The 144,179-nt window shown below is 36.5% G+C and overlaps 5 protein-coding genes across 18 annotated transcripts in view; 3 read left to right on the top strand and 2 right to left on the bottom strand.

The window, feature by feature from the left end:
- The window catches only part of Dnaaf4 (dynein axonemal assembly factor 4), a 45,163-nt gene extending 637 nt beyond the window's left edge, over window positions 1-44,526 (top strand). Inside the window, exons 2-9 of one of the 3 annotated variants that reach the window (XM_076848596.2) lie at window positions 1-7; window positions 5,972-6,105; window positions 18,231-18,462; window positions 23,081-23,226; window positions 26,191-26,300; window positions 36,770-36,923; window positions 38,867-38,972; window positions 44,271-44,526. The exon at window positions 1-7 is cut by the window's left edge and continues 141 nt beyond it. In XM_076848596.2, coding sequence (XP_076704711.1) covers window positions 1-7; window positions 5,972-6,105; window positions 18,231-18,462; window positions 23,081-23,226; window positions 26,191-26,300; window positions 36,770-36,923; window positions 38,867-38,972; window positions 44,271-44,380 — 999 coding nt within the window. In that variant the 3' untranslated portion in view covers window positions 44,381-44,526. The remainder of the gene's footprint in view (window positions 8-5,971; window positions 6,106-18,230; window positions 18,463-23,080; window positions 23,227-26,190; window positions 26,301-36,769; window positions 36,924-38,866; window positions 38,973-44,270) is intronic. The other 2 variants (XM_076848597.2, XM_076848598.2) reach the window with 2 other exon arrangements.
- A 5,863-nt stretch (window positions 44,527-50,389) lies between these two features.
- Window positions 50,390-54,867, bottom strand: Pierce2 (piercer of microtubule wall 2). Its single transcript, XM_076848595.2, has 2 exons — window positions 54,598-54,867; window positions 50,390-50,983 (listed from the first exon to the last, which is right to left on the bottom strand). Exons 1-2 carry the CDS (start codon window positions 54,613-54,615, stop codon window positions 50,636-50,638), a joined length of 366 nt encoding a protein of 121 aa, XP_076704710.2. The 5' UTR covers window positions 54,616-54,867; the 3' UTR covers window positions 50,390-50,635.
- Window positions 54,868-55,024: 157 nt separating this feature from the next.
- Ccpg1 (cell cycle progression 1) lies at window positions 55,025-101,612 on the top strand. Of its 9 annotated transcripts, none has more exons than XM_076850819.2 (12): window positions 55,061-55,149; window positions 67,951-68,019; window positions 77,431-77,487; window positions 80,064-80,181; window positions 82,505-82,581; window positions 83,911-84,112; window positions 87,248-87,343; window positions 89,207-89,458; window positions 94,141-94,262; window positions 97,244-98,649; window positions 100,839-100,936; window positions 101,487-101,612. In XM_076850819.2, exons 2-12 carry the CDS (start codon window positions 67,960-67,962, stop codon window positions 101,501-101,503), a joined length of 2,505 nt encoding a protein of 834 aa, XP_076706934.2. In that variant the 5' UTR covers window positions 55,061-55,149; window positions 67,951-67,959; the 3' UTR covers window positions 101,504-101,612. The 9 variants fall into 9 exon arrangements, with proteins under 9 accessions (XP_076706932.2, XP_076706934.2, XP_076706930.2 ...); XM_076850816.2 differs by adding an exon at window positions 59,248-59,317 and having other exon boundaries at window positions 55,070-55,149; window positions 100,839-101,612; XM_076850815.2 differs by having other exon boundaries at window positions 100,839-101,612.
- Window positions 101,605-130,125, bottom strand: Pigb (phosphatidylinositol glycan anchor biosynthesis class B). Of its 3 annotated transcripts, XM_076850826.1 has the most exons (12): window positions 129,917-130,124; window positions 128,767-128,900; window positions 128,103-128,222; window positions 125,372-125,476; window positions 122,730-122,860; window positions 120,201-120,341; window positions 112,362-112,413; window positions 111,043-111,254; window positions 110,233-110,297; window positions 105,099-105,312; window positions 102,725-102,905; window positions 101,605-101,972 (listed from the first exon to the last, which is right to left on the bottom strand). In XM_076850826.1, exons 1-12 carry the CDS (start codon window positions 130,047-130,049, stop codon window positions 101,826-101,828), a joined length of 1,635 nt encoding a protein of 544 aa, XP_076706941.1. In that variant the 5' UTR covers window positions 130,050-130,124; the 3' UTR covers window positions 101,605-101,825. The 3 variants fall into 3 exon arrangements, with proteins under 3 accessions (XP_076706941.1, XP_076706943.1, XP_076706942.1); XM_076850828.1 differs by lacking the exons at window positions 105,099-105,312; window positions 110,233-110,297 and having other exon boundaries at window positions 129,917-130,125; XM_076850827.1 differs by lacking the exons at window positions 111,043-111,254; window positions 112,362-112,413.
- Window positions 130,038-132,043, top strand: Pigbos1 (PIGB opposite strand 1). 2 transcript variants are annotated; one of them, XM_076850830.2, is made up of 2 exons: window positions 130,038-130,454; window positions 131,669-132,043. In XM_076850830.2, exon 2 carries the CDS (start codon window positions 131,746-131,748, stop codon window positions 131,908-131,910), a length of 165 nt encoding a protein of 54 aa, XP_076706945.1. In that variant the 5' UTR covers window positions 130,038-130,454; window positions 131,669-131,745; the 3' UTR covers window positions 131,911-132,043. The 2 variants fall into 2 exon arrangements, with proteins under 2 accessions (XP_076706945.1, XP_076706944.1); XM_076850829.2 differs by having other exon boundaries at window positions 130,119-130,460.
- Window positions 132,044-144,179: the final 12,136 nt, after the last annotated feature.

Genomic DNA, 144,179 nt, shown 5'->3' with positions numbered 1-144,179 from the left:
TCAGGCGGTAAGTTCTTTATTAAAAGATATTCATCTGCTTGAGCTTTTTCTGATTTATATCTTTAAAAATTCTTTGAAACAGCTATATTGTGTAGGGGAAGAAAAACTTTTCTACATTTTATAGCTTGGTACATGAAAAATCTGGCAGATTAACAGGAGAAAGTGCCTACAGATTTATTAACCTTTAATATTATATTTTAGCAGCATTGCAGAAAAAAAGTGAATAACTCAAAAAAGTGGTGAAATTTTAGTTCATATAGTTTTTTCCCCCTGTATTGGAGATTGAATCTAGGGATGCTTTACCACTGTGCTATATAAGCAGTGCTTTTTATTTATTTATTTTTAAATTTTGAGGCAGGGTCTCTAAGTTGCTGAGGCTAGTGGACTTATATAAATCTTCTTAATAGGGGAAGGTGAAGGAGAAAGAGTAGGCCACTTAGGACAGCATGTATTTAGGAAAGACAAATGGATTTTTTAAAAGAATAGATGGGAAATATAATAGTTTGTATCAAAGTTTATTAGAGTGCATTGTGGACTTTTAATCTGCACTCCTGTGCTAAGAGTTGATACTAGTTAGACAGGGCAGCAGAGGCCTGTAGTCTCAGGTACTTAGGAGGCTGAGGCAGGAGGATCACTTAAGCCCAGGTGTTGAATGTCAGCCTGGGCAACACAGCCAGATGCCATATTCAAAAAAAAAAAAAAAAGAAGAAGAAGAAGAAGAAGAAGGAGCGAATACTCCTTGGTTAATGAAACCCCAAGGGAGGGGATTTATGACAATTGGGTTTTTTTGGTGAGAATTTGTTATTAAACATTAGGCAGGTAAGAGATCAGAGAAAGCACCTATTTGATGTTTTGCAAGTTCTTTCAGCTCAAAATAATCAGTATAACAAAGTATCATATTTTGGTGTGGCATGCCTTGAATTCCTTCAGTTGCTCTTCTATATTAAAAAAAAAAAAGGCACATAGATGCACCTGCATTAAAATGAGATAGTACTGCCAGGTTTGGTGGAGCAAGCCTGTAATCCAGTGCTTCTGGAAGCTTGGGGGGGGGGGGTGGGTGGCAGGGATAGCAAGTTTGAGGCCAGCCTCAGCAACTTAGTGAGAGCCTGTCTCAAAAACTAAAAAGGGCTGGGAATGTAGCTTAGTGGTTAATTTCCCCTGGGTTTAATACCTAGTACTCCCCTCCTTAAAAAAAAAAAGAGAAAGAGAAAGTGCTTCAGCTACCACTTAAAGAAGCATAATGAGGGGCTGGGGTTATGGCTTAGGGGTAGAGTGCTCGCCTTGCATGTGCAAGGCCCTGGGTTCGATCCTCAGCACTACATAAATAAATAAATAAAATAAAAGTTATTATGTCCAACTACAAAAGATAAATATTTTTTAAAAATAAGCATAATGATGGAATTATTCAAAGTTAGAACACATTAAGCAGAAGAGATGTGGGCTTTTATCTTAGGGGTATGCCTTCCTGATGTGGCCTTTAAGGAAAGCTTACTTTATGTTAGATACTAACATATCTATTAATTCTTGAAACAACTTATCATTTAGGTATTGTTATATATTTTTAAGTGTAGAAGGATTGAGTAATTGGCAAAAATCACACAGCTGGTCACTGGCAGGCTAGAACTAGAGCTTTAGTAGTTTCACTCTAGAGCAGAGGTTCTCAACCCTGGCTACATATTTGGATCACTTTTTGAATTTATAAAATAATACAGACATCTGAAACTCATCCTAGATCAATAAAATTAGTTTCTGGGAGTGATACCCAGGAACTGGCATTTTTAAAAATTTTTGTAGTTGTAGATGGACAGAATGCCTTTATTTATTTTTTTATATGGTGCTGAAGATCGAACCCAGTGCCTCACACATGCTAGACAAGTGCTCTGCCACTGAGCCACAGCCCCAGCCCATGAATTGGCAGTTTTAAAAAGAGCTTTCCAGGAATTATACAGCCAAAGTTGAGATCTCTGTGTAAACCTAGTTTCCTGTACTCCTAAGTAGTATTCTTTTCTACTGCCCAGCTCAAGCTTTGTGGGTCAGTAATTGTCTTCTACTGCTTTACCTTTATTTTCCCCCTTCTTCTTCTAGTTGCCATGTCTTCTAGTACATTATATCTGCCACCTAGAATTTCTCATAGGCTTCTGTCATTTCACTGTAAGTATGTGCTATTAAGAATGGAAGGAGGCTGTGATTGTGGCTCAGAAGTAGAGCAATTGCCTAGCATGTGTGAGGCACTGGCTTCGATCCTTAGCACTACATAAAAAATAAAAAAGATATTGTGTCCAACTGTAGCTAAAAAATAAATAATAAAAAAAAGAAAAGAAAAAAAGAATGGAAGGGACTGCAACCATTCTTTATATTAAGGCTCTGTTGGTGGCTAGGGCTATAGTTCAGTGGCAGAGCACTTACCTAACATGTGTGAGGCACTGGATTCAATTAGCAGTACATAAAAATAAACAAAAGCATCTACAACTACAAAAAAAAAAAAGAGAGAGAGAGAGAACGTTGGGCTAGGCACAGTTGCGCATGCCTGTAATCCCAGTGGCTTGGGAGGTTGAGGCAGAAGGATCATGAGTTCAAAGCCAGCCTCAGCATAATATATATATTATGGCTGGGGATGCAGCTTTGTGGTTAAGTGCCCCTGGGTTCAATCCCCCCAACCCCCCTAAAAAAAAAAAAAAAAAAAAAAAAAAAAACTCTGTTGGTATCTTTCAGTGGGATTTAATTTTTAATCCTCAGGACCAGCACTGAGGTAGAATTTTTTCCTCCTATGATCTGGTATTTTAGTTCAGACAATACTTACTAAGGTAGATTACCATAGAGATGTTATTTGATTTCTTTAATGAGTTCCAAATTATCCTAAGGAGTTTTTAAAAACCAGATTCCTGTTTTCCCACCCCTGCCTTCCTTTGTGACTCAGTGACTTGTGATAGACATATCATAAAACATTCCCAGAATCCTTTGTAAAGCATAATAAGATGCACACATTGTGCTGATGCTCTGGCTCTGAGGTCTGTCACCTTCAGAAGTCGACTTGTGGCAAATATGGCTACCCTGCCAAGTGCAAGAGAAAGTATAACTGGAGTGCCAACACTCAAAGACAAAATACTACCAGGTATGGTTGAATGAGGCACATAAAACTTGTACACACAGATTCAGGCATGGATTCCCCAAGAGGGCAGCTGTAGCAACATCCAGTACATTTTGAGAGTTTCAAGCCACCAAGTAAATGTTCTGGGTTTAAAAATGAAAAACAGGCTGGGAATGTTGTTCAGTGGTAGAGTGTCCCCTAGAATGCACAAGGCCCCCGGTTCAACTTCCAGCATCACAAAAAACAAACAACACAACCAGGGTGTTCTGACTTCTGAGCTAAGACTAAATGTTAACACTTCCATTTATGTTGACTCTTCCTAATAATTTTAATTTTGACGTTAAGTGGGACTAGAAACATCATCTATTGTAATGGCTTTTTTAAAAATAAACAGATGATCAAGCACATCCCCAGGTGATTCTGATGGGTTAGGTTTGAGAATTATGGACTTAGATGTTTATATGTGTGTCTTTCTGGACAACAAATTCCTCTAGGAAGAATTTTAATCATGATCTTCTTAGTATATAATAGGAGGGTAATTATCAGAAAAACTTAATACTTTTTCTACAACGTATTATCTGACATTAAACACTTTATTCTATGTCAAATTCTAATCTATCTTTCTTTCTTTTTTTGGTATTGGGAGTTGAACCCAGGGGTGCTTACCACTGAGTCACATCCTCCAGCCCTTTTTTTTTTGGATTTTATTTAAAGACAGGGTCTCACTGAGTTGCTTAGGGCCTTGCTAAGTTGCTGAGACTGGCCTCAAACTCTCAATCCTCCTGCCTCAGCCTCCTGAGCCACTGGGATTACAGGCCTGCGCCGCTGAGCCAGGCTCAAACGTTCTCCAGAAGTGGGAGGGGAATTTTCTTTCATTATAATCTGTCTTACACAGCTGTTTGTATTGAAAGGCTACTTGATTCTCCTCTTTCATAGTTATATGGACAGCCATATTAGCAAACGTTTTCTGTAAAGGATCAGATAATATTTTAGAGACTTTGCAGGTCAAATGGTCTCTATCTCATCCACTCAGCTCTGCCACTGTAGCACAAAAGCAGCCACAGATGATAGATATTTGTGGATGCTGAAATTCAAATTTAATCTAAGTTTTATTTGACACTAAATTTAAAAAAATTTTTTTGATCATTAAAAATGTGAAGGCTGCCAAGTGTGGTGCTGCACGCCTATAATCCCAGTGGTTCAGAAGGCTGGGAGGGAGGTCACAAATTCAAGGCCAGCCTCAGCAACTTAGTGAGGCCCTAAGCAACTCAGTGAGCCCTGTCTCTAAATAAACTACAAAAAGGGCCAGGGAAGTGGCTCAGTAGTTAAGTGCCCCTGGGTTCAACCCCCCAATACCAAAAACAAACAAAAAAGTGAATGCTGAGGCAGGAGGAATGCAATTTAGCAAGCCCTTAAGCAACTTAGTGAGACCTTGTCCCCCTCACCAAAAAAGCAGGGGAGTCTGGGAATGTGGCTCGATGGTTAAGCACCTGTGGGTTCAATCTCTAATTCAAAGAAAAAAAAGTGAAAAATTAGTCATAACTTGTGGGTTAGAGAAACAGTATTCTAGAATTGACTCTGGATAATAGTTTGCAAGTCTGTGATCTAAACTAATCAAAAGTCTTAAAACTAACTTACATAACAATTAATAGACATTGATTCTACCTCTGAAACTAGGTTTGAGATTCCTCTAGAATTGAAACAGTTTTACTTGCAATTCAGTGAGATTATTTATTTAACAATCTTTTTTTCACATAAAGTTCTGTGAACCTCCAGCCTGTGCTTTAAGCTTGTCTGCCTCCTTACTCAAAGCATATTTGCTGCTCTTTTTTTTTTTTTTTTTAATCTTGCAGTGATGAATATTGAAGCCAAGGCCTTGCACACCCTGGGCAAACACTCTACCACTGAGCTACATCTCAGCCCTTTTTATTTTTTATTTTGATATTTGCTGCATTGCCCAGGCTGGCTTCAACCTTGTTATTTTCTTGCCTCAGCCTCCTTAGTAGCTAGGATCACAGATGTGTTCAACTACACCCCCCATGCCCTGCCCCACTTAATTTTTTCTTTAAGTTCCTTCTTGATACACTCTTCATTTAAGTATGGAAATTTTCATTTGGAAATTGTATTCTTTTGATTTTTTTCCTGCTCCAGAAACTATCCAGCTGTCTGTTTCCTTCTTTCTAAATAGAAGAGGGTTGGGGAGAGGCCTCAGACCTACCTCCTGCCCCCACCCCCACCAATTTCCTCCTCTCTTAGATTCTTTCTCTCAGGTTCTGATTTCTCCTTCCCCAAGATAATTTACCCATTAAAGGACCACAGTCTGCAGTTTGTAAAACACTGAGCTACAGTAAATATAATTGCAAATGGTAAAGCTGTACATAGAACATGTCAATGCTACTTTGGAATTTTCTTGGGCCTGACCCTCTCTTCTTTATATGTATGAATGAATACTATGTTTTAGAAGGTGACTGATTATTTCAGGTGGATTATTTCAAGTGATCTCCACTCATCTTCCCTTCTAGGAGATACCAAGGGATGAATCACTATGATCAGGTTTATAGGCAAATAGCACTAGTTCTCAACAGAAAGGAAGGAAGACAAATATATTCTCCTGTCTCCCATTCTTCCATCTTTTCTCCTCTCTCTCTCCCCTCTTCTCTCTCATTCCTCTGCATCCCTCTTTGATCCCTTCCTGTCCCCCCTCAGTATTATTATCACCATAAATTGTTTACCTTTTTAATGTTAACCCCTGGTCAGTTGAATATTAAAACATGTTTTCACTTCTTGTGAAGTTGAGTCAGAATAAATCTCATCCTGATTTATTTTTCTCCTAAGTCAAGAATTTATCATAATCCTGGTTTACCAATATTCCTTATATTTTAGTGGACAAAAAGATGATGCAGATAATAAGAGAAAAATCTATTTTACAAGCACAGGAGAAAGCAAAGGAGGCTACAGAAGCAAAAGCTACAGCAAAGCGAGAAGATCAAAAATATACACTAAATGTCATGATGCAGGTAAGTTGCATTGATAGGAAAGTCCTCTGAAGAGATAATAGTAAGGATGTGAAGAAAATTAGTTTCAATCATAATAGTTCTCAACATTTGATTATAGAACTTACTATGTTATATGAGCCATCTGCTAATTGCATGTGTTCTGGAAAATCTGTGCGAAAGTCAAAGGTATAGTGCTTGGGTGGTAAGCTGGGTGCTGTGGTACATGCCTGTAGTCCAAAGTACTCTGGAGGCTGAAGCATGAGGATTGCAAGTTGAGGGCAGGCTGGGCAACTTAGTGATACTCTGTCTCAAAATGAAAAATTAAAAAGGGCTGTGGACATAGATTAGTGGTACACTTGCCTAGTGCTAGGTCCTTAATTCAGTCTACAGCACAGGAAAACAAAATTAGAACTTCTCTTTCTGAGAGTGACTCCTAAGAAACTCTAATATTTACCTGCCTTTAGTTAGCTATAAGAAAATTCTCTATTCTCAGCACTTGCTGCAGTCTGGCTGGGCACAAATCACGAGCCACTCACAGCTTTGTAGATTCAAACAGCAATTCTTTATTCCCGAACTGTCACCGGCACTCTACAAACACGTTCTGGGGAAATCCACATTCTCTGCCCAAATCCACACCTCCACTGGGCTTCTGTCTCCCAAAAAATACTGTCCCTAAGAACTCAAGAGGAACTCAGGAAGCAGGATACGCCCTATTCTAAACGGGGAACGCCCTAATCTCATATTATGCTAAACCGGGAACACCCTAAACACGGATCCGCCCTGGTCCTTGAGCAAGGTCACCTTACATGCAGTGTCACTGCAAAATGTCCTATTTCCATGAGTCCTTCCACTAAAGAAACATGGGGGTACGCTGGCAAGGAAATTGTCATACCTACTTGGCTGATGGCTCCCAGCAAGCACTGAAAAAAAAAATCTCTGACTTCCCTTGTCTGATAATAGGTCATTAAGCCCCCCTTTTATTTTTCATCTCACTCTAGTTAGAATGGCAATTATCAAGAATATAAGTAACAATAAATGTTGGTGAAAATGTGAGGAAAAAGGTACACTCATACATTGTTGGTGGGACTGCAAATTAGTGCAACCACTCTGGACAGCAGTATGGAGATTCCTCAAAAAACTAGGAATAGAACCAACATTTGACCCAGTCACCCACTCCTCACAAAATATTTTAAATAGGATACTACAGTGATGCAGCCACTTCAATATGTATAGCAGCACAATTCACAATAGCCAAGCTATGGAGCCTACCTAGGTACCTTTCAACATATGAATGGATAAAGAAAATGTGGTACACAATGGAATATTGCTTAGCCATAAAGACTTTGTACCTCTGCTGGTAAATGGATGGAATTGGAGACTATCATACTAAGTGAAATAAGCCAGTCCCCAAAAGTCAAAGGTTGAGTGTTTTCTCTGATATGTAGAAGCTAGTCCAAAATGGGATAGGGGGATAAAAAAAAAAGAAAGAAGAAAGATCAGTGGAGTAGACAAAGAAGTATGAAGGGAGGGGATAGGGAAAGACAGTGGAATGAACCTGTGAGTGTGTGTGTGTGTGTGTGTATGTGTGTGTGTGTATGTATATGTATAGGAACATATGAATATACCACAGTGAATCTCACCATCATGTGCATCCACAAGATACTAATTAAAAAAAAAAAAAAAACACAAGTAGAGGTGCTGGGTGTGTGTTTCAGCGGTAGAGCATTCCTCTAGCATGGGCGAGGCCCTTGGTTCGATCCTTAGCACCACATAAAAATAAATTAATTAATTAAAGATATTGTATCCAACTACAACTAAAAAAATATATTTAAAAAAAACTACAAGTAGAAAAAAACTATAAGTAAATAGGAAATGACCAGTAGAGTAGAGGGGAGGGAGTAAGGGGAGGGAAAGGGGAAATACCGGGGACTGAATTAGAACAAATTATATTCCATGCCTTTATAATTATATCAAAATTAATTCTATTGTTTTGTATAACTAAAAGAACCAATAATAAAAAGACCCTCCTCATTCCAGAGGTGTCCTGCCCCATACCTTGAAGGAAGAAATGGTATACATAGAACCTTGCTGGGTTTCCTCACCATGCCTATGCAATGAAGTCTCCATAAAACCCCAAGAGGGCAAGGTTCAGAGAGCTTCCATATATCTGGGCATGTGGAGGTTCCTGGAAGTAGCAAGCTTGAAGAGGGCATGGAACTTCTTTACTACTTCCCCCATACCTTGACCTATATGTTGTATCATCTGTATCCTTGGTAATATCCTTTATGATAAACTGGTAAATGTGTTTCCCCAAGTTCTGTGAGCAGCTTGAGCAAATTATTTGGACCCTTCACAGGTCAGAAGCTCAGGTAAAGACCACCTGGGGCTTGTGATGATATCTAAAGTAATGGAATGGGGTGGGGTGTCAATCTATGGCATCTGATGCTATCTCTAAGTAGATAGTATGAGAACTGAACAGGATTAGAGAATACCCAGCTGCAAAACTGATTGCTCACGTGCTGGTGGGGAGAAATTCTTACATACCTGGTGTTAGAAGTCTGTGTTGATTGTGGTGGGAGATCAGAGGAAAAATAGACATTTTGTTTTTCTTAGATTCAACCTCTTTCTCCTTATTGCAGGGTAATAATTTGCTCTGTAATCTCACTTTTCTTATGAGTCCAAGAATACTTGACTTTTAGTTTTTCCAACTTTTTCTTATTGTAAGAATAGGAGTAACAATTTTAAAGCTCTTTTCTTGTTTTTAAAATTTATTTAAAGTCTCCACAAAAACCCAGTGGGGTTTGGAGAGCTTCCAGATGGCTGGACATGTGGGGCTTCCTGGAGGGTGACACACTTGAAGAGGGCAAAGCCACAAGTTTTTGCTCCCTCACCCAGAAATGAGTCATACCTTTTGCCAACACAGCTGCTGGGTTCTTTTTTGCTAACGTCATGTTGGTAAAACTCACTGGCTCATCATCCTAGCTAGAAGTAAATAGTTAGGAGCATTTTCAGGCAGGACACAGCTTCCCTTTGTTCTAACCTATAACCTTGTCAGTTGTCTTTAAATAAACACTTTTCAATTTGCAGTTTCCCTTTGGTTAATTTCCAGTGCCCTAAAATGATTGTTTTTGATAATTCTATCCAGTTTTATCCTTGATATTTATGGAGAGGAAATGGCCAGTCTTTCATATTGCCATAAAACCTGAACTTTTTTATTTGCATATGAATTTTACATTTATTTACCAAGTTTCCTATGATTCCTTTTGGTATTTTGATTGAATTTACATTGACTATAAATTAATTTGCGAAGCATAAATATATTTACAGTACTGAGATTTACTTTCAGGAACATTTTCAGGAACATTCCTTTTGAAAGGATAAAAAAAAAAAACTGAAGTTACAATGTAAGACCAGGCATTCTAAAGCTGCTTCTAAGCTGCAAAGCCTGAGTTAAAATGTAACGGACCAGGTATTGTAAAGTTTCTAAGCTACACTCAAAGCCTGAAATTCCTGTGGCAGTTAAGACAATTCCCGGAACTACCCATTAGATGTGTGTCGGATTCCCCCCTTTTGACTACCTAGTTGCTTAATAACCCGGACCCCGAGTAGCTGAGCACGTACATACTCCGGGGCCTAAACCAATCAGTTTGAATGTATACCCTGCCTTAGGACTGACCTATCACCCCCTGCCCGACCTGTTCCTGCCAATGAATGTACTAATCATGTTTGAGAGTTGTTGTTTGATTTTCCCGCGTCTCATGACAATTTGCTATGATGTATGCAAAGCCCCCGCCCTCCCCAGAAAGTGTACTTAAGCACTGCTTAACCCCTGCTCGGGGCTCTGGGCCGCTCTCCCTTCTTGAGCGAGCATGGCACCCCAGCATGCTGGAACTTCAATAAACCCCCTTTTGCGGTTGCATGAGTCGGTCTCTTGGTGGTCTCTTCCTCTGTCGTTCGCCGGTCCCTTACACTTTATCTTCATTTATCTTTATTTATTTGGATTTATTTTATGTCCCTTAGGAAAATTATGTAGCATACATATAAAACTTGCTCATATTTTGTTAAACTTATTCTTAGCATTTTAAGAATTTTTTTTTCCTGGGTACCAGGTATTGAACCCAGAGCCTCATGCATGTTAGGCAAGTACTGTTCCACCAAGCTATAACCCAGCCCTTCATTCTTAGCATTTTAAGTTTTTCTGGGTACTGAGGCTTTAGTTCAGTAGTAGAACACTTTCCTCAAATTCATAAAGCCCTGAATTCTGATCCCTAGCACTGCAAAAAAATTTAAAAAAAGTGTCTAAACGTTGTCAAACGTCCCAGAGAGGGGAGGGGCAAATTGCCCCAAATCATTCACTCTAGTGTTCCTTATTTTAGAGTCTTTCCCTGTCTATCTCTTTGATATGTTTGTTCTTGAGTTGGATCCTTTTATGATAAAAGGTAATATATGTAAAGAGTTTCCTTGAGTCTTGTGAGTTCTTGTAACAAATGATTGGAGATTTTTTTCTTAAATTTTTTTGTTGTTGTTGATGGACCTTTATTTAATTTATTTATTTATATGTGGTGCTAAGAATCAAACCCAGTGCCTCACACATGATAGGCAAGTGCTCTACCACTGAGCCACAACCCCACCCCTGATTGGAGAGGTTTGTGAGACCCTCCACTTTATCGCTGGTCAATTAGAAGTATCATAGCCCTGGACTTATTACTGGCATCTATTTGAGGGCGGGGCAGTTTTGTGAGACTGACCCTAAACCTGTGGGATCTGGTGCTAAGTCCAGGTAGATAGTGTCAGAATTGGATTGTATTATAGGACACTGAATTGGTGTTAGAGAATTGTTCAGTATAGGAAAAATCCACACATCTTGGTGATCAGAAGTGAAGTATAAAATATTGTGAGAACCAGTCATAGTGACACACACCTAAAACCCCCAGTTATTCCAGAGGCTGAGGCAAAATTGAAAGTTCTAGGCCAATCTGGGCAACTTAGACCTGTCTCAAAATAAAAAGTGTGTGGATGTAACTCAGTGGTGGAATGCTTGCCTAGCATGTGTGAAACCCTGGGTTCAATTGCCAGTACCCGCCTCTCGCCCTCCAAAAAACAGTATTATAAAAGCATAGCAGAGGAGAAAACTTGTTTTTTTCCCTATACATTATCTTTTTTTATCTTTTTTTTGATACATAATTTCTCTTTTTCCCTAGCCATAAGCTTTATGTTATTTTCTTCATGCTTTTCTCTTTTTCATATTCCTTTTCTGAGAATCCTTCTTTGTCCCTCTTCTTCCTCATTACTCTCTGAAAGTATTGTGTGTCTCTAATGTAACTTATTATAAATTAAAATTATAGATATAATTCCCTTAACTACTTCTTGGCTGTAATACCAAAACTTTACTATTACTTTTGATTTTAAGAAGAGTCTCACTTTTAGTAATCAATACTTAAGTCATGTGTATTTTTTAAAACCTTATTTAAAATTCACTCTACTGTCCTCTACCATGCTCTTCTGACATGATGTTCTGCCTCAGCTCAGACCCAGAGAAATGGAGTCAACCAACCATGGACTGAGACCTCTGAAACTATGAGCCCCAAATGAACTTTTCTGCTTCTATCTTGTTCTTATCGGGTATTTTGGTTACAGTAAGGAAAAGCTGACTAACAGAGAAAGATGCTTTGGACACTCTAGTGGATAGAGTTCATCCAATCTGGAAGTACAGGGAGGCCAGTTGGCAGTGTCCTTCTAGGCTCTGTACCTCCCTGAATTGTTCTCCTATCCATATAGTACTGACAGTTAATTTATTTTTCTAAGCCATAACATACCCAATATGCCTTCTGTCTAGCATATAAGGGAAGAAACATGTCTTTCTTTGATTAAAAAGACTTTCAGAAGCCTGGATTTCTAAAAAATGGTGGTCCACAGACCAGATAACCCAAATTCTAATTAGTAAGCGTAAGGCCCTACAATAGCCTCATCTGCCTAAGGACTTTCGCTCCACTACTAGCATCTTCTATAGAAATAACAGATCCCATAGCAAGTAAAACCAGGACACAGATGTGCCCATCTTTAACAGATGTGGTGCTCTTTTGGAGTCAAATTCTACCTTCTGATTTTGACATTGCTCCTCTGGAAGACAGTCAGGAGCTGGAAGCCCATCTCCACAGAACTCTATCTGGTTTTTTAATTCCACCTATGTTCACCAGTAGCTGGAAAGAATATTTGAGTTCAAAGGGAAGGGGTCAGGAAGGGACTTTTGATTGACTACTAATGAGGAACCCCCTACCCAATTTGGTAGTCTGTAAGACTTCTCCTTTTCCTTTCTTTAGGACCAGCAAAATCTCCACTCCTGATTTTTCCAGTTTCCACTTTGTTTTCTGGAAATTGATGTTCCAGAATGGATGCAGAAATCTTTGGGAGGAACAGGGTAGGGGGGTATAGTACTCTAGAATTCTCTAGACTTCTGCATGCCACAAGGATCCTGGCAATGAGCTATCTGTAAGTTCTTAGTTTTGGATAGTAAAATGAGTTATTTTTCTTTCTTTCATTTCTTCCATCAATCCTCCCTCCTTTCTCCTCCCTGCCCTACCCTTTTCCTCTTCCCTCCTCCTCCTCTTCCTCCTCTCTATCCACCTCCCTTCCCTCTCCTTTATCTCTTTCTTTCTAACTAATTTAGTAATAGTTTAAGAAGGGACAGTTATGGGACTGGGGGTGTAGCTCAATGGTAGAGTGTGTGTTTAGTATGCACAAAGGCACAGCTGGATCCTAAATAGCAAACAAAATAAACCCCCCACCCAAAATAAAACAACAAAACCAAAACCAAAACAACAACAACAAAACAAACAAGGAATAGTTAGCTAGACTTCATTCCATTTTAATAGGAATATATTTTGACTGTTTTCAACCCTAAGACACCTTAGCTATTTTCTTCATGCCTTGGAACTTGGAGAAAATTAGGTTTTTGTTTTATTTTTACCGATAAATGCTTACTGCCTCATGTCAGTCCTGCTTCTGGTGTTACTGGTGTCACCCAGGGGTGGCTGTATGCTCTTGAGTCTTTCAATTTCTCTTACCTCCCAGTTTAGAAAGTAGCTGCAGCACCTAATTCTAAGTGCCATTGAACAAGGTACTTAGAATAGCAGCTTCTTGAGTAGGTGAGAGTAAAGTGAAGGTGCTGCGGGGTCACTAGTCATGTGCCATACTAGATAGAGAATAAAACATGCAATGGGAAGAATATAAGAAGAACATAGTACATGTAGGGAGTGTTAAATTATTGATGAGACTATTGTAATCCTGAGTCTGGGTTTGGTTTTTTGTTTTGTTTTTTTTTTTTTTTACATTTATTTTTTAGATGTAAATGGACACAATACAATGCCTTTACTTTTATGTGGTGCTGAGAATCGAACCCAGGTCCCACCTGTGCTAGTCGGGCGCTCTACTGCTGAGCCACAATTCCAGCCCCAAGAGTCTGGCTTTTATTATTGGACCATTTCTATTATGTATTCTCCACATATTTTTTTAAGTATGTTTTTAGTTGTAGGTGGATACAATATTTTATTTATTTATTTTATTTTTTTATTTTTATGTGGTGCCGAGGACAAACCCAGTACCTCACACATGCTAGGCAAATGCTCTACCACTGAGCTACAACCCTAGCCCTCCACATAAACTTTTACATGTCACTTAAACACTCTTCACTTTCCTCATTTGCAAAATGGGGAAAATAAAAGTAGCTAGCTCATATAATTGTTGCAAAGATTAAACAATATAATGCATGTAATATTGAGTGCTTAGCGCAGTGTTAGGCTTGGTTATTGTCATCATTCATATTTAATTTCCACCCCAAATACAATTGGAGCCCTAGGTTTGGTAGAGGATGAGGGGTCTTATGTACATAAAAGATTTTGTATCATGAAAAACTACCAGCAAGAGCAGGGACAGTGATACATGGTATTGTTTGTGTTGAAATGTCTACTGTGCTTTGGGAGAGCATCTTGAATGTAAAGACAAGGGCCAGGGCAGTGGTGTGGAGCTAGGAATTTTCTGAGTAGGTTGTTAACTATAGCCACTTTTAAATACTAAATCATACTAAAATTAAACATTTTAAAGGCTTATAATTTCCTAATTAACTTACTACATTTTGCTATTATCTAAGTTTCTGAGAAGTTTTTAAAAATCTACTGTATCTGGAGAGTGGAAACACTATATAATGATGAGCTACTGAGCATCTCTTCCCAACACTGTTCCCAGTGACAGTAGCTTGAAATGAGCCAGGGTCAGGTATTTGCCCCACGGAAATAAGCAGATGCTGCAAATCAGTGCTTTCCCTACTTCTGGAGAGCTGGTTATGGAATCTCTGTGGCTACAGTACCAAGCCAGAGAGACTCCTTAGAATAGCCAGTAGATCGAAGATGAGTTCTGAATCTAAGGACTTAGAATGGAGAGGAGAAGACAGACTTGACAGTCACATTAGTGTTAGGATCTGTGTGCATAGTGACTAACTGAATGTGGGGGAAATAAAGATTGAAGTCTGAAACAAAAGTCTGAATTGCAGAGCTATCCTTGCTGCCTTTGACGAAGCAAAAGGCAATATTGTGAGCTGCCCTGTGGAAAGGCCCTCATGGCTAGGAACTGAAGTTTACTTCTGGCTAACAGCCAGCAAAGAGTGGCGGCCTTTAGTCCAACAGCCTGCAGGGTGCTGTATCCGGCCAACAACCATATATGAGCTTGGAAGCAGATCTTTCCTCACTGAGCCTTCACATCAGATTTCAGCTCTGGCGGACACCTTGATTGCAGCCCCTTAAGAGACCTTGAAGTAGAGATCCAAATAAGCTGATCCCAATTCCAGATCCACCCAAACCATGAGATAATAAAGATGTGTTGTTTTAAGCTGAAATTAAAAATTTTAAAAAAATCACTCTGCCAATATTGATTATGAGGGGTAAGGATGTCTAACTCTTTATATACTTTTTCTTTTTCCTTGTTGTGGGGCAGAGAGAATAAAAAACAAACATTATTAAATTGGGTGAAATCATCATCTTGTCCTTTTAGATTGTGACTTCCTCTCTAATAATGACTGTTCATTATCCCCTTTGCCAGGTTTATAAATACTGGTTCATTGCTATGTATGGATTCTTCCTCACCTATCTTGTTGGAAGTTCATTGGCAACTCTCTGAACTTGGAATATGTAGTAATTATTATTTTCTATGCTTAGTTCAAGCCTTACATGGATATGGATATATTTTGTCTGTTTCTCATTACTGTAAGAAAACAACTAAAGATGGGTAACTTTATAAAGAAAAGAGGTTTATTTAGCTCACAGTTTTAGAGACGGAAAGTCTAAGATCAGGAAGCCCCATCTGCTCAGCCTCTGGTGGATAACATCATGACAAGAGCATTTGTGAGCAAGAGATCACATCCCAAAATAGGAAGCCAGAGAGGGATTCAGGAGTCAGGCAGTTTTTATAACAACATGCTCTCTTTAGAACCAACTAAAGGGGCTCTTAAGAATTATCTTAATCCCCTCTGAGGACAGTGCCCCTAGTGACCTAAGGATCTCCCTCTAGGCCATAGTTCTTAAAGGTCCCACCTTACCACTTCCCACATCACCACTCTGAGGATAAAGCCTCTAACATGTGAATGTTGGGGAGCAAACCAGATCCAAATCATAGCAACAGAATTAGGACTCCTTCATTATGCTATGAAATTTACTTTAAAGTTACTGTCTCATAGTTCAGTAGGAAAACAGTATTAATACTGTCTAGAAGACAGTATTAAGTCTAATAGATATTATTGACCACCTTTCAGTGAAGATTTCTTACTTATAATATTTGTATCCTAAAGCAATACAATCTTTAGGAGCCTTCATCCACCATGTCCATATCCTAGAACCACTCTAGATGTACTATTTAAATGTAAATTACTTTAAATATATATTACTGATATAACCAGCAAGTGATGGAATGTCAGTCCAGGTCCTCATTGCTGATATAACCAGCAATATATACTTATACCTATAATTCCAGCAACTCAGGATGCTGAGTCAGGGGATCACTTGTTTGAGACCAATCTCAGCAACTTTGTGAGTCCCCATCTGTTGTGATGGGCAAAAGGTGTGACTTATGCAGTCAAGGGGGAGACATAAAGAATGTCCATGTGCTTCTGCCCTTTTCAGTGCTTTATTCACTCAAATCACTCAATACAATTTCACTCTATAGGTTCTCTTTTTTTAAATATTAATTATTTTGTGTAGTTAGACACAATACCTTTATTTTATTTATTTATTTTTCTGTGGTGCTGAGGATCGAACCCAGGGCCTCGCACATGGTAGGCAAGCACTCTACCGCTGAGCCACAACACCAGCCCACTCTATAGGTTCTTAATCAAGAAAAACAACAATCCTTAATGTGAGGCACTGCAATTGGACATAATCAATTCACAGCAAACAATTCTAGATTAATTCTAAGTACTACAAACACACTTAATCGTGACAGGGTCATGACAGACATTCCCTCTGCATGTTTATCTCAAGTGTCAGATCGAAAGAAGCCTTAGGCTTTAAGTCAAGCAGATGCACACTCACTCTGACCTCGGTGATCAGGTCAGGAACCAAGGCAGGCTTCTCCCACGGTGGACCTGCAGGCCGGTTGAGGAGAGGGTCATAGGGAGAAGTTGCACCTCTCACTAGGGTCAAGATGTGGCTATAGAGTTTGAGAGTGGTGAGAACCACGCAGAGGATCAGGCAAAGGATGACAAGTGATTGGATGACAAGGTCCTCATCAGGCTCTCCAGCTTGTGTGCATCAGTATCGGCTGGCTGAATATCTGTTCATTTGCTCTATTACTTACACTCAATTTGGGGGCTTTTAACCCCCCCCCCCTTTCAATCCTTATCAGCTACCACTGGATTTCTCAGTGACATTATTTACCCTGGAGTTAAAACATCTGGTCTGGTGTTAAAACACCTGATCTTTTCACCTTTCCCCCTTATCCTGTGAAGACAGCCTGCCAGAAGCTTTACTCTGAGTTTATGGAGGTGTGGGGGAGTGACTTGTTTGTGCCTGAGGGCCATACTGGAGGGCTCCTTAGGTGTGCCTGGTGAGACTTGCAGGTTTCAAACTGGAGTTTTTAAAAATGTAGTTGCTTAGGCTCAGGCCTAAGGCCATCCTCACACTATCTCAGAACAAAAAAGGGCTAGAGATGTAATCTAGTGGTAAAGGCCCCCTGGGTTCAATCCACAGTACTACAAATATACATTATATATTTAAAACACACACACACACACACACACACACACACACACACACACGAAAGTAAAATTGAAAATTCAGTTCCTCAGTCACAGTAGCCACAAAGTGTTTGATTGTCCATGTGTGGCTGATGACTACTGTATTGGGTAACAGGACATTTTGATCAATGAAAAAAGCACTTCTCTAAAGGATGGAGGTGAGACATTTTCTTTACCATATTAAAGTCAGATAGTTATATACACCAACTATTTACTCTATTTAACATTTGTTCTTGTCCATGTGAAGACATTTTTAGAAGTGAAAAATGTTGCCACATTGCTATACAAGATACTGCTTTCAAATTCATCCAGTGTTCAGCTTTTCATGTGAAAGTGTTAAACAACTACAGTGTAAACATAATTAGCAGCAGGATAAAGATTTCAAACATTTCCATCCACCAAAAACAAACTCTCTAGTTTATCCTTCCTATTTCCTTCCCTTTTCTGCCCTCTTTTCTTAGGTGAGGGTGGGCACAACTTCAGTCCTATGATGAGGTAAGACTTGGAGAAGTAGAAAGGCAAATATTTGTGTATATGTTTCAGTAGGTATATGTAGGTTTTGGGGAAAATGATTTAACTTTTAGAATAATCATTTTTTATATGAGTAACCTGAGGTGAGAGGAAGTGATTGCCCCAGATCAGAATAGTGTTAGATCCAGGACTAAAACATGTGTCCATGACCCACAAATCAATGGGCATTCTACTAAATCATTTGTCTTTTCCATTTTTATTCTTTATTCACTATTATTGCTATAGATGCAATGGCAAAAATGTAGAGGTAAGAATAATTAACTATTATAATCAGTTTATTTAAAGAAATGTTACTTTTTATGTGTTTTAAAGGATTTGGTAATTGTAATTTTTACAGATTGAAGAAGAAGAGAGGAAGAAGATAGAAGATATGAAAGAAAATGAACGAATAAAAGCAACTAAAGAATTGGAAGCCTGGAAAGAGTGTCAAAGAAAAGCTGAAGAACGAAAAAGAATTCAGAAAGAAGAGAAATTACGTCAACAAGAAAAGCAAATTGACGAAGAAAGAAAAAAATTAAGACATAAAAATCTCATTAAAAATTCAACATCTAAAAATCTTGCCACAAAAGGTACATGATTAATATTTTTTGGAAAAGTGAGTACTGTTGGTAAAGTATATATGATGCTATTTTATTATGATAATTATTATTATTTTGGTTAACCTGTTCACAGTATTAGGTCATTGTTTTGTATATCGAGAATAAGCACTTTAATATGAAGATTAAAATGAAATGTTAATATATAAGAAATATATTTCTTTTTATAAGGAGTAGTGAGCTTTTCTAATAAAATGACTAAGGATTCTGTGTCTTCTTTGCTTATGTGCCTTAAAAAAAAAAAAAGATGCAGATGCTGTTGAAAATGTTCTTAATTTAGGTCTCAAAAGAATTGGACTGGCCAAGCAGTATAAGGAGTATTCATTTATTCCTTTAAATATGAGGAACTAGGAATTTCATTAAAAGACTCTTTCCTAACATGACTGAGGAAAGTGAGTACTATAAGCAAACTTAGTCTTCAGCATATAATAAGGTCTGCTTCTGGCCTTTGATCCTGATGCATTCAAAGATAGGTAAAAAGATTATAATTGCTTATTGAAAGCTAAATGTGACTTTATCTGATTTTAGAATATTGAACTTTATTGTAGATTTATAGAAATCTCTCTTTATCCTTGAGGGATATGTTCCAGGATCCCCAATGGATTCCTGAAATTGAGGATAGTAATGAACCCTATATGAACCCTATATATACTATGCTTTACATACCTATGATAAATTTTAAAGTTTTAAATTGTTCACTGTTCTGAGTAGTGGAATAACATCTTGTGCCATCCGGCTCTGTCCTTCCCAGAATGTGAATCATCCTTTTGTCCTCTGTATCCCTATAGTATGTACCTATTAGTCACTTAATAATCATTTTAGTCATAGAATCCTGTGAGAATGTTTATGTTAACAAATTGGGCAACTGAAATGAAATGTACTAATTTATTGAAAAATAAAGTGTACCCTAATTGGACAGATAAAAGAGCAAATTTGAAAAGACACAGTAACTGAACTGGCTGTTATAAATCTTTCCACAGGGGCATTGTAGTTTAGTGGTATAACATTTGCCTAGCCTGTTTGAAGACCTGAGTTTGATTCTCCCCAGCATGGGAAAAAAAATTCTGGGAAAAAAAACTCCAGACCCAGTGGTATCAATAATGGATTTGGGCTGGGCTGTGGCTCAGCAGTAGTGCACTTGACTGGCATGTGTGAGGCACTGGGTTTGGCTTTCAGCACCACATACAAATAAATAAAATAAAGGTCTATAAACAACTAAAAAACTTTAAAAGAAAATTTTTAAAAATGGATTCTAACAGACATTTAAAGAATGTCTGAAAAACGAAAAAGAATTCAGAAAGAAGATAAAATAATACCAATTTTACATAAAACTCTTTCATAAAATAAAGGATAGAGGAACACTTTTCAACTCTCCCCCCGCCCTTTTGAGGCCAATATAATTCTAAAATCAAATTCTAACAGAGACATTACAGAAAAAGAAAACTGTAAACCTATGTGCCTTATGAATATAAATGCAAACATCTGCAACAATACAGTAGCAAATTGAGTCCGATAATAGAAAATAGAATTTATTTAGGACTGCAAAGTTGGCTTACCATTTGAAAATCATTCAGAGTAATTCATCACATTAATAGAATAAAGGAAAAAATGTGATCATTTAAATATGACAGAAAGACATTTGACAAAATCCAACACTCATTTATGAAAAATTTCTCAACAAACTTCATATTTTCCAAGCAAACGTCATATTTACTGTTGAATTATTGAATACTTTGCCCTATAAATCCAAGAACAAAGCAAAGATGTCCATTTTCACTATTTCTATTTAACATTATACTTGAAGTCTTTCCCATTGTATTAAGACAAGAAGAAGAAATAAAAAACATAAAATTTAGGTGAAGTTGGGTGTGGACATTCAAACCTAGAATCCCAGTGGCTTGGGAAGCTCAGGCATGAGGATAACAGGTTCAAAGGCAGCCTCAGCAATTTAGCTTAGCGAGGTGCTATTACAGAATGTAGAAGAATTACTAATAAAATACAAAATAAGGCTAGGGATGTGGCTTAGTGGTAGAGTGCCCCTGAGTAATTCAATCCCTGGTATCCCGCCCCCCAAAAAAAATCCCTTAGAAATTTACAAGTTGATTTTAAAATTTTAATTTTAAAATCAACTTGTAATGCAAGTGACCTAGTGAAAGAAATGAAAAAAAGGGGGGTGGATTAAACTACCTGATTTGAAGACTTAGCATCAAGCTACAGTAATAAAGACAGGGTGGAACTAATGAAAGAATGAATATACAGTTCAAAAGAGCAGAGTACAGCCTGGTACATTAGCACATGCCTGAAATTCCAACTACTCTTGGATGGGTGAGGCAGGAGGATCACCAAGTTCGAGGCACACCTGGGCGACTTAGTGAAACTGTCTTGAAATTTAAAAAGAACAGGCCAGGGATGTAGCTTGTAATAGAGTGCTTGCCTAGCATGTGCAAGACCCTGGTTCAATCCCTAGTACTGAACAGTAGGCTATGATGCTAAAATAAAGAATACTGAGGAAGCAAAAGATTTGGAAAATTTTTCAGAAAGTAGAACAGAGTGACAAAGAGATTTAAAATAGAAAAAATAAAACAATTAGAAAATCATCTAAGACATCCATTATCAAATAATAGAAATATTAGGAAAAGGGAAAGAAAAAATAGGAGAGGAAATCATTAAAAGTGTTTTCTTAAACTCTGAGAATTAAAATAAATGAGTTTTTAGGTTGAAAGGGTCAAGCTAGTCTTTTTGTTTTGAGATGGTATCAGAGAATGCCACAGACTGGGTTATTTATTTATTTATTGAATCCAGGGGACTCTACCACTGAGCTATATCCTCACCCCTTTTTATTTTTTATTTTGAGACAGGATCTCAATAAGTTGTCTAGGCTTACAGTTAACTTACAGTCTTCCTACCTCAACCTCCCTAGCAGCTGGGATTGCAGGTGTGTGCCATCACAGCTGGTTATGTTTAGTTTTATAATAGTTCACAACTAGTTTATTTTATAATAGTTATGGGTTTTTCAGATTTTCTATTTTTTTCAAGTTTTGGTAACTTGTTTTCTAAATTGGTCATTTCATCTTTTCAAATTTGTTTCCATAAAATTTTTCTTATTTAATTATATCTATTCTTAGACATCAGGTAGGTTCAAGCTAACCATTATAATAAAGAGGTCCAAAAAATTAAGTTATTTGTAATGTGACACTTTCTTTTGCTATAGTGATCAATCTCGGTCTGATAGATGACTCTGTACCCACAGGAACCAAGGTCCAGACTGATATGTTCACTTCTGTCTCCACATCATCTGGCTGGCATTCCTAGGTCCAAGAGGCCTTTTCTCTTCCCTGCACCCCTCCTTTGAAATGTCTTTTCTAATTTTTTATTTAATTATTTATTTATGGGATGGATCTCTTTGTGTTGCCCAGGCTGGCCTGGAACTTGTGGGCTCAAGTGATTCTTCTACCTCAGTCTCCCAAATAGCTGGGATTATACCTGGCCTTTTTCAAGTTTTTTTAAATAGTAATTTTTTTTCCTCTTTTTTTCTTTGTTTATATTTATTTTCCATCAAGGATATTACTCCCATTTGTGTGTGTGTGTGTGTGTGTGTGTGTGTGTGAGAGAGAGAGAGAGAGAGAGAGAGAGAGAGAAACACCTAGGGGCACTCTACCACTGAGCCACATCCCCAGTCCTTTTTATGTTTTATTTTGAGACAGGGTCTTGCTAGGTTGCTGAGGCCAGCCTCAAATTTGTTATAGTCTCAGACTCCTGAATCGCTACCGTTACAGGCATGTGACATTCTACCTGGCCCTATCCTATTTCTTGCAAATCTTTTTTTTTCACCAGTTTTAATATTTGCCTTTAAGCCTATGTATCATATTTTTGGTCCTTTATTGATAGTTCGCTTTTTATTGTTGTTGCTGTTGTTTTTAAGCTACCTTTTCTTTTCTTTATTCAAATAGGTTATATTCCAATTTCTCTTACATGAACTTAACAGTCATTACAGCACATCACCTTTATAAAAATGTTTAGCTTTTCATTAGTATTCTTTGCTTTTTCTCATTTCCTCTCTCTGATGGATGAAAAACTTACACTCTTACAAGGAAATGTGTAGGAGATATTGTCATAGAGTGTAAGAAAGTTAAGGTAATATTGACAATGATGGCTTTGCATAGGTGCTTCCTCTAGAGTTGATGTAGAGTTGTCTAAGTGCCCTTTCTTAGAGATGATGTAAATTGAACATTGTGGTTCAATAAAGAGAATCCTAGAAGAGTAATGGAGTTATTGATTAAAGAATAGATTAGCTGTCATGTTATTTTTTAAAATAATTTTTTAGTTGTTGATGGACCTTCATTTTATTCATTTATTTATATGTGGTGCTGAGAATTGAACCCAGGGCCTCACACGTGCTAGGCAAGTGCTTTACCACTGAGCCACAACACCAGCCCCTGCCATGTTATTTTATATTTCTTTTTGAAGAAAATATTTTTGGTTAATTTGTTTAGGATTTCAGGATTAACTTAGATGTGTAATCATCATAAAAGTCAATTTGTTAACTAGAAAGTGAAAAATAAATGATTTATTTCTACCCTTGCTTTTGAAGGGAGAAATTCAGAAAATATATTTTCGGGGAAGTTAAAGGAAGACTGTATTCCTGCACCTCGCTCTGTTGGAAATATTAAAATCAACTTCACCCCTCGAGTATTCCCAACTGCACTCCGTGAATCAAAAGTAGCAGAAGAAGAGGAGGTAGATACACTTGCTTTTGTTACAGTGATACCAGTTAAATTGCTTTAATTTCATTTCATCTGTCAAAACTTGTATTAGTTCTGTATTTTAAGTATTTATTATACTAAAGACTTCATGACTATATTCATGAATGTTTTCATATGAGAAAGTATATTTTGAAGGTTTATTATTGACTCCCAAATACTGATAAGAGAACATTGATTTAATAAGTATTATTATTATTTATTCTAATAGAGAAACTATTGCACTCATCATTTATTTTATCAGATGCATCATTTTCTTCTTTTTTGGGGGTGTGTGTGTGTGTGTGTGATGCTGGGGATCTAACTCATAGCTTTGTACACGATAGCAAGCACTCTACCACCGAGCTATATCCCCAGCCCTCGGTAATATATCAGTGAACTTTGGAACAGTATGTATTTTAGAAAAAAAAAAAAAAGATTTGAAAACTATCATTAAACTTTCTGAGCCCTGGACTTTAAGTATTGTATCTTTAATTACATAAACACTAAGAAGTGTATTTTTTTACTGTAAAGCAAGACTGATGCCTCTTTCAGCTGAAAAGTTGTTGTACAGACTAGGCACATGCCTACTATAATCCTAGCAGCTGGGGAGGCTGAGGCAGGAGGATCACAAGTTCAAAGTTGGCCTCAGCAACTTAGCAAAAATAAAAAACAAAAAGGGCTAGGGATATAGTTCAGTGGTAAAACACTTCTGGGTTCAATCCCCAGTACCAAAAAAAAAAAAAAAAAAACCAACTGTGGAAACAACTGAAGATCTTAGCTACTTGGGAGGCCAGCCTGGGCAACTTAGTGAGATCCCGTTGAAGGGATGGAGGTGTAGCTCACTTTCCTAGCACATGCAAGACACTCAGTTGAATCCCCAGTACTTGGGGTTGGGTTTGTATAAAGACTGACAGTTTAAAATCATCATCTAGTGCATTTTCTGTTCAGGCTGCTGTAATCAAAATATCACAAATTTAGTGACTTAATCAACAAACATTCCTTTCTTATGGTTTTAAGATCAGGGTGGAAGGAAGCATGGCTAGATTTTTGTTGTGGGTCCTCATCCTAGTTTGTACACGATTACCTACTTAATATACCTTCACATGATGGTGGGGAAGAAGAGCTTTTTGATCACTTTTTTTTTTTTTGTACTGCTGAAGATTGAACCCAAGGGTGCTCTGCCACTGAGCTATATCCTCAGCCTTTTTAAAATTTTGAGACAGGATCTTGCTAAATTCATTAAGGCTGGCCTTGAATTTATAATCCTCTTACCTCAGCATCCCAAGTGCCCCTGGGATTACAGGCATTTGCCACCACTCTGGCTTTTCTCTTCCTATAAAGAGACTAAGCCCATGATGGGGTTCTATCTTCATGATCTTATCTAAACTTAATTACCTCTTAAAGGTCCCATCTCCAAATACCATCATGCTGATGGTTGGGGCTACAACATATGAATTTGGGGTGAGACACAAGCATTCAGTCTCTAAATAATATTTGTATCCATTGAAAGAAGATGAAAAATCTAAAGTTAACTGTTAATTAAACAATCAGATCTTTGTATATGATACGGTTTGATTAGAGTTTGTCCCCCATGTTCTGTAGCTTTCTGTCACTGTGAAAAAATACCAAAGGAAACCAACTTATAAGAAGGAAAGATTTATTTTTAGATCACAGTTTTGGAGGTTTTAGTCCTTTGTTGATTGGCCCTGTTTCTTTTGATCCTATGGTAAGGCAGAACATGGAAGCACATGGCGGAGGAGACCTATTTACCTCATGTTGACTAGGAAGCACAGATAGAGTAAAGGGACTGGGATCCCATTATCCCCTTGAAAGTCATACCCTCAATAACCTAACTTCCTTCCATTAGGCCCCACCTCCTAAAGGTTCTTCTTCCTCCCAATAGTACTGCAATCTTTTTGTTTATTTTTTTAAAAAAATTTTAGGCGGCAGGTACCAGGGATTGAACCCAAGAGCACTTATCCACTGAGTCATATGCCTGGCCCTTTAAAAAAAAAAAAAAAAAAAAAAAAAAAAAAATATATATATATATATATATATATACACACACACACACACACACATACATGTGTGTGTGTGTGTGTGTGTGTGTGTGTGTGTGAGTGTTTTAGTTGTAGATGGACATGATATCTTTATTTTATTCATTTATTTTTATGTGGTGCTGAGGATCGAACCCATCAGCACAGATGGAACCCAGTGCCTCACACTCGCTAGGCAAGCACTCTACCACTGAGCCACAACCCCAGCCCTCCCCAGCCCTTTTTATTTTTTATTTTGAGACAGGTTCTCACTAAGTTGCTTAGGGCCTCACTAAGTTGTTGAGGCTGGCTCTGAACTTATGATCCTCCTGCCTCAGCCTCTTGCGTCTCTAGGATTACAAGCATATGCCACCACGCCTGGCTGTAACCAAGCCTTTTAAAACATGACTTTGGGGAACATTTAAGATCCAAACTATAACATCCCCCAAAGGTTCATATGCTAGAAACTTGGTCCCAAAGTAAAGATATTAAGTGATGTTAGATCTTTAAGTGGTGAGGCCTAGCAGAAGGTAACTGGGTAATGAGTACACCATCCTTGGAAATGATTAGTGCTAGTCTTGAAGAGTGGATTATTATAAATCAGAGAGCCTGGCTGTTTCCTATCTCCTGCTTCCTTATGTGATCTACCCCCTACACACCCTGCTCTTTCTCTCTCTCTTACTCTCCCTCTCACCACACCCTTCACACTTGTGCCCACTACATGCCATTCGCCATGTTGTAATGTAGCCAGAAGGCTCTTACCAGAACCTGACCAGGTAGGGGTCATTCAGTCTTAGACTTAAAAGCCTCCAAAACTGTGAGCAAAATGAACCTCTTTTCTTTGTAAGTACCCAGACTCAGGTGTTTTGTTATAGCAACACAAAATAGACAGTGTCCTTTCCAAGACTTCCTTTTCATTTCAGTGGCTACATAAACAAGCTGAGGCACGAAAAGCAATGAATACTGATATTCCTGAATTTTGCGACTTAAAAGAAGACGAAAAGAACCCAGAATGGTTGAAGGAGAAAGGAAAGTAAGTTGTTTAAAATCTGGCCATGCAATGTAAAATGTATGTAGGCATTGGTAATAATCACATTTTCTGGATATTTTGACCTCTGTGTTTATAGTATTTGTTAGTGGGAGAGATAACACAAATAAGCAAATAAGGTAGGCAGGACCTCCATACTTAAGAAGTCAGATAATATGACAAATATGGGTCTTATTTATTTATTTTTGGTACTGGGGATTGGCCTCAGGGGCACTTGACCACTGAACTACATCCACAGCCATATTTTATATTTTATTTAGAGATAGCATCTCACTGAATTGCTTAATGCTTTGCTTTTGCTGAGGCTGGCTTTGAACTCATGATCCTTTTATCTCAGCCTCCCGAGCCTCTGGGATTATAGGCATGCACCACCACTCCCTGCTATGGGTCTTATTTTTAAATATAAATGTCATATAAATGAAAATATTTCATCTTTTGGGATGTTTATTAGCATCCCTTTTAAAGCTGGGTGTAATGGTGCACACCTGTAATCTCAGCAGCTCAGCAGGCTGAGACAGGAGTATCACAAGTTTGAAGGCAGCCTCAGCAACTTATCAAGGCCCTCAGTAACTCAGTGAGACCCTGTCTTTAAGTAAAATACAAAAAAGTGCTGGGGATGTGGCTCAGTGGTTGAGTGCCCCTGGATTCAATCCTCAGTACAAAAAAAAAAAAAAAAAAAGATTAATTAATTAATTAATTAATCCCTTTTAAAATCACTTTTACATTTAGCATAAGTCCTTCCTAATACCTTCCTTAAAAACAGTTTTTAAAATAATTATTTTTATTATTCATTTCCATTTATTAAAAAGTACTTAATTGCCAGGTGCGGTGGTACATGACCTTAATCTCAGCTACTCAGGAGGCTGACGTCAAATTTGAGGTTAGCCTCTTCAACTTAGTGAGATTTGTCTCAAAATTCAAAGGGCTGGGAATGTAGCTTACTGGTAGAGTGTTCCTGGGTACTGTCCCCATACCACAAAAAAATCAAATTTAAAAAAATTATAAAAAATTAAGTCCCAAATTATTTTTTAAATTGCATTTTATATCTAAACTGTCATTTATTTTCTATGTTTGGTTCTGTACATGAGTATTTTAATACAGTTATTAAAAACAGTGAATTCTAGTGTGTTCTGGGTAGCAATATGAGCTCATACTTTGAGGCAGTTGTGGATTTTTTTTTTTTTTTTTTTTTGGTACCCGGAATTGAACCCAGGGGCACTTAACCACTTAGCCACATCCTTATCCCTTTTTGACTTTTTGTTTTTTATTTAGAGAAACAGTCTCACTAAGTTGCTTAAGGCCTCACTTAGTTACTGAGGCTGTCTTTGACTTATGATTCTCCTGCCTTAGACTCCCAAGTTGCTGGGATTACAGGAATGTGTCACTATGTTCGGCTTTCTTTTTTTCTTTTGTAAGGTCCATTAGACAACATTAGTTCCTTCCACCTGCATAACTTAGGAAACTATCTCAAGATCTTTAACTTAATCACACCTGCAGGGTCCTTTTTATCATATTAAATAACATATTAATGAATTCTGGGAATTAGGATTTTAGGATGTAGACATATTTTGGGGGAACATAACATCTATATTTTTCTTTTCTCATATTTTCTCTTGGTCTTTTCTTCTGTTACAACACCAGGGGGTGGTTTGTTGCATTTAGGTGGATTTGGCAATTTTTCTGAAGGTTAGAAGCTTGAGGTATGATAGGTTGGTTCTTCTTATTCTGAACAGTAAAATTAATATGATCTTTCCTCTTCTATCTCTTCTTCCTTTTTTCCTTCCTCTCCATTTATTCAACCATTAAATCAACATCTATTGGTTACCAGTGACTTGCCAGACTATAGCATGGAACTGCACTAAGAGAGCAAGGTAGAGACACACAAATACTTTAATACTGAATGGGAAGTACAGTAAGTTAGATGAGGAAAGGAATATGAAATTATGGAAAAGGGGCACCTAACCTTAAAGGCAGGAAGGTAAGCTGAGAAAAAGCTTTATACAGAAAATAGTACTTGAGTTCCTTTTAATGCTAACTAAGTTTTAGGAAGAATATAGAGAAAAACATTTGTTTTAGGTAGAGGTGACAGAATGAACAAGAACACAGAAACAAGAAATAATATGATGAAACTACAGGAAATTTATTCTTTGCTGAAACATAAAATTTGACACTATGGAGATTGATGAATGAGCCTAGACGAATGCTATAGAGGCTTGTAAGATTCTTCTTTTTTTTAATGTTGTAGTTGAAGGCCTTTATTTCTTTTTATATTTTTTCTATTCTTATTTGTCATATATGACAGCAGAATGCATTACAATTCATATTACACATATAGAGCACAATTTTTCATCTTCTAAGATTCTTACATGTTAGACCATTAGGTGGAGAAAAACTTTTTTTGTTGCAAAAACCCAGACAAAGCCTTTGAATTATGCCTCTATTATAGAGAAAGCGTGATTTGAGAAATATTTATTGAGTAAAATGGTCAGAAATTATTATTAATTTAAATGTTGGGAATTGAACCCAGGGTCTTGAGCATGCTAGGTAAGCTCTCTACCATTGAGTTATACAGCAGCTCAGAAATTCTTGACTGATTGTTGGGAGTGAGAAAGAAAAAGTACTCGTGGGTGACTTCCACATTTTTAACTTGATTGTGGGATGCCACCAACTTAATTTTAGAATACTTAGAAGAAGAACTAGATGGAAGGGAATGCTAGTAAGTTTGATTTTGAATAAGTTAAATTTGAGATTGTCTCTGAGGCAGTGACAGTGTGCAACAAGTATGAAACTCAGGGAAGAGGCCAGCGCTATGGATATATTATATTTGTGGGTTATCAGCGTTTTAAATAGTAGGTAAATTTGTAAGAGTAGGTAAGATGGGCTGTGAATATAGCTCAGTGGTAGAGTATGTGTTTAGCATGCACAAGAGCCTGGGTTCAATCCTCAGCACTGAAATAAACATAAAACAAAAACAATTAAAAAAAAAAAGTTAGTGGTACATACTTGTGATACCAGCTACTTGGGACTGAAACAGAAGTTCACAAGTTTGAGAGCAGCCTCAGCAACTTAGTGAGACTCTGTCTCAAAATAAAAAGTAAAAAGGGCTGAGGATGTAACTTAGTCCCTAAATTCAATACTAGAGAGTACTACTGAAAAACAAAAAGTCTTCGGATATCCCAAAACAGTGTATAGACTTACAGCAGTGGGCTGAGGATAGCACCTAGTAATATTTAAAGGACCCACAAAATGCTGCTAGAAATAAATGAAGTGGAAACTCTTAAGGAAAGGTTTTGTTTGTTTGTTTTGTTCTTCTTTAGATTAGAAAAGGTTTGAATAAATTCAGAGGCAGGAGAAATAAAAGGTCATTGAAATGTCTCTAAAAGTGGAGAAATTTAGGTCAAGGCTAAGATTGGAGGGATTGTCTGATTTTGTTCAGTTTTGTTTCTCTTTTTCAAAGTTGCATTAACTTTATAGTACAAAAAAAATCTTTTATTAAAAAAATTTGCACAAGTCCCCCTTTCTCCCTGCACCTCATTCCCTGTAATCCCAGGGATTGAACCCAGAGTCTCAGCACATATAGGCAAGCACTCTACCACTGAGGTCATGCCCAGCCCTCTAGTATATATTAACTGTATTACATGGAAGTCTCCTTTGAGTTTTCACCTAGTTTGTGGTCTTCCTGCCTACCTTATCCCTAGCTGTAACCAATCTTGAAAATAGTTTTTTAATTGTATTCTCTTATCTTTAAGCTGCCATTGTCATAATCACAGTATGGTAACAGCTTGTGATAGTTTCCAAAAGTTTTGACATATTGAGAGTTCCTTAAATTCTCACGTCAGGACAAGGGCTTGGTGGCACATGCCTTTATTCTCAGTTACTTGGGAGGCTGAAGCAGAAGGATCACTTGAACACAGAAGTTTGAGGCCTGCCCAAGCAACTTAGTGAGACCCTATCTCAGAAACAAAACAAACCTATGCACGCCTGTAATCCCAGTTTCTCAGGAGGCTGAAGCAGGAGGATCACAAGTTGGAGGCCATTTAGGGCAATTTAGCAAGCCCTATCTCCAAACAAAAAAATAGAAGAGCTAGGGATGTATCTTAGTGGTAGAAATATCCCTGGGTTCAATACCATAGTACTAGAGGGGAAAATCCTCATAATTATAGTTGGGTAGGACTAACTGTTTTTGCACTTATTTAACATGTGTATAGAGAAACTAGTAGCTTTGGGGCTGAGGATGTATCTCAGTGGTAGAGCACTTCCCTAACATGTGCAAGGCCCTGGGTTTAATCCCCAATACCAGAAAAAGGAAAGGAAAAATAAAGAGAACTAGCAGCATTGCACAAATTATTTCACTTAATTCCTATAATGACCTGACCAGTTGGATATTATTGTACTCATTTTATAAGGTGGAAACAGGAATAGGGAGTTTGAGAGTCTTGGCTAAAATGATATATAGAATTTGGGATTTGATTCTAGGCAATATGAAGCTTGTGTTCTCACCAGTGCTATAGATTTTTCACACATGAAAAAAAATACACTTCCATGTAAAAATTAATAAATAAATAATTTTTTTTGGAAAATACATTTCCAGTCCTTTTGTTTCATTTACTTAGCCCTAATAAAGGCAGCCCCTATGTTTGGGGTATGAATTGGTCCTCCTTGCTTCCTGAGAGTGCAGTGCTAAGTGGACATAGTTGAGTATTGTGTTCTGATGGATTGCTTACTTTGTTCTAGAAAATGCTGGCAAATTAACTTGGGATGGGCAGAAACACTTCATTTTCTGAGATTGGAAGAAAGAACGTAAAGACAAGTGTGGCTCTAGATAGATTTGTTACTAGAGATACTGATTAGCGGGTTCTGTTGAGAGCCCTACTAGATTAGAGAACATGAATTCAGAGAGATTCCAGTTAGTACAACTGTGTGATTTGTCTCCAATGGTGTTTAGTCTTTCAGATTTAAGCACAGAAAAGGTAGATTACTGAACCAGGATTGGAGATTATTTATTCATTTATTTAGTGGTACTGGAATTGAACCTAGGGCCTCAGACATGCTAGACAAGTGCTGTACCACTGAACTACAGCTACAGCCCTTTCCATTTTTTATTTTGAGACACTGTCTTGCTAAATCATCCAGGATGGCCTCAAAATTGCAGTCCTCCTGCCTTAGCTTCCCAAGCATCTGGGATTATAGGTGTGCACCATCATATGTAACCAGTGTTGGAATTTTGATTAACAAGTACAATAAAAGACAAGAGGCCAGTGATTGCTCATGGGAAAATACCTCAGATATGAAGCCATGGTGTTTAGGTTTGTTAGGAAGGTTGAGATGCTGTGAGAGGTCTAGTGGACCAAGAGGAAATGGAGCTAGCATAATTGAGCCTGGAAAATGCCAATCCCTGTAGGTCTCCTGATTGGGAATTGAGGGGCCTCGTGGTAGAAATAGCACTGCCTTTAGAGAAGAGCCAGATAAATTTTAAGAAAGCATTTTGTAGAGAAGTTGAGGTGTTGGAAAGGATTTGGAGTTGATACAGATGTAGCAGAAACAGGAGGGAGAAAGTGCAGAGACTAAGGGTTTAAAAGGCCACAAATAGGAACTTTGGCAGGAAGACAGGGAGAGGTTTGCTTTTTGATCAGTGTCCAAAGATAACATGGTCCTGTCTGAAAATATAAAACAAAAAATGGGCTGGGGTTACTGCATGCCTGTAATCCCAGTGCCTAGGGAGACTAAGGCAGAAGGATTACAATTTAGTGAGACCCGACCGTCTCAAAAAATAAAAAGGGGCTTGGGGTCTTAACTCAGTGGTAGAGTGCTGGCCTCTTGTGTGGGAGGCACTGGGTTTGATCCTCAGTACCACATAAAAATAAAATAAAGGTATTGTGTCCATCTACAGCTAAAAAGATATTTTTAAAAAAGAAAGAAAATTTAAAATAAATAAACAAATATACTGGGGATAAATATAGCTCAGTGGTAGAGTGCTTCCTAGCAAGTATGTGAGGTCCCTGTGTTCACTTCCCAATACCTGTCCCACAACACGTGAAAGCATTCTTAGGAAAAGAACAGAATGTTTTCATCTTTCTTTACCTAGCCTTCTACTGTTGTGTCATAAACACCAGAGCTATCTTAAAAAAAAAAAGTATATATATATATATATATATATATATATATATATATATATATATATATATATAAAAAATCAGGTGATTTTATTTGCTCATGAAAGTATTTACCTTTCCAAAAGGCATTGTGGATAGCTCCTTTTTTTTTTCTTTCTCTTTGTGGTACTGAGGATTGAAACCAGTGCCTCATGCATGCTTGGAAAGTGCTCTAGCACTGAGCTACATGCCCAGCCTTTTTAAAATTTTATTATTATTATTATTATTATTTGCACTGGAGAGAGGGGTACTTTACCACTGAGTACATACTCAGACTTTTTTATTTTTTTGAGACAGGGTCTCACTGAGTTGCTGAGGGTCTTGCTAAATTCTTGAGGCTGGCTTGGAACTTGCAATCCTCTTGCTTTAGCCTCCCAAGTTGCTGGGATTACAGGCTTGGACCACTATTCCCTGCTAAATTAAAAAAAAAAAATTGTACCAGGGATTAAACCCAGGGGTGTTCAACTACTGAGCCACATCCCCAGCCCTTTTTTTGTATTTTATTTAGAGACAGGGACTCACTGAGTTGCTTAGAGCCTTGATAAGTTGCTGAGGCTAGCTTTGAACTCATGATCCTCCTGCCTCAGCATCCCAAGTTGCTCGGATTTTTCAAGTGTACACCACCTCGCCCAGCTAAATTTTTAAAATATTGAGACAGGGTCTTGCTGAATTCAGCCTCACCTTGAATTTGCAATTCTCCTGCTTCAGCCTCCTGAGTAGATAAGATTACAGGTATATGCCACCACACCTGGCCCAAGTAACTTTATTGAGAACATCTCACATAAAATAGTCTGTGTGTTCTAATATAAGTATATACATGGTATGATGTTATTTAATAGGTATATACAGCTCAGAATTGGTAAATAACTTTAATAACTACTTTTCCAGATACCTGTGTCATATGAGAGAGATGAACCATTGTTTCATCCCTTTGACATTACTTTGTGCTTAATATTTAGCATGAGTTTTTTTGTGCTATATACTTAAAATCTCTTCTTTCCCCATATTAGGGTCACTCGAATCCCATCTGCATACCTCACACTCTCAAATTCTAACATAAGATTAGAAGATATTAGGATATATAACTCTACAGTCTAGCATCTTATTATTGTTGTTATGTAAATTTACCTTCTACCCAAACTCTAGTGTCTAAATTTTTTTTTTTAATTTTCTCTAAGTGTCAGGTTTTATAGCCTACCTAAAAACCCAGTCATTTTAAAATTGAGGCTGTGCTTTGCTTTTGCTTTTCCTCTTGCCACCTAGGGTAATTATGATTCCAAATCACAGTTTAGTATGTGGGAAACTGCTCCTTGCTTCTAGTGCCAACTTATGCTAGTCAGACTTTTTGCTTTTGCCTTTTCTGCAGCTGGATTCCATCTGCTTGTTGGATGTTCTTTTACTTTACATTGGACTTTTTTTTTTTTCTTGCATTATTGGAAACTAAATCTAAATCCTTGAACATGCTAGGCAAGTGCCGTACCAGTGAGCAACATCCTCAACCCCTTTAATTTAAAAAATTTTTAATGTGATTCTGCAATCTGTATTTGGGGTAAAAATGGGAGTTCATAATCCACTTGAATCTAATATATGTAATACGAGATGTCAAGAGCTTTGTAATATTTTGAACAACCAATAAAAAAAAAGAAAAAAAAGAAAAATTTTTTAAATTTAATTTTAATTTTGAAACAGGTTGCTAAGTTGCTGAAGCTTGCTTCAAACTTGTGATCCTTCTGCTTCAGCCTCCTGGTTTTTCATGCAGATTCGTAACCACCTGTTACTATTTTCTCCCAACACAGTACACAGTTTATACTTTCCAAATTGAATTTCTTCCAATACTTTAGTTTGAGTCTATGCCTCTACAAGAATTATGAGGGATTAGCCCACCACACTCTTGAACACAAGAGATTGAGCTGGATGTGGCATATTCCTGTAATTTCAGTGACGCAGGAGGCTGAGGCAGGAGAATTGCAAGTTCCAAGCCAGCTTAAACAAAACTAGTGAGACCCTATGTCGAAATAAATAATTAAAAAGGCCGGGTGTGGTGGCACATGCCTGTAGTCCCAGCAGCTAGGGAGGTTGAGGCAGGAGAATAATGAGTTCAAAGCCAGCCTCAGCCATTTAGTGAGGTCCTGAGCAATCTGGTGAGGCCCTTTGTCAAAATAAAACATAAAAAGGGTTGTGGTTGTGGCACAGTGGTTAAGCAGCTCTGAATTCAATTCCCAGTACCAATAAATAAATAAATAAAAGGATGGGGATGTAGTTCAGTGGTAAAGTGCCATTGGATTTAAACCCCAATACTGCAAACAAAAATAAAAAATGAAACACACACACACACACACACACACACCACCAACAACACAGGAGTCTCATGGAGGCCAGAGACAACGGATATTATTATGTAAGACACAGCAAGTAGCATGAGCTTCATGTTGGCTACTCCCTTTGCCCATCAAGTCAATGCAGAGGTGAGCCCAGGTAGGTGCTGCATACAAAGAGGTTTTGCACCAAAGCTGAGGAAGGCCAATCTTAAGGAAAACAATTTTTTTTCATAAGAGTATTACAAGCAAAGCTGACAAATCTTGCCTTGCAATGAGACTTTATAGAAGTCAGAGGAAAGACAAATTTATTCTTTTTGTGCTAGGACACCCATCTTTTGCTCTTGGCCATCAGCACAGTTGTTCTCAGGCCTTCACACCCAGGGTTTATATCATTGGCTCCCCTAGGTCTCAGGCTTTGGGCTTTGATTAGAACTATACCACTAGTTTTCTTTGGTGTCCAGTTTGCAGGTGCCAGGTCTTGGGACTTCTTAGCCTCCATAACTGTATGAGCCAATCCCTCATAATGAATTTTTTTCTATACATCTATAAGTCATGAATTGGTTAATGACCAGGATATGTTCTGAGAAATATGTCATTAGATGATTTTGTCATTATGTGAACATCATGGAGTATTCTTACACAAACTCAGATGGGTATGACATCACTAGGTGATAATAATCTTAAGAAACAACCATTTTATGTGTAGTCCATTATTGACTGAAACATTGTTATGTGGTACATAACTGTATATGTCCTTTTAATTATTTTTCTCTGGAAAAGTACAGTACCTAACTAGTATGGCCTAACTTGTCATTTTATTTAGTGTGCATCATGTCCTTGTTCTGTTCTGAGTGCTAAGTTGTATTGGTTGATGTACTTTCATAAGACACACTGATACTGGCTTTTTTTCTTTTTTGTACTAGAGTTTAGACCCAGGACCTTGCACACTTTAGGCAAGTGCTCTGACCTGTATCTCCCATCATTTTTAAAAAAAAATGTTTTTTTTTTTTTTTTAAGGCAGAGTCTCCCTAAGTTGTTGAGGCTGGCCTTGAACTTTCTTTTTCTTTTTCTTTCTTTCTTTTTTTAAAATATTTATTTTTTGTAGTGGGACACAATACCTTTATTTATTTATTTTTATGTGGTGCTGAGGATCAAACCCAGGGCCTTACATGTGCTAGGCAAGCGCTCTGCCGCTGAGCCACAACATCAGCCCTGGCCTTGAACTTTTAATCCTCCTGCCTCAGCCTCCTCAGTAGCTAGGATTGCAGGAGTGAACTACCAGGCCCGACTATAATACTGGCTTTTTATTAAAAGGAATGCATTTGCTTTTATAAGCAAAATAATAAATGCATTTCGCATTTCAGGTAAAGCTTGATCTAACCACTTACCTGTATCACAAAAGATGGAGTTTCTTTCTGCCTTTTAATTCTTTTTATATTTCCATTGTATCAGCTTTATTCTAAATGTAGTTTTCCCTAGTGTGTTAAAAATGAACAGTAGGGCTGTGGCTTAGTGGCAGAATACTTGTCTAACATGCATGAGGCCCTGGGTTTGATCCCCACGACTGAAAAAAAAAAAAAAGAAAAAATGAACAGCAACAATCTAGGTCTCCTCATGCACATCGAGCATGGGGAGTTTTCTCAACTTTTCTCCAACTTTAAAACCAAAATCACAGCTTCATTCAGAATATACCAACTTAAGTCACAAGCCCATCCTTGAATTAATCATTATAGCAAGAAGGATGAAAATATGCTTACTGGCTTAACCTATTGTTGACTACTTTTGGGGAGGGAGGTAAAACCCCTCCTTTTAAGGTTGGATGCTGCTGTGTGTGTAGAGAAATAGTTAGTGTAATCAACAATGTCCATCCTGCAGGGAATAAAAAAGGAGGTAAGCCATCCCCTTTTCCAAATATAATTGATATTACTTCTCTGTTTCTGTTTCAATGTTATTTTGTCTTTCTTTTCCATTTTTGTTTTATTAGCAAATTGTTTGCAACAGAGGACTATTTGGCAGCTATTAATGCATACAATTTAGCCATAAGACTGAATAACAAGATTCCTCTATTATATTTGAATCGGGCTGCTTGCCACCTAAAACTAAAAAACTTACACAAGGCCATTGAAGATTCTTCTAAGGTATATATTTATCTATCTATTTATTTATATATGGTGGTTTAAAATTATTATCCTTTGTGGATGGGTATATAGATTAATGACCTTGTGTGTGAGGCCCTGTGTTCTATCCCCAGCACACATTCACAAAATTGTTATTCTCCTATTTATTGGAATTAGTGCAGCCAATATGGAAGCAGTATGGAGATTCCTTGGAAAGCTGGGAATGGAACCACCATTTGACCCAGCTATCCCACTCCTCAGTCTATACCCAAAAGACTTAAAAACAGCATACAACTGGGACACAGTCACATCAATGTTTATAGCAGCACAATTCACAATAGCTAAACTGTGGAACCAACCTCTATGTCCCTCAATAGATGAATGGATAAAGAAAATGTGGTATATATACACATTGGAATATTACTCAGCAATAAAAGAGAATAAAATCATGGCATTTGCAGGTAAATGGATGAAGTTGGAGAATATAATGCTAAGTGAAGTTAACCAATCCCAAAAAAACAAATGCCATTTTTTTTCCTCTGATATAAGGAGGCTGATTCATAGTGGGGTTGGGAGAGGGAGCATGGGCGGAATAGAGGAACTCTAGATAGGGCAAAGGGGTGGGAGGGGAAGGGAGGGTAAAAAAGATGGTGGAATGAGATGGACTTCATTACCTTAAGTACATGTATGAAGACATGAATGGTGTGAATATATTTTATATACAACCAGAAATATGAAAAATTGTGCTCTATATGTGTAATATGAATTGTAATACATTCTATCATATATAATAAATTAGAATAAATAAATAAATAAACAAATAAAGCTCTTGGTCTTGGGATATATGGTAGAGGACATTCAACACAACTACAACAAAAAGAGAAAGGTAGGAAATTATGCTCTTTTTTCTATTTTTAAATTTAAACAATTGAATCTCAAGGATTTAAAGAATTGTCTTGCCTTATTACATTTTTAAATCATTTTTTTAAATGGACTATGAAATGGCATTTTTAAAAAATTTTGAGTTAGATTAGAAATCACCTTCAATTATTATTATGCATTAACATGGCATAATAGTTGGAATTCACAAGGAAATTGGTAAAAGGTTGTCAGTTGTGCTGTTTTATTATTAAAGTTTTGCAGTAAGAACACTTACTATTCCATTGTTATTTCTGCCATTTGCATAGTAAAAGAATATTTCCATAATCATTTTTTCATTTTTAGAGTCAATTAGACTATCTTAAACTCTACAGCTTTTTCTTCTTTTCTATATCAAGGTAACTTGAGAGAGAGAGAGAGAGAGAGAATTTTTTAGTGTTTATTTTTTAGTTTTCGGCGGACACAACATCTTTGTTTGTATGTGGTGCTGAGGATTGAACCCAGGTTGCACGCATGCCAGGCGAGCGCGCTACTGCTTGAGCACATCCCCAGCCCAGCCACATCCCCAGCCCAGCCACATCCCCAGCCCTCAAGGTAACTTCTTTTATTGGGCATGTCACAAGCAAAGTCTTGTATGTGGCTCCTTGAGATTGAGGATATGGAAGAAAAAAGCCTATCTTCAAACTTTGAACTTATAATATTTTTTCAATCCAGCTTTCCTTTGACTAACACAATTTTGTGCACAAATATTTATTGAATGAAAGAATAAACTGAGTCACCCAATCCAAATACAAAAGATCCCAAATGCTACTTAATCATTCCTGCTAGTAAAGGTGCATGCACCAAAGAAAACAAATCATTCGGTGAGGGAGTATAATCCCATACAGAAACAATTGAAGAATTCCTTAAATTGTTTAACATAAATATATGTATTTTATAAATTACTGTATCTGCTAAGCCAAAAATTTAAGTGGGAGAAGGCTTAAGGCATGTTTTGAAGTTCATATTTTTACCATGTTTTTGCTCAAGTTTAAATTAGGAAGTTATGTCTTTATCTTGTTAATTATGTATTTGTGTTTTGTAAGGCTCTGGAATTACTGACACCACATGTTGCAGACAATGCTAATGCAAGAATGAAGGCACATGTACGACGTGGAACAGCATTCTGTCAACTGGAATTGTATGTAGAAGGTAAAAAATTGATAGAAAATGGGTTTTGTTTGCTTTCTCTATTTTTGCCATACTGGGGATTGAACCCAGAGCCTCAAACATGCTAGGCAACTGCTGTACCACTGACCTATGCCCTAATCCTTTAAATTTTATTTTGAGATGAGGACTCACTAAATTGTCAAGCTGGCTTAGAACTTGTGATCCTCCTGTCTCAGCCTCCTGAGTAGCTGACAGGTACGTGTGATACTGTGTCCAGCTTGTAGAAATGTTTTAACATCCACATCTACTCTCATAAAAAAGTCATTGGGATTATTAAAAGATCATGATTGTTTTTTCATACTGGAATTTGAACCCAGGGCTTCACATATGCTAGGCAAATGGTCCACCACTAAACTACATCTCCAGCCCTTAAAAATTTTTTTAAATTTTGAAACAAGGTCTCAAGAAATTGTCCAGGTTGGCCTAGAACTGGCGATCCTCCTAACTCAGACTGCCCAAGTAACTGAGATTATAGATATGTGCCATCATGCCCAGCTGGGATCATGAGTTTTTAGGACTCCATTTTTAAAAGATTTTTAGCATTTAATTTATTCTTTGCAACCTATCTGATTAAATAAAAAGTTATTTTGAAATTATATTTTAAAAGTTCATTGTAGGGCTGGGGATGTAGTAGAGTGGTAGAGTAAAAGAGTGCTTGCCTAGTTCTGGGTTTGGTACCCAGCATTGCAAAAATAAATAAGTAAATAAAGAAAGAAACTAATTGTAGAAGAGAATTAGAACAAGATGTGAACAATGAGTTTAGGTCTGGGAATATGCTGTATTATCAGACAACATTTCTATAGATGGATATGTAATAAACTGTATAAATGATTCACTTGAGATAGTCAGACCAGCCTGGCACAGTGGTACATGTCTGTAATCCCACCAACCCAGGAGTCTGAGGCAGTAGGTTCAAGAGTTTGAAGCTACTTGGCAATTTAGTAAGGGCTTTTTTTCAAAATAAAAAATATAAAGGGCTAGGAATGTAGCTCAGTGATAGAGCTCTCTTGGGTTCAATGCTTAGTGGGAAAAAACCCCCACAAAAAACAGTGTGTGTATATTTTACACTTTATAAGCATACACATATGCATGTGCATGCACACGCCCACACAAACTCAGAAATTATCTATCACAATTTATAAACATTGCTTTTCTTTGTGATACTCTACTAAGGTCCATAATTTAACCCAAGGCATTTAGAAGTCATAGAATTTCTTTTATTTTAACTTTTTCTTTTCCTTCTTTCTTTTTTTGGTGCCAGGGATTGAACTCAGGGGCATTTAACCACTGAGCCACAACCCCAGCCTTTTTGTGTTTATTTAGAGACAGGGTCTCATTGAGTTGCTTAGGGCCTTGCTAAATTGCTGAGGCTGACTTTGAACTTGCAAACCTCCTGCCTCGGCCTCCTGAGTACCATGCGTGGCTAATTCTTTCATTTTTAATATATTTAGAAGGGTTGGGGAGGTGGCTAGGTCACAAGAGCACTTACCCAGCATGCATGAGGCCCTGGTTCAATACCCATAAGTTTACCTTCAACATTCCTCTTCTCATGCCTCCTTATCCAGATGCCCATTCAGTTTCCCTTTACTCAACTATTAAAGGCTGCTTCTTAATGATTCATTTCCAAGAAATGAGCTTCAGCCTGTATATTTTATTTCTGATTTTGTTATTAAATTTTATTCTATCATTTTTCTAACCAAAGTATCCAAATTAGGTTTATATGCTACATCCCCTTTTTTTTAAATTAATTTTTATTGTTGGTTGTTCAAAACATTACATAGTTCTTGATATATCATATTTCACACTTTGATTCAAGTGGGATATGAACTCCCATTTTTACCCCGTATACAGATTGCAGAATCACATCAGTTGCACATCCATTGATTTACATATTGCCATACTAGTGTCTGTTGTATTCTGCTGCCTTTCCTATCCTCTACTATCCCCCCTCCCCCCTTCTCTCTCTACCCCCTCTACTGTAATTCATTTCTCCCCCTTATATTTTTCCCCCTTTCCCCTCACTTCCTATTGTATGTAATTTTGTATACCCGAGGGTCTCCTTCCATTTCCATGCAATTTCCTTCTCTCTCCCTTTCCCTCCCACCTCTCATCCCTGTTTAATGTTAATCTTCTTCTCATGCTCTTCGTCCCTACTCTGTTCTTAGTTACTCTCCTTATATCAAAGAAGACATTCGGCATTTGTTTTTAAGGGATTGGCTAGCTTCAGTTAGCATAATCTGCTCTAATGCCATCCATTTCCCTGCAAATTCTATGATTTTGTCATTTTTTAATGTAGAGTAATACTCCACTGTGTATAAATGCCACATTTTTTTATCCATTCGTCTATTGAAGGGCATCTAGGTTGGTTCCACAGTCTTGCTATTGTGAATTGTGCTGCTATGAACATGGATGTAGCAGTGTCCCTATAGTGTGCTCTTTTTAGGTCTTTAGGGAATAGACCGAGTAGGGGAATAGCTGGGTCAAATGGTGGTTCCATTCCAAGCTTTCCAAGAAATCTCCATACTGCTTTCCAAATTGGCCGCACCAATTTGCAGTCCCACCAGCAAGCTACATCCCTTTTTAATGTCTTATCCAAATTAGGTTTATATGCCACATTTTTTTAATATCATATCCAACTTCATGTGGATAATAATAATCAAGACAGGAATGTAACATTGTAAAGTACTCTTTAGAAAGTATAACAACATGAAGCTGATGTGGTGGCACATGCCTGTATTCACAGCAACTCAGGAGGAGGCAGGAAACAGGAGGATTGCAAGTTTGAGGCCAGCCTCAGCAACTTAGTGAGACCCTGTCTCAAAATAAAAAAGTAAAAAAGTGCTGGAGATGTAGCTAACATGTCCCTGGATTGAATTCCCGGTACCAAAAAAGAAAAAAAGAGAGAGAGAGAGAGAGAAGAGAAAGTATCAACATGAAACTGGGAATAGTAGTCCCAGATATTGGGGTATCTGAGTCATTGTGAATTCTAGGCCAGCCTGGGCAACTGAGGGCCCTTGAGTTTAATCCCCAGTACTCAAAATAAATAAATAAGTTAATAAATAAATAAAATAAAACATTATGTAAAGAGAGAGAAAGAAAGAAATTATAGCAACCTAGATATTTTTGCGCTACAGGGAACCCTCTTTTTTAAGATGAAAAAATAGAGGATGGCAGAAGTTAAGTAATTTGCCTGAAGTGAGTGGCATAGCAGACACTTGGAACTAGAACTGAGTTTTCCTTGTTCCCCCCCAAATATTCTTTCCATTTGCTTTTTGGATAAAGATTGAGATGGAGTTACTTCTTCTTATTAAATAATCCACAGTGTTTTTCTTTGAAACAAATTTTCCTTAAAGAACTTTACTGTACAAATGCCAAATGTCTTCTTTGATATAATGAGAGCAACTAAGAACAGAGCAGGTAGGAAGAACAGGAGGAAAAGATTAACATTAAACAGAGTCATGAGGTCAGAGGGAAAGGGAGAGAAAAGGGAAATTGCATGGAAATGGAAGGAGACCCTCATTGTTATACAAAATTACATATAAGAGGTTGTGAGGGGAATGGGAAAAAAATAAGGAGAGAAATGAATAACAGTAGATGGGGTAGAGAGAGAAGATGGGAGGGGAGGGGAGGGGGGATAGTAGAGGATAGGAAAGGTAGCAGAATACAACGGTTACTATTATGGCATTATGTAAAAATGTGGATGTGTAACCGATGTGATTCTGCAATCTTTGTAATGTTTTGAATAACCAATAAAATAAAAATAAAAGAACTTTACTGTAGATAACTACAGAAAAAAAAGCACATACTATAGTGTACTCTGTGAGTATAAATATCAATTGAGTTTCAGATCAGAGCTGTAGCTTAGTGTTAGAGCACCTTCCTAGCATGTGAAAAGGCCTGGGTTCAAATCTCAACATCCCCTGCTCTGCCAAAAAGAAAAATCTAGAAATATATCTAAGTAAGATATATTTATTATTTTTTTCATTGGAGTGATAAAAGTAAACTTTGGGTATGTAAATTTCATTGAGTTTATTCAAATGTTAATGACTTAAGCTGTTAGCTTATTTGTGCTTGAATTTAAAATAACTGCTTCTTATTGAACCCTGAATGAAATCATAATTATTTCCCAAATCACTGAAAAATTTCTAGTCTCATAGGTACTATGGAAGATAGAAAACTGATTTGAAACCTAGGGATTGTCCTGAACCATACTTTATATGGTTTCTTTTCTTTTTCTAATTAATTTTTTTTTAAGTTTTTGATAGACCTTTATTTATTTATATGTGGTGCTGAGAATCGAATCCAGTACCTCACATATGCCAGGCAAGTTTGCTACTGCTAAACCCCAGCCCCAGCCCCAGCCCCTCTTTTTCTAATTTTAATTTAAATTTTTTTTTTCAGCACTGGGGATTGAACCCAGGGGTTGTTTACCACCGAGCTACATTCCCCAGTCCTTCTATATTTTATTTTAAGATAGGGGCTCACCCAGTTTGGCCTAGAATTTTTTTTTTTTTGTACTAGTGATAGAAACCAGGGGCCCTTAACCACTGAGCCACATCACCAGCCCTTTTAATTTTTTTTATTTTGAGACAAGGTCTCGCTAAGTTGCTTAGGCACTCACTAAATTGCTGTGGCTGGGTTTGAACTTCTGATTCTCCTCCCTCAACCTTCCAAGTGGCTGAGATCACAGGCATGTGCCACTGCGCTCACCTGGCCTAGAATTTGTTATCCTCTTACTTCAATCTCTGGAGTCACAGGGATTACAGGTTACTTTTTATTATTTTTATTTTATTTGGGTAGGGGAAATGGGGATATAACCCAGGGGCAATTTACCACTGAGCTACATTCCCAGCCTTTCTTTTTTTCCTTGGGGGTTGGGGGTTACCAGGAATTGAACTGAGGAACACTTCGCTACTGAGCCACATCTCCATACCTATTTAGTATTTTATTTAGAGACAGGGTCTCACTGAGATGCTTAGTGCCTCGCTTTTGCTGAGACTGGCTTTGAACTTGTGATCCTCCTGTCTCAGCTTCCCAGCCACTGGTATTACAGGCCTTTTTATTTGTAATTTTGAGATAGGGTCTCACTAGGTTGTTTAGAGCCTCGCTAAATTGCTGAGGCTGGTCTCGAACTTGCTATCTTCCTGTCTCAGCCTCCTGAGCTGCTGAGATGTAACTCAGAGGTGGAACACTTGCCTAGTACTAGTGCAGGGGAGATATCATCTAGATAAGACAAATACATATAAATTACTTATTAATCATAATTGCTGTTTAACGTAGGCCTACAGGATTATGAAGCTGCACTTAAGATTGATCCAGCTAACAAAATTGTGCAAAATGATGCTGAGAAGATTCGGAATATAATTCAAGGAACAGAATTAAAATCTTAATGACTTCAAGAAGTGACTAGGTACTAGTGTTAGGTATTGTTTTATGTTTTTCAAAAATAACTGGAGAGACTAGGACTATTTGTACATATTATGGCTGATTGTGCATACTCTTTAGTACTCTTTGTGAAGAGGGGAAAATATTATAAATCTACAGAAAAAGAAATGTTTGCTTTGAATCATTTTTGAATAAGTAAATCAAAATAAGAATAATCTATTTTAATAGTTTGCTTCCTCATATTAGCAGGCAATTTATACTTTTTAAAAAACTGAATTACACTTGTTCTTTTATGACTCCAGAACACTTACTGATTTTTAATGTTTAACAAAGTAGAATTTGTTTTAAAAAGTTTGTGTTTAGTTGGTATTTTTGTTTTATTAAAAATGCTATTTCATTGTCTGAATGACTGCTTTGGTGTAATAAATATTGATATGTTTTTTAGTTAATTTCCAAATGCTCAGAAACTTATTTTTCTTTAATACTCTACTATCTGCTGTTTGAGGTTAGACTAATTCAGCCCTGGTAAAACAATTACTTGAAAAACCTTATCTTCAACTTTAGTTATAGGCTGTTGTCAAAAAACAAAATTATAACAGATTTAGTTTACAGATCTTGTTTGACTTTGTTTTGTACTTCCAGTGTTGTTCCAACTGGACAACACTTCATTTCTTAAAATAGAATAAGTGTTCCAGTGAGCTGAGCAGAAGAGGTTGGTTTTATAAGCACAGAAGAACTAAAGAAAGCAGAAACAGAACAAAGTTATCTTCCTTATAATGTGCGCACAGGGAGACAGAACAATAGGAAAGTAAAAGATTGGTTATCATATAGTTATTTCAGATTACTGGTTTTGTTACTGAAAGCTTGGTCCTTGTCCTGGATGCTAACAAGTACATGGTTTTGAGAAGAAGGGGGGAAAAAGGGTTATTGCTTTGCTAATATAGGAGAATCACAGAGGACCTTGCCCCAGAGGCTGTGATTCTGCCCTTCAAGGGAAACAGAGGTTTTTTAAAGAGGTGACTCCAAGGCTACATTCCTATTCTCTGTAGAGCTGTAATTCATTTGTTAATTTGGGAAGTAGTCATTTCCATGATCTTTTGGTACCATCCCCAAAGTCTGAATTAGTTCCCAAGGTGGGTGTGTGCTCAAGGACAGATTAACTGTCTAAGAGCGGAAGAAAGATAATCTTGTTCTTCCCCTTCCCTGAGATTGGGGAAGGGGAGAGATTAGGGAGGAGCTGGGGGAGAGATTAGGGAGGAGCCGGGGGAGAGGAAGAGAAATGAGTGCATTTAAAAAATTAACTGCAGTGGCTTATATTCAAAGCATGAAGTGGACCACTGTTACACTATCTCTAGTGAGAAGCAACCCTTTAGTCTGGTGTCTTAATACTTATAGAAGACAGGCCACAGTTGTGCACACATGTGATCCAAGTGATTTGGGAGGCTGAGGCACGAAAATCCCAAATTTGAGGCCATCAGGGCAATTTAGTGAGACCCTGTCTCAAAATAATTTGTGTTGAACCTCAAAGACAGAATGCTCCTGAGTTCAGCCCCCATTTCTACCCTCTCCACACATATAAATTATAGAGGACAGTAGCTAGGGAGTGAACTAGAGGTGGAGTCAGGATGGGGTCACACAGTTTGACACCAGTTTTCTTTGTCCTTGGCACACTGTCCTCACACAGGCTACTTTCTGTGGACAAGGATGTGGCTGGGTCTCTGAAGCTGCTTGTTTTGCTTTCCAAAGGTTTATTTCCAGCATACCAATGGCCAAATATTCGTGGGAGCTTCTCTTTTTAAGTTCAGTATTTAAAAAAAGAAATTCTATTCATAAATTCCTGTCTCAGGGTGAGATTTTTATAGTATTTGATCACCTGATGCTGTCATTTGAATGGATCATAAAACAGCTGTATTTTTTTTTTTTTAAACAGTAGTATCTTTTAAAATGTACGTTTTGTGGTGGGGAATGGAAAGGCTAAAATGATAGAATTTCTCTCACAGTTCTGAAGGCCAGAAATCAGAAATGAAAGTATGTTAGGGTCACATTCTCTTGGAAGGTTCTGGGGAAGAATAATTTGCTGGGAAAGATTTTGATTTAGCTTTATCTTCTCAAGTCAAGTCGATTCTGATCTCCTTGGCCTCAACTTGAGCAGTTCTATGTCTGAAATACTTTGTACATACATTGCATAAATTGTCACGTCATTAATTTGTTAATTTCCTTCACCCCAAATTGTATTAACTGAAACAATAAAAGCCACTGTTTTTCACTTGTGTCTTCATTTGTATTGCCTACCATATATATTTGTTAAATAATGAAATAACACATTCATTCACTCACCAGCCTAGCAGTAGGAACTAACATTTTCCCAAATTCTAAGCAATTAATTGAAATCTCAGAAGAGTGAAAAATTATTGTTCAGAATTTCTCTTTTTTGGGAGAGGGGGTACTACTCCTCCCCACCCCCTGACCTCCATGAGGGTTATTGAACACAGGGCCTAGTACATGTTGGTTGAAATCTTTCTTTTCTTGTGGTTGTGGTGATTGAACCCAGGGCTTTGCGCATATTAGGCAAGTACTCAACCTCTAAGCTACATCCCCAGTCTTTTTCTTCCTTATTCTTTTATTTGAGACAGGGTCTGAGTTGCCCAGCCTTGCCTCAAACTTTCTATCTTCCTGTGTAGCTAGAATTGTAGGAGCACACCACCATACTGAGTCTTTTTTTGGGGGGGGCGGGTACTGGGGATTGAACTTGGGGGCATTCAACAACTGAGCCACATCCGCATCCCTATTTAGTGAAAAACAAGCCTCTATCTCAGAGCAAAGCCTGTCCAAGGAAGGGACATGACCTTTGTCCTTAGAAAGACCCACAGAGCACTCCTGGGCACATTCCCACCTGCTAAGTGGTTTATCTACAAATAACAGAAGAGATCTGCTGCGCCAGGTGTCCCTAGATGGAGATCCATAGTAACCCCCTAGCAGCCACCAATCAGCATGAGACAGGGAAATACCTGGGATGCCAGATGACCCTCCCAGTAGTTTATGGTGGTTGATAACGTGTTGGGAAACCATGTAGTTCAGCACGAATACCCCTCTTGGCTTAAACCAATCAATTCAAATGAATCCCCCTCTTGTAGTAACCAATCACCCCTCCCCAACTTGTTCCCACCAGTGAATGTGCCAATCATGTTTTAGAGTTGTTATTTGATTTTCCTGCTGTGTGTGATGATTTGCTAAGAGATGCTATGATGTATGTGGGGTTCTTGCCTTCTCCAAAGAATGTATAAAACTGCTGCAAACCCTGGGCTCAGGGCCTCTCAGCATCACCAGTTGCTGTGTGCTTGCAGAGGACCGAGCTAGCTCCAAATAAACACCTCTTTGCTGTTTACATCGATCTTGGTCTCTGGTGGTCTTTTGGGGGTCCCGAATTCGAGCTTAACATTTAGTATTTTATTTAGAGACAGAGTCTCATTGCATTGCTTAGCACCTCACTTTTGCTGAGCCTTACTTTGAACTTGCAATTCTCCTGTCACAGCCTCCACCAGCCGCTGGGATTCCAGGCACGTGCCACCATGCCTGGCCAGAGTCTTTTTTTTTTTTTTTTTTATTAGTTATTGATGAACCTTTATTTGTTTTTATGTGGTGCTGAGAATTGAATCTAGTGGGTCACACATGGTAGGCAAATGCTCTACCACTGAGCCACAACCCCAGCCCCTCCCAGAGTCTTTCTTAATTCAGATTTTTCCTTACAACGCCTGTGTTCTTTTGTCTCAATAAGTAGTAGATAAATAAGATCATGAAAATCATTTTGAAAGATTTGGAGTACATGTATTAATAACTAGGTGCCAGGCATGATGGTTTATGTGTGTAATACTGTTACCACTGTTGGCCTGCGGGGTGGGACACAGGTGGGCCAAACAAGTAATCTGGGCAGGAAGGACTTCATTATCACTTCTCTGGGATGGGCTATCTCCAAATCTGTTGGGGGCTGTTTCCTGGGTTCCATTAACATTTCTTTGGGGTGGACTTTGGCCTAGGGCCTTTCAGGGACTTCATGAACATTCCAAGAGTTGTCCTGCGTTTCCCAGAATCATTATCAGCATGGACTCCATTTTAGATTTCACTAAATCTAAATATGATATTAGATTTAGATATGATATTAGACCCGATTTACCTAATTACACTGACTACCTAATTTTAAGTCTGGCTTCAATACCAGCTCCCAGGAGGTGAGGCAAGATCCCAAGTACAAGACAAGCCTGGGCAAGTTAGGGAGACCCTGTCTCCAAAAAAAAAAAAAAAAAAAGAAAGAAAAAAAAGAGCTGGGGCTGTAGCTAAGCCATATAGCACTTGCCTAGCAAGTGCAAGTTCCTGTGCTTCATTCCCATTAGGACATACAAAAATACTTTTACTATTTCAAGTACATTCTTATTTAAAAGTTCACTGTCATTCCTTCTTTCTTTTAATATTTTTTAGTTGTAGGTGGACACAATACCTTTATGTGGTGCTGAGGATCAAACCCAGTGCTAGGCGAGCACTCTAACCTCTGAGCCACAATTCCATCAGGAAATTCCTTATTTCTTAAAAAGGTTTTTAAGAAAATTGATTCAAATCTATGTTCTAAATTGGATGTTCTAACATTATTTTTTAAAATCATACTTGGGCTGGGGCTATAGCTCAGTGGCAGAGTGCTTGCCTAGCACATGTGAGGCACTGGGTTTGATCCTTAGCACTGCATAAAAATAAATAAAGTCATTCTGTCCATCTGAGAAACTGATGTGACTCCAATTTTTAGAAACCAGCTTCTACCTCAAGGCCTGTCCAGAGGGAGGGGGCATGACCCTTGTCCTTGGAAAAACCCACACAAGGTTCCTAGGCACACATCCACCCTGCTGAGTTGTTTAACAATAAAGATCTGGAGTGCCAAATGAGCAATGACCAATCACCATGAGACAGGGAAAATATCTGAAATGCCAGTGACCCTCCCAGTAATTTCTGGTGATTGGTAAGAAAATTAGGTCACCCTGCAGTTTATTTTATTTATTTATTTATTTATTTTTTTAAGAGGGAGAGATTTTTTTTTTTTTAATATTTATTTATTTTTGGGCTGGGGATGTGGCTCAAGCGGTAGCGCGCTAGCCTGGCATGTTTGTGGCCCGGGTTCAATCCTCAGCACCACATACAAACAAAGATGTTGTGTCTGAAAAACCAAAAAAAAAAAAAAAAAAAAATTTAAAAAATTCTCTTTCTCTCTCTCTTTAAAAAAAAAAAAAAAGACAAGCTTCTTTCTTTAAAAAAAATATATTTATTTTTTTTAGTTTTCGGCAGACACAACATCCTTATTTGTATTTGGTGCTGAGGATAGAACCCGGGCCACATGCATGCCAGGCAAGCGCACTGCGCTATCGCTTGAGTCACATCCCTAGCCAGGTCACCCTGCAGTTTAGCATATACACTCTTGCAACCCCTCGTGGCCTAAACCAATCAGTTCAAATGTATCCATCACTTGAACTCACCAATCATCCTTACCCAACTTGTTCCCACCAGTGGGCGTGCTAATCAATGTTAAGAGTAGTTGTTTGATTTTCCCATGGTGTGAAATGATTTGCTGTGTGATGTTGTGACATATGGAGTATCCCCCCCAAAACCTATAAATCCTCACTGAACTAAGGGCCAGGACTCACTCCCGGGGACTGCTGCATCGGAAACAGTTGTGAGTCCAGGCTCGAGCTTGCAATAAAGACTCTTAAGTGATTGCATTGGATTCGGCTCCTGGAGGTCTACTGGGGTACCACAAATCTGGCATTACACATCTACAAGTACAAAAAAAAAAAATTAAGGCATATTTTCTCTTAAATTGTCAAAAGTGTTGCTGAAAGCTCGGTCCTTGTCCCCATTGCCAATCCAATAACAAGGACAAGATTTTGAGAAAAAGGAAAAAGAAGGTTTATTGCTTTGCTAGCAAATGAGAAACACAGGGGACTCCTGTCCCAAAGGCTGTGATTCTACCCATCAGCAGGAACAGGGGTGATTCAGAGAACATGAGATTATCGAGGAGGGATCAGAAAGGAGAAGGTCAGGGAAAAGACTATGGGGAGGAGAAGATTGAGGAAAAAGAGATCAATAACATCAGGGAAAAGATTAGGAAAGAGAAGATCAGGGAGAAGAAGGTTAGGAAAAAGAAAAAAAAAACATAAGTTTCAAAGCCACAAGGGATATAGTCAAAGCATCAAGTAAATCCCTGTTGCAAAAGGAATATATTTTCATAGAGTATGTTGAAAATTAGGAAAATCAAGGGTTCTGTTTCTATCAGGTGCAGTATTTAGACTGTTATTTTGATAAAGTCCAGTTGCTCTAATATGATTTGAAAATCCTTGCTCCCTTGGAGTATAATTGCAGGGGAGAAACTGTGGCAAAGGAACAAATTCACCATAATGACTTGAATTGGTTTTGTACATAATCATCTGAGGTTTTGATAGTGAAGTAGCTGTATGGAGTGTCTTTGGGTCCAACATACAGGAAAACACAGGATTGCCAGGGTTCACACAAGGAAGCAGTTGTTCAGGTTTCATTCCTGTGTTTGACTTTGAAGCTGAAGTATTCTTCTTATCCTAAAAGATAAATATATAAAACCATTCTCAATTATTAAAAAATAGAATTAAACTTATTCCTTTCATACCCCTTTTTTTGGGGGGGGAAATGCTATTCCCTTAAGGGTATTGAAGACTACTTGCTAAATGAGCTTTATTTGGTTCAGAGAAACTTGTCAAAATATTCATAAACATGTTATATTAGGACTATGAAAATTGATTAAAGATTTATAAATCAAACTGGGTATGATGGTGCATGTCTGTAATTTCAGCTATTAGGGAGGCCAGCCTGTGCAATTTAGTGAGATCCTGTCTCAAAAAACCAAAAAGGGCCAGGATATAGCTCAGTGGTAAAGTGCCCCTGGGTTCAATCCCCAGTACTGAGGGGAAAAAAATTAATTTATAGGAAAAGTTTATAATAATAGTCATAGCTGATGAGGGAGTATACCTCAATTTTTCTAGGGGATAGCCATAACAAAGAATTACAGCTAACAGAATAAGCACAACTGGGAAACTGGGATAAGTGCTATAAAGAAAAATACAAGATATGAAGATATACTGGGGGGCTTTAACCTAGTGTTGGGGGTAGGAAGGGCTATTCTGGTGAAGTTTTATTAAACCTAAAGGTAGAAAGCAAGATAGGAAAAGAGATGGAAGCAAAAATCATGGCCAAAGTCACGTAAATTAGGGTGAAAATGTTTTTAGATAATATAAGAGGCTGAAGCCAGATCTTGCAGGATCTTGGTAATTATGGTAAAAATTTGAGCAGGCTGTGGTGGTGCATACCTGTAATCCCAGTGATATGGGAGGATGAAGCAGGAGGATCTCAAATTCAAGGTTAGCCTCAGCAAATTAGATCATGTCTTAAAGAAAAAAAAAAAAAAAAAGGATTGGGGATGTATCTCAGTGGTAGAGTGGTAGAGTGGTCTGGGTTCAGTTCTCTCTCTCTCTTTCTCTTTTTTTGAGCAGGGCACAATAGAGCATGGCTGTAATGCAGGGACTCAGGAGGCTGAGGCAGGGGAATCAAAAGTTCGAGGCCAACCTCAGCAATTTAGTGAGACCCTATCTTAAAAGGTTTGAGGATATAACTCAGAGGTAAAGCATGACTGAATTCAATATCAAGTACCAGACAAAAATAATAATAAGATAAAAGCAATGGAAAACTCTTGAAGGGTTTTAAGGAAAGTATGGTGTAATTTTTAATAAAATTGCTTTGGTTTCTCTATGAGCCTTGTGTAAATGTGGAGAGGAGCTGTAGTAGTCCATGTAGTGTGTGGCACAGACATGGACATAGTAAACACATTTGAAATTTAGTCATTTGAGGGAAGGAGGCAGTAAGATGTTTAAAAAAATGGATGCAAAACTGCTTGTAGTTTTCTTTTTTTTTTTAATTTTTTTAATGTTTATTTTTTTTTTAGTTATCGGTGGACACAACATCTTTGTTTGTATGTGGTGCTGAGGATGGAACCCAAGCCGCACGCATGCCAGGCGAGCACGCTACCGCTTGAGCCACATCCCCAGCCCCTGCTTGTAGTTTTCTAACACATGTGTATAAAAATGTTTTATCTTTAATAATGTCTTTTTCTGTTTTTCATTTGGCACTGGGTATTGATCTCAGGGCTTCATGCATGAAGCAAGCAAGTGCTCTATCACTGAGCTACCCATCCGTGGCCCTTTTTTAAAAACTTTCAGATAGGGTCTTGCTAAATTGTCCTGGCTGGTTTTCTGTCTCAGCTTCCCCAGAAGCTGGGATTACACACCTGGTCACTGCACCTGGTCCTAATTTACTGTTATGGGCACCTAGGCAGATTGCCCAAGATAATCTGTGGACTTTTTTTTTTTTTTTTTTTTAAGTAAATACTATTGCCTTTAGTCATGAGAACTTTTTTTTTTCATCAAATAACCCTTTTTATCATTGGCTCTAAAATTCTGATCAGTTTGGCTCAACATGTAATACAGAAAATCAAATCTATCCCTCTACCCACAATTCCATTTCTACCCACTCCTTTTTCATAAGGGACCTTTAAAAAAATGAGACAATTTTGGGCTAGGGATGTGGCTCAAGCAGTAGCGCACTTGCCTGGCATGCGTGCGGGTCCTCAGCACCACATACAAACAAAGATATTGTGTCCGCTGAAAACTAAAAAAATAAATATTAAAAATTCTCTCTCTCTCTTATAAAAAATGAGACAATAGAGGAAAAAGAATTTTGGTTTTACAAAAAGTGCAAATACATATTATGAACATTTTACTTTCTCAATAGTATCAGAAGAGAGTGATATAAGAAATGAAAGAAAACCAAATCTAGTTCAAACAGAAGACAAATTATGCTGATAAACTTTGTTGGTTTAACATATACCACAAAATCTGTAAGTTAAGACTGAAATCTTAGATCTCCACGATAATGAAGCCAGAATCAGGCAGTCAGTATCGATAGGTAAATCGAGTCAGGTCGGATCAAGGAGGCCAATTTTGAGTGATTCTGGGAAGTTGGAGACTGTCATCCCCTAAGGGATCGAAATGTTAATTCCTTCAGAGACCTTCCTCCACCCTTATCAAGAACCTGCCCAGTTCCAATCTGTGATGTAGGTAACCTGTTCCAGGAATTGCCCCTCCCTACAGGGAGCTAGGGGATGTTAATGTGTCCTTGGCTTTTCCAACCTGCCCTTCCCCCTTCAGCCCACCAGTTTCCTACCTTTGGGCCATCCTACCGAGCATTCCAGGGCCTAGTCACAGATGCAGGAAGGAGAAAGATAAGACTAGGACTTAAAAAAAAAAAAAAAAAAAAAAAAAAAAAAAGAAGAGTAGAACACCTCACTTCTTGGAGTACCAGGATACCAGCTATGGCCCCCTTCTCTCTCCTGGGAAAAATCTGTTACCCCTTTTTAAATAAACCTGCTTTATATTCTTGCCTCAGCATGCTTCTATAATGTTCAAACTTCAACATGTGGGAAAGCAGGACTCCTCACCAATAACTGGTGATATCAATAATTCACAAATATTTGTAGATTCAGAAACAAAATTATGTGTTGTTTTTACTTAACCACACATGCCTTCAATGTGGCTCTTCTTGTTCGGCATTTGCCCTTTTCAAACTTTTTTTTTTCTTTTCCTTTTTTTGTAGTACTGGGGATTGAACCCAAAGTCTTTTGCATGCTAGGCAAGCCCTCTTTCATGAGCTACATTCCCAACCCTTTTTTTTTTTTTTTGTTGTTGTTGAAGATGAACAGAATACTTTTAACTTATTTTTTATGTGGTGCTGGGGATGGAACACATGCGAGGCAAGCGCTCTGCCACTGAGCTACAGCCCCAGCCCTCCCAGTCTTTTTAGTTTATTTTGAGACCAGGTCTTATTAAATCCTCCAAATTGCTTAAACCTTACTTTCCACTGACCATTTACAGTGATTATAAGTGTACTTTCCCCTCATATCCTTTTTGGAAAAGACACAATGTATATAAACATGATATTAAAATTAAGCTACATTAGTCTTGTTCAAACTATCGCCAGTTTGTTCTGGAGTACCAGTGTGTACTATTCCCCAATATCATTTATACCTTCAGATCAACAATGACTTAATTAAGCGCTCATTTTACATTTGAAAATGTAAAAACTCTAGCCTTCTGCACAAACCCACCCAGTCGCAGTCCGTCATTCTATCTTCCTCAATTTTTCGGCAAACGGAGTCTTTTCCTGCGGCGGAAGGCAAGATGTCCGGCAACTACCCAGGAAACTACACCCAATTAAAGCAGCAAAAAGTCTGAATCCTTGGCTGGATCCCTCTGTATAAAACGATCTGCCTAATCCATGGAGTTGTATTGCCTGGCAAAACCGCGAATCCTTTCGAGTGGTTGCAGCTTGTCTCCATAGCAACTGGCCGCGGGCGCCGGGGCCCGGATGTTGTGAGGATCCGCGGTGGTTTGCCCCAGCTTCCTTTGGTCTCCTCAAGGCAGGTTGCACTCCTCTTCGGGAGTTGTAGTTCTCTTCTCTGCAGCCGCCGGGCCTGAGGCGCGGGGTGGACTACAAGTCCCGGCATGCGCTGGGGCACCTCGCCAGCCACCGCCTCCCGGCTGCGGACGCCTCCTAGCAGGTTGTTGTTTTTATGAGAGGCGTCACTGGCGCCCGAAGCCGTGACCGCCGCCACCGTGACAGCCGGCTGCGTCGGGTGGAGGTGGCGCTGCCGCGTCAGGTACAGTCTTGGGCGAGTTTAGACCCCGGGAGCGGGGTCGGGGCGGACTGTCGGCAGCCGTGATTTACACCCTCAGCTCCGCTGTCTCGCGGGGGCAGAGTGGAGGTCTCCCTCCTGCGCGGGGCTGCTCGGGCGGGGACTTGACCCCTGGCGCGCGCGGCCCCACGGGCGAGCTCCTTGAGCCCCGAGTCCAGAGACACCGGGGACCGAGCTGGCCCCTGAGGCGTCAGGTCCTGTGGTGTTCAGCCTCTGACCCAGCGTGCACTCCTGAGGTGTTGCCGGGGTGGGGGAGCTGATGCCCCAGCGGACCTTCCCTTTACCCGGTAGGGCTTGGGGCGATTCTCGTCCGGGCTGATGGAATCCATATGGTAACATGTGTGCGTCACTTTGCTTGCCTTTTGGGTCTTTCTATTTTGATGACGTTTGAGCCCCGTGATGCCAGGAATAGAAAGAGTAAAGGTAAAACAATGCAGCTGAGATTTCTCCTCCAACGCCAGCCTCCTCCTCCCTACCTTTCTCTCTCTCCACCGGCCTCCTTTAGCTAGTCTTCCTAAAGGACTTGTCCTCAGTAGCAGCTGTCCCACGCGACGTCTTGTGTGTGTTACATATTTGGCTGTATTTAATGAACCCCAACTCTTTGCCTTTGGGAACGACAATTTTAACAAACTCAGCCAATTAAAGTATTTGGTTGAGTGGTGAAATTTGCACTATCCCCCTCTAGCTTTATTAAAGCCAGAATGGAGGTTTCTTGTAATTAGACTAGATAACTACTTTAGTATTGAGAATTTTGGGAGTAATCTGCCACTAAATAGTGCTTGAGATGACACTGTTAGCAGATCATACTTTGGCTTAAGGTTTGACTAGACTCCTCATTTCCCAGGGTTATTTGTCATACATAGCTAATGTGAATGGTTTACTATTCTATTACTAATTTACTATTACTATTTATGCTTTTCTAGTGTGCAGGAGGCCTTGGGTTTCATACCTAGCCCTGGAAAAAAAATTCTAATCCATATTTAAAGGCTTTGGGAAAAACTTATTTTAAAATAAAAACAGGTTAGAAGATAGTGTAATTAGAGACAATTTTGAATACCAAGATAGAATAAGAAGGTGCTTATATTTCTATTGAAAAATAAGGCCAAAAGATATTCAACGTGAAACTACGAATTATTTTTTCTTTACTTTGCAGTATTTTTTTAATATTTATTTTTCAGTTTTCGGCGGACACAACATCTTTATTTTATTTGTATGTGGTGCTGAGGATCGAACCCAGCGCCCCGCGCATGCCAGGCGAGCGCGTTACCGCTCGAACCACATTCCCAGCCCCCTTTGCTGTATTTTTCAAATTTTCTATAGAAAGAAAAGGAATGCAGCAGTTTCATTTCATTTATATGGATTAATCAAACATTACTTTAAAAAGTATTTACAACAACAAAAACAGTCCCTGTTGCTGAATCTACCGACTGTATGAATTTAAAAGTAAATTATTTTGGAGAGAAGAAGGGAAAATAAATGATTTAGTTGCACTGGAAGGAATAAAAAATGTAGATGATAATAATTCTTAGCATTTGTACTTAGCATTTTTTTTCCACCTTGTACAGTAAGATCAAAGATAAAAGTACTTAGCCTTTCATGAGTTAAGTCTGGACAATTCCTATAAATCCATCAGGTGAAGAAAGATTGGACCTACTGGAAAGATCTGAAAGTAGCAGAATTTGTTTATTATTTTTGAGCATTACTATAACCAGGTATTTTAATCTTATCAACATGGAATCACTATGAGTACTATATTTTATATGTCTGATATTTTGCATTTATTTTTATTTTATTTTCTGTTACTGTTACTTTGGGTATGGATAGGTAAGTAGCATAATTATTTAGTTCACATTTGTTTTGTGACAGAAAGACCACATTGTTCTTCCATAGGAATACTATATGAATTTTGCTATTATCAGTCACTTTAAAAAATTATTTACCTCAATGCCAAATTAATTAGTTGGTGTTTTTTTTTTAAAGTTGTAGCTGGACACAATACCTTTTTATTTGTTTATTTATTTATTTTTTATGTGGCGCCCAGGATTGAACCTGGTGCCTCATACTAGCTAGGTGAACGCTCTACTGCTGAGCCACAACCTCAGCCTGCCAAGTTAATTCTTAATGCTTCAATGCCATTAATTTTTTTGTTTTGTTTTGTTTTGGTACCAGGGATTGAACGCAGGGGCGCTTACCCACCAAACCACATCTCCAGCTCTTTTTTACATAGGGACTCTATAAGTTGCTGGGGCTGGGTTTGAACTCATGATCCTCTTCCCTCAACTTCCTAAATTGCTATGATTACAGGCATGCACCAATATTGGCTAATGCCAATAATTCTTAATAAAATATCTATGTTGTTATTTTTCAGGCAATCGTACTCATATTTTATTTTTTTAGGTTGCCTTGTTTGGAGTGTTCCTTCTTTAAATTTCTGTTCTATATTTTCTACATTTTAATTTTGTGTATTTTGTGTACTGTGTTGGTTTACTATGTTGTTAGGATTTGGATCCTCTTAACAAAGCATAAGAAGTATTCATAATACATTAACATGTCTGATTTTTGAATAGGTGTAATTGTATTCCTATCTAAATTAAAGATTTTACAAAATGAGGTCTGAGTATGAACTGCCAAAATCATTAAAAAAAAAAAGTAGTTTCTGAAAATGTTAAGAACACGGACACAGCAACAAAGCCAATTAAATCCGTGGTGTTTTAAAACAAAATGCAGACTCATCTAACAATGCAGAACCACTAGAGGCTGAATTATTTTTGTGTTTGTGTGGTTAAGGTAAGGAAGTTGCCATAATCTAAGTGATAACTACTGTATTTTGAAGGATTTCCTTCCTGACAGTTCTGCAAATTTGATGAGATTTAAACATCTAAAAATATAAGTTGGTTTCGAAGGTCTTTTTCAGTGTCTAACACCAGAAAAAAATTGAGTAAATCATCTCTCAACTTGAGTTCTAAGATGAAATTTAGCCCCACAATGTGCAAAGGATTGCATCTAACAAAGTTAGGGATTTTTTTAAAAAAGGGAATTTAACGTATGATAAGCTGTAAAAGAGGCTTTAAGATTTTCTGAAGAAGTATTAGAAAATAAGTAGTGTGAATTAAAGATTTTCGTCTTTAATCACAGGAAGCCAAAAATCTAATTTTTCTTGAATAATGTCTATAAATCACTATCCTTTCAAAATTTTCTACTTCATATTGCCAGCTTAATGAAGAGTAAAAGGGGCATTGGGTTGGGAATCAGGATGTTTTATGATGTTGGGCAAGTAATTTAATTTAGGAGTATCTATTTCCATTTATAAATTGCAATAATACAATAATAGCAACCAGTTGCCTTACTTCTTTTTTCTGAAGATCAAATCAGACATGATTTGTAAGTGACAGTATTATTGGCCTGTATAAGTAACATTTACATAAAGTATATTATACACTTGATGTGTAATGACTTGACATGATAAATGCTTCTTGATGAAGTTTCATTAAAGTCAAATGGAGCTTCATTTGATTTCTTAATGAGTTTGGTGGCATTTTCTAGGTTGAAGGAAACCTGGCTCCTCTTCTGACTGTGACTTTGCACTCTGCTGCATTAAAGGCCTTGAAACAGTAGTGTGTTTCTGTGGTTGGGTTTTAATTTTTGTTTTAATCTCACATCTAAAAGAGATTATTTGAGCCCTATTTTAACAGGAAGTGGCTACTCTTTCTAAAATGTTCTAAAATGAAACATTAAATTGATTTTATAAGAAATGAGACTAAGTATGAAATCCCAGGTCCTCTGAGAGATAACATTGCTTACATAAGCAGTAAAGTTTAGCCATCTCCTTCTGGAGAAGTCAGCCCTGGCTGTTATAGCATCTGACTATGGAGATTAACTTCAAGTTTTGTTGACAAACAGCATTCAAATGAAAAGTCTTAGTAATTTAGGAATACATTATAAGGAGTTTATCAGAGAACATAGAGGTAAATGAAAATAAAAGACAAATATATATTGTATCATGGGTTGGTAATTTTTTTAAGTGAGAAATCCATCTTTTTTTCTAATAATTATTTTTTTTAGTTGTAGGTGGATACAATACCTTTAAAAATAAAGGTGCTGAGGATTGAACCCAGTGCTTCATGCATGCTAGGTGAGCATTCTACCACTGAGCCACAACCCCAGATCTATACTTTTATCCAATAGTAAAATGAAAGTTTGAGAATAGCAAAACCCAACCAGGATCTAGTATTTTTTAAATTTATTTCTCTATACAAAGGAAAAAGAGCACCCAGGGCTTACAGTAGTACCCAAGTGAGGACAGACTGTAGATTTGTATGTCTTATATATCTTTTAGCCCTTCCAGACTTTTATAAAATTAAGATATAACAACATGGGAAAATCAAGATTTTTCTCACAATGAGAATATCCTTTGAAAAGTATACTATACTGGCAATTATTTTTTCTTCAGTGTTTTGGATTCATTATTGTTTACTTACTTTATTTCAAACTATTAATTAAAGATGTGGCTTCTTTTAAATTAAGGCAAAAAGGGAAATTTTTATCTTCAGATGTGGCAGTAATTACTTTTGTTTCCCAATTATGTTACATCAAAGAAGGAAATGTGTGAAGTAATTGTGTATTGACTCACTTCTCTTGCAGAATTTACTTTTTAGATCAAAAGGTTACTTTGCTGTTTGTTAACAGTATTACTTCCTCTTTCTGGGCATGTATAAAATGAAATTATTCCCCCTTTTCTAGGTTTTTTTCAGGTACCTATATTTAGTAATAAATTTTAGGGTTTTTGTACTTTATGAGAACTGGGAGAGCCTGCAAAGTGGGTTATTTCCATTTTGATCATGAATATAAGAGGCAGGATAGCCATAGGATCTACTTCTTGATGCTATAATTGCCACCCTGAGGACTGAACTCATCAAAAGCCCAGATAGTGAAGATTTTAAGGTAACCTATTAAATTTCTTTAAGGATTTGTGTTTGTCATTCCCTATGCTTAAAAATGGCTTGTCTTTTCATTAAAAAAAATGTGTTTTTTTCCCTGTTTCAGAAAGGTAATAAATGAATGCTGAAAATTTAGCAGACATTGCACATGTAATTTTATGTTTTTTTTTTAAATTGAAAATACCCTTTAATTTTTTGTGTGGGTAAGTACCTCTATATTTTTAATATATTGAACCAAGAGTAGTGGTACACCTCTGTAATCCCAGCTTCTTGGGAGGCTGAGGCAGATGGATTGCAGGTTAGAATCCAGTCTGGACCATTTACAAGACCCTATCTCAAAAATGAAATTAAAAAACAAATTTGGTGGGCACTGTCTGTGGTAGAATGGTTGCCTTGCAAGGCCCTGAGTTTTAACCCTGGTACTGCTTTAAAAAAAATTACTCCATATAAAAAAATTGTGAAATTATGAATTCCATATTCAGAATTTCTGATCAAATCTTTTGTCTCTTGGAGCTTTTTGGAAACCAATTTAATTTGGACTTTCACTGGTAAAAAACTTGATATAAGATTTATCTGCTTGTAATAGTTAAAAGATCCCTTCAAGAGCTGGGCGTGGTATCACATGCCTGTAATCCCAGTTATTCAGGAGGCTGAGGCAGGAGGACTATAAATTCGAAGACTGCCTGGGCTACTTGGTGAAATCTTGTCTTAAAATAAAAAAAAATAGGCGCTGGGTGGTATAGCTCAGTGGAAGAATACACTGGTAGGGGTGGGGGTCTAGCAAGTTTTTTTTTGTGTGTGTGTGTTATCAGGGATTAATAACTCTGGGGCACTCAACTACTGGGCCACCTCCCCAGCCCTCTTTTATATTTTATTTAGTGACAATTTATCTGAATGTTTTACTCTCTTTGTACTGATTTTGTATTGCTTAATTTCCAAAGTCTTCTTTGAGCTATAAAGGGTAATAATCAAAATGATTTTGCTGGATGAGGTAGTGCACACCTGTATTCCCAGCTACTTGGGAAGTTGAAACAGGAGGATCACTTGAGCCCAGGAGTTCAAGACCAGCCTGGGCAACATAGCAAACCTTGTTTCAAAAAGAAAGGTTTAGCCAGGTACAGTATGGTACACATCTGTAATTCATGGAATTTGAGAGTCTGAGACAGGAAGATTACAAATTTGAGGCCAGCCTTAGCAACTTAGTAAGACCCTTTGTCAAAATGAAAAATAAAAGGGCTGGGAATGCAGCTAATTGGTTAATTGCCTCTGGGTTCAATCAAAAAAAAAAAAAAAAGTTTAGAACTGTATCAAGTTGCTGGAATTACAGGCAAGCACCACCACACCCTGCAAGGCTGTTTTTCTTGGTGACTATTAATGTAGATTGGTAGTATCACAAGGAAGCAAAGTTTAGGTTGGGGTTAAACTTTTGATACTTTCCTGGAGGTTCTCTTCTTTGCAACACAATTGAAGATGGTAAAATGTCGTTGAACTGAACTAGACTTTACTATCTTCAATGTTACATTGATATTGTATTTAGTATTTCATCTAGAAGGGTAGCCATCTTTGATTGCTGAAAGCAAGGTGAAGTGATACAGAGGCCAGCTCCAGCTGGCGACTGTCATCTTGTTCCTTAATTTCTTCTGTCAGGCTTTGGTAAGAGGTCATTATGAAGCTGAGGAGTCCAGTAATGGGACAGGACACTGGGGTACTGTGTCATTAACCATCATCAAATTTTTCTTCTTTGCTGCTGGAGACTTTATGAGGAAGCAAAAGAGTGGCAGACTAGCTATGTGTGAGATTGTTAGATAATAGCGGATTACTTAAGTTTTTTTGTTTTGCCATTATAGTGATTGTGTTCGATTTCAATGATCTTGAGTACTTCTTAAAACTAAATAAGAACTGTTCATAATTATGTGAAATTTAAGAGATGCAAGTTTAGGGATGGGGTTATTTCTGATCCTTAAGTTCATTATTATTTCTGATCCATTTAGTGAATAGATGCTTACATGTTCTCTACTGTAGATAAAATAAATGCTAAGAGATTATAGATAAATATTGTATGGTGTTTTCTGACTAGTATAGTTAAAACACTTAGGCTGTTATAAAGATATTAAAAAATAAAATTGTAGCTCTTTATCAAAATTTTGAATGTAATATTAATTAGAGAAGTAACCTAAGGAAAAAAGTTGTGTAAGACATCATTAGGCTAATTTCTGTTCATTCCTACCAGATGACATGGATTCAGGTTTAAAAAACTTGAACTTTTTCAATTATTTCTCCTTCTAACCTATGAATATATCTGTACCTAGAGCCATCATTGTGTCCTCCTTCCAGTGTTGAAATCTTTCTGTTTACCTCCCAGACCCCTGAATTACTGGAGATGGAACCCAAGGGTGCTACCACTAATATCCCCCATACTTTAAAAAAAATTGTTTTAGGGCTTTGCTAAGTTGTTGAGACAGGCCTTGAACTTGTGATCCTTCTGCCTCAGGCTCCTGGGTTATTGGGATTATAGGTGTGAACCATTACTCCTGTTTTATCTAATCATGTTTTATCTAGAGTGTTGAAAGTTATCATTTATCCTTTCTTCCTATATGTCTTTCATAGAATGAAAGGGCTTTTCTGAATCTACTGGAAGACTCTGGGGTTGCTCCCCATTGACATAATTTAATTCTGAATTTTTCTTAGAGCTGAGGAGTGGTAGACCACCTGCTTAGCATGTGTGAGGCCCTGGGTTCAGTCCCCAGTACCACCAAAACACAAACAAGCAACAGTAATAAAATGGGATTGAGGTGGTGCTCATTTGTAATAATACCAGAGATCTTTCCTAGCTACTTTATTTTAAAATTACAATTCATGCACCTTCCCCTTCATCAACTGGCTTACTTTTGTTTTCTAGAAAGTATGCTTCCCTTCAGGGAGGACTAATTTTTTTTTTCTTTTGAGTCCTTATTCTTAGCACTTGGAATAGTTCATGGCACAGTGTAAAGTACTCAGTGTTTGTTGAATGAATGACTATAATATTAAATGTTTCAGATCAGGATAGGCTTATTTAAAATATTTCTCTAGGGTTACTATTGGAAAAAGTTGATTAGAAAGGACATTTTAAAGTTTTCGTTAGTTATGATCCTGTGTTCTTCTCTCTCAGGTAAAATTTCTTTTAAAGCAGGCATTTTCATATCCTTTTGGTAGATGAAAGATCTGGAACCTTTGAAAAGCATTGTAGAAAAAGATTTGTGAAAGCTATCCAGACTGTCTATCTTGATGAGATTGACAGTATAGCAGAACTTTTTTTGGCCCTTACAGCTTATTGTTTGTTTTACTTTGGAATTGTAGAAGCATGGTATAATAATGCCCTCATTCTTCTCCATCATCTTTAATTCTAGAAGATAGGGAAATGGAAAATTTACCTTTCCATAGTAAAATGTAGCTACTCAGGAATGATGAGGTACACCATCAGGTAATTGAAACCAGTTGTACTTAATGAGGTATAATTAATATTATTGCTGTCTTATTCTGACAAGTTTCCTTTTTTTTGTACCAGGGCTTGAACCCAAGGGCACTTACCCACTGAGCCACATCCCCAGTCCTTTTTATTTTTTATTTTGAGACAGGTCTCAAAATACAGTCTTACTAAGTTGCTGAGGCTGGCTTTGAATCTATGATCCTACTGCCTCAGCCTCTTGAGCTTCTGGGATTCTTGTTGTGCAGCACCATGCCTGGCTTATTAGAAATTCTGACCACTGTCACCTAATTTTTTTTTTTTCTTGAGATGTTTGATATTGAACACAGGGCATCATGCATGCTTGGTAAGTACTCTACCTCAGCCTCCCAAGTAGCTGGGATGATAGACCTTTGTCACCGTACCTAGCTTGGCTAATGCTATTTTCTGAGATACCAGAAACAGGAAAATGATTTCTGTTTTGTAGATGTATTTGAAAGACCTGAGCAATATACAAATGGAATATAAAGCAATTGGGAACATATAACTGATTTAGTTAGAGACTACCGTAAGGAATAAAAGGAAACCTGAGTTTAGCCAAGTTTTCAAGTTTATTGTCTTTCCAAAATATCCTTAGCTTTGTAACTATGATTCCTTTTTAAATTTTCCATAAACTCTGGTTATTTCTAAGTTATTACTAGTAAACCTAGTAAAATGAGAAGAATTTATGCATTTACCTATGGTCAGAATAAGCCGAGAGGAACCTCATGGGTTTCTCCAGAATTTTAAGATCCTTAAAGAACAATTTGGACTTGTGTCAATGACCACATCATCATCCAGAAATGCTTACTTAACAGGTGGGCAAATAAACAATTATAGCACAGGATTCTAATTTAAGTTCCAGATTAGGGAAAATATTAGAGTCTTTGGGAATAGGGTCAAGAAATGGTACAAAGGAAGCATTAGCTGAAATGAGTTTAAGAGTTTGGGTTGCAGTAAGGGGATAGACCACTCACTGATCACAATTTGTAAAGCCCTAGAGTAAGGAGCAAGCATAATGTTTTATTTTTTAATTTTTTGGTGTGGGGGATTAATTCCAGGGCCACTTGCATGCTAAACACATATAATACCACCAAGCTACACCCCCAGCTTGAGCCTTTTAAAGGAATTTAAAAGGTTGGAGGAAAAGAATAATTTGAAAGAGGATGAATTGATAGAGATTAAAGATATATAAGGCCTTTGGGTCATATTCTGAAGACAATATGGAAATTTTAACATTTTAAAGGAATGGCATAATGAGATGATTATTTTAGGCAGATATCTGGCAAGGTTCAAACACCACAGGAATATTTCATAGTCAGTGTGTCTAGAGTTGGCCTTAGAAAGTTACCAGTTTTTTATATGATTATAGTACATACAACTACTTATTCCCCTTGTACAAAGGGGTGCGGTATCATTGAATTATATCTCCAGAGCTTTTTGTTCTTTGAGATAGGGTCTCTGTTACCCAGGCTGGCCTTAAATTTGGGATTCTTTTGTCTCAGCCTCCCAAGTAGCTGGGATTACAGGCATTTTGAGAACAACTAAATTAAGAGGGTTCTTTAGTAGGCCTGTCACTTTGCTTGCCCATACTATCAAAATGGTATGCCATGTGAGTTTGTTTTTTTTTTTTTTCTCTTTTGGGTTAGTTTGGGCATACATATACTCCCCCCTATGGAAGTAGACAAAGACTTAAATTGGGATTGTATTAAAGTAGGCTCATTGATTTGAGAAATTCAAGTTTGATAAATATCCACGGTTAGGCAATGTATTAATACACATTAATACATTGTTTTGAAATGTCTTTATTTCATCTCTATTTAATAGAGGATGCTTTTTATTGGAAATAAAAAGCTAGGGCTTACCTGTTTAAAAGAACTGTTTAAATTGAAATTACCTAGGGAATAGGAGATTTATGCATATTTAAATATCTCTGATGAGTAATCTGGAAGTTTGAAGGGGCATTAAGAAATTAAAGTTCAAGTAAGTCTATGGAGGTGGGATGTAGCAACAGTGAGAGTGTGAGCTATTAACAGAAATTTTAGAAGGTGGGGAAGGCAAAAGAAAGAAGCTTTCATGTGGTAAAGAATGTTTTTTGGGCTTCAGTCGGTTTTCTTGTTCACAGAGCTCCACTTACTTGTTTCATGTGGAGTGTGTTTTTCAGTTGTCCAGTCACTGAAACCAGAAACCTGGAAATTACCCTGTACTTTCCCTTTCTATGATTGGCTATTTAGTCCTTTAAAAAAAGTCTTCCATGTCTTTTCAAATCTCTCTGAAATGTTCCCCGCCATTTGCCCTGTCTTCATTAGTATTTATTAAGTTTAGTAGTTATCTTTTCATTAGTATTTATTAAGTTATCTTTTTCATGGAATATTACATTGTTTGCATTCTACAGGTTTAGGGCCCTTTAGTTGCTTCCTTCTCCATTTTATAATATACTCTCAGAATTCAAATTTGATCTTTTTTCACTCCACTCATGTTAGATTAACTGCCTTTTTTAGAATTTTCTTAGACTAAAATTTTCAGCTTCTGTTCTTGTTGTATAATGCTTTTTCCCTTTAAAAAAAAATTTTTTTTTAGACATCGATGGACCTTTATTTTGTTCATTAATTTCTATGTGATGCTGAGAATTGAACCTAGTGCCTCACACATGCTAGGCAAGCGCTCTACCACTGAGCCACAACCCCTACTCCAATACTTTTTCCCTTTCTTGCTTGGGAAGAAAGAAACCTGGAAATTACTATCAGATCTGATTTTTTTTTTTTTTTAACAAGAAGCTGGATATCTTTATTTTTATGTAATACCTCAATTTCTAAAATTTGGCAGCTGTTAATTCAGTTTGAAAAATATGCTGTCTAGTTTGCAGGTTCATTTATAAAACCTTTGATTATATATAAACCCTCTTTTCCCACTGCAAATTTAATTGCCCAATATTTGTGTACTCACATATGTCAATGTATGCTTTTCAAATTATTACAAAACATAATACAAATAGTGATATGTATTAAAAGTTTTTTAAAACTCATGAAAACTGCTTCGATGAGAAATTGGAATTTGCATAGTTTAACAAAGAATACCGGAATAAGGTTAAACATATAACACTGGTTAATATTCTTTGAGGTATTCATACTGTAGCCTTTTGGATAATCTTTGTTGGATAGAAAGACTTTATTTTACTCTAAGACTTTTCTGTAAGTTTATAGAAATTTTGTAGGGTTATAGACGACCTGATCTAACCAATTAAATAGAAATCAGAACAGATGACTTCATGTGAACTTATCAGAAATCTCTAACATAGCATAAAAAGTCACGTGATCATTTTAAATGTTCAAATTTTGAATAATTTATCTGAAAACATGCACATTTTTATGTTTAGTGACTAGCCTCTTTGTATCTCCTTTTAAAAAATATTAATTTATAAGAGTTTCCAGAATGAATAGATGATTCAGATCTTTATTTTTTGCCTGTTCTTATTTGAGCACTAATTCAGTATTATCTAGAGTTCTAGTAGCATTGCAGCCATCAGCTTGGATCTAATATCTTCACAGTATATGTGCAGTAACAGAAGCATATGATTTAGATGTGTAGAGCAAGTTGAGATGCATTTTGCAGTTTAAAGGAGCCCCATATGGAAAGTGGAGAAGAAACTAGGTAAAGTGACCAGTGTATGCTGATCCAGAACTTGATTCTAGGTCATTGCCAGTGACCACAAGTTTTGAACCAACCTCTGTTCGTTTTTTTTTTTTTTTTTTCCTTTCCCTACTTTAATCCAATACAACTGAAATATCTCTGACATATTTTAATAAAAACTTATGTTTCTTCTCTGCTTGTAAAATTTAAATTGCTGTGTAGCCAACATAGAGACTTAATTTTGCTTGGCAGGGGAGCTCTTCCAGTCTCCCTACTTCTTGATTTCTTTAGCCATGCTTTTTACACCTCACTATTCATTGAAAATATGGATCTTTACTGTTTATTTCTTCCCTAGTCACCATTCTGCCAACCTCAACTGTCTGACGTGGTTAAATAGGGTTCTCCTTCCTCTTTAATTCTGTCTGGTCAAATCCTACATTTTCTTTCAGACTCAACTTTCTTCTTCATTCCAATAATAGGATTGCCCAGACCATTCTAGCTCAGGAGAATCGTCTTGTCTTTAGAAGTTTGCTTGTTTTTGTTCATAAAGGTTTGCAATCATTTCATATCCTGTGTGATAAATCTATGGGTGGGTTGTCTCAGTTTCATCTGGAAGGCAGTAAGCCACGTTTCATACTTTATGTCACATATAGAGCTTCTTATCAGATTAAAAAAAAAAAATGTGTCCCACAAGTCAATATGTTCTTGTATTTGTAGACCTGAAAAATGTCTGAAAATTCCAGTGACAGTGATTCATCTTGTGGTTGGACTGTCATCAATCATGAGGTATGCTCTTTAATATTTTTTATGAGGCAATTTGTAGTCTTTTTTTTTTTTAAGAGAGAGTGTGAGAGAGGGAGAGAGAGAAAATTTTTTAATATTTATTTTTTAGTTTTCGGCGGACACAATATCTTTGTATGTGGTGCTGAGGATCGAACCCGGGCCGCACGCATGCCAGGCGAGCGCGCTACCGCTTGAGCCACATCTCCAGCCCAATTTGTAGTCTTTTAGGGTTAGCTGCCGCAGTCTGGCTGGGCACAATTCAGGAGCCACTTGTCAAAAGAAACTAACTTTATTTTTAGAACCACACAAGATAAACAAAACAGCTCCTCAGGAAAAAACCCTCAGAGCCCAACTGCCACCACTGGCTTCCCACAAGCCACACACCCCCACAACCTCTTCTTCCCACAATCCTCCTGCTCTTGAGGCCGATTGGCTGGGTTGCATGGGCGGAGCCAAAAAAGTCCCCCAATGAGTAGCTCCGTGGTCTGAAAGGGCAGGGAAACAGCCCAATGAGCATCACCGCAGAGGAGCCAATCAGCTAGATGTTGCTGGGGCCGCTGTGAGCCAATCATCAGCTGGTAGTCTGAAAGGGCAGGGAAACAGCTCAATGAGCATCTCCACAGAGGAGCCAATCAGCTAGGTGTTGCTGGGGCCGCTGTGAGCCAATCATCAGCTGGCAGTCTGAAAGTTTGCTGGAGCCCCTTCGGCTGTGGCTCTCAACATCTCCCCCTCTCTGTTTAATCAAGAAGCATGTGGCTTAGGGACCGTGTCTGCCTTAGGTTGTCCAATAGTACATATGGTTCTTACCCGTTATTGGATGAGCTGACCTCAAGGCATCAGCCTCCTATCTTAGGTTGGTACCATAGTAATTGGATCTTACCCGTCATTGACTACCAGTCCAGTATACAGCCACACCTGTGTAGAGGTCTTCGTACCAGCGGGGGGGTGAGGTTCTTTGCCTCACCTCTGTTGGCCCCCAAATTTTAGCTGAACGATCATGACAAACAGAAGGGAGGAAGATACACCAAGCCAGCTGACGGCTCCTTTCGGAAAAATTGTACCACCGATGACACCATCAGCATAAATACCCCAACACTACCAGAAGTTGCTGCACCAACAGATAGTTCACAATGCATACAAGTGAGTTCACAATGCATATAAGTGATACATAGTCCAGGCAAGTTCTGCAAGCAGTTCAGTGATGGCTATTGCAGAAGCTGTAGATTGGTTTTATCTTTGTCTTCATGCACTGGGATGAAGATAGGAATTCTGACAATAATGGCTAAAGAAAAATTATATAACATTATATAACATTCCAGAAGGCACTAAAAGAAAACAATTTTCTTAACAATTTACATTGTCTTCACTGAAGATAGGAATTCTGGCAATAATGGCTAAAGAAAAAATTATGTAACGTCCCAGAAGGCATTAAAAGAAAACAATTTTCTTAACAATTTACATTATCTTTAAGAGAATTATTAAATATAATGAAAAGGAAAGGTGAAAGTAAACAAACAGATCTGTTAACCTCCTATTTTGTTCACATTTTAAAACAATCTTCAACAGCTGTTTACCCAATTTAAATTAAACCATTTAAATCACGTGAATAAAAAAAAGAAATTATTTGGATCCATTTTTTCATGAGCGCTCATCATATATGACATATGGACATACGTGCATTCAAACACAAAACACAAGTGTGCACACATAATACATACGACACATAACATAATAGTAAAGGCCTTATAACTTTTTACAGGTGAAATCTCCATTGCAATGTTTAAAAACTCTATAGTCAAAAAATAGAACTGATCAGCAAAACATTAACCTAGGTCTGTATGAGCTCAAAAAAAAAAAAAATATGGGAAAGGGCAATAATAAAATAGATATTGAAAAAAGCATTCTGGTTCTGTCGCAGATGTAAGAATAACCAAACTGGAGTTCTGGATATCACATCTTCTTTTTGGTCTGTAGAAATTGCTTTAGTTAATCTGTCTGGAATCCAAATCAGCTGCTGTTCTCCCTGTGGAAACACATAAACAGACCCCCGATTCCAGGCAATCACTGGGTCAGGACCTTAGTTAATCTCTCTGGAATCCAAATCGGCTGCTGTTCTCCCTGTGGAAACACACAAACAGACCCCCGACTCCAGGCAATCACTGGGTCAGGACCTTAGTTAATCTCTCTGGAATCCAAATCGGCTGCTGTTCTCCCTGTGGAAACACACAAACAGACCCCCGACTCCAGGCAATCACTGGGTCAGGACCTTAGTTAATCTCTCTGGAATCCAAATCGGCTGCTGTTCTCCCTGTGGAAACACACAAACAGACCCCCGACTCCAGACAATTACTGGGTCAGGACCTTTCCATTGTCCTGTTAGAATATCCTTCCAAAGTACCTTGGGCTTATATACATTTTTTGGACACATATGCCTTTCCGCAGCACTAAGCCCTGATGAATCCAAATTTAAAAAGTTTAGAGTAAAAAGGGTTATTTTAAGTTTATCTTTGGGGAATATATACCCCTTCCCAATTCCTTCTTTTTGCTTTAATAAGTACATTTTAATAGTTTGATGAGCTCTTTCAACTATGCCTTGTCCCTGTGGATTGTATGGGATTCCTGTTATATGAGTAATGCCAAATGATGAGCAAAATTGTTTAAAAGAGGTAGAAGTATAACCAGGGGCATTATCTGTTTTTAACTGTTTTGGAATGCCCACAGTGGCAAAATTTTGTAAGCAATGAGCTATAACATCTTTAGTTTTTTCTCCGGCATGAAGGGAGCCCATCAAAAATCCAGAAGAAGTATCAACTGTAACATGCAAATATTTTAATTTTCCAAATTCTGGCAAATGTGTGACGTCCATCTGCCAAATATGGTTAGGTATCAATCCTTTAGGATTGACTCCAAGATTAACTTGTGGTAAAAAGGTCACACAATTTTGACATTGTTTTATTATTTGTCTAGCTTGTTCCTTAGTTATTTTAAAACGCTTTTGTAAAGTATTAGCATTGACATGGAACTTTTTATGAAAATTTATAGCTTCTTCTAGTGTAGAGAAAATATGTATGTCATGTGTAGTTTTATCTGCTAAATCGTTGCCCAAACTAAGGGCTCCAGGCAATCCTGTATGTGCCCTGATATGTCCTATAAAGAATGGATCTTTTCTGTCCCAGATTAGACTTTGTATAGTGGAAAACAAAGAGAAAATAGTAGAGGAAGGGGAAATCCTACCAGCATCTTCAAGGGATACTATAGCATTAACTATATACTGACTATCGGAAAATAAATTAAATACAGAATTTTTAAACATCACAAAAGCCTGTAATACTGCCTTAAGTTCTACCTTTTGAGCTGATTGTTTGGGTACTAAAAATGTAAAAGTTTGATCAGGTGTAACTATTGCTGCTGTACCATTATTTGATCCATCAGTGAATATATTTGGAGCATTCCCGATAGGTGTTTTTCTTGTCATTTTTGGAAAAATTACAGGATGCGATGACCAAAAAGACAATAAAGGATTAGATGGTAAGTGGTTATCAAATGAAACATTAGATTTGCACATGATTATTGCCCAAGTATTTAACTCATTAGCTAACTCATCAATTTGATTCATAGTATATGGAGTAATAATTTTATTGGGAGAAATTCCAAACACTCCCTTTGCTGCTTTTATTCCTTTGAGTATTAATTGTCCTACAGCCTCAGGATACCTAGTAAGAATAGTGTTAGGAGAATAAGATAAATGTATCCATAATAATGGGCCTTCTTGCCAAAATACTCCTGTAGGAATATTTTTTGTTGGTAGTACAATAAATAATAAAGGCAAACTTATATCAATTCTATCCAAATGCATATTTTCCATATATGTTTCAATGATTTTTAATGCCTTTCTTGCTTCAGGCGTTAACATTCGGGGTGAATTTGGATCTGATGGACCTTTTAGGATATCAAATAAAGGTCCCAACTCTCCTGTTGGTATACCTAGATAAGGCCTTATCCAATTTATGTCTCCTAATAACTTTTGAAAGTCATTAAGTGATTTGAGTTGATCTACTCGTATTTGAATTTTTGGTGGACGGACCATGGTTGAGGATAATAGAACTCCTAAATAATTAATTGGAAAATTTAATTGTACTTTATCTATTGCTATCTCTAGATTATAATTTTTTAATAAGTTTGTAAGTGTGGCATAACAGTCCAGCAATGTGTTTTTAGCTTTGTGTGCTAATAATACATCATCCATATAGTGAAATATTTGTAGTTCAGGATTTTGATTTCTAAGTGGCTGGATTACTTTGTTAACATAAATTTGACACAGAGTTGGGCTGTTAGCCATCCCTTGAGGGAGTACTTTCCATTCATATCTCTGATCAGGACCTTCATGATTCAGTGCAGGGATAGTAAATGCAAAACGTGGACTATCCTCAGGATGAATTGGAATTGAAAAAAAACAATCTTTAATATCTATAACTAAAACATACCAAGTTTTTGGCAAAGCAGACAATTGAGGAATCCCCGATTGAGCAGGTCCCATAATAACCATCTCATTATTAATGGCTCTTAAATCTTGCAATAATCTCCATTTACCAGATTTCTTTTTGATGACAAAAATGGGAGTATTATGGGGAGATACAGAAGGTTGTATATGTCCTTCTGCTAATTGTTGTTTGACCAGATCATGGGCTACTAGTATCTTTTCTTTAGTCAGGGGCCACTGAGGAACCCATACTGGTCTTTCTGATTTCCAAGTAATTTTTATTGTCTCAGTGGCCCTTTCTGAAAATCCAACCCATGTCTGTCTGTTCCTTGATCTATTTGTATTGGTGCTGCTATACCTTGTTCTTGTTTTCCTAATCTTTTTCCTTTCCTAAAACCTTGTCTAGTCATAATAGTGGGTGCATTTTGGTTGATGTTATTTGTTAATGTCAAACCTAATTGATCTAGGACATCTCGTCCCCATAAATTTATAGGAAGATGATCCAATACATATGGCTGTATAGTTCCTTCACATCCTTCAGGATCCTTCCAATCTAATACCATTGCACTTCTATGGGGATTAGTCGCCACTCCTAGGCCTCGAAGCGTTTGAGTGGCTTGTTGTAATGGCCAATGTTTTGGCCATTCTTGACGAGAGATGATGCTAAGGTCTGCACCTGTATCCAGTAGCCCATTAAATTCATGTCCTTGAATATTTAGTTTTAGCATGGGGCGAGAATCTAAATTTAAAGACAGCATAGCCCAATCTACACCTGTGGAGCCTAATCCCTTGGAACCTCTTTCTATAGCACGACTGGAAAATTTATCATGTAGGCTTGGTATTATTAGTAACTGTGCTATTCTATCTCCTGGTGAAATTACTGATATACCATTTGGAGAACTGGCTATAATTTTTATTTCACCTTCATAATCGGGATCAATTACCCCAGGACTTATCATAAGTCCTTTTAGAGTAGAAGAGCTGCGTCCCAATAATAAGCCTACTGTTCCTTTGGGAAGAGGTCCTTTCACCCCTGTGGGAATGATTTGAACTCCCATCTCTGGAGTTAGTACTGATCTGGCGGAGGCGCAGATGTCCAACCCTGCGCTCCCTCTGGTTTGTCTGATGAGGGATCTGATGGACAATGTGTCCTGGGCACTACCCTGATGGGGTTGCTGGGTTCCTCCAGTGCTCCGTATATTTGTGGTTTTGGGCCCCGGAGCATTGGGCCCCCCTGTCCATTTTTTGGCAATGGAGCCCAGTACCTTTCTCCACGATATCGTGGATAAACACTTGGTCCTTGTTCGTTTTTTGATAATGGAGTACCCTCTATGGTGGTTTGAGAACGGCATTCATTAGCCCAATGTCTCCCTCTACGGCATCGTGGGCAAATACCCGGTATTCTACTCCTTTGATACCTAGTTTTGTTAAACCCTCCTCCTATGGGGCAATTCCTTTTAAAATGTCCTGTTTGTTCACAATTGTAGCATGTTCTTGGCCTGGAATCTAAAGCCTGTTTTACTGCAGCTGCCACAATTTGCCCTTGTTCATTAATGTCTCTGGCATCTAAAGCCTGTTTTACTGCAGCTGCCACAATTTTCCCTTGTTCATTAATGTCTCTGGCATCTAAAGCCTGTTTTACTGCAGCTGCCATGACTTGCTCTTGTTCATTAATGTCTCTACATAATTTAATATATGTGTTTAAATCTTCATGTTTCCATGGTCTAATGATATCTCTGCACCAACGATTCGCTTGGTCATAAGCCAGTTGTTTTATTAATGGCATTGCTTGTTCTGTATTCCCAAAAACTCTGGTGGCTGTTTGAATAAGCCTATCTACAAATTCAGCATAAGATTCATTAGTTCCTTGTATTATCTTAGATAATTGACCTTGTAAACCTCCATGTCCTTGTAAAGTCTTCCATGCCTTAACTGCATCTACAGCAATTTGTAAATATACACCAGGATCATATGCAATTTGTTGGTGCTGACCCTCATAAGGTCCCTTTCCTAACAACATATCTAGATTTCTCTGAGGATAACCAGCTGCTGCATTTCGCCTAGCCGTCTCCTTGCAAAATTCCTCATTGGCAACCTTCCATAACAGGTATTGTCCTCCATTTAGCACAGCTTTACACATATTAGCCCAATCTGCTGGCGTCATGTTCAAGTTGGTAATGGATTCTACCAAGCTTACAGTGAAGGGTGCTTGAGGACCATAGGTTGTTACAGCCTCTTTTAGCTGCTTCACTGTTTTGAAATTTAAAGTATGGTAAATTCGCTGCCCTCCTACCTCAAATACAGGGCATGTTAATACTTGAGATCCTGTCTCAGGATCTGAACTATCCACTGCGGGGGTTGGGGGCCTCTCAGCATATGAAGGTGGCCTTGTCAGTTGGACACTTACGTCCTCTGGTGATAGAAAGGTGTTAGTAGCAGTCTCCTGTAGAGGTGGTGCTGTTGGTTGGACACTTAAGCCCTCTGGTGATAGAAAGGTTTTAGTAGCAGTCTCCTTTTGTAACTTTCCCCCTGATGGCTTTTTCTGCTCTAAACTTTCTTTCTCTGTCTGATTAGCTCGAAAGACCTTCTCTTTTACTTGAATCTTTTCCTCTTTCTGACTAACTTGAGAGACCTCCTCATTTACTTGAATCAATATATCTTCTCCTTCCTCTACCTTTGTCTGAATTGAAGGTTTTGGACTAAGAAAACCAGATACCAATGCCCACAATGCCAATGTGCCAGCTGGCAGAGTTCCTGGGCTGTTCTTTTCTATTCTTTTTAAATCTTCACCATGATGGTTCCATTGTGATATATTTAACAACTCCTCCTTAAAAAGCCATGGGCTACATTTTTGCATTGTATCAACGTATGCCCTGACTGCTCTTGATTTTACTGGGATGCCTTCTTCCTCTAACAATTTACTTAACACTCTTTCAGTTTGTTTTTTACTAATTTCTGATCCCGTATTTCTACTATAATACAACCCAACAAGATGACGCCAAACAAAACCGAGACAGAATGAAATAAAAATGGAACAACAAAAATTCATTATAGCCTTTCTATCCTCCTTATATGTGCATCCGTCCTTTCTCCCTATCTGTTCCTCAGACGTAAATAGTTTTTCCTCAGAAGTGAGAGGTTTTTCTTCCGTCTCACTCATCTCCAGGGACAGGCAACTTAAAACAAAAATGAAGCAAAACAAAAGAGGAATCTTAAAATGGCTCCCCATCCTCTCACCCTGCCCTCAGGGGCGAGCGGTTTACTTACCCTCAGTCGCTCCCCGTGCGAGCCACCAAATGCCGCAGTCTGGCTGGGCACAATTCAGGAGCCACTTGTCAAAAGAAACTAACTTTATTTTTAGAACCACACAAGATAAACAAAACAGCTCCTCAGGAAAAAACCCTCAGAGCCCAACTGCCACCACTGGCTTCCCACAAGCCACACACCCCCACAACCTCTTCTTCCCACAATCCTCCTGCTCTTGAGGCCGATTGGCTGGGTTGCATGGGCGGAGCCAAAAAAGTCCCCCAATGAGTAGCTCCGTGGTCTGAAAGGGCAGGGAAACAGCCCAATGAGCATCACCGCAGAGGAGCCAATCAGCTAGATGTTGCTGGGGCCGCTGTGAGCCAATCATCAGCTGGTAGTCTGAAAGGGCAGGGAAACAGCTCAATGAGCATCTCCACAGAGGAGCCAATCAGCTAGGTGTTGCTGGGGCCGCTGTGAGCCAATCATCAGCTGGCAGTCTGAAAGTTTGCTGGAGCCCCTTCGGCTGTGGCTCTCAACAGTTAGCAGTGATATAAAATGTTCTTTGAAGGCCAGTATTTTTCTGCATTTAAGCCAAAGGTTCCATTGTCTGTAGCTTGCTTTGCTGAAAACTCTTCATGGGCCAGTATTGTCTGCATTATTGTTTATAGCTTTCCTTAGCTTGAAGTTGTTAGGCACATTTTTACTGAGATTTATTACTAGTCAGGCTCTGTGCTTTATCCAATTCTCATATAATTAAAAAAACCCTCACTGTATATAGATTGTTTTCATTCTTATTTTGTAGTTAAGAAAACTGAAGCTTAGAAAGGTAAATTTGTCAAAAATTAAGTAATTAGAAAATATCCAAGCCTGAATAGAACAGAATGGCTCAAAGGAAGATGGACCAGAAAGGAAGATGGAGAATGTATAATTATGTTGTTATAGGAACTTAACAGAACTATGATGTTATAGGAACTTAACAGAACTTAAAGAACTATGGTTAGAACTTTATCACAAAAATATATTTTATGTAGAGGAGTAATATACATACAATGAATGCACATAACTAGTTTGTAATAAACATTACAAAGAGAAGAAACATAAGTTTTTATTAAGGGTTTATGTTCTACACTGCTTTCATTATTTAAAAAAAATCACTCAGATACAATAAAGTAAAAATCAGCCATACTTGTTCAAACCATCTGTGGTTTTCTTGTTTGTTTTCAGGATCTCTTCTGGCCTATTTTTCATTAATAGAAAAATTTTAACATTTTCTTATAATTATTTTAATATTTAGACAGTCATCTTCTAGAAAGCAAGATTAATAAAAAGATTGCTTTTTGTTTTATAGTTTCAAAATTTAATAGCAACTGTACCAATTGAGTTTGAAGTTGTTTTTATTTTTATAAGTATGCCAGGTGTGATAGCACACACCTGTAATCCCAGCAATTTGGGAGGCTAAGGCAGGAAAATTGCAAGTTTGAGGCCAGCCTGAGCAACTTAGCTATATCCTAAGATTTAAAAATAATGGGAAAAAAAAAAAAAAAAAACGGACTGGGGATGTACACAGTGGTAGAGCATTTCTGGTTTCTGTTCCCAGTACCTACCCCCCAAACACAAAGTGATTTTTCTATTTTTAATCTGTTTCTACAAAGCTTGGGTCAACTCATAGCAGCTTCTTTTTCTTCAAGGATAATCAACAGTACAGGAGCAAGGCAGCATTGGAAATCCTCCCTGTGAGCCTGCAGGTTAGAACAAAACAGTAAATTTTTCTGGCACTTGCCAAGTGTGTTAGACATCATGCCACAGAGTAAATCATGTTTTTTTGTACTTTCATCTTCTGTATTTAGTTACCAAATTTAGCTCTCTTGTTAGTGTCTCTTACATATGTTTCCTTTTCCATTATTACCATTGTGATTTGGACCAGAACTGGTCTTTCCAGCAACCCCCTAATCAGCTCTAACCTTGCCTTTGCTTCTGTCATGCTCCTGCCACCATAGGCAACTTTAAAGTCTTACATTTAGAATTCTCTTTAGTCTTCAAGGTTACTCCTTTCACAACTTCTTTTATATTTTGCTATTTGAGTTATATGTTAAATTTCTTTTTAGTCTTCAAAGCCTATTCCGTTCACAAATTCTTTTATTTTTTGCTGTTGTGAATTATATATTTGAATTTTGTAAGTTGATATTTGAATTTTGTAAATAGGGAGAGGCAGAATCAGCAACTTCATGGTTAACTTTGCTTATTAAGACACAGGGAGGGCTGGGGCTTGCCTCGAATGTGTGAGGCACTGGGTTTGATCCTCAGTACCACATAAAAACAAATATACAAAATAAAGACATTGTGTCCATGTATAACTTAAAAAAAATGACACAAGGGAAAATATTCACAAGATTCCACAATTAAAGAAAGACAGTCTGACAACAAAGTATGAAGGATAACCTCAGAATAAAAAATTGTTATAGGAAAGGCTTCTGTTAACCTGATATAGTTTCATTTAATTCATGCCTTTCAGTCATCTGATCTTTGACAAAGATGCCAAAAGCATACATTGGAGAAAAGACAGCCTTCTTAACATGGTGCTGAGAAAAATTGTTATCCATGTGCAGAAGAGTGGAATTAGGTCTTTATATCTCACTGTGCACAAAAGTCTACTCAAAATGCATCAAAGATCCAGTAATTAGACCAGAAACTATGCAACTCATTAAAGAAAATGTTGGGGCAACACTCTAGCATACAGGTGCAGGCAATAACTTCTTCAACAGATTCCTGAAAGCCCAGGAAATAGTATCAAGAGTTGATAAATGGGATGGCATAAAATTAAAAAGCTTCTTCACAGCAAAGGAAGTGAAGAGAGAACTTCCAGAATGGGAGAAAATCTTGCCTAGCTACTCTTCTGATAGAGGATTACTGTCTAGAATATATGAAGAACTCAAACACCAAAAAACCCCCCACAAAATACACCACCACCAATAACACAACTAATAAATGGGCAAATGAACTCAACAGACATTTCTCAAAAGAAGAAATACAAGTGGCCAACACTATATGGAAAGAATGTTCAACATCATTAGCAGTTAGGGAAATGCAAATCAAAACTACCCTGAGATATCATCTCACTCCAGTTAAAATAGCAGCCATCAAGAATACAAATACAATAATAAATGCTGCAGATGATGTGGGGAGAAAGAAAACTTTCATACTGTTAATGGGATTGTAAATTACAGTAACCATTTTGGAAATCAGTATGGAGGTTCCTCAGAAAAACCTTGGCATGGAACCATCATATGACCCAGCTATAACACTCCTTTGTATTTATCTTAAAGAATTAAAGTCATACTATAGAAATACATAGCCGTGCAATTCACAGTAGCCAAACTGTGGACCCAGCCTAGATGTCTGTCAGTGAATGAATGAATAAAATGTGGTATATATACATAATGGAGTTTTATTGAGCCAAGAAGAACGAAATTATGTCATTTGCAGGAAGATGGATGGAACTTGAGAACATTATGTTAAGGAATTAAAACAAGCTCAGAAAGTCAAGATCATATGTCTTCCATCATATGTGGATGCCAAGGAAGAAAAAGGAAAAGGTAGAGGGAGGATCTCATAAAAATTGAAGGGAGATTGGTAGAATAGAGGAAATGGACCATGGAGAGGGAGGGAAAGGGGAAATATTGGAGAATGATATTGGCCAAATAATATTATTGTATTGTGTACATCTGTGAATATTAAAAAAATTATTCCTTCAACATAGCAGTTTGCTTTGCCATAAGAAGTAGTTGTTGGGCTGGGATTGTGGCCCCGGGACAGAGCACTTGCCTCTCATGTATGAGGCACTGGATTCTATCCTCAGCACCACATAATAATAAATAAATAAAATAAAGGTATTGCGTCCATCTACAACTAAAAAATTAAAAAAAAAAAAAAAAAAGAAGTAGTTGTTTGCGTGTGACTGTTTCTCTGAACATATTATAATTTGAATTTTGGATTTGATTTTTTTTTTTTTTTGGTACCAGGAATTGAATCCAGGGGTGCTCAACCACTTAGCCTCATCCCCATCCCTTTTTATTTTTTATTTTGACACAGGGTCTTGCTATGTTGCTTAGGGCCTAGCTAAGTTGCTGTGGATGGTCTTGAACTTGCAGTCCTTCTTCCTCTGCCTCCTGAGTTGCTGGGATAAAGCTCATTGGATTAGATGTCATATCCTTTTGGAGTATGGCAACATCTGGGACTTTTAATAATGGAAAACATCTATATGTAATCAAATCCAGCTTTGAGAAATTAATAGGGAAATAACTGATTATCACTTTTTCTCTAGGGGTCTGATGTAGAGATGGTGAATTCTGTCACAACCAGTGACAGCTGTGAGCTCACCCCAGAATGTTCATCTTTAGAACAAGAAGAGGATGTTCAAGTACTGCAGATAGAGCAGGAAGGTAAGTTGTTAAATTCTGATTGAAAACAAAAATGTGAGTGCCATTATAAATCTTGACTTCTTTCTAGGCAGTCAGCTTTTTTGGATAATCTTGGTGATCTGGTTACTGAAGGACTAATTTTAGTGTGGGTTAGATAGAAATTCAGTGTGGATTTAGGAAGGTTTGCAGAACCTAGTATCACCAACCTGCCATAGTTTTATTATTTGCAGCAGTAATATGTTTGGGCCGCCACATAGTCTTTCATACCATAAGTGTAACCAGTGACTAAACATTATGTATTATGTGGTTTAACATGAATTTGTTTGGTACTTTGTATTTACTTGCCATTATTAATGTTATGGCTAACAATGTACAAAACTTTTCATCAGAAGAGATTCTCTAGATATCATCATGCTATGGAGTTCTTGAGTTAAGATTTAGTAAAATGATTTTTGACTATGTACTGTACTGCATCTATGTTAATAGACTTCCTGTGGAACTTGTGCATGTTATTTATGTAGAGACATATGACTCCCAAATAATTGCTGTAACTCCCAAGCAATTTCTATGTAGTCTTATCTTCATATTTAAAGTACTTCTTACACTTTTAAAACAGTTTCATTAAAATGTAAAGTAAGAAGAACATTTCCCCCTCAGGAGAGTAAAGTAGGTATGTCAAGGCCAGAAATAGAAATAGAGGAGATTGTACCTGTTATTTTTTTCTTAAGCTTATGTGCTGATTACTGTTCTCATTTGCACATATTCTCATTGTTTGTAGTTCAGAACCCTTTGAGATTCTGAAAGGTGTGAATAGTCTCTCCTAAGAAATGTATTTATCTATATGTAAAAAATTTCCATACTTGGTACTCTGGACCCAAGTCCATCTTTGACGATAATATTCTTTTATTAAACACAAAAGTACTGTTTTTTTTTTCTTGTTCTTAGGTGGTTAAAATACATAAAAATAAAGTTCATGGTAGGGAAAATGATTTTTAAAGGATTTAAAAAGAATATTTTTAGTTGTAGGTGGACATATAATATCTTTATTTTATTTTTGTGTGGTGCTGAGGATTGAACTCAGTGCCTTACACATGCTAAACAAGTGCTCTACCACTGAACTACAGCCCCAGTCCCAAAAAATGATTTTAATATACAGCTACTTATAATTCTTTTGTAATTTATGTATGTATTTAATATTATACTTAACTCCCATTAACATTTTGTACTCTTTTTGAGAAAAAATAATTCAGTATTCCGTTTTACATTTCTTCTTTGAGGAGACTCTTACAAATTTTATCTTCTGTAGTGACATTATTTTATTTTCCTATAGTTTTTTTTTTTTTTTTTGGTGGTACTGGTGATTGAATTCAGGGCTTTGTGCATGCTAGGCAAGCATTCTACCACGGAGGTATCTCCCCAGACCTCTTTACTTATTTATGTATTTATTTTTTTGAGACAAGAGTCTAGCTGAGGTGCAGAGGATGGCCTTAAACTTGTAGTCTTCTTGCCTCAGCTTCCAGAGGAGTTACATGTGTGTACTACCACACCTGGCTTGTTTTTCTGTATTCTTTTGATTCCTTGTTTTTGTAGTTTAAAGCTTTTTTTTTTTTTTTTTTAAAGAGACAGGGTCTTACTGAGTTGCTTAGCACTTTGCTATTGCTGAGGCTGGCTTTGAACTTTCAGTCCACCTGCCTCAGCCTCCTGAGCCTCTGGGATTATAGGCGAGTGCTACTGCGCCCGGGCCCCAGCCCATTTTTATATTTTATTTAGAGACAGGGTCTCTCTGAGTTGCTGAGGGTCTTGTTAAGTTGCTGAGGCTGGCTTGGAGCTTGCAATCTTCCTGCATCAGCCTCCCAAGCTGCTGAGATATTAGGCGCCACTGCATCCCACAAGCTTTTTATAATTTAAAGCAGCTTTGATTCTTACATTACAAGCCAGTGATAGCCATTGGAATGGTGGTATTTTTAGGAATTTTGGATGAACTTTTAAGAAGTCAGGAAATGTGCTATCAGGTATCTGAGGATGTATTTTACATATTAATGGGTTCTTAGAAACACTTTTCATTAAGTGATTTGTTATTACAAGGTGGAGATTTTATTTAGTTAAATTAGCTTTGATTTAAGTTCTTAATAGGTCCCAAGTGAGTTCACTTAAGTAAATAAAATTGTTTCCTGACAATTTCAAATAATTAAAATGTGGTAACAGAGTTATTTTTACAAATATATGACTTTTCATTCATCTACTTTAACATTGAGAATAGATTTCATCTACAGTGATGGTATTTATATTACAAAGAGTCAATTGTTGTAAATGAATATTTTTATTGATGTTTGCATTATAATAGAAAGCAGCCAAAATAGCACATTGTTAATGGAAGGAACTGCTTATCCAACTTTGGAAGAAACGACGTCAGCATTTGAGGTAAACTTGTATTCTGTGAATGTATGATAAATAGTATCCTTAGAGAATATGAATGCATTTCTGTATTTTCTTCCTATTTGAATCATAAGCAATGTTAATTGAAAATTTTGAGATTCTATACATTGATCAGTTTTAAGGGTAAAGTTAGCTTCTGTTTAAGACTTGTTCTTTTAATCTGTATTATAATTTTCGTTTGAAGTAGGCCTCGTCTTCCTCCTCTCCCTCCTCTCTTCTTTTTCTTCCTTCTTCTCTTCCTTCTTCTTCCTTCTGCAGTACTAGGGATTGAACCTGGGACACTCTGCCATTGAGCTACATCTCCAGCCCTTTTTAGATTTTGATGCAGGGTCTTGCTAAGTTGCTCAGACTGGACCCAAACTTTCGATCTTCCTGCCTTAGTCTCCTGAGTACCTAGAATTACAGGAGTGTGCCACCATGCCTGGCCAGGTCCCAACTCTTAATACAGTAGTCTTCCTTATGTATGGTTTTGCTTTCCCCCTTTTCAGTTACCTGCAATCAGCTGTGGTCCAAAAGTATTTGTCTTGACTTTTTCAAAAGAGACAATACATTAATAAAATTTTTATCATAGTACATTATTATAATTATTCTATGTCTTATATTATTGTTAATCTTTTACTGTGCCTAATTTATAAATTAAAAGGTATGTATATGGTATAGAAAAAATATAGTATATATAGGGTGGTATATTGTCCATGGTTTCTTGCATCCACTGGGGATTCTTAGAATGTATACCTTGAATGGGGAATACTGTACAATCACATTGGTGATTAAGTTACAGCATATGAATTTGGGGGACACATTTAAACTATATAGATATATGATGTAGCTGTTGAAGTTTAATACATACATAACCAGAAAAATTTAATCAGCCTTTAACAGGTTCCCTGAGTACAAAATCATGCTTAAATTCATAGAACTGGTGAGAGAAATCAACTCTCTTTTCTGTGGTCATTGGGTAGCAAAGGTAGTTTTCTCAGCTTCTGCATTCCAGTCAGAGAAAGAAGTGGTCCATCTAAATCTGAGAGTTGCCAACGGGTTTGATGATGTTTTCAAGTTAAGTGATGAGCCTCTATTGCATAGTCCTTTACTGTTGATAAGAAATAATATCTTTAGGAGCTGGAGGAAGAGCTTAGTGGTATAGCATTTGTCTAACATGTCCTAGACCCTGGATTTGATCTGTAGCACTGAAAAAAACAGGAAACCATGTATTTTACTTTAACCTCAGATTACTATACATTTTGAATTGTATAGAAATATAAGGCTCTTAAATAATTTTATAATTTATTATCTCTAAAATTATGATAATTTTAGGCAGAAGAAGAGAGGTCACCTGAAGATAATGTCTATTTTGGAACTGCCAGTGATGATTCTGATATTGTTACCCTTGAACCTCCTAAGTTAGAAGAATTTGGAAATCAAGAAGTTACAATTGTTAAAGAAGCACAAAGTTCAGAAGATTTTAACATGGGCTCTTCCTCAAGCAGCCAGTATACATTCTGCCAACCAGAAACTGGTAAGACATATATAATGATAATATACTGATGTGAGATTTATATAAAGTCTTGTTTTCTAACCCTAAATCTCAACTTTTGATTATATTTGGGTAAAACTCAAGAAATTTTTTGTAAATCCACGGTTATATCTAGGGTATTCCTAGATTGTATGGCCTGGAGCAGAGCAATGTTGTACTACAACAAGACTTTTTTAAAATCATGTTTGTCTTTTGAATTGTTAAATAGAAGACAGAATTTCTTGAGCTGGGTACATATCTGGGTATACAGTGGTACACATTTGTCATTCTAGGTACTCTGGAGGCTGAGGCAGGAGAATTGCAAGTAAAAAGTACCTAGTTGGGGGTGGATTCTTGGAGGTTTTACAGGTGCTATTTGCAGTGCTGGGGATTGCACTTCCAAGGAAGTTGCTGTATGACTGAGTTACACCCCATCTATAGTTAGTTTCTTAAAGGATGTATTACAGTCCCAGACAGTTCAAAATGCATTTGGCTTATTTATGTATTTATTTTTTAGATCTTTACAAGTGGGTAATTGAAATATTTTACCTGAAAGGACGAGGATGTTAACATTTTTAATTATAATAATACAAGTTTGTATTATACAAATAGTGAAAGCAAAAAATTGGGGAGGATTTAACCCAGGGGAGCATTATCCCTAAGCTATATCCCCAGCCCTTTTAAATTTTTGTTTATTTTGAGACAGGTTCTTGCTAAGTTGCTGAGGCTAGCTGCGAACTTGCAGTCTTCTTGCCTTAGCCTTCTCAGTCACTGAGATTATAGGTGTGCGAAACTGCTCCAGGGTTGGTGAAAAAAAATTCTTAAGTCTTGCAGATCCCTTTGATTATAAGTTATTTAGCAAATATTTATGGTACCTACCAAGTATAAAACAGTGTTTAAGGAACTGTTAATAAAGCAGTCTTCCAAAAAAACTCCTTGACTTGGGTCTTTCATTTAGACTGTGTTATGAAAATGTACCTATTATAAGTCACTTTCTTAATGCAGCCAATGCTCATTGTTCACAGTCATTTGGAGGTTAAATTTTGAGTTGCTAAGCTTATTCCATTCCATACTTCTTACGGTTAGTTTTAACATCTTTTAAGGTGATCTAAAATATTTAGTTATAATCTTCCTGGAAAAATATCATAAGATGCACCTGTAATTAACCCACAGTTATAAAAGTGAATTATGGGAGAGGCTACTTGGAATCCTGATTCCAGAAATTTCCTGATTTGATAGAAAAATAGGAACAAATAGTATCTGAGGTAATCTCTCTGTAATATTTACATTTGGCATCTAGAATCAGACAAGGGAATTTCCATCATTTGAGTTTAAGCTAATAAAATTCAGTTTGAGATCTTTGGCTATCTCAATTTGATAAGCTGATTTTATTTAGTATATCCATAGAAACTGAAAACATTTTAACTATTTAAATACCCATCTGATATTCTTAGAGGCTAGAGGAAAACTTTGTTAGAATAGCTTACCTAGTCCATTTATCCCTTGATATCCACAAAGGGCTGGTTTCCGGACCTTGGCAGACACCAAAATCTGGATGCTGAAGTTTCTTATATAAAATGGCATAGTAAATGTCTTCTTTGATATAATGTGAGCAACTAAGAATAGAGCAGGGAGGAAGAGTAGGAAGAAAAGATTAACATTAAACAGAGACATGAGGTGGGAGGGAAAGGGAGAGAAAAGGGGAATTGCATGGAAACGGAGGGAGACCCTCATTGTTATACTAAATTACATATAAGAGGTTGTAAGTGGAACGGGAAAATAAACAAGGTGAGAAATAAATTACAGTAGAAGGGGTAGAGAGAGAAGATGGGAGGGGAGGGGAGGGGGATAGTAGAGGATAGGAAAGGTAGCAGAATACAACAGTTACTAGTATGGTATTATGTAAAAATGTGGATGTGTAACCCATGTGATTCTGCAATCTGTACTTGGGGTAAAAAAGGGAGTTCATAACTCACTTGAAGCTAATGTATGCTAATGTATGAAATATGATATGTCAAGAGCTTTGTAGGGTTTTGAACAACCAATAAAAATAAAATAAAATGGCATAGTATTTGCAAATTACCTAGACATATCCTCTCATCTCTACATTACTTACAATCTTGTAAAAGGCTATATAAATTGTTAGAGAATTAAAAGAAAAAGAAGTCTGTACATGTTGGGTACAGATTTTTTTTGTGTGAATGTTTTCAATCCATTGTTGATTGAATGGAGGGATATAGGACTTATGGATATGAATGATTCACTGTGCATTTATTTATAAGGGCTTAATATAATTAACTTTACAATTTAGTAAGGTGATCAAATTTTGATGTGTTTTTGCATTCCAGGATTTGTTTTGTATTCAAATAGTCTCCCCCTGCCCTTTGGTTTAATTTAAGAAAATGCATACCAAAATGGTCAAATTGAAGCAGGAGTATGGCAGAAGGGTGTCCATGGTGACTTATAAGACACAAAAAAGGCTATGGACTGTTTTTTCAGGACCTTAGATAACTCTAAGCTCATTAATTTTTAATATTTTTCTCTTTTCTGAACTCAGATTTCTTGGGAATTTTGTAGATTTAGTTAACAGGAATATTAAGTATATTTTTACCCAATCTTATCCCTCTCTAAAAGAAATTGTTTCAATAAAAAAAGTTCAAAAAAAATAAAATGAAATGTAGTCCATTCTTGACAGAGATGTCTTTATGGACTCATTACAGACAGTATATGATTAGTTGTCAGGAGTTTTCTTTTCCTTATTCTCATTTTTTTTCCTGATTTGTTAATTTTATGCTACCCTTTGATTGCTTAGTTATTTTGCTTTTTCCTTTCCCTTTCTTCTTCATCCTTACTTTGACTTCATGTTTTCTTCTAAAAAAATTTAGAAGAAACATTAGATTTTAATAGTAATGTACTTTTTAAGAATAATACCAACTTCTTTCATATTAACACTCTTTCCTGGCCCCAAAGGCCAAGTTGGTAGCTGTAGAGATGTATGTATTGTATATATGTTTTGAAAAGGCATGATATTAGATTTTAAGTTAGCATAATGTTTTGATAAGTATTTTCAATTATTTATTTTCTTTATTCTTTATAATAAAGCTTTATACATCTTTTTTCCCTATTTATTCACAAAAGAAAGATGGTGGGAGAAGCTGTGGAAGATTCCTGAATGCATAATGGGATGGGATGATCAGCTGAAACACCATGTTCCTAGCCAACTCACTTTCCAAGGTGGTGTGACTAAATCTGATCAGCTTCTATAGAGCTGAGTGTGTCTAGTCACATTTACTACTTACTATGTGCTTCAAAGATACCTGTTGTAATCTGTGATACCCTAAACAGGTGTTCAAAATTGATTTTATAAAAAAAGCTGACTGAGCTTATTGCATGCCTTTTGCATTGCTTGCATCCTGGATGATGGGCCAAATTATGCTTTAAAAGCTTAGAAATCAAAATATTTCAGCTGTTATGTATATAGGTGGAAAAGATAGAAGCATTAGATAAAGACCTGAATGTGGGTTAAGTTGGTTTGTTAGAATACATAATGAAGGCAGTATGTGTTAATGGTAGTATTCAAAATTTATTCAGAGAATTTTGATAGTTTGTTTTTACACTTATTATAATTCTGAGTCAAAAGTCTGACTTAAATACTCCAACCATGAACATGAATGCCTTTGTATTATGTAATGCTTTAAGTCTTCCTTCTTTTCTCTTTGTCCGCATCTTGGAAAAACTAGTAATCAAGAATAAACAGATAAACATGACGGGCATAAGGGTCATGACCAAAAGATTTCTCAGTGGCATCTGTATCACTAAATATTAGGAGTATTTGTTCATTCAGTAGTGACTTTGATCTTTATGTTTGTTGTTATGTGAAAGTGAACTGAATCCCCCATGATCTATTTTTAAAAAAAGCATTGCCTAACCAAATCAGCTTTCCTGTGGCATGGATATCCTGTCTTTCTAAAGAACTGTTTTATTCTATTTTTTTAAAGCATGACTGTTGTTCTGAAGCTTTTTGTATTAAACTCAAGTTCAATTTTATCCTTACTTTTAGTGCTTTCCTTTACTTCTAACCAGCCTGTAGAAATCATTACTGAATGATGTATCTATCTTCTGTGTTAACATATAGTTTGTTTTGAAATATGTAAAAGTGTTAAGATTAAGCATTTGGGAAAAAAATTGAAGCTGCTGTTTCCAGGAAATGTTTCCTTGGTCTTAAAAATTTTTTTGTATAGTTTTTCTTTTCCTGATTCGTTGTTCTATGCTATCCTTTCATAAAGAAGTCCTTAATATCCGAGATAGCTGTTGTGTCACTTCCTCATGCTGACATATTTACTAGAGGGTGAAATTAATAACCTTCTAGTAAGAGTGGCAGTGGAAGGGAAGGGCTCATCTGACTTCTGGAAACCTGTGTTAAACTGTAGTGCTTTGAACTTGATTTAGGATAGTAGGATGGAATTGAAAGTAGGTGCCAGATAGACCCAGGAAATTTTTGGTGGTAGTTATACTTTGTGAATCACAGGACTGCTAATATATGTTCCTGGGTTCCTTAAACTGTTGAATTTAAGAAATGAATGAAGAGGACTGGGGTTGAGGCTCAGTGGTAGAGAGCTTGCCTAGCACATATGAGGCACTAGGTTTGATCCTCAGCACCACATTAAAAAAAAAAAAAGGTATTGTGTATACCTACAACTAAAAAAATATATATTTAAAAAAAATGAATGAAGAGAGATGATTTTTTTCTTTCAGAATTGGTACTTGTTTTTTATGCATCCCATAGCAATGAAATTTAATAGGCTATGAGAATAAAAGTATGAACTGCCAGAGGGAAGTTTTTTTTTTTTTTTTTTTAATCCAGTATTTCAAGGTATGGAGTAATATGTTTTAACAAATTTCTGTGTATCACATTCTAGGACTTTTATGCTTTCACTTTATGTTGATAGATTGAAAAATTGTTTTTGTGTTGTTTGGTTTGCTATTTCATGTAAAAAGGCATGTAGGGATAGCATTGATTATTCTAAGTCATATTTATTGGGAAAGCTTTTCTAAAAGTTTTAATACATAAATATCAATATTTTTCTTTTAAAATAGTATTTTCATCTCAGCCTAGTGATGGTGAATCAAGTAGTGATGAAACCAGTAATCAACCTAGTCCTGCCTTTAGACGACGCCGAGCTAGGAAGAAGACTATTTCCACTTCAGAATCTGAGGAACGATTGCCTGCTGAACAGGAAAATGAACCTTCTAAGGAGTTGAGTAAACGCCAGTTCAGTAGTGGTCTCAATAAGTGTGTTGTACTTGCTTTGGTGATTGCAGTCAGCATGGGATTTGGACATTTCTATGGTAAGTATTTGAAAATGTGTTATATGTTAACTGATGCCATTATAAATAGAAGATGATTGAGGAATCCTAGATCTGTTTTCATTGTCATTATTAAGCTGATGACCTTGCAGCCTGTTTGTATTTCAGTTTTTTTATTTGGAAAGTGGAGATAGTGCTGCTTATCTCATTAAACTATTTTCACTTAAATGAGCCAGTAGTTATTAAGAAATGTAAGAACCAGGTGTGGTAGTATGTGCTTGTAGTCCCACTTGCTTGAGAGGCTGACACAGTAGGTTTATTTGAGGCCAGATTGGACAACAAAGTCAGACTGCATCTCAAGTTAAAAAAAAAAAAAAAGCAATTATTAACATGTATGACTTTTTTTAAGTAAAAAGATTAAAAATTTGAAATGCTGGGGCTGGGAATGTGGCTCAGTGGTAGAGTGCTTGCCTAACAGGCATGAGGCCCTGGGTTTGATCCCTAGCACCACCACCAAAAAAAAAAAAAAAAAAAATGAAATGCTCACCATGAGGCAAGTCATTTTAATTTGCTATTACAAATTATTTAAATCATAGTTGGAGTAGTTATATTTGAAGTCTCCCAATAATTATTGCTCATCATTTCCATTTTGAGGTTTAATGCAGTTGTCATTTTGTGACATTCATTTTTGTTTTATGATTCACATTAGTTGAAAAATTTTTATCTTGTAGGTTAGCCTTATATTTTGGTTTTTGTTACAACCAGGTTGCTGATGGCCTCGCCAAGTTTCTGAGGCAGGCTTTGAATTTGAAATCCTCATTCAGCCTCTTGAGTTCCTTGGATTAAAGGCGTGTGCCACCATGCCTGGCTGTTGATTATCTTACTAATTCAAAGCCTTTACGTGTTTCTTGGGTCAGATGAAGAAGTGGTTGCATGTGATGTTGGTTATTTTTTCTTTTCCATGTAGGAGTCTCACTGTTTTCTTATTTAAGATATATTTCTTTAGTACAGAGACAGGAGTATTTAAGTACTGAGTGTTCCTACCCTTTGCTCTATTGGATTTTGGGGGGAGTATACTTTAAATTTAAAGACATGTCTTAGATCTCATTAGTTTCACAAATTTTAGTTTGCATTATATTAACTTCTTTTAGATTTTTTTTTGCCTATGTAATCCATACTTTGTTTTGCTAGTTCCTTCCAGTAATATGTTTTTAATGCAAAAATTTGAAGATTTGTGGAAAAGATATTTATAACGTTAGAATAAACTTAATGTCAATATAATGAAAACAATGAATACTTGTATAAAGTCAGTCAGTAAAATTTGTTGTTTCTTGTATTTGATTCTGTGTTAATAAAAATAGGTACTTAGATTCCTGATGGATGCCTGCTTGAATTTACTGAGGTACTATAACTTGTATCCTCTTTTGAAGTTTGTTGTAATGAGATTTGATTTGAAATATATACTTTACTGGCTAACTAGAGTAAATATATCAATATGTTTTTGAGTTATGATTTTTTTCTCCCTACAGGTAAACATGAAGGTAACAAAGGAGAAGGTCTTAATCTTTTTTCTTACTAAAAGCAAAAATTGGATAGTGACTTCTAAATGTTAATTTGGACAATTGCATGACCTTTAAATATTTTGTAGAAATTTCAGTTTAGAGATGAGTCCTTTCAAAAGAGAGAAATTCAACTAAAAAAAAAAAAAGTCATCTTTGTTCATTCAATGGTATTTTTGGGGCTGGGGCTCAGTGGTAGAGCGCTTGCCTAGCACATGTGAGGCACTGGGTTTGATTCTCAGTACCACATATAAATAAATAAATCAAATAAAAATCCATCAACGACTAAAAAGTGAGAAATTACTTCCTTGTTATTTAGAATTTTGTTACTGGTAAAATTTACTTGAATAATTGCAATTGATAAAACATTTTTCTGTATTTTCATATTAGTCTTTCCAAAATATGAAAAACTTCAATATAGGTCTATATAGTAATGAAAATTGATTTAATAAAAATATAAGATCTAACCTGAATGACCTTTTAAAGTCACTACTTAAAGGACAAGTATTATTTTCTAAGTTCTGGCATGATCTCAGCACTCTCGGAGTTGATTTTAGAGTCGCTTTGAATTTCCCATCCACTGTGAAGTCATTTGCATTCTATAATCAGTTATTTACTTTATAATCATTTAACAGAAGTTAAGTACTAAGTGAGTCTCATTAAACACACTCACCAGCTTGGCTTCATATAAAGTGGAGGGTCTCATCTATACTAGAAGAAAGAGAAAGCTCAGGATAGTAAAACACTGTACTCTAAGTATTTGGCCATGACTCAAATTCTGAAAGTACTTCTGAAATTAATAAAAGATTATTATATCTTTATGATGCACTTACCTTCCCTATTCTTATCTTTACTTGCAGACTATACACTAAATTATCAGTGGAGTTCATTTGATTTGTTTTTTTCGTGGAGTTGCTTTAAGTATTGATAGGCTGTTCAGTTCTTCAGCAGACAACTGGGTGCTAAGTTATAACAAATGAATTACTGCTCAAAGGCTATACCTACTTAGTCATCCTAGAGGTGGTAGGATTTAAATTGGGTTAGTCTTAGCAAGCTTATGATGGGCAGAAGGGAAGGTGAGACATTCTAGTAATGGAGAACCTCATAACTTGCAGAAAAAGTAAACGTTTTGGTTTCATAACAATGAGAGGATTGCCTGGACTATGGAATAGTTGTTTAGAAATAATGGGAGAGGTGGGTGATACGAGATTGTATCACATCTTGGAATCTGGGTAGGAGAGTTTGATTTATTGAGTGACTTGACAGTGATATTGTTAGAAGAAGAAAAAGTATAGGAAGATAAATGGTATGGGACAAAGTAGAACTTCTAGGAATTTTGTAATCCAAATATTTAATGATAAGGGCCTTGAAAACTAGTGACAGTGGGGATAGAGGAATTAATAAAGTAAGGACACTGAAAGAGTAATAGAAGATAGGACTTTTGAATCTGGATAGTAAGTTTATTAAATTCTAAGAAATGTGCTAGCTGCTTCGTTTTTGGAATTGGGAGTTAATGAGAAAGGGTTTGCTAGATGATAAATACGTGATAAGCATAGTTTGGATTATTTTTACTCAGATTAATTCTAGAATGGTTGAAGTAGGTGTCAAAGTTTAATTTTTTTTTCCTACCATAAAGAGGCCTTCAGAATTGTGCCTAACAGGCACCTAGATATTATTGGCTAGAAGCTCAGGTCAGAGATTGCAACTGTATCTGTATCTGAGATGTCTTAACAGGAATGACAGAAAAACTGACAGTGGGTTAATGTGTTGAGAAAAGTAGTGTTTGTAGACATGACTATGCCAAAGATAGTATCTTGGAGAGGTAATACTTTATGGGTAGGCAGCTGAAAATGCAAGGAGAAAAAGCCCCAGTGATTAGTGAGATTAAAGGACCACATTAAGACAGTCAAAGTGTATTTCAACATTTAAAAAACCCTGAATTTCTTTTTAGTCATTTTGAAACAATGAATTCTATAAACAAAACTTAAAAATAAATGAATCCTAATGCAGAATTTCATATTCATATTTCATATAGTGGTTATACTATCCAACAGTTATCTGTAAGATGTTAAAAGTTTTTTGATATTTTTCAAGATGAAGACATTTTAAAATAATTTTTGTAGCAGTAAAGAGGGGAAAACACGGTAAACTACCATTATATCCTTTTATTTTTAAATTGTATGACATTTCTTCATAATGGTATGTCCACTCAGTAATATTAATGCTGCTGGATGCATTTTGCCCTATTTTTGATTTAGTGTTTTGTCCATGCATGAAGTTTGTAGGAGCATGTGAACAGCATGTCTTGGCAAAATAACATTTTGATTTTAGGGTGAAAATAAAGGAGTCTTCCTTTATCATTGCTGGGATAGGGACAGTGGTACTCCACTACAGATTTAACCATTGCAGAGTTCTTAAAAGATTTGGCGTTGAGAATCTTAGGTACCAGACAGTTGTTTTCTTTTTTTTTTTTTTAAATTATTTACATTTTAGTTTTCCGCAGACATAACATCTTTGTTTGTATGTGGTGCTGAGGCTCGAACCCGGGCCGCACCAACGCCAGAGGAGCGCGCTACCGCTTGAGCCACATCCCCAGCCCCAGAGACAGTTGTTTTCTATGATGTACTTTGGGGGCTTGTTGTGTCCTTTAGGCAGCATATTAGAGAGACACACATAGAAATTTTATGTTTTCATGTTTACTTTTAACCTGTGGAAAAAACACTTACCAATTGTTTATTTCTCTGTGTAAAGGAATTTTGAATAATTTACATACTTAAAAGATACCCACAAAACGACAAATCTGAATGTCTTCAATATAGTAAGAATGTTTAATAAATTATTTCTTGTTAGTAAATGTAGGCTGGTCTGTTCATTTTAATCAAAAGGCTAGTGAACTGCTTAAATGTTCCTGGGTCTATACTAAATACGTTGACTATTTGGACTGGTTTGTATTATAACTAACCTCCATCATCATTTGATGAATGATATCATATTTATTCCTTGTTTATAAAAAATCAGGATTTTTAAAGAAACAAAATGCTGACACTTTGAAAAATGATTTTATCTAGATTTAGAGACAGATTTTATTTAGATGAAATGTTTTCTATATTTTAAAATACTGTGATCATAATGTTTCATGCTTGTAATAAAAATTTTTCATTTTAGGCACAATTCAGATTCAGAAACACCAAGAATTAGTCAGAAAGATACACGAAGATGAACTGAATGATATGAAGGATTATCTTTCTCAATGCCAAAAGAAACAAGGACCTTTTATAGGTTCTAAGGTGTGTACCGCTAAAAATATTAAAAATAATTGTTGGTATTTGTACTATTTAAATAAAAAGTGCAGTGAAAATTAGTAATATTGGTAATTGTTTATTAAGTACTTACTATATCTTAGTCACTATCAGGAAAGCACTGTGTATCTCTTATTTTTTATAATAATATTGTGATTTAAGCAAGCGTTAAGTTCATTTTATAGATGGTAAGGAGAGCTATTTGTTTCCAAGTCTCTAAATTCAGAGGCCTTTCTTCATAACTGTTGTATTAAAATAGCATCATTTAAAATTGACATTTGAGATATATGTTTTTTTTCATGCACACATTTTGCATACACACCACTTTATTAACATTGTTCTCATAGAGCTCAGTAAAATATTCTCAGGAGCTGGGGCTTTATAGCTGCTCCAGGATCTTCTTTGTTGGGTGAAATGGCCAGTATTTTTAACTGTTTTTGTTGTTGTTAGATCTGACAGAATGGAGGGCATGTGTATTTTCCTACCTAAAATTCACCTAACTTCAACAGGACTATACAGTCAATTCTGTCTCCTTACCTGACACCCTAGATGGTTTTTTGGTTTTTTTTTAAATATTTATTTTTTTTTTTAGTTTTCGGCGGACACAACATCTTTGTTTGTATGTGGTGCTGAGGATCGAACCCGGGCCGCATGCATGCCAGGCGAGCGCGCTACCGCTTGAGCCACATCCCCAGCCCCCCTAGGTGGTTTTTGAAGTTAAGAAAAATAGTTTCATATTTTGTTCTTCCCTAGGAAGGATGGTAAAGAAATGATAGTAAACTCAGGATAGAAAATTTAAGTTGTTGATTTTTCCATCCATTCCACCATATCTCCCTTATAGTTTATGTATGTGTACTTTATAGGTTTATGATTACATTTCTTGGAAAGACAGAATCCTGGTTTATGTTCAAATTGTATCTTTCAGGGAGTACTGCTAAAGTGAATTTTCAGTGGTGCTGTTTTTCCAAGTATATTACAAGGTGCCATTTTCTTAGTTTCTGGTTCTGGAGGATGGCATTGGCTTTTACAAGACATATGTCTTTAGAGAATTTTTCCAGATCTCATTTCCTATTAAGTGTGGTTCAGGTGTTGAAGCTGTTTGGAAGACCTGGCCAGAATCTCTACTTGTCAATCACTTAATTTCAAGATCAAGTTTATATATGCGGAATGCTGAATTCTTCAGTTCCCCTGTGGCTTCCTGTGTTTGTGCAATAAAAGATTACATTACATAGGGCTCTTCTACTCCGTAGTCTAGTACTATTGGGTAGATGAAATTTGTTGTCTCACACAGGTAGAACAGATGAAATAATTATGATTGAACTTAAAATCTTAATTTGTCCTTTGAAGATTGAGTTAAACATGAAGCAACCATTTCAATTATTTTTCAAATGTAAAATGCTATTATTCTCCTGAACTTTTTTTCCATCCTTTTTCTTGTTAAATTAGATTATGATTATTGTCTGATTCAAATAGGATTAGCCATAATGTCTATAGTAAATTAAGCCAAAGTTAGATATCACTTTGTAGATTTACACATAGATTTTTTTTTCCAGTGCTTGGGATTGAATCCGGGGAGGTTCTTTATCATTGAGCTACCTTCCTACCCCTCCCCCCCTTTTTTTATCTTGAGCCAGGGTCTTGTTATATTTCTCAGGCCATCATTGAACTGGTTATCCTCCGGCCTCAGTCTCCAGAGTAGCTGGAGATTACAGGTGTGTGCCACCAGGCTTAGCTACAGTAGAATTCTATAAACCTGATTGAGCAGTTTCTCTGTTAAAGGGTGCTGACTTCAGAGTTACATTAATCTATATATTAATCTTCAGAGTTAATCTTTACAGATTATAGAGTTAACTGTAATCTGGTTTATAGTGACTTGAAATTCGGGAAATGACTTATATTTCAAAGATTTAGTCTGTCCTTCAGTGCTTGTTGAATTCTGCCCTTATCTAGAAATGTTTTTATAGGATTAAAATGTTTCAACTAGGACTAAGAATATCTGAAGTGTTTCTAAACCAAGGACCTTGTGAATGCCAGGCAAGCACTGTACCACTGAGCAACATACCCAGCTTTTAAATCTTTTTTTTTTTTTTTTTTCAAAATTTTGAGACAGTGTTTCACTAAATTGCTGACACTGGCCTCCAATTTATGATATTCCTACTTCAGCCTTCTGAGTAGGAGTGTGCCATCATATTTTACAAACTCAATTTTTGGAAGCCTTAAGTCAGCTCTAAATGACATGTTACTTTTTATAAAGATAACTTTCTTAATTTACGAAATGGAAAATTATCTATATTCTTTAGGATTTTTTTTTTTTTTTTTTTTGGAGAGCATCCTGTATTCAAAAAATAGACTACTCTGTTTCTTCTAACATATAAATGGTGCTTGAAGCCAGTAAGAACTTCATATTATTATGAGAAGCCTCAATCAGAGGCACTCCTCAGTTTTTCTTTCTTTTGCAGTGCTGGGTATTAAACACAGGGCCTCAGACATGTTGGGCAAGCACTCTACCACTGAGCTATATCTCAGGCTGCTTATATATATATTTTTCCCCATTCAGGAAAGGATAGCCATTTATTATTTGTTTTATTAGTGTATTTTAGTTATACATAAAATCAGGTTTCCTTTTTACATAATTATATAAGCATGAACTATAATTTGCTCCCGTTCAATCCTCATTCCTTTATTCTACTCTGCTGGTCTTACATTTAGGGATTAACTGAGGTCTAGATAACTTTTCTTTGTCTTTATAAATTCTTCCACCATACTATTTTTCTTAATTTGATATAATCCTCTGCACTGCATTTTCTTTTATGTGAAATTTAGTGATTTCTAGTTTTATACTGTTGAAATAATACACAGGACACAGGACCTGTAGAAATAAAGACACTGAAGTTAATAGGATATATTTAAAGATTTAATTGCAGCTTTTAAAACACTTGACATTTTTGTTCTCTTCCAAAAAAATTTAGTCATTGAAAGAAAACCTTGCAAGGTGTTGGACTCTTACTGAATCAGAGAAGATATCCTTTGATACTCAGAAAAAGAATCTTGCTACAGAAAATCAGTATTTAAGAATATCTCTGGAGAAGGAAGAGAAAGCCATATCTGCATTACAGGAAGAGTTAATGAAGTTAAGAGAACAGATTAGAATATTGGAAGACAAAGGAAGAAATACTGAATTAGTTACAGAAAATCAGAAACTTAAGCAGCATTTAGAAGAGGAAAAGCAGAAAGTGCACAGCTTCCTTAGTCAAAGGGAGACTCTGTTGGCAGAAACTAAGATGCTAAAGAGAGAACTGGAGAGAGAACGACTGATAGCAATGACTTTAAGGGTGGAACTTCAGCAGTTAAGCACAAGTCAGTCACAAGACAACTTAGATTCTTCCAGTATATTGACTGAAAAAAAGGAAATAGCAGTCTTACAGGAAAGACTCACTGAGCTGGAACAGAAACTAAACTTTGAACAGCAGCGTTCTGATTTGTGGGAAAGACTGTATGTTGAGGCAAAAGATCAGAATGAAAAACAAGAAACTGATGGAAAAAAGAAAGGTAGCAGAGGAAACCACAGGGCTAAGAATAAGTCAAAAGAAACATTTTTGGGAACGGTTAAGGAAACATTTGATGCTATGAAGAATTCTACCAAGGAGTTTGTGAGGCATCATAAAGAAAAAATTAAGCAGGCTAAAGAAGCTGTGAAGGAAAATCTGAAAAAGTTTTCGGATTCAGTTAAAACCACTTTCCGACATTTCAAAGATACCACCAAGAATATCTTTGATGAAAAGGGCAACAAAAGATTTAGTGCTCCAAGAGAAGAAACAGCTGAAAAACCAAGAACAGTTTTTCGTGACTATTTACATCCACAGAATAAGGCACCTAAGCAAGACCAGAATTGTGGAGGTCCTACTCTGCAAAGGGAAGGAAGGAAAGAGAAGCCAACTCACTTTGAAGAATTTAGAAAAAATACAAATTTACAGAAGTGCAGTGCTGAGCATGATGACTGTAGGGGAAGTTATCTCAGAAAGGCTTGTTCTGGTATATTTGAATATGCTCAACAAGAATCCGTTAATCCTTTTAAGGTAATGATGAATCCTGTAAAGATTGATGAATTTAGACTGTTAATTCAAAGATACTTATTAAAAGAATTGGATTCTTTTCATCATTGGAAAGAACTAGATCAATTCATCAACAAGTTTTTCCTAAATGGTGTCTTTATCCATGATCAGAAGCTTTTCACGGACTTTGTTAATGATGTTAAGGATTATCTTAAAGACATGAAGGAATATCAAGTATATAATGATGGAGTGTTTGAGAAGCTGGATGGATATATATATAGACACTTCTTTGGTCACACTTTTCCCCCTCCATATGGACCCAGGTCGGTTTACATAAAACCGTGTTATTATAATAGTTTCTAACAATTGTTTATTGTGGTAGCATTTTTATCATTTGATAAGTTTCTTAGGTTACTATTTCTAAAAGACATGCTTTATTATTCCTAAAAATTTAGAATAGATTGAAAGATATAGTTTTAAATTTATAAGTATTAAAAACTGAAAATTTCATATAACAATCACTGATTTAAACAGAAGGTTTGATTTATATCTTAAAAATTAGTTATGGATATAGAAATCCTATTTTGGCTAATTATGTTTCTTTTTAGTATAGTTGATATGAAAAGATAATTACCTTAAGTGGAATTATTTTCCTTTAATTTCTTTATTCACCTTAGGAAGCTAGGAGTGAACAACACAAATTTTACTCTGAAATCAGAAGAGCTCACATATGTAACAATTATAGTGCCCTACCTGTTGTCATTTGTCCATTCCATATTCCAACTTAATTATTATATGTAATCCTTACTACAGAATTATTTATAAGGGTAGTGGCATGATCAAAGAGGCAATCTCAGCAAGCCAGAAATTCTAATGTGTATACTTCATAATAACTTTTAAATCCATTGTTTATCTGCTTTTTATTCTGTAACATGAAACTCTAATACTCAAATGTTAGCTTCACTTTTTACCTTTGAGATACATATATCTATGTTTTTATGAATAAATGTAATGTGTCTATAAAATAATGAGACTGATTATGGTGTCTTTAGTTATTCAATGTCTAGTGCTGTAATGAGCAAAGTGTTGGGAGGCTGTCTTGAGGAAACAAATTGAAAATTTCTTAATGTAATTAAGCTCAAAAGCTAGGCAGATACAGAAAATTAAATGAAGATATGGAGGCACGTATATGGTGGCTTCAGGTGTCTGGAGATGTCTGGAAAAGCTTCATGATGAGGTGGCCTTGGAAATAAACTTGTTATACTATCTTTTGAAGGGTTTTCACTTGAAAAGCCTTGAAAATGTGAAGCAAGGTAGTGCAGGGGGGATGAAAAAAAGATCATGATGGCCTTGTTTTATGCTAAAGGATTTGTCTTGCAGGATATGCAGAATTTCTGAAGAATTTTGAAGTAGAGTGGAATTATAGATTTAATTAGACGACCTTCTAGATTACTGGCAGCAGTCTGGAGGATTCATTGGAAAGGTGTGAAGCTAGAATGCAGTATAATAGTTGGGAGCTGATGAATATTAGAACTAAGAAAGAGTAAAGACAGTTACACAGTAGGTAAATAGTGAAATAGTTATTTCTTGTGCAAGATAAGTAGAAAGTTAACAATGACTTCTAGATTTCTGGGATGGGCTACCTTGTGGATAGTGATATCATTCAGATATGGAATGCAGGAATGTGCTTTTGGGCAACAGGAATTGGTGTAAAAGTTGTGAAGGTATCTATTGACATCAATTAGAGAGGATTAGTTGCCAGTCAATTAATGTTTCTGCTTCTCTGGCCCAAACTCTCTGTGTGTCTCTGTGTGTGTGTGTGTGTGTGTGTGTGTGAAGACAATTTCCACTGGAGATATTTATCAGATCCTTGGGGAACACCAACATCAGTGGGGTTGTAGAGAAGTCTGAGAAGGGCAAGACTACAGAATAGTATCATGAAAACCCAAGTAAAAGTAATATTTAAATTGCGTCAAATGCTTTAAAAGTTGAGGACTGAAAATATTTCTTGGTTTGGGAATTGGGTGCCCAGGTTAGCATTATGGACTTGCCATAATGTAGTGACAGAAACCTGCTCATGGAAACTGAGGGAAAAAATGCAGATGTTGTGAATTTTTGCTAAAACAGAAAAAGAGCCTTTTTTGGTAAGAAATGTGTGTATATTTCTGTGAGGGATGAAGCCAATGGGAGAGAATTTTTTTTTTTCTTGAGAAGAGGAAAATAATGGAAACACATCTCATTATTTTATTGTCACATTCTATTCTTATTATCTCCTCAGTATTTTCCCTTTGTCAGTACAGTTACATTTGTCTGTTTTTGCTTTCTAAAGGGTAAAAAATACTCACTGAACTCCCTCTCCCCTGCTTTATAGTATGGACATAATAGGATTATACTGTATTAACATCTTTTTGCAGAATGTTCAGATAGATTAATGGAGAAAAACATTAAAATTGGTTTTTATTTAAATAATTTGAACTCTAACATAGATGAAAAATGTGTTTACTACTTTCAGTCGACCTGATAGAAAGCAACGTATGGTAAATATTGAAAACTCCAGGCATCGAAAACAAGAGCAGAAGCACCTTCAACCACAGCCTTATAAAAGGGAAGGTAAATGGCATAAATATGGTCGCACTAATGGAAGACACATGGCAAATCTTGAAATAGAATTGGGGCAATTACCTTTTGATCCTAAATACTGATTCATGATTAAGTTAAATTAGAAAATTCAGAGAGACATGGATGCTTTCTACAATATCTGGTGTTTAAACTAAGATCAAATTATCAAGATGACAGTGTCTGTCTTTCATTTTTAAAAGTTCAGTTTGGTCGCTTTGTATTTATATTATTACACAGAAGCATCAATCAGCAGCTTACTAACTTACATATTCCAGTAGTTTAGCTTTGTTGAACGTTTTTTTCTCTTTTTTTTTGCACTGGAAAAAAGTTTCATTAAAGAAGCCAGGCACGCAACAGATTTTGTGCATGAAATGAGACTTCCTAGCAGTGTATGAGCTTAAAGCAAGCTCGTCTCATATGTGACAAAGTGTAATTAACACTGATTGTGTTAGAGTTTTGCAGTAGTAGAAAGTACATTGTGATGGGATTTCATCTCTAACATTTTATAATCTTACACTTCTTGTCTTTTTGTGGGTTCAAGAGCCTGTTCACTTGTGAAGAATTTGCTGCCCTCTTAAGAGCTTGCTGACTTGTTCTCTTGTGAAATTTCGTGCACATCTGAATATTATGGAAGAAATAATAAAACTACACCATGAGGAAAACTAAAGGTCTTTATTTAAAATCTGGCATTACATTAATATGTGATTTCTTATTCTGTGATATTTTATACAATTTCTCAGTAGTGATATTTGGTAAAGCAATCCACAGTGGCTTTTTGCAAATTCCAGGAGTTAAACTTGGTGTTGACTAAAGTGTCTAGCAGCACCTGAATATTTTTACCCAGAAGTGTCAGTTTCTCTGGAGAAGCTGTAAACACAATTTAGAATTTCATCTTCTGTTGATTTCCCCATTTAAGTTTTCTTTCATAGACATATATGTGACTTCCAGTTCGACCCTCCGGCAAGTGAGTGTGGAAGAAAACAGCAGTTCTCTCATAATTTCTTGAAATTAGGAAAGCACTTATTTCCTAGAAGTAAATAAATGTTTAAGTAAATAAAGGCTACATTTTGTTGTACTGTTTCAAAGACTTTTAGAACTGTCAATTCTAATCGCTCCTCTGCAACATTTTTCTTCATAAAACAATATTTCTTTTAAAAAAATTTTTTACTGGTGCATTATATAAAGTAATGGGAAGCATTGTGTTGTATTCATGGATGCACACAGCACAATTTGGTCTATTTCATTCCCCAGTACCTCTCCTTTCCCTCTTCTCCCTTTCCCTGGCCCGCATCCTCTACTGATCTCCCTTACATTTTCATGAGATTCCCCTACCCTTGTGTTTTTTCCATTTTCTCTCTAGCAGCCACATAAAGGAAAGCAAACATAATAGCCCTTGACTTTCTGAGTCTGGCTTATTTCACTTAGTATGATTATCTCCAGTTCCATCTACTTTTCTGAAAAGGACACAGAAGAGTTTTTACTCAGCCATCAAGAACAAAATTGTGTATATATAACATAACACATAACATTTCCTTTATTCACTCAGAATAAAACAAGATTCCTTTAATAAAAGAATTAACTTACAATAACAAACATACCTTGACAGTTTTAGAACTGGGGCTGATTTTGACTGGGAAAAAGACAAATTATGGAATATGGGGGTTGAAAAAGACTATAAAATAGCTTATGTTATCTTTTTACCTGTGTGTTTGCTAAACCTGGGCTTGAATAAAGACACTTGAGGTTTTTTTTTTTTTTTTCTTTTTCATGTTTACTTACCTCATCCAAAACATTGAAGATGATCAAGTAAGTAGGCAGTGATGCATCATCAGGAAGCTCTTTATGTAACCAGATTAAGGGATTTAGGTAGAATGTATCTGCTTCATCAATATACTGACTTTTCCCAGTCAAGTCTGGGGGACACTGGAGAAATCTCATTGGAAGTGGACAGTGCACATGGCTATGAGAAAAATGTTATAATATTTACAAGAGGTTAAAAAGCATGGTGAATGTTTTCTGTTACTCTTAAGATATATCATGTAACAGTCAGCAATTCCAATTAACATAAAGAAGGAAGTCCTTAATACATATTACCAAAATGCAGAACATGATTCTCCATGGCATAAACAAGTCCAAACTTAAACATGAAACTCTCATTTCAAGGAGCAAAGTAAATAATTTAGCAGCTTGGGGGACTAACCATCCTCTAGCATTAGAGTACTGTTCCAAAAATCCAAATATTCTTTGGGATCAGGTAAGTTACCTCTAATTCTCTATAGGCTTATTGGGCAAGGTAGGAAAATGGTTAATAATGAAAAGGAATTTTTGCTTTCTTGCCTTTCTGGTCTGAAAGAGGGTGGATTACATCTTTAAATGACAAGTTTTACATACTTATGTAAGATTACTAATAGGGAGCAACAAATGTTCACTGATTAACAATCTAAGTAATGGTTTTATTGTGGTATAGATTATAAAAAGATGGATTTGTCTTTAAGGCCATGCAAAATGCCATGTTTTTAATTGAGGGAGAAACCGAACTTGATAAAAAGATTCAAAATGTTCAATTAGAGGTCTAGGATGTAGCTCTGATAGAGTGCTTGCCTAGCATCTGTAAGTCCTGGGTTCAGTCGCAGGCAACGGGGGAAGAAAAAGAAAAAGACCCAATTAGAAATGAAGTAAAATTATGGAGATTTATCTGTGAGATGCATATCAACTGAATTTATATAAGACTTGCTACTTCATAACTCATGGTTTTGGAGATGAAAAGCAGAAATTCTTGAATTTTAATCTGGAATGGGCACTGGGCCTTCTGTTTTAGTTTTTTTTTTTTAATATTTATTTTTTAGTTATCAGCGGACACAACATCTATGTATGTGGTGCTGAGGATTGAACCCGGGCTGCATGCATGCCAGGCGAGCGCGCTACCACTTGAGCCACATCCCCAGCCCTGGGCCTTCTGTTTTTAGTTTTTTTTTCAGTATGTGCTTTGAAAAAGTACAAGATGAGAAACTGGATGTGGTGGCTTACACCCGTAATCCCAGCAGCTCAGGAAAGCTGAGGCAGTAGGATTACAATTCCTGGCCAGCCTGGGCAACTTAGTGAGACTCTATCTCAAAATAAACAGCTAGGGACGTAGCTCAGTGGTAAAATACCTCAGGTTCAATCCCAGTACCACACACAGAAAAGTATAATATTAACTATACAAAAGTGAAAGATGTCAACCCCTATTATATATGGAGAATATCTTGTTACCACTAGAATTCCTGTACCACCAACATGAACATGGAAGGACAGCGAATGTCCCCCCACTAAGCATGCATATATCTATATATCTCTATACAGGTATATAGATAGGTAAGTAGATAAGCATATGTATAATATAAAATTTATTTTGGGAGGACTGTATAGAAAAGAATCCTCAAGTTGAAGGAATACTTTAGGTCTTCCATCTAGCCTGTGGCTTTTCAAGGCAATTCCAACTTAGTAAATTATGTGTTTATTATTGGCACTTGAGTATTCCAAAATGTTAAATTCTTTTAAAATTATATCCATGGTGATATTAATTTAATGTGCACATTGACTATCAACTCCAGATTGTTTAAAGCCAGGTTAAGTTAAACAGTTGTAGAATTTTATTTAGGGAAGCTAGTTGCTTTGCTCCTGTACCATTATTGACTGTTGGTAACTAGGATAGCTTCTTGGAATACAATCATAGGACCAAATGGATATCTTTTTGAATGCCTTGTATGGTAAGGCAACATTAGTATTTTATATTTCCTAGGAATACTTAATTCAAGCATTAGACTATCACTTAGTTGTACTCCCTGATTTTTATGGATGAGACAACTGATGCCCCAGAAGATTAAAAGACTGGTTTAAGACTGAGACAAAAGTACAAATGCAAATCTGAACTAGAATTTAGTGTTCTGAGATTAATTCAACGTTGTGTAAATAACATTTAAGTATAAACTTTTAAAAAAGTATTTATTTAAAATGTGATTTTCATTGACAGAATAAATGATTTTTAAAGTACAGTAAATAAATGAGTGGAAGTTTAAATTTTCTTATCATTTGATCAATGATCAATTGAAATCTGAGAATTTTAAAGTAGTTTTATTTTCTCAATAATAACATATATAACAACTTTTATTACCTGTAATAAGGAGTAGAGTGGCACGGCATCATTATAAATACTGAGGCTGAAGATTTATTGGGACTGTTGTGACAGACTTTTTGAATATGACTCATGACATCAAGAGTACCTCGTTGATGAACTAAACCAGTGTAGAGTGCGAGGAACATATTTGATAAAAACAGGAAACTTAGAGCTGGTTTTTTCCATGTTTTCAGGTGGGCTAGTGAGTATCCTATATGAAGATAGGTACATTGAATTGTAAAACTGGCAATCTTTTGGTTTCTTATGTTAACTGCAGATACATTTGTAATTTCACGGAAATGGCATAAACTGCAATGCTGTTGTAGACACAAAAAATAAGCAGTAAGTCATAATTTTTGTGACCATTCACTATCATTGTATTGTCATCTAGGTCTGAATCATTCTAGTAAAAGGTACTGTGGTGTGGTATATTAGCTTATGGCTATTGAGTCTAACATGCAGATTTTAAGTCTCTAAGGGTTTTCAAATCATCTGACAATCAAAGTTTACCAAGGGAACTTCAGAAATTGAAGTTATTAAAGGGAGAGTTAGACACATTACAATTATATTAATGAGTGAGCCATGAAAAGGCTAAGATGCACGTTTGTTTTTTATAGGGAAGTAACAGTTTCTTCAATACATATTATAAGATACTAGATTTTGTCACCCTGTAGGCATTTTTAACTGAAATTGAAATAATACAGCAAAACAGTTTTCACTGAAATGATCTACTTTCAAATGACCTAGCTTCAGAAAGTAGTAATCACCACCACATCAATGATGTGACTTAAAATTGGAGATTTTGCCAATCACTGAAGATGTGGGACTTTATATGAACTCTGGTGATTAGCTCTCAAAATATGGAGCCTTTCACTTCACACATTAGCTAACTTGTTGCTAAATGCCAAACATCGCTTTCAAATTCTTAATTTAAAGTAGGTATGTAGAATATTTCTGGGTGAATTGCATAAGTGATAATAGTTTACCATTGGAGAACAGGCTAGGTGATTATGGACCAACCACTAGTATATTTATATTTGTACCATGAGCATTTTATTTTACAATAACATAGTTTTTATAAAATTCTCATCAGACTACTGTTAAAAAAAAGTGTTGTAAATCCATTATATCCCAGTTGATTACTTTCAAGGACAAATCTAAAAACTTGAGTATACTTTCTTTCAGTATCCACAGGGGTCTGGTTAGAATATACCACTCCCCAAAGAACAAAAATCCTCAAATGCTCAAGTCCCTTATATAAAATGATATGCATATTACCTACGCACATTCCCCTGATTATTTTAAATCATCTTTAGATGACTTAAAATATCTAATCTGTGTAAATAGTGACATATTATTTAAGGAAATAGTGATGATGGTGATTTATAGATTAATAAGAATGAAAAGTCTGCCAGTACATTTTTCTGAATATTTTTAATCCTTGGCTAGTTTGAATCCATGGATGTAGAACATTCAGAAATAACAGTATATAAGAAGGCCCTGTGTAAATTGGCCCTTTTATTCAGCCATGCCTCCAAATCACATATTATTTAGCTTGATATACATACTTTAGTTTCGGATATTTAGCATGGCAATTATTCTCCAGCAAGGATTAATGAATTTCTTCTCACCAAGTTATGATTCATGGCAGTGGACAATAATGGGAAAGCCAGTACATTACTAATTACCATCACATTTACTGAGTAGTGGCAAGGATGCATCCTGGTTTGGGCAAGAATTATCAGAAAACCTAATGTTAAGAAAAAAATCTCTACTATGTTCTCTACTACTTTCTACCAATTAGAAAATATATGAGTTAATCTTTCTACTTTCAAATACCCTGAGAAAGCTGTTAGGTCAGTTTAGTTTCAGTGATTACATGAGAGAAAGAGTAGTTTAATTTTGGAGTGGGATTTAAGAGGACAGGTATGGGTAAATGGTGAGACTTTGAACTTTTAACCACAATGAGAATACTGGGTAAAGACAGTGGTATTAGGATGAATTTTGGTTGCTACTTTCTTAAGGAAACAAGTTGTATTTTCATGTTGTATAATGAGAAGTAAATAGATGATGTCCAAAACAAAGATCGTTAGGTAGCATTGTAAGCATTTTATTTAGAAATAAGGAGGTAAATACCAAAATAACCTCTTAAAAGAATGTTTAAGTGATTGCTTATGGGGAGTTTTAGGAGGGAGTGCAGAGGAAGATCATTGTTTTTTTTTTTAAAAAACTACTTAGGAATGACAATTCAAACAGTGTGCATGTGCAATTTTAATAACAAGATCAGAATATAGAAAACAAAGTGGCCTAAGCCAAGAGAAGCAAGTCTATCTTGGCCACTGTGTTAAAAACTAATTGATACCCAACTCAGAATTGGCAGCAGGTACTAGAAACATCAGTACCTAGTTTGAGAGGAGAGGCATAAGCTAAGAATTTCAGCAATGTTAAGCCAGTAGAGTTTTCCTTTTATAGGTAAACTTGAGATACAACTTTACACATGTTACTAAAGATCACAACCAATCATAGAAGGTATGTTTATAGAATCCTAGAGGACTGAGGAAAATTCAGACTAAGCAAGATAAGTTACTGCAGACTGAAAAAAAAAAACTGCTATAATTAATTATTCTTCCTATGTTCAGTTCCATTATTTCCCTATCAAATGTTCTGGCCTGGACTTTTGAATTGCTTTGATCAAAGAAAATGTGATGGAAATTCAGAGCCAGGGATTCCTTTCTAGTGATCCTGGATATTCCAAGTGAATAGACCTCAGGTAGCCAATGGGAGGATGAAAGAACAGAAGAGCTGTCAGCCTTGGCCAACAACTGGATCCCAGACATATGAGAGCCCTGCCTAGGTCAACAGAGCTGTCTAGTCAATCTATAACTGGTCACATCTGCATAAGTGAGCACAGCAGAGATGAGAACAACTGCACAAATGAAATGTAGACTTGTAAATAATACTAAATGGAATTTTAGGCCACTAAGTATTTTTTCTTTTGGAAATGATGTCTCACTACCTTGTCCAAGCTGGACTAAAACTTGCAATCCATCTGCCTCAGCCTCCCAATTATCTGGGATTACAGGCACAAGCCAACATGCCTGGTCCAGCCACTAAGTTTTGAAGTGGCTTATTAGACATCAGTGGCTGACAAAGTTGTCTTTTTTATATAAAATAAGGTTAAAATAGGCCATACAAACAGAATAAGGCTCAGATTTGTGATATAACAATTTCAGGTGTCAGGAAAGTTTCAAATTTTGTCATTTAAAACACCAAGAACTGCAGAGAGAGCCATTTTTCTGACAGTGATTCCTGAATGTCCAGATTTCTGTCTAGGTGAGCTCCTGCTGGAACCTCCTGGCAGTAAAGGTCTGTTGACTCTTAGTGGAAGTACAAATTATCTAGGAATCAAGAGATTCTTTGGGCCCATCCTAGAATGTTAGTTCTGTGTGTCTGGAGAAAAGAGAACACCTTGTGAGGAGATAAGGTGTCTCCATCCTGAATAGATACTTAATGAAAGGGTGATTGTGGGGCTTGGGATTGAACCCAGGGCCTCACACTTTCTGGGCAAGTGCTTTACAATTAAACTATATTCCCAGACCAAGAAACGGATAAGAATCCATTAAAATGGGGTTTTTTCATGCCTTCATCAAATTTTATCTCAAATTTTGAGACTCAGAATAGGGCCTAATTACAGGCATCCCCCCACTTAAAAGACTCAAACTTATGGACTGGGAATGAGGATTCAGACATTTTGACATTTCTGTAAATGCTTTATAAGAAACAGGGCACAGAAGAGGACACAGAAACACCCAGATTCCTAAATAAACCAAACCAAACCATAAACAGATTGACAGATGGGGACACACACACATTTGTCTTCCAGTACTCTGACAATGCTTAATTATAACTAATGCTCAAGTCACTGTAAAAATAAAAACTTTAAAATCTAAAGTGATTTGTTAAAAGATTTCCTCTGGTAAATGGACCCAATTTGCCAAATGCTGGGCTGGGGTTGTGGCTCAGTGATAGAGCGCTTGCTTCACACATGTGAGGCACTGGGTTCGATCCTCAGCACCACATAAAAATAAATAAAGATATATATTTAAAAAAAATTTGCAAAATGTGTATTTGTATATGAAGTAAGACTACAATAACAAAATTTGAGGGTTTGGTTTCAGTACATCATATAAGTCACATACATAGATGTATATATTTACCTAAATAGTAGAGAGTACATATATCTGAAATCTGTAGGAGCTGATGTGTACTTGGTCAAAGAAGGCCACCTAACTCAATGGGTCATCTGGACTTTTTTTGTTAAGTAAAATTAAGACTTAGATTTGTAACCCCATAGTTTTTTCCAGTCTCCAGTCCCAGTCCAAGTTGGTAATTCATTTCCTTCCCTCCTAATTCAGCTGTTATTTTTTTAAGATTGTACTATTTGAAGGAAGCTAAAGTAAATTCAAATTTACTTTGAATTAAATTTGAAGTTAATAAAATTTTAATTCTTAATTTTCCCAAATCAATGCAAAAATTCAGATTTTCTTGAGCTAAGTCAAATAAGATATTTTTAAACAGTCACAGGTAAAAACTACAATGCATATACCTCATGGAAAAGTGGAGAAAGGGCCAAAAATAAAATCACAGGAGTGAATTGTTTTAAAACTACATTCATGGCTAGGTGTGGTGATGCATGCTTGTAATCCCAGCAGTTTGGGAGATTGAGGCAGGAGGATCACAAGTTTGAGGCCAGCCTCAGCAACTCAGTGAAACCTTGTCTCAAAATAACAATTATTAAAGAAAAGGGTGGGGGGGCTGGAGATGTAGCACAGTGGTAAAGTACCCTTGGAGTTAATCCTCAGTACCAGGGGAGGAAAAAAAAGCATAGGCATTAGTCACTGTTAAAGGGGTAAATAGTTTGTGTGTAAAGGCAACAAAAACTAGTTTAAACAGCTTCAAATATATCCTTATGTTTTTATCTGACTTCATAGGATACAGGAAAAAAAATAATTACAATTAGCTTATAATTAGCAATTCTCATTTAGCTTAGTTGAAAATAAATAATAGCTAATGAGCATTATTATCTTTTAACTATTACTATATAATTTTTTATTTTAATAAAAACACTCACCACAGAACACCATACAAAATGGTAAAACTGGATAGATGAACCTGAATTCTTTGTGGCCCAACATGCTATAATAACAAAAGATATTAAGAAAAAAATATTATGTACCATTTTATTATGATACATGATTATTTGAAAAATTAATGTATTTAAAATGAAACACAATTAACATGATCTGTATGTTTTCTAAGTATTGGAGATTGAATTTCTTCAGGAATTAGTCTTGTTATTTTGAAGTTATAAGGTAATTTTGATGTGTCAAAACTAATCATGACATTTAATGTCGAAGTGAAATTATAAAGTACAATTATATTCTAACACAGATTTCTGTTACCAATTCAGTCAAGTAGTATTACACAAATTTGGAATACAGATACATACATTTTCATTTTAATATTTCTCTGGCCCTTTAACACTTAAATTTTTTAAGGAAATAAAATTTGTTCAACTAATTAAAAACTGAGTATAATCCTGGTATCTGAAGTATTTATATGCGCACCAGCATAATTACTACTACTTCTGACTTTTAAAATAATCTCTTGGGCTGGGGATGTGGCTCAAGCGGTAGTGTGCTGGCCTGGCATGCGTGCGGCCCGGGTTCGATCCTCAGCACCACATACAAACAAAGATGTTGTGTCCGCTGAAAACTAAAAAAATAAACATTAAAAAAAAAAATTCTCTCTCTCTCTCTCTCTCTCTCTCTCTCTCTCAAAAAAAAAAAAAAAAAAAAAACCTCTTAACAAATCATAAAAGTTAGTTTCAAAGAAACTAATTTCATGGTAACATTTACTACTTGAACAAATAAAATCTTACCTATATATTATCAGTGTCCATAGCACAGTCACCAAAAATATCTGGTACTTCTTCGGGGCTAGAAAGCAGCCATGAATAAAGAAGGGTAAGTGAGTACCCAAGACAACTGGAAATCCTTGACTGAAGTACCAATGCCATGGATGAGAACCATAGAATGTTCCCAAGTTCTGCAGCACGTTAAATTTCAAAAAATTAAATTGAACCAGCGTCCACTGGAATAGTTGAAGGTAAAAGAAATAAAAATGTGTTAGTGTCAAGCATTACTCTGGCATGAGGGAATTTGAAAGAACCTTGATATTCAATCAGAATTTAAGTCTAAAAACCAGGCAATAGTTAATAATTTTAATTAATGACTCTATGAAATCACTCAACTATAGTTTTTTCTTTAAGTACTGATGTGGTCTTTGTTATTTTTAAAAACAGTAAGGTTTTTGGGATTTAAGATGAACCTGAAAAATTGCGAATAAATGTTCACACACAGTTTGGTAATGTTATACATCCAATTAGAGATAGAGAGGATCCTAAACTTTTAGTAGAGGGTATATGTGGTAACCATATTAACCTATATTTACTCTAGTACCTTACAATGTCACATATTATCTACTAAGGTAAAACTCTACAAACACGACAATTTGAATCATAGCACAAAACGGATAATGACAGCAACAGTAATAACAAGTAAAATTAAGTGCTCACTTGAGCCAGGAACTGTTATTATTTTATGTGTTATGTCATTTAATCTTACTCAATTGTGACAAATGTCACAATTATTCCCAGATAAAGGAACCATAGAAAGAAGAGTTGGAAATTTGTCCAAGATCACCTGGCTATTAATAAAGAATATTAGGCTTCAAAATATGGACAGGATTCCAAAGCCATAACCAACTTCTAAGTGGGAAAAAGGGAATTTAAAAACAAAGGCCATTATGTACAGTTATTAGATTAAAATCTCAAACCAAATGACTGAAGAATAGAATATTTGGTTGGTGTGATTTCTGCATGATTAAGAGTCAAAGTCATTAAAATTCTTAACTTTTATTATTTTAGAATAATATTTTAGAATAGTATTTCTCTGGCTCTTCAATACTTAAAATTTTGCCTTAAAAGACTTCTGAACATCAGCTAGGAATACAACAGCACAGCAAATTGCACCAAAAGCATACACTAAAAGTCTTTTTAATAAAATGTAGCACACAGCATTTTTTAAAAAAATATTTGCCTCTGAAATATTAATGGATTAAAAAAATCCAACTTGAGGTTTTAGCACAACAAATGGTCAAAATAAAAAGTAGCTGTTAGCTTAATATATTTTTACTTACTTGACCAAAAAAAATACGATCAATTATTAGAGACAAACTCAAAGTTACAAACCTGAAAAACAAGAAGAGAATGGGGATTCAATTTCTGAACCTGCTGAAGATCCAATATTGCTGCATGGTTTTTGCAAGTATCTTGCACTAAAAGCCACTTTTAAAATGTTTCACAATTTCACCAGCTAAATATGAATATAAACATTTTGAAAGATCTTTTGCTATGAGAACATGCATTTAAGCAGATTTTTCTTTTCAATGCTAGGGATTAATTCCTTGGCTTTATGTATGCTGAACAAGTGCTCTGCCTCTGAGTTATGTACCCATCCCTTAAATTTTTTTTAATTTAAATTTTGAAAGATTGCCCAGGTTGACCTGAAACTTGGTATCCTCCTGCCTTAGCCTCCTGAGTAGCTGAGATTACAGGCTTGTACCACCATGTCCCCAGCTAAGTAAACTTCTGAAAATAAACACTATGTTTTCTGTTGCTACATAACAAGTTACCCCAAAACTTGGTAACTTAAAAATATGAATATTTATTACTTCATAATTCATGTGGGTAAAAAATCCAAGTGTAATTTGGCCGAGTTCCTCTGGTTTAAGAGTTCTCATGAATTGCAGTTGAGCTCTTTAGCTGAGAGTGCAGTTTCATATGAAAGCTTAATGGGGATGGAAGAGACAAGAGCTTCTGAACTCACAGGGTTACTGGTAGGGTTCATTCCTTTGACATGTGGATCTTAAGACGACTTCATGACATAATGACTGGCTTCCAGCAGGGTGTCGGGCAAGAAAGACGTATCCCAAGATGGAAGTCATTTGTTGAAGTGACATTCCATCCCTTCTGCTGTATTAGAATTGAGTTGACAAATCTAGACCACACACAAGAGGGGGTTATCTGATAGCATAAGTGAGTTTTACCTTTTTTGAATTTTGTAAGAATGGTATCATACCATATGTACTCTTGTTTCTAGTCTCTCTTAATCATCATGCTTGTGAGACTGAACTGTGTGGTTTTTGTATGCTATAGTTCGTTTATTTACAGTTATGGTGTATGTAACTATGTATTCTACACTACCTTATTTATTCTGTTAATGGACACTGTGCTTCCCATTTTCAGGCATTATAAATAGTGTTGTTATGAACATTCATTTACAAATCCTTTTGTGTCCATTAATCTGTATCTCCTTTGGGTATATACCTAGAACTGGAACTGCATAGTCTAAGCCATTAGTTTGGAAAACTAAGTATTTATTCAATTTAATCTAAAGCCTAATATTCTTTATATATTTTAGCTGATAATATATAATGTTAATATCTTCAGATAGGTAGCTTGCTTTTTTTAACTCTCCTAATGGTGAATCTGATGTACAAAGTTTCCTTATACTATTTCTTAGTAGTCTTAATTACTGTAACTTTGTAATAAGTCTTAATATCTAACAGTGTAAATCCTCTAACATTTTTTTCCCCTCCAGTTATTCTTGGCCTATTGCATTCCACTTAAAGTTTAGAATCAGCTAGGCACAGTGGCACCCACCTGTAATCCCAGCGGCTGGGGAGAATCACAAGTTCAAAGCCAGCCTCTGCAATTTAGCAAGGCCCTAAGCAACTTAGCGAGACCCTGTCTCAAAATAAAAAGTAAAAAGGGCTGGGGATGTAACTTAGTGATGAAGTGCCCCTTGGTTTAGTACCCCACAATACCAAAGAATAAAATGTTTAGAATCAGCCTTACAGTTCATTCTTTCTCCCTTTCTTTCTCTCTCACACACAGAGCCTAGTGGTATTTAATAGGAATTGCAATGAGTATACAGATTGTTATGGTTTGGATCTAGAAATGTCCCTGGAAAAGCTCTTGTTTTGAAAGCATGATCCCCAATGCAGAAAGTTTCAGAGGTGGGGCTTTTAGGCAATGATAAAAGCTGTACCTGAATGGATTACTAGGAAGTAACGGGAGGAAGGTGGAGCATTACCCCACAACCCAGGTTGTGCCCTGCCCCTCTCTTCTCTCTGCACTTCCTGTCTGCCATAAGCCAGTTTTCCTCCACCATGCCCTTCTGCCATGATATTCTCCCTTACCTCAGGCCAAAGGCAATGGAGTAAGCAGACTATGGACTGAACCTCTCAAACTGTGAGCATAAAATAAACTTTAACTTCCCTAAATTGTTCTTGACAGGTATTCTGATCACAGTGATGAACAGCCAACTAACACAGAACACTTTGAGAACTGATACTTTAAAATAATCTACCATCCACCAACATGGTATATCCCTCCATTTATTTAAACCTTCATAAGTTTTTCCCAACAATGTATTGCAGTTTTCTGTGTAGATATCTTTTACAAAATTTATTTGTAAGGATCTGATGTTTTCTGATGTCTTTGTGAATAATACTTTGTTTTCCCATACACCCTTCACCTATTCCTATAAACTTCTCATTGTAAATAACATTATTTCTATATATCCTTCACCTAGATTCCTCAAATGGTAATGTTTTACCATATTTCTTTTATTTCTTTCTCTCTTGAAATAGATATATATATATTTTTTTCTGAATTGTTGGGGAATAAGTTGCGGACATCATTTACCTTTTTTAAAATATGTCAGTGGATATTTCCTAAAAAGAATGGTTTCCTATATAAACTACAAATCAAACTCATAAAATTAAAATTACATCTTTACTATCTAATTTTCAGACCTTGTTCAAATTTTACCAGTTGTCCTAACAATGTTATTTATAGTAAGAAAAAAATCTCCTTTATTATATTCAGTTTTTATGTTTCTTTATAATACTTTAACATAGCATGATGGTTCCTTAAGTTTTGTCTTTAATAACTATGGCATCTTTGAGGCATCAGGTCAGTTGTTCTGGAGAATGTACCTCAATTTGGGATTGTCTGATGTTTTTTCATGATTACATTCAGATTATGCATTTTGTCAGTGACACCACAGGAGGGATAAGAGTGTTTCAGTGCTTCAGATGAGGGTTTCCATAATATTGATTTGTTAGATTACTTGGCAATGTTTACTTACTTGGTTAAGGTGTGTCTGCCAAGTTTCTCTGTTGTATAATTATCATTTTATTCTTCATAATTAGTAAGTATCCTGGGGAGAGATACTTTGAAATTATCTAAATATTGTTTTTCTTAAATGTCAAACCAACTTTAGTGTTCAAGAGCAATATTTGTTTATTGATCTTTTATTCAATGAACATGTTTAACTAATTAGTTACAATAGTTTATATTCTTTTAGATTTTCTACACATAGAATCATATCATATGGCTGTACTTCTTTCTTACCAATCATTTAGTTGCTTTTCTTACTGCCCTAGATAGGATGCATATTGTTGAACAGAAGTGGAGATAGGCATTCTTATTATCTTCTCCCACTCAGAGGAAAATATTTCAATACTAAGTATGATTTTGCTGTAACATTTTAATATAAATCACCATATTAATGAGTCCTTTTTCATTGCTTGTTCTCTAAGGGTTGTGCTTTAATTTTTATCCAAATCATGACGGGAATTTTATCATCTCCTTTTCTGTGTCTACTGAGAAAATCCTATGATTTTTCTTTTTTTTTCTGTTAATTTCTAAATATTGAATCAACTTCATATTTCTAGAATAAAGCTAATTTTGGTTGTAATATAGTCCCCTTTATAATATGTCACTGGATTCAATTTGCTAAAATTTGTTTAGGATTTTTACATTCACAGTTATGAGAAATACTGGTTTATACCTGCCTTTTCTTGTCATGTCCTTGTTATACTATGGTATAAAGGACATGCTCTTTTCATTACAGGAGTTAGGAAGTGTTCTTTTTTTATTATTATTCTGTGGAAGAGTTTGTGTAGATTGATTGAGGTTTCTGCTTTCTTTTCTTTTCTTTTTCCTTCTTGGTACTGGGGATAGAAACTGGAGCCTCACACATGCTAGGTAATCACTCTACCACTGAGCTACATTCCCAGCCCCCCCCCCCCTTTTTTTTTTGAGACAGGGTCTAGCTGAATTGCTCAAGCTGGCCTTCAATTAGCAATCCTTCTTCCTCAGCCTCGGGTGTAGCTGAGATTACAGGCTGTTTCTTCTTTATTAAATGGATGGAAGAACTGATTATGTAGTCATTTGAAAACCTGATGATTCTTTGTTTGAAGGTCTTAATTGCAAATTAAATTTCTATAGTACTGTTCAGATTTTTCTATTCTTTTTGTCAGTTTTGATAAATTGCATTTTTCTAGAAATTTGTCCATTTTATCTAAGTTGTCAAATATATTAGAATATTAAAATAGCTCAGTGGTAGAGTGCTTAGCATAAAATAAATAAAATAAAGGCATGCTGTTTATGACTACAAATTTTTTTTAAAAAATAGAATAAAGTTATTTATAGTATCCTTATCTCTTTAATGCCTGTAAACCCACAAGATGTCCCATACATCATTCCAATCTTGCCAAAAACTGGGGACAAAATGGTCACTGACAGGTAACCAAACTATTTTTGATTTTATATAATGACAAAAATGATGTGACCAAATTCTCAAGATCATGAAGAAGGTAAGAAAAATAGGTCATATACATTAGAATTTTCCCCTAAGGGCAATTCAATATTTTCCTCTAGAAAGACACTATTACTGTTTGGATATATAACTGGCTATTTTTAAATGGTGCTCGATATGTAAAAGGCTGTTACATAGTTCAAGTCTGGAGCCAACTCTATGTATCAAGCATTTGAAAAGGCTGATAAGTACTGTGGTTGACATTTGTTCCTCACTGTATAATTAGAATTTTCACATGCATTATCTTATTCTGTACTTTCCTTCAAAATAAGACAGCATTTAATCTATATGAATAGCTTCCTTCAGGCCTTTTCAGCCTTAAACATGCCAATTCTCTGTGCCTTGCCAACTTGTATTTATCTTATATATCTGAAACATCACCTACTTTATAAAGCTTCTGATATTTCCCTTTCAAGCAGAATTATTTTCTGTTTTCCTATACAGCATTTCTTTTTAATGTGATGCTGAGTATCGAACCCAGTGCCTCACACAAGCTAGGAAAGTGCTCTACCTCTGAACCACAACCCCAGCCTAGCATTTCTTTATATATATGCAATGAAACACTTTAAATTGTTGGGTAGGAATTATTATTATTATTTATTTCCACATAGATTTGACTTTGGGAGAAGACATTGTCTTCTTCACTTCTTTTTCTTTCTCTTTTGACATTTTAAAAATTGGTGCATTATAGTTGTACATAATGGTGAGATTGTTGTTACATATTGTACAATATAACAATATAATCTGGCCAATGTTGCTCTGAGCACGTGTCCCTCCCTTCCCTTCTCCCACCTACTGATCTCCCTTTGATTTTCATGACACGCCCTTATCCTTTCTTTTCCTTTTTCCTGTCAAGCTTCCAAATGAGAGAAAACATAAACCTTGACCTCCTGAGTTTGGCTTATTTCATTAACATAATGGTCTCTAGTTCCATCTGTTTTCCTGCAAATGACATAATTTCATTTTTATTCATGGCTCAATAAAACTCTATTGTGTATATATACCATATTTTCTTCATCCATTTATCTGTTGATAGAAACCTAGGCTGGTTCCATAATTTGATTATTGTGAACTGTCCTTCTATAAACATGGGTATACATGTATCACTGTTGTATGATGACTTTAATTTTTCAAGAAAAAGAGGTGTGGTATAAGTGGGTCATATGGGAGTTCCACATCTAGTCTTTTGAGAAACCTCCATATTGATTTCCATATTAATTTACAATCAACAGTGTGAAAGCGCTTTTTCTCCACACTCTCTAGAATTTATTATTATTTGTATTCTTGATGATTGCCATTCTGACTGGTGGGCAGTGAAATCTCAGTGAAGTTTTGATTTGCATTTTCCTGATTGCTAATATTGTTGAATATTTTTTTCACATATTTGTTGGCCATCTGTATTTCTTTTGAGAAGCATCTATTTAACCCCATTTATTGGGTTATTTTATTTTTTTGGTGTTCAGTTTTTTGAATTCTTTTTTATTTTTTTATTTTTTAGTTTTAGGTGGACACAATATCTTTATTTTATTTTTATGTGGTGTTGAGGATCGAACCCAGTGCCTCACACATTCCAGGCGAGCACACTACCACTTGAGCCACATCCCCAGCCCCTTGAATTCTTTATATATTCTAGATTTTGATTCTCTGCCAGAAGAGTAGCTAGAAAAGATTTTCTCCCATTCTGTAGGCTCTCTCTTCACATTTCTAATTGTTTCCTTTGCTGTGCTGCTTTTTAATTTGATATCATTCCATTTATTAATTCTTGGTATTATTTCCTGAGCTTTGGGGGTTCTCTTAGTTATTTCTTAATTAACAAATGCTTGACACAAATAGGTTAAATGCTCTGAGTGAATAAACCATATAAACTTTGCTGAGAGACTAAAAAGACTTTTTTCATATACCTCAGTGTAAAAGGCTACTTGATCTGGGCCCCTCTTATCTTCTGACATTATCACATTCTCCCATACTCACTCTCCTTTAGCTTTATTATTTGATGTTTCTTAAATAAAGCCAAATGTACCTTGTACTTGCTGGTCCCTTTGCCTGGAATGTTCTTTCTTTAGGTGTCTGTAAGTTTCACTCTCTCATTCTTCTAGATTTTGGCTCCAATATAATCTTATTATGGTGGTCTTTCACAATTATTATATAAAAATAACACCCACATGCACACCAGCATTCTATCTTTTTAATCTCACATTATTTTTCACTATAGCACTTATCATCACTTGGACAAATATCTAAATCTTATCTTTTTAGCTGTGTCTTTCCCCACTAGAATGGAAACCTCATAAAGGCAGGGGTGCAATAATAAAATATCTAGAAATGACAAGAATAGTAACTTTAATAAGTTAGTCCTTTGAAAAAACTATTTATAAAAAATACTTGTGTGGAGTGAATATAGTATAGTATATTGCTGTCCTCAGAGTCGGAATGTATTCATCTGTTCTATAATTATTTTGGATATTCTACTAGATACTTCGGATAAGGCTGATCCTAGGAGCTCATAAAATAGAAGACCTGGATTCCAATTCTAGTTCCCTTACAGCAACAAGACTAAAGTTTTTGGATAATTTTTAATTTATTCATATCTTCTGTTTCCTCTACTACAAAATGAAAATGCATGCATTGCCAAGATCCAAGAATTGTGATGGCTTGAGGTCACATGTGAAAACCCATTATAAGTTATAAAACCTACACAAATGTAAAATAAGCAAGTATTTCTAAAATGTATTGAGAAATAGGGAAAAAAGCATAGGTAAATTCTGTTAGAAATAATTGAGAGGCTCTCATTTAAGCAAATTAAGAACATATAAACAACATTTATATATATATATATATATATATATATATATATATATATATATATATATATATATATATATACACATAAAATATATATGTATTTTATATGAATATAAAACATGCCAGGTTCAGTGGTACATGCCTGTAATCCTAGTGACTCAGGAATTTGAGGCAGGAGGATCACAAGTTTGAGGCCAGTCTCAGCAACTTAGTGAGACTCTATCTCAAAAAATAAAGAGGATTGAGGGTGTAGCTCAGTGGTAGAGTGCTCCTGAACTCAATCCCCATTACTGGGGTGTGTGTGTGTGAAAGCGCATGCGTGCATACACACACACACATAAATTTATTTATATCAAAAACTTAATATTCTATTTCCTTGGACTGAGAGTTCTCAATGATTTTATACTATAATAATAACTGAAAGATACAAAATCTTATTCATAATCATTTATAGGTTAGTAAAATTAATAGACAGATTATATCTATTAGACATAGATAGACTTACCCTACAGGTAAAAAGTAATGTAGAATAAGGTCAGTTTTTCTCTGTTCTTGCCAGAAATGTTTGAAGAGCAAAGGCATCCATGGAATGATAGCTGTGGGACGAATTATGAAGGCAAGTGCCACCAGGGAAGAGTATTTAACACTATAAACAAGGAAAATATGTTAAAAAACAATTGGGAAATTAGTTTTGAAGTTAAATCTACTGTTTACACTTTTTAAAAAATGATAGCATTTTTTAAAAATGCTATAAATTGCTAAATGAACTTTGGCAAGTTACTTGTATTTTCTGTGTCTTAGTTTTCCTTATCTGTAAAAAGAAGTAACATCTATAGTCTTTTCTAGCTCTGATGTCCTAATTCTAGTATTTTCAGTTGAGGTGTTATCCTTTGTGTTAATACTTGTCTTATGTGTTGAAAACTATATATATAATATATATTTGTATCAGGGGGTGCTAAAATACAAAAGCAATCGAAACAAAACAACTTTGCTAGCATATACCTGTCAACTATAAAAATAAATAACTGTAAAGAAATCCCTAATGTTAGTGAGGGTGAAAGAACAAGAATAACAAATTCAAAGGCTTATAGAAATCAGGTAAGTAACAAAAATGAGTGATGCAAGTTGAGTGGAGACTATGTAATTGTCATTAAGGAATCCTAGTCCAGAATGTTGTTAGGCCTTCCAATTTAAAGAGAAATCAGAAAAAAATCTAGGTTTTGTCTTTTCTTTTTGTGGTGCTGGAGGTAGAACTCAGGTCTTGTGCATCCTAGATAACAATTCTACCATTGAACTTCACCCCCAGTTCCAGAAATCTAGATTTTTATGTAAGAGCTCCCAATTAAAAAAAAACTTTGCTAAGTAGTTTATTTAAAAAAAATACTATATATGTGAAATAAATCATACTTGTGGCTTGGTTTGATAGGCAGATTGATTAAATGTAACTTTCTGGATAGTGAAACTACATAGAGGATTCCCAAATGTATATATAATTCTTGTCTTGACCTCACTCTAGGTTTTCAGACTTAGAAAACATTTTACTTTCTGAACATTTCTACCATAGATCACATACTGCTACTGAAAATCAAAGTGTTTGGCAAAATACCCACAATACCCCAAACCTGTTCATTGTACGCTAGAAAACATTTTACTTTCTGAACATTTCTACCATAGATCACATACTGCTACTGAAAATCAAAGTGTTTGGCAAAATACCCACAATACCCCAAACCTGTTCATTGTACGCTATGTGTTGGATGAGGGGAGGGTGTACTGGGAACAGAACCCAGTGCATGAGCTCTACTATTGAGCTACTTCCTCAGCCCTTTTTTTAAAAAATAATTTTGAGACAAGGTCTTGCTAAGTTGCCAAAGTTGGCCTTGAATTTACATTCTTCCTGCCTCAGACTCCTGAACAGCTGGGATGGGCATGGGCGTGTGCCATCATCCCTATTTAGTGCTGGTATTACTTAAGTTTTTACACCTTAAAATTTTGGAGTCATCTTAGATAGCAACTTCTCATTCTACACGTCCATCTTTGTTTCCTTCCCATTCCCCCTCTTCCCACTTTTTATGTGGGAAGAGTGGATACTCAGTTTTAACTAGATTCCCCAATTCTGGATTTCTCCCTTTCAGTGTATCCTAAATATTGCTACTATAAGAGAATTCTTTTGAAATCAGATTTGATAATGTCATTCTTCTCAAAAACCTGCAGTGGTTCTCTAATACCTATAAAATAAAATCCAAATTCTGAAGAGAGGCAGAGTCCCATTCTAGCCTCATCCTTATTCTCTTCTTTCATGCATCCTACTATACTCTAGCTACTCTACACAACCTGCTTTCAGTTCACTGAAACCTTTTTATAACTCTATGCTTTAGCTCATGTTTTTTTCTTTGCTTGGTATTTACTTCTCTGGTTCCTATGAAACCAAATTGGGTCACAGTGTTTTCTAATTGCCCTTCCAGATGTGTTCTCCACACTTTACCTGCTGTGTGTGGTGAGGCTGACCTGCATGGTATAACATCAATGGTCTGCCTTGTCTTCTGGCTTCTGATTGGTTTGAGCTAACTGAAAGATGGGAGGGGAATGAGTCAGGATTATTTATTTTCTTGGTGGTCTCCTTGCTGCTGCTAAAGGCTGGCTGTGCCTGTCTCCTGTTGAAGCTTTCTCTTAATAGTTACAGCTCTGTGTGAATCCCAGTAACTGTTTCTTCTCCTAGCTCCTTAGAGCCTGGAGATAAAAGAATTCCTGTTGTGACTAGCCCTGGGGTAGTGTGGTATTTTTTATTGGCTTTTCTAAATATTATTTATATCTTTGTAAATAGTTATTTTATTAAAGTCTTTAACTATCCAGATTGAATATATTATCTATTTCCTGATATGCTGTACCCACTGAAAATCTGTGGTTCTCATAACTCTGACTTAATGGGAAAACATTAGGGGGTCTAGTGGATATTACAATGTATTGATATTTAATATTTTTAAAAGCATGTCTTAGATATTTGTATATAATTATTAGCAGTAATATATCTCACCTGTTTATAGACTTTGAACCTTCCAAAGGATAGTAGAAAAGAGCAATTATAGTAAGATCAGTTTCCATGGTGTTTGTAAGGGTTCTGGTACAGCAATACCATGTGAACCAAGAGCACAACTGGCAAAAAAACTAAGAAAAATTATATAAGAAATATGTATGAAATAAGAAACGGAAAAATTTAGTACTATCTTCTTCTATGGGAAATAGCAAGTCTAAATATTATAAAAACCACATTAAATTAAAAGAGAAAGGATTTTAAAAGTAAATAGGCCTGCTCAAACATTGTTTTTAAGAACTTAAAACAAACATAGGTCTACCATAATATCATATCTGTATTTATCAATGAATTCATACTTTCAGATGCATTTTTATGGCATCACATTTGATTTAATTCCCAATTCCCACTAATGAAAGATATAAAGCACAAATTCTTTTATAGTACAATTTATAGAGATAGACTGAAATCCAGAACTAGATTCTCCCAGTCAGTATTCCTCAAATTGTCTTACAGTATTAACACAGTATTTTGAGTGTTTGGAATGTTGCCCAATTCATTCCTTCCCTCTTTCTTTTCTCTCTCTCTCCTTCCCCCCTCCCTCCCTCTCTCCTTCCCCCCTCCCTCCCTCTCGCCTTCCTTTCCTTCCTTTCTACTAGGGATTGAACCCAGGGGTGCTTAACTACTCCCAAGCCCTTTTTATTTTGAGACAGGGTCTCAGTAATTGCTTAGGGCTTTTGCCCAATTTCTTTTTCTCTTTCTTTCCCTTTCCCCTTCCCCTTCTCTTCCTTTCCTTTCTTCCTCTCTCTCTTTCTCTCTTTCTTTATTTCTTCCTCTCTTTCTCTCTTTCTTTTTTGGTAGTACTGGGGATTAAATCCAGCACCTTGCACTTGCTAGGCAAGAACTCTACCACTGAGCTACATCTGGGGATTGAACTGAGGGGCACTTGCCCACTGAGCCGCATCCCCACCTATTTTGTATTTTATTTAGAGACAGGGTCGAGTTGCTTAGGGCTTCGCCATTGCTCAGGCTAGCTTTGAATTCAAGATCCTCCTGTCTCAGCCTCCCAGCTGCTGGGATTACAGGCATGCACTACCGCGTACAGCCCTGTTGCCCAATTTCTTTTTTTTTTATAAATTTTTTTTTAAAGAGAGAGAGTTTTAATATTTATTTTTTGGCAGACACAACATCTTTGATGGAACCTGGGCCACACGCATGCCAGGCGAGCACGCTACCGCTTGAGTCACATCCCCAGCCTCCAAACTTTGCCAACCCAATTTCTTAATGAAAAAATTCAGACAAAATAAGGGAGCAAAAAATGTCAGGATGCATTATTAAATTTTAATTTGAAAACTGGCTAAATTAATAAACCAGGTTTTGGAGAAACATGCAAACAAGCACCAATAAGTCTATAAAACAGATATCTTAAAAGTAAATTGTTAGTTGTGGCAAGAGTTTTAAACATGAAGTACTAGCTTCCCATCTCTTCAAATATACTTTTTTAAAAAATTCCAATTTTCATGAAGTTAAAGGTTCTTCCTAACTAGAAGAATCTAATAATAGTTTTGCTACTTTGCAGGAAGGGTTTCACAGGTATCATGAACTTTGCCTATTGAGTCTTTAGTAATATATATATAAAATATAAGCACAAAATAAAAACACTGACTTCATATTTGACTCTATTAACAAGGACTTACTTGCTAATATAACCTGCTTTTTTTTAATGCAAAAGAATACAATGCTTGCAGAAATATGTCCTTTCTCCAGTTTACTAATAAGTTATATTCCAGAAATGTGTTAGTAAATAGTTATAATTTGGCATGTATTTTCCAATACAAACAATATTTAAAAGGTATTAGGATTCCTAAGCTGTCTCATTTCAATTTATTTAATTTTAGAAAGAGCAAAGTGAAGCAAAAATATTACTGTAGAATCCAGTCACTCTTCAGGATGTGGTTTAAACGGGAAAACTCATTCATGATTTGAATGTGAGATGTCAGGAATTTATCTCCCGAACTTGAAATAAGTCAAATGACAGAAGGTAGTCTTCTATACCATACTTTCTCCCTTCTAGGAGTCCATTTATTTCAAACATTCCATCTGAGGGTGAAATAGTGTTTTAGTGCAAAGGCATTTCTCAGGTTCAGCCTCAGGTAGCTGAAGGAATAATGAACCAAGGTTGTATACAGCAGCACTTCTTTCTGAGATAGGCAGTGATTCTTACTGAATTCTTTTTTTCTTTTTCTTTAAGTTTATCTTTTTATTTTTTGGCAGTGCTGGGGATTGAACCCAGGCCATCCTACATGCTAGGCAAATGCTACACCACAAACCATATTTCCAGCCCCTTCCTATTGAATTCTATATACAGTGAAGCAAGAATTCTTGACAGTTTTGAGGAGTTAAGGGGTTCCAAAGGTCTCCTACAGTTTAGTGTCTCATAAGGTATGGTTTCCACTAATCATGACTCAAGGAGAAAGATTCATGTGTCACTTCATTTTACTGTTATTAATTATGGAAGTACTTCTAAAAAGTGCTATGAATTATCTTTTGAAGCTATTTGGGGAGTCATTAGTTCTTTCCATACGCTTTATGCCCACATTAATGAAATAACCCGTATACAGTTTGTAAAGTATTTAAGGACTTACCACCCATCTAGCCATTTCCTGATTTTCTAGTTGCTTCATTAATGAGTAAAGCCTCACATCTGCTAGAGCAGACAGAAGTGCTTGGGCAAGTCTGGGAGTCCATATCTTCATTAAGTTAAAAAGAAGAAGTTATTAAACACATCTCTTAGCTCATACTGAATTAGCATAAAATCAACAAGCTGATCCAACTATCACTTGAAGCCATTTTTAGTACAAAAATAGATAATATATTATTCTGTTTTTTGTAAAAATACATGTTTTCTACAAAAATTACATTAATTTCTCATGGACATACAAAAGGTAGTTTTATCATTTTCATTTTCTGTTTTCACACGTTTCATATATATATTTTATACGTTTCATATACATAAGAAATATGTGAGATAAATATACCTTAAAACACTACTAATTTTAATTTAAATAACTAGTAAACCATTTTATTGTGTTAAGATTTATTTTAGAAGTATATTTATTTCTATTAGCATATAATAAATAAATAATATAATAGCAAGGAAACCCAGAATTCAAACCCAGGTGTGCCTGATACCAAAGCCTGTGCTCTCACTGTTTTCCCATCCTACAATATAGAAAATAAGACGACAGATTACTGGGGGTGAAAAAAAGCTGGATGTTGTGGCACGTGTCTGTAATCTCAGTGGTTGGGAAGCTAAGGCAGGAGGATTGCAAGTTTGAGACCAGCCTCAGCAATTTAGCACAGCCGTAAGCAACTTAGCAAGACCCTATCTCAAAATAAAAAAGGGCTGTAGATGTGGTTCAGTGATAAAGCGCCCCTGGGTTCAGTCCCTGGTACCAACCCTTCCCCCAAACAAAACAAACCCCAAAAGTATTCTATGATCACACTATTCAGATGACATTAAAGAATAATTTATGAGTAAAATAAAAAAAACTAAAGTACTGGGCTGTGGCTAGAGATAGTGTGCCTGCCTAGCATTCATGAGGCCCTGGGTTCTATCCAGCACCACAAAACAAAACAAAAACAACCCAAAAAGCAGAAAAAGAAAGAGTAAATGTATTACAATTAAATTACATTTTAGCATTAGCATGTCTGACACTTTTCTCAGTTCATAGCTTCTACAGTCTACTTATGTTAATGGGAGAAACTCTGCTATTGCTCTTAAATTCTCTTTCCCCAGGATTGTCACATTATCGTTTTCATGTTCTGGTCCTCATTTCTCAGTAATGGAGAATGAACTGATATTTATCAGTTCAAAGGAGAAGGTACAACCCTGCTTTAAAACAATACCCGCTAGGGCTGGGGTTGTAGCTCAGTGGCAGAGCGCTTGCTTAGCACATGTAAGGCTCTAGGATCGATCCTCAGTACCACATAAAAATAAAAGTATTGTATCTATCTACAACTAAAAAAAATTATTAAGAAAAAAAAATACCCCCTAGAACTTCAGTGTCTTTCTAGGCTCCAAAAAAATACCCCAAGAGGGGCTGGGGTTATGGCTCAGCGGTAGAGTGCTCACCTTCCATGTTTAAGGCCCTGGGTTCAATCCTCAGCACCACATATAAATAAATAAAATAAAAGTATTAAAAAAAAACACCCCAAGATTTGGAATACTGAGCCACTAGCTCTCTGTAACTGAAAAATACAGAAGGCCTAAACTTCTAGTTCAACCTGATGACAGCTTAAAATATCTAGAATGTGAGGCTACAGAAAAATTTGTACTATTGGTAACCTTTCTTGGAAACTGACCTAGTAAAATTCAACATCTAGGAATTACAATCCTATTTACTATTGATGGCCAGTTACTACACTGCACAATGATTATGTATATCATTAAATTTCTGTCATATTAATTTTTTCTAAATTTGAATTTCAACACTAAATACTGATTGGGTTTATGTGTGTTTTGTCTTCATAAGCTCACATAACATGGTTTTCCATTTACAAGTTAAAAAAAAACACCAATCTCAAGTGATTCTTTTAAAAATTTTTTGGATGTTAATGGACCATTTATTTTATTATATATATGCGGTGCTGTGAATCGAACCCGGTGTCTCACATATGCCAGGTGAGCGCTCTACTACTGAGCTACAACCCCAGGCCTCAAGTGACTCTTTTATGAAGGAAGTATACTTCTAAAATTCAAATTATGTGTATATAAAAGTTATTTTGAAAATCTGCATATATTAATAGAATTCCTCATAGCAGGATATGCTTAGTCTTGTGTTCTTTTGAGGGTGATGGTGTTACTGGAGATTGAACCCAGAGGTGCTTTCACTCAGTTGCATCCTCAGCCCCTTTTTATTTTGGAGAAAAGGTCTGGCTAAATTGCTTAGGGCCTCACTAAACTGCTGAGACTGGCCTCAAATTTATAATTCTCCTGGCTTAGCTTCCCACATGGCTTCCCACAGGCTTGCACCACTGCACCTGGCCCCAGCCTTTTTTATATTTTATTTTAAGACAGTGTCTCCCTGAGTTGCTGAGAGTCTTGCCAAACTGCTGAAGTTGGCCTGGAACTTGTGATTCTTCTGCCTCAGCCTCCTGAATTACTGGATTATAGGCATGTGCCACTGCCCCTACCCAGTTTTGTATGTCTTTGGCATCTTGGGCATTCCAGATGAGGCTGGACTTTAGCAACAGCAGACCTTTAAAAACAATCGTGGTACCAATAATATAACTTAGTTAATACCAATTAACTCTAGAAAAATGATAGAATACATGTTTTTAATAACATTTTTGATTACTTCTATTTAAACTTACCAGCAGCCGAACACTATCTTTCCCCAAAAGATGCAGAATCTTGTAAATGCTTGCAAAGATTAAAGGGTAAGTATAACCCCTCAATCTTTCTGTCCATTCCCAGGTCATATAACCATAATTAGTAATATTAAGGATTAAATATCAAATAGTATTGAAATAATCTATTTACACTTTCATATATAAAACAATATTTTACTCTTTAACATTGGAATTTTATTTATTTATTTGTGGTGTGTGTGTGTGTGTGTGTGTGTGTGTGTGTGTGTGTGTTGGGGATTGAACCCAGGGCCTTGTGCATGCAAGGCAAGCACTCTACCAACTGAGCTATATCCCCAGACCAACAATGAAATTTTAAAACCCAGTATTTTATATTGGCTATCAGAATTAAAACTTCAGTTGGCCAACTAAATGCTTTGACTGCTTCAAGACAGAAATGTGTTTTTTACTTTATCTGAATCTGCCAAGTACAAGCATTGTGGGACTATACACACTAAAGGATGAGTCAAGTATATTAACATCAAAGAAAGATACAGAAGAAATATTGGTATTCAGCAATGGCATACTTTGATGAGTTGAAATTGTGAGAAAATGTGTATCAAAAGAGGACTCATTCCTAAGATAAATACACATTCATTGTCTGGAAAAGAAACTAGAAAGGATATTTGAAAACCATGTGATGTGCAACTTCAAGAGACTGCCAATATTCATCTGGAACAAAACTTGTCTGGACCAAAAAACAATTAAATATTCGTAAAGCAATGGTAAACAAAACCAGATAAATGTTTTCTCCAAGAAGATCTGAAAAACAAAACAATAAGCAATTGTGGCAAAAAAGACAGGCATTCCACTTGCAGAACTTAAAATCTGCCCTTCTGTTTGGCCCCTAGCTTAACCTTTGTTAAAGCACAGTGGTGAACTCTCAAAGTTGACCAGGGCTGAAAGGTACTCTAGGGCCAGAGCCTCACAACTGGGTGATGGCCACTCCTTTCATTTAAACCAACTTGTCTTGCAACTTACTGTATAGAGAATATTGAGATAAATACTGGAAAAAAGACTGGGTTGACTAAGTCCTCAAGCTAATTAGGTTATACTACATGTGGGCCTAATGAAAGAATCCAGTAAACAAATTACTAATTAGAATACAACTCTGTCAACAGTGGAATATCTTCATCATCATCAGTAAGAGCAGTAATAGTAGTAGCAGCCAGAAGCGCTTTACCATTGAACTACACCTCCAGCCCTTTTTATTTTGAACCACGGTCTCACTAAATTCCTGAGGCTGGCCTCGCATTTGCAATCTCAGCCTTGGGACAGCCTTGGGAGTCTCTGGGATTACAGGCATGCACCACCAACCCAGCTCCTCTGTATTTTAAAATCTCTTTTTGATAATGTATGCCAGTTAATGGGATAATTCCTTTACATGTATGTCCTTTAACCCTCAAAACAACGCTATGGGATAGATATTATTAGCTCCATTTTACATACGAGGAAACCAAGGCTCAGGAATTACATTGCCTTGTCCAGAGTACAAAGTTATAGAAGGCTAAACATTCAAATTCAGGTCGGCCGGCTGTTGCGCAAATCTGCTCTTAACCACAAATGGGCAGATTATATGCCAGTTTTTTTTTTTTTAATATGAATTTAGTTACCAACATTTAAAAATCAGATTTAAGTTAAAACCTGCATTTCCAGTATTCAAGTCTATTTTAATATCTGGCAGCACAAAGCGAAACTGGTAACTGGCTGACAGTGAAAAGTAGTAGGGCGCTTCCTTTGAATCGGACTGTAGCTCTCCATACAGTCCCCTCACTCACCTCCGCGGCTCCGGCTCTGGTCCTGGGCGCTGACGTACAAGGTAGACTTTCTCTTTCGCAGCTTTGTTTTCTCGTGGGAGCGGTTTTGGAGAGCGCGGAAAGCAAGGCTGTGGCCGCCACCTTCCGGCTCCATTTCCACCTGCTTGGAGGCCAGCAGAGGTTCCCCAGCCGCCTCCTTCCAAGGACGGAAGGAAGCTGGAGAAAAGCGCGCTGCTGCTGCTGCACTAAGTTTGGTCTTTGCGAGCAGCCGTCGCTTGCAGACGCGGAGGTATCCGGGCAAGGGCCAGTCTTGAAGCCAACGCGCCAGGCAGTCCCCGGGGCAGAGTGCGGGCGTTCTGCAGAGGGCTTCCCCGTTTTCTCTTCGGCGCTGCCTAGCCGCGGAGGACGGGAATAGCTGCCTGTCTTTGGTTTTGTCTCTGCTCCGACTCCCGGAAGCGCTGCCGGAAGGAGACCTATCTCACCTCGCGGAGACAGGCGAAGGCGCGGGGGAAGCGTCGCGGAGCGGCCACCGGACGGTCGGACGTGCCGAGTGCTGGCGGTACTGGTAATGATAGTCATGAACCTAAGTGTGTAACATTGCACTGCTTCGGTGGTCTTACAGAAATTCCCTGTTGAACGGGGTAGTCAGGGTAGCATATTGCACCTATGTAGCAACAGGCTGAAAGGATCGGGGAGGGAGGGTGTTGATTTAACCCGTAACCATTGAACCAAGCATGATTGATGAAATTTGTCACTTATTGACTCAAATGTAGGAGATAGGAGAAAACAGGCTTTTCTTGCCCAAGTTAGTTTAAATTACGTTCCAGGCATATTAAGGTCAGGCTAGTTAGTTTATAGTCTGATATTTGTGACCTCAGGTGCTGGTGTAGGAGGCCATGTTAAAATCGAGTAAACAAATTCTTCACTGTGCTTTCCTTGTTCTAGAAAGGAATATGTTAGCAAGGAATATTATTTTCTGGAAAGCCTTAGAGTCTTTCAGTTGTTAAAAATATAACAGCACATTTCATTATATTTTTCTTAAAATATAAATTATAGATGGCAAATAATTTATATTTGATATCTTCTGTGCTTACTAAAACAAAAAAAGAAACATATTTTTTTTTGCTGGGTATTGAACCCAACGATGCTTTTTGCCACTGAGTCACATCTCCACCCCCTTTTTAATTTTTTATTTTGAGACAGGGTTTCATTAAGTTACTTAAGTTCTTGTTAAGTTGCCCATGTTGGTCTGCAACTAGCAGTCCTTCTGCCTCAGCCCCAGAGTTGCTGGGATATCAGGCATCCGCCACTATAGGTGGAACTCATTAAATCGTTTAGCCCATTAAACAATTGTTCTTATGATACATACTACTAAAAAACATGAATAATCCAAAAAGGACTAATGGAAAGTAATAATTCTTTGCCTACCTTACTCTTGCTTCCAGTTCACATTTCTCAGAGGCAATCACAGCTTTTTCCAACTGTTTTGTTTTGTTTTAGTTTGTTTTGTGGTATGAATTAAAAGCATAAAGAGTGTGTCATTCCCTGCCATCTTTTTCCCATATTAAGTTATCCATTTAAAACCATGGAGAACATACTGTAATAAAAGAGGATTTAGCTTTGTCTTACATCATCTCCTTACCTTATTTCCCATAGTTAAAGTGATGCTTCAATAGTACAAAAAATGTTGTTCACTCTCAAGCAAAGTAGTGATATGAAATCTTAAAGTGATTATACTAAGTCATTGCTCTGTTTCCTCTTTTCTTTGTACAGAGATATGAAGAGATTTTCTGAATGTGGAATATAACTTTTCAGAACCACCTTTGTTTTATTCTGTGTTTGTTGCAACAATGTTTGGGAGATTGACTCTTCCACAACTGCTTTTTGCTGGAGTCCTTGGACTTGCTGGAGGAATATATATTTATCAACCAATATTTGAACAATATTCCAGAGAGCAGAAGGAATTAAAAGAAAAGGCGAAATTGGCACAAGTATCAGAGGAGAAGAAAAGTTAATACTACCTGGAGTTGAATTATAACAACTGATTAAAGTTTTGCTGAAATTATACACTGACTGTAAATAACCTAGGAAAAACTTAGGTAGTTTTTAAACACAAATAAATAATGGATAATGATATTTTTAAAACTAGCACTATGATTTAATGTTTTATTTGCCATTTAAAATCTTTATCAGGATAAATTAGTAACTTCCTTTTAAACAAAAATGAATGTCTTCAGGGCAATATATAAATCGATCTAATCAATGCCTCTAATAGTTTAGTGTGAACTCTTGAGATGTTTTCTTCCATGAACTTAAAAATAGCTTTGATTAAAATGTCTTATATCTGTTATGTGTCAGGGTTGGCTTTGCCTGGCTACAGGCAGACTGGGATTCTGTTCTGTATGTCTTCTCATTGTGGGACCCATGCTTAAGGAACAGCCCCTGTCTGAGCTATGCTAGTAAAGGAGAGAAAGACTGAGAGGAAGCATATGATGGTAGGCTTTTGCCAGTTGTGGCAAATGTCATATCTTTTCATAATTTTGTTGATTTGGAGCATGTCACATGGTCAGTCTCAAAGTGAAAAGGCAAGGACATGGATTATTCCTTCAGGATGCATTGTCAAGTCACATGACAATAAATAGAAATATGTAAGCCTATTGTATCCAAGGAATAATAATCCTAACACATTAGGTTAAATTGAACTGCTTTTGGTCCTTCTTTTTTAATGGTGCTGGGGATTGAACCCAGGTCTTTGTGCATGCAAGGCAAGCACTCTACCAACTGAGCTGTATCCCCAGCCTTTGATGCTTCTGAGACATATTCCTTGGTCAGTTTAGAAGTCACATACCAAGTGCTAGAGGCTGAGGTTTTGGGTTTTTCTTTTTTTGGTAAAGATGGGTCTATTCAAATCAAAACCACAGTGAGGACTACAGTATTCCTCAGCAGTACATTGCTTAGTTTGCACAAAGCCCTGGGTTCTGTCCCCAGAACCAAAAAAAGAAAAGAAAACCACAAAACAAACTATAATGAGATACCCCTTTATATTCACTAGAATGATTACAATAAAAAAGACAATGATGTGGAGCAAGTGGAATCACCATGTATTGCAGTGGAAATATAAAATGGTACAGCTACTTTGCAAAAGTTTGGCAGTGTTTCAAGTGGTTAAACTTAATTACCACATGGTCCAACAATTCTCCTCCTAGATATATACCAGATAGAGTTGAAAACAAGTTTATACTAAAGCTGTACATGAATGTTTGTAGCAGCAACATTCATAAAAGCCAAAAACTGGGAACAACCAAAATTGCCATCAAGTGATGAATGGATAAGTAAATATAATATAGCTCTACAATGGAATATTAGCCATAAAAGTGAATGAAGTATGTGTTATAGTGTGAATACCAGTACATTATGGAAAAAACCAGGCACAAGGGGCCACCTTGTGCCTTGGTATGATTTCATTTATATGATATGTCCATAACAGGTAAAAGGTATAGAGAAATAAAGCAGATTAGTTGGCTGCCAGGGACTGACTGAAAGGGGTAGAGGGACTGTTAGTGGGTATAGTGTTTTGTTTTTAGGTTGACGAAATGTTCTGGAGCTAGATAGTGGTGACTAGTGTATGACTTTAAAAACCACCGAGTGGAATAGTTTTAAAGGGAATTTTATTGTGTATAAATTATGAAGCTATAATTTAAAAAGATACTGCATCCAAAATAGTAGTTACAATTGAAGTACTCCACTGGTTCCTACTGTAACAGTAGCATAAAATCTCATCAGTTTTTTAAAATTGTGGTGTAATATACATAAAATTTGCTATTTTAAGGGCACGATCACTGTCATTATGTACATTCATATTGTATAATTGTTACCATCATCCATCTCCAGAACTTTTTCCATCTAGTAGTTGCAAGGCCCAGAGAGGTATATTGAATTGGGTTACAGAAACTCACTACTATTTCCTTCAGGTCTTTGAATGTGGCATTGATATCTGCAATTCTTTGCACGAATTGGTTCTGATTTACTGTCTTATCAAGGTAAAGCAGACTCAGGTTTACAGTTGGCCCTTTCTATCATAAAGATCAATGTGAGTTCTCTGTGAACTACAGAATTTATATCCTACTTAAGGACTGAGTAGGATAATGTACTGGTATCCACATTATAGCAGCAACCTGTAGAGTGGTCCTGTAAGATTAAATTGGGGGTTGGGTTTTGTGGGTCAGTGGTAGAGCGCTTGCCTAGAGTGTGTGAGGCACTGGGTTCAATTCTCAGCACCACATAAAAATCCACAAGTATATAGAAAAAAAATCCACAACTATATAGAAAAGATGGGCAAAACCTGCAGTCATCCTTTGATTTCCATGAGTTCCCACTCTTAACTAGAGGATCATTCATTCTTCTTGTACAGTGTCAGCTTGTAGCTTAGATACTATATCCGCAGGTTATCAAAACCTTAAGTTTTCTTCTCTTGTGGGGCATGGTGGCATTTTCACCTGTATGAAAATGCCACCATGGAGCTCAGGAGGCTGACACAAGAAGATGGCAAGTTCAAAGCCAGCCTCAGCAATTTTGTGAGGACCTAAGCAACTCAGTTAGACCCTGTTTCTAAATAAAATACAAAGAGGGCTAGGGATGTGGCTTAGGGGTTAAGCACCCCTGGGTTCAATCCCTGGTACCAAAAAAAAAAAAAAAAAAAAAAAAATCAGTGCACATTCTAGTTAATGGCTTTGGATTTCCTGGGGTAGAAGTAGAGAGTTGTTCACTGTGTTTTCTTATGGCATTGAAAAGAATTTTCTCAAGTGGATATATTTTGTTTAATCACTGGGTTCTGAAGCTGTGGAGTGGTTTATGTCAGGAAACTGTTGAGGGACCATGATTTTCATTGTAAAGACTAACATCAGTATTCTGTTCACTTTTAAATATAAGCCATGCATCACTTGCCAGCAACAAAATACACCACCCCACCTCCCTTTCTAACTTTCCCTTGAGAACATCATGATCTCTTAGCCATCAGTGGGTCAAGACACCTGGATTATATCCTACACTTGCTTCCTATTATACATGTCCCACTATGATATCTGTCTTTTGCCATTATGGAATTCTTTTATTTATAATTGGTACTAGGGAGCCCCATTGCTACTACATCTGTCAATTCTAATCTATGAAGGACAACACCATTAAACTTTTCAAAGATGTCAGTACCCTCCACCAGGGTGTCCATTATTGTCTCACTGAAAGGAACATCTTGAGAGTTTTCCCAGGTAGCACAAGCAGGCACTGGTTTCTGTAGTCTCACTATCCATTCTAACCTCAAGATAACAGGGCAAGATGAGGGAGTCAGTTTAAGGAGGAAAAGCCAAGACTGATGTTTTTAAAGGACCATTAATATGTGTAATCAGACTTGATCCTTTGGGATTTTCTGAGGAGACTAAAAGGTTTTAGCTATTATTTTGAAATAATTTCAGGTCTAGAGAAAGGGTACAAAAATAGTACCAAAAGTTTTTTACACATTCATTGCCTAGATTCTTTAATAGTCAACATTTTAATCTCTGTTTCTGTGTGTGTGTATGCATGTACATTTTTCTAAATCCTTTGAAAGTCTGCATGTTTGATGCCTTTTTAGCCCTAAGTATTTGTGTTAATTCCTAAATACAATGATATTCTCTTTCATAATCACAATATGATAATCAAGAATTTAAGATTGATAGAATATCATTACTAAATCTCAGATCTTATTCAAAGTTTGTCAAGACCCATTAATGTCCTTTAGAGTGAAAAACAATTTTTTTTGTGACTCCAGAACTAATCCAGGATCATATTTGAATTTTTAGTTGTCTTATCTCCTTTCTTGGTTTCACTTATTGCAGAGCAGATCTTTAGTCATTGCTTTTCATGACTGAGGCATTTTTTTTTTTTGAGAGAGAGAGAGAGAATTTTTTTTTAATATTTATTTTTTAGTTTTCGGCGGACACCACATCTTTGTATGTGGTGCTGGGGATCGAACTCGGGCCGCACGCATGCCAGACGAGCACACTACTGCTTGAGCCACATCCCCAGCCCATGACTGAGGCATTTGAAGAATATTGGCCTGAGGTTTTACACACTGTCTCTTATTTATTTTTTTTTTAAATCAGGGATTGAACCCAGGGTTTATTGATTCTTTTTGATTAGATTCAATTTGGCAGGAAAATGCCAAAATGATGTGTTAGCATGATTCATGGATTCTTATTTTGTTCCATGGATTATGATCCATTACTATCATCAGGGCTGGCTGTATGATTTATGGGAAAATGTAAAGCCCCTGGGGTGCTGGGGTGTGGGGAGGAGGAAGCCAATTTCTTCTTATCGTGGGTGGCTGACTTCAATTTATGCAAATGAACAACCCCCATGGATTACCATAGCCTCCTTGATGGTATGTTCTTCTTTCTTGAATGGTGGTGGTTAGAAGCCCTTGCTGAATGAGCTGCAGAATGTGCTATAGCGCTGCCAAACCAAGGAAGGGAAAACTACCTTCTTGCCCACCCATGTCCAATCCCAACTCCTACTGTACACAACCATGCCTAGAGTGCTACCACAGTGGAAGATGATGGTAGAATGTGGGCCTTCCCCAGCCAAGGTGACTAGGTCATTAACTGGGTGAGTGGTCACTGCCCTTGAGTTAGATGAGGGGAATGCAAAGCCCAGCAGGGATCAGGGAACCAGGGGTAGGGAATGGACAGCAGCAAGAGTCAGACCCACGTGTGAGCAGAGGCTCTAAACTGTTAACATGTTCCATTATGCTATGAGACTTCACTTATAAATTATTAAATAAATAAATAAAATTATTAAGCATTTCAAGACAGTGATTATGGAATATTAAAATTCCAAGTACAAGTTCCTATGTGACTCTACAAAGCCAGCAACCAGTAGATAAACACAATTTTAATGTTCAAATTGTCCTAGATTTGGTCAGTGGAAACTCCTTCAAGTTGGCTCCTATGATTTATTCTTTTGTTTGTTTTTGTGATTTGACACTTTTGGTTTTTAAATAGTTTGTATATGAATCTAAAAATTAGGAAGAATGTACTGCAAATGTATCTGGGTGGTAAATATTGGTGACTTGAATATTCTTTTTCATAGATCATATGCTTATGAAGAATCTATATTATAGTTATAAAAAGAGAAACAAATTATTAAAAGCATGTGTTCTTCTGCAAATCTTTGTGATTAAGTACCAGGAAGTAATCAAGGGCATGTTTCCATTCATGTTTTAGGTATTTTATGATCTATTAGTAGGATTATGTGGGAGAAAATAGAAAGATTTGAAAATCTTTTCAAAATAGATAATATAAACACAAAACTCAATAACCAGAGACTAGCTAGGAAAAGGGAGATTAGTTTTCAGATAACTGTAGCTGATGTTAAAATTCAAGTCATTAATTATAGGCCTTTTAAAAAATATTTCAAGTACAAAAAGTTATATTTAAGTATTGTTTAGTTTAACAAATATAAAACAAAAATTCCAAAAACAATTTTTACAATTAGATATAAAATATCTAAGAATATACTTGGGCTTTAATAGGGGACATTTTTGAAAAATAAGCTTTGCTAATGTAGCTTAAAAACAAAAATATGTTTATACTCTCAGTTAAGTAATTTCTTAACTAAAGATCCATAGGATGGATCCTGTGTCCTTTTGTACATCCCTGTCATTCTCTGAGTAGTACTTTACTTTCTGGCTCATCTTTTTCTTTTCCAGACCAAGTTTTTAATCAGTTGGGTTATTTTTAAAAACTTGATGCAAAATTCACATAAAAACCATTAGCAAAAACAAAACAACAACAACAACAACAACAACAAATTAACCATTAGCCCTTTTAAACTGTTCAATTCTGTGGCATTTAGTACATTTACAGTGTTGCATCATTATCACCCCTGTATAGTTCCAAGACATTTTTGTTATCCCCAGAGGAATCCCTGTGCATAAGAAGCTGTCAGTTCCCATTTCCCCTTCTCCCTAGGTCTGGCAACCACCAATTTGCTTTCTGTTTCTATGGATTTGCTTGTTCTAGATATTTTATGTAAATGGAGTCATATGATATGTGACTTTTTGTGTCTAGCTTCTTTCATTTAGCAAAGTTTTTCTTTCTTCTTCTTTTCCTCTTTATCCTTCCTCCTCCTCCCCCTTTCCTCTTCCCCTTCCTCCTCCCTGCTCCCTGTTATCTGTTTCATCAGTATAGACATTTAGTTTTCCACTTTTGACTATTGTAAATAGTGTTGCTGTGAACGCTTGTGTACAAGTATTTGAATACTTGTATTACATTATTTTGGGTTTATTTCTAGGAATGGAATTGCTGAGTCATATGTGGATTCTCTGTTTAAGTTTTTGAAGACTCCAGTTTTCCAAACTGTCTATGCTCTTTTTAAAAATTAATTAATTAATTAATTAATTAATTAATGTGGTGCTGAGAATCGAACCCGGTGCCTCCCACATGCTGGGTGAGCGCTCTACTCCTGAGCCACAAATAGTCACAAATAATCACAAAGTGATTATGCTCTTTACATTCCTACAGACGTTGTATGAGAATTCCAATTTCTTCTTTCTTCTTGCTGACACTTGTTCTTTTCTTCCCCTCTCCCTTCCTTCTTCCCCTTCCTCTCTCCCTCTCTCCTCTTCCTTCCCCTCTTTCTCGACTCCCTCCTTCTTTTCTCTTTGCTTCTCTCTTTTTTTTCCCTGTTTTTTATTATGGTCAGTCTAATGGAAACAAAGAAGTATCTCACTTGGTTTTGATTTGCATTTTCTTAATGGACCATGATATTGAACATCTTACCTTTGAAGAAATGTCTATTCCAGACCTTTGCTCATTTTTTAATTGGCTTGTCTTTTGTTGTTATTAGAGCTCTTTATTATTCTGATGCTATATTCTTTTTTTAATATTTTCTTAGTTGTCAATGGACCTTTATTTTATTTATTTTTATGTGGTGCTGAGAATCGAACCCAGTGCCTCACACATGCTAGATAAGCGCTCTGCCACTCAGCCCCAGCCCCAGCCCCTGACACTAACTAATTTAACCATGGAAGTGTAAAACTTATATACCAAAAACTATAAAATACTGTCAAAATAAACTAAAGACCTAAATAAATGAAATCAGATATATGATTTGAAAATATTTTTTCTCATCCTGTGGGGTGATTTCTTTTTTGCTAGTATCCTTTTATGTACAGAATTCTAAAATTTTGATGAAGTCTAATCTACCTTTTTCTTTTGTTGTGCTTTTGGTGTTAAGTCTAAGAAAACATTGAGAACTCTATGGTCTTGAAGATTTATGCCTATGTTTTCTTGTAAGAATTTTAGTTCTTATATATATTTGATTAATTTTGAATTAAGTTTTATATATGGTATGCAATAAAAGTCTAATTTTTCTTTTGCTTGTGGATATCCGCTTCTACCACCACCATTTGTTGAATAGGCTGTTCTTTCCCCCTGAATGGTCTTGGTACCCATGTTGAAAATCTACATACTGTAGATGTATGGATTTGTTTTGAGGCTCTGAAGTCTATTTCACTCATCTATATATCTATTCATATGCCAACACTAAATTTTTAAAATTATGGTAGCTTTGTAGTAAATTTTCATATATCTGATAAGTGAGCTTTCAACTTTGTGGGTCCATTGCAATTTTATGTGAATTTTAGGCTTAACTTTTCCATTTTTACTATTGGAATTTTGACAGGGATTGCAATGAATTTGTAGATCGCTTTGGGTAGTATTGCTGTCTTTTTTTTTTCTTCTTTTTTTTTTTTTTTTTTGGTTGTTCAAAACATTACAAAGCTCATGACATATCATCTTTCATACATTTGATTTAAGTGGGTTATGAACTCCCATTTTTACCCCAAATACAAGTTGCAGAATCACATCGGTTACTCATCCACATTTTTACATAATGCCATATTAGTGACTGTTGTATTCTGCGTATTGCTGTCTTTATAATATTATGTTTTTCAATCCATGAACATGAAATTTTGTTTCATTTATTTAGGTCTTTAATTTATTTTGACAGTGTTTCATAGTTTTTGGTATATAAGTTTTACACTTCCATGGTTAAATTTATTTCTAAGTGTTTTTTGATGCTAATTTAAGTGGAATTATTTTCTTATTAATTTTCTTTTTGGTTGTTCATTGAAATATGTAGAAATACAACTACTTTTTGTATGTTGACCTTATATCTTGTGTCTTTGCTTATTTCATTTATTGGCTCGAATAGTGTATGATTTCTTTCTTTCTTTCTTTTTGTGGTGCTGGGGATTGAATCCAGGGCTTTGTGCATGCAAGGCAAGCTCTCTACCATCTGAGCTATATCCTCAGCCCATGTATGATTTCTTTCTTTCTTTCTTTTTTTTTTTTTTAGAGAGAATTTTTACTATTTATTTTTTAGTTTTTGGCAGACATAACATCTTTGTTTGTATGTGGTGCTGAGAATCTAACCCGGGCCGCATGCATGCCAGGTGAGCGCGCTACCACTTGAGCCACATCCCCAGCCCCATGATTTCTTTATATAAGATCATGTCCTTGGTTCATTTTACTGGAAGGGGCTATTTAGATATCAAGATCTGTGTGCTAAGTGTGCTCTTAGCTACTGTGATATAATTGCTTCTAGGACTTCTTACCATATATACATATATTTATATCTGTTTCTGTATTTCTATATATTAAAATCCATGAGTATTCACTGATACCTCCAATTTTAATCCTATTAGGAATACTGGAGCTGGAATTCTGCATGTTTCAAATTGTAGTATCAGAAAAGGCCCAGGATGGGAAGCAGGAGTTATACTGTATCCACTATTGTGACTGACTTAGAAGTGGTTCAGAGATGATTTTGAACTGAAGCACAAGACTGTTCAGTGTTCTTATTTTCTGTAATAACATACACCCCAGTTTTTCTCTTACCTCTTTTTTTTTTCTTTAATTAGATTCCTTTTCACACTTCTTCTACTCATACCTTAAATGGGTTATGTAATAAGCCCCTTAATGGCTCACTGATTCTTATATCTTCCAGTACCTTTTGGGTAATAGCTCCAGCACACATCATCTGTGCTTATTCATTTATACATTAAACAGCTTCAATTGAATGTTCTCTTGGTATTAGCGTGCCAAATTGGAAAAGTCCTAAACTCACTAATTATGGCCTATTTCACCCTCCCTCCCTGCTGCAACTAGGCTTTCTTCCTGCTTCTCAGTGGTTCCTGATGGCCCAAGCCAGAACCTGGCCATCTCTAGAGACTCCTCTTTCTCCCTTACCTTCTATAACCAAGGCCTTTTGATTGGCTCTCCTAAATATCTCAAATTTACCCATTTGTCTCCATCCTTGTGGCCACTGCTTTACCCATATCAGCATTATCTCTCATTTGGAGTTAAGCATAATAATTGATCTCCCAAATCCATTCTCAGCTTTCTAGCATTAAGAACCTGAGTTCTAAGTTCTGGTCCTGGCTATGCCACTTATTAGCTGTTTGACCTCGGTCAGATTGCTTGGTCACTTTAAGATTCAGTTGCCTTTTCTGTAACATTGGGAAAAGAATGTTTCCAAGGACAAGAATAGGGCAGTTCTCAGAAGTAAATAAGGAGATGTATACAAAGTTACTAGCATATTAGATGACTAAGTGTTAGCTATTATCATTACTGTCATTCTAGGATTTTTTTTAATCCAGCCTATGCTTATTTCTTCAGTTTCTTCTTTGATCGCTTTCTTCCACTCTTGAAGCTTTTCTGAACTTCTTACAGTTGCTCCAATATCTAATTCTCTTTTTTGCTTATAGAACTTTTTTTCTGTTCCCTTTTTCTGAAATTCTCTTTCTCTCACCCTCCTATTTTATTCACCCATTTTAACTTATACATTACTTCCTTTTAAATGTCTTGATTTGGTATCAGTTTTCTGTGTTCCAATTCCCCCATAACTGGCCCCCGGCTTTTATTTTGAGACAGAATCTTGCTGTGTTGTCCAGGTTGGTATTGAACTCCTGAGCTCAGGTGATCCTCCATCCTCACTCATCCTCCTGAGTTGCTGGGATTACAGATATGCCCTACCACACCTGGCTCAGTTATGGAATTATTGTTCACTACCCTACTATCATTTGTATTTAGTTTGTTCATGTGCTAGAACAAACTAAAGGTTTGTGCTAGAAGTTCAGTTCCCAATGTAATGGTATTGAAAGGTGGCTCTTTAAGAGATGGTGCTTAAAGGAAGACATTTGGGTATAGGGCACTGACCTAGGAAGGGACAAATGTATCTATGGGAGTAGGTCAGGTCTTATGGGACTGAGTTAGTTTCTGTAAGGACAGGTTATTTAAAAAACAAACAAACAAACAAACAAACAAGACTTGCCCATTGGTCTCTTGATTTCTCCATCACACACATATCCCATGTACACAGGCCTTTTCCTTTTTCTGTATCTATCATGTTATGACACAGCCAGGGGAACGGTGGGGGGTTGCTCACCAGTGCCATGCTGTTTGTTTTCTCCAGCCACAAGATTCATGAGCCAAATAAATATCCTTTTTTCTTTTGTTACTGGAGATTGAACCCAGGGGTGCTTAATCTTTGAGCTACATCTCTAGCTCCACCCATTTTAAAAAACTTTTAGACAGGATCTTGCCAAGCTGCTATTGCTGAGGCTGGCTTTGAACCTAATGATTCTCTGCCTAAACCTCCAAAGTTGCAGGGATTACAGGTGAGTACCACCATGCCTGGCTTAACCTCTTTTCCTTAGGAAGTTCCAAGTCTTAGGTAATATGGATTAAGTCTTCCAGATCTTAATTGATTAGTGGCTCTCATCCTCTATACATGAACATGAGGCTACTTTTTCTTTTTTAAACTCACCAACAGTCTGATGGCCCTTCTCACATTGTACTATGATTAAATCTGTTACCTTTAACCCCAAGTTTATTGTTTATTATGTTTGCCTACAAATATTATTTTGAATGTATGGAATTGCCACATTGGTCCAAATTGGTATAAGTAATTTCATGAAGTTCATCCTGTATGTGATTTTGTAAATAGTACATATTTGAGAAAATAACTGAGTAATGTGAACTGAGGTGATGCAGATTGGAAGGATGTTGGGGTTGGGCAGGTAGGCCTGGGATAGCTGGAGTTTGTGGTGGAGATAGACATATCAGTGAAACTGCCATAGATGGTAAGAGAAGCTAGACTGAGGCTTCTCAGCATTTTGTTTCACTTAGAAGAGGAATTATGGGGCTGGGATTGTGGCTCAGCAGTAGAGCGCTCACCTAGCACAGGCGGGACCCGGGTTCCATCCTCAGCACCACATAAAAATAAAGGCATTGTGTTGTGTCCATCTACACCTAACAAATAAATATTTAAAAAAGAAATTCATTAAAAAAAAAGAAGTGGAACACAGTATGATCAAAGCCTACTGTTTAGAAATCCAGAACATCGTTGGGTGAATTTGGCTGTGTCTAAGCAGGGAAAAGGCACCCATAGTTTTGTGAGGACCTGCAGAGATACTCAACCTGGGGCTGAGATGTGGTTCAGGCTGCCTGGTTCCCTGCTTAGAAAAGGAAGCCACTGGGGGGCAGAAAAACCTCTCAAATTTCTCCTAACCCAGGCTGTTTCTTCAAAGCACTAAGATTTTCTTTTCTTTTTTCCCCTCTTCTTTTTCTTTCATTCATTTATCATTTCTTCTCCCTTTTCTCTTGGTACTGTGGATTGGACCCAGAGGCCTCTACCACTGGGCTACATCCTCAGCCTTTTTTTGTTTTATTTATTTATTTTTTTAAATTTTGACACAGGGTCTTGATAAATTACTGAGGCTGACCTCAAATTTGTGATCCTCCTGTCTCAGCCTCCTGAGTAGCTGGGATTACTGGTGTGGGCAATCTTGTGGGCTTCCTTATTTTCTTCTAACAGTTGATCTCACAGTCTCTTAGAAAATCAATGATTTCATGGACAGAATTAGACCCTGTGAGCAGACTCCGTTTGTCATTTTCTCCCAGAATTTTTTTTTTTTTGTGTGTGTGTGTTTTCTGCATGAATCCTACCTTATTTCTTCCCATCTAATTTCCAAAAATTTCCTTTGTGTCGGGAAGGTTATGGCCAGACGGACCCAAGCAAGGAGAGATGGCAGAAAGGACAGGGGCAGAGTTGGCCTCCGGGTGCTAGTGGGTCCCTGGACTCATTGTATCCAGTGAAGACGGGGGCGACTTGAGGCCGTTCAGCACCTCAGGCTACTACGGGGGAGACACAGATCTGAAGCCCTGAAAACAACTTTAGCAAGTCA

The sequence above is a fragment of the Callospermophilus lateralis genome, chromosome 3 (genome assembly GCF_048772815.1).
Source record: "Callospermophilus lateralis isolate mCalLat2 chromosome 3, mCalLat2.hap1, whole genome shotgun sequence".
Lineage (NCBI taxonomy): Eukaryota > Metazoa > Chordata > Mammalia > Rodentia > Sciuridae > Callospermophilus > Callospermophilus lateralis.
Note: the sequence above shows the minus strand (reverse complement) of the source record. Positions and strands in the feature narration are given on the sequence as shown.

Coding starts and splice junctions, on each gene's coding strand:
- Ccpg1 (XM_076850815.2), top strand. CDS start 67,960: ATGTCTGAAAATTCCAGTGACAGTGATTCATCTTGTGGTTGGACTGTC. Junction 80,182..82,504: donor ACTGCAGATAGAGCAGGAAG/GTAAGTTGTTAA, acceptor GCATTATAATAG/AAAGCAGCCAAAATAGCACA. Junction 94,263..97,243: donor GACCTTTTATAGGTTCTAAG/GTGTGTACCGCT, acceptor AAAAAAATTTAG/TCATTGAAAGAAAACCTTGC.
- Pigb (XM_076850826.1), bottom strand. CDS start 130,049: ATGGAGCCGGAAGGTGGCGGCCACAGCCTTGCTTTCCGCGCTCTCCAA. Junction 111,255..112,361: donor ATCGTATTTTTTTTGGTCAA/GTAAGTAAAAAT, acceptor CAACTATTCCAG/TGGACGCTGGTTCAATTTAA. Junction 101,973..102,724: donor TCTTCAATGTTTTGGATGAG/GTAAGTAAACAT, acceptor ATTTACTTCTAG/GAAATAAGTGCTTTCCTAAT.
- Pigbos1 (XM_076850830.2), top strand. CDS start 131,746: ATGTTTGGGAGATTGACTCTTCCACAACTGCTTTTTGCTGGAGTCCTT.